The sequence below is a fragment of the Oncorhynchus keta genome, chromosome 26 (assembly GCF_023373465.1).
Source record: "Oncorhynchus keta strain PuntledgeMale-10-30-2019 chromosome 26, Oket_V2, whole genome shotgun sequence".
In the NCBI taxonomy this organism is placed as follows: Eukaryota; Metazoa; Chordata; class Actinopteri; order Salmoniformes; family Salmonidae; genus Oncorhynchus; species Oncorhynchus keta.
Genome location: NC_068446.1, coordinates 44,439,083 through 44,583,261, shown reverse-complemented (window position 1 = coordinate 44,583,261; position 144,179 = coordinate 44,439,083). Strand labels below are relative to the sequence as shown.

The 144,179-nt window shown below is 43.7% G+C and overlaps 6 protein-coding genes and 1 long non-coding RNA gene across 53 annotated transcripts in view; 5 read left to right on the top strand and 2 right to left on the bottom strand.

Annotated features, from left to right (window-relative positions):
* The window catches only part of LOC127912164 (epidermal growth factor receptor kinase substrate 8-like protein 2), a 161,682-nt gene extending 150,208 nt beyond the window's left edge, over window positions 1-11,474 (top strand). For all 5 annotated transcript variants that reach the window (XM_052481053.1, XM_052481054.1, XM_052481052.1 and 2 more), the window contains 2 exons: window positions 4,068-4,200; window positions 8,478-11,474. In XM_052481053.1, coding sequence (XP_052337013.1) covers window positions 4,068-4,200; window positions 8,478-8,552 — 208 coding nt within the window. In that variant the 3' untranslated portion in view covers window positions 8,553-11,474. The remainder of the gene's footprint in view (window positions 1-4,067; window positions 4,201-8,477) is intronic.
* A 724-nt stretch (window positions 11,475-12,198) lies between these two features.
* LOC118376163 (acyl-CoA Delta-6 desaturase-like) lies at window positions 12,199-40,035 on the bottom strand. 13 transcript variants are annotated; one of them, XM_052481046.1, is made up of 15 exons: window positions 39,857-40,033; window positions 39,620-39,732; window positions 38,996-39,098; window positions 33,777-34,088; window positions 32,142-32,252; window positions 26,109-26,306; window positions 23,919-24,020; window positions 21,048-21,173; window positions 20,224-20,284; window positions 20,024-20,100; window positions 19,668-19,765; window positions 17,275-17,371; window positions 16,564-16,643; window positions 14,229-14,354; window positions 12,199-14,095 (listed from the first exon to the last, which is right to left on the bottom strand). In XM_052481046.1, the coding sequence occupies exons 4-15, from the start codon at window positions 34,011-34,013 to the stop codon at window positions 14,044-14,046; spliced, it is 1,365 nt and encodes a 454-aa protein (XP_052337006.1). In that variant the 5' UTR covers window positions 34,014-34,088; window positions 38,996-39,098; window positions 39,620-39,732; window positions 39,857-40,033; the 3' UTR covers window positions 12,199-14,043. The 13 variants fall into 13 exon arrangements, 6 of the variants coding, with proteins under 6 accessions (XP_052337006.1, XP_052337005.1, XP_052337008.1 ...); XM_052481045.1 differs by having other exon boundaries at window positions 39,620-40,033; XM_052481048.1 differs by having other exon boundaries at window positions 33,777-34,078; window positions 39,620-40,033.
* Window positions 40,036-53,300: 13,265 nt separating this feature from the next.
* LOC127912215 (uncharacterized transmembrane protein DDB_G0289901-like) lies at window positions 53,301-53,995 on the top strand. The gene is made up of 2 exons (XM_052481130.1): window positions 53,301-53,312; window positions 53,414-53,995. The coding sequence occupies exons 1-2, from the start codon at window positions 53,301-53,303 to the stop codon at window positions 53,993-53,995; spliced, it is 594 nt and encodes a 197-aa protein (XP_052337090.1).
* A 6,101-nt stretch (window positions 53,996-60,096) lies between these two features.
* LOC118376164 (acyl-CoA Delta-4 desaturase-like) lies at window positions 60,097-79,994 on the top strand. The gene is given in 15 exon segments (XM_052481044.1): window positions 60,097-60,260; window positions 61,068-61,162; window positions 61,252-61,516; window positions 61,519-61,562; window positions 62,263-62,373; window positions 70,311-70,508; window positions 73,024-73,125; window positions 73,475-73,600; window positions 74,174-74,234; window positions 74,358-74,434; window positions 76,393-76,490; window positions 76,652-76,748; window positions 77,156-77,235; window positions 77,696-77,821; window positions 77,955-79,994. Coding segments are annotated over 13 exon segments (1,362 nt in total). The 5' UTR covers window positions 60,097-60,260; window positions 61,068-61,162; window positions 61,252-61,326; the 3' UTR covers window positions 78,007-79,994.
* Window positions 79,995-83,779: 3,785 nt separating this feature from the next.
* On the bottom strand, window positions 83,780-110,601 carry LOC118382825 (acyl-CoA Delta-6 desaturase-like). Of its 31 annotated transcripts, XM_052481017.1 has the most exons (18): window positions 110,373-110,590; window positions 109,943-110,045; window positions 109,273-109,584; window positions 102,559-102,669; window positions 101,069-101,266; window positions 100,734-100,835; window positions 100,263-100,388; window positions 99,307-99,367; window positions 99,107-99,183; window positions 97,080-97,177; window positions 96,829-96,925; window positions 95,315-95,394; window positions 86,784-86,909; window positions 84,280-86,650; window positions 84,178-84,211; window positions 84,110-84,143; window positions 84,008-84,075; window positions 83,780-83,905 (listed from the first exon to the last, which is right to left on the bottom strand). In XM_052481017.1, exons 3-14 carry the CDS (start codon window positions 109,507-109,509, stop codon window positions 86,599-86,601), a joined length of 1,365 nt encoding a protein of 454 aa, XP_052336977.1. In that variant the 5' UTR covers window positions 109,510-109,584; window positions 109,943-110,045; window positions 110,373-110,590; the 3' UTR covers window positions 83,780-83,905; window positions 84,008-84,075; window positions 84,110-84,143; window positions 84,178-84,211; window positions 84,280-86,598. The 31 variants fall into 31 exon arrangements, with proteins under 31 accessions (XP_052336977.1, XP_052336976.1, XP_052336978.1 ...); XM_052481016.1 differs by lacking the exons at window positions 84,110-84,143; window positions 84,178-84,211; XM_052481018.1 differs by having other exon boundaries at window positions 83,780-84,143; window positions 109,273-109,574.
* On the top strand, window positions 93,510-94,608 carry LOC127912163 (uncharacterized). Its single transcript, XR_008081222.1, has 4 exons — window positions 93,510-94,026; window positions 94,139-94,362; window positions 94,419-94,474; window positions 94,587-94,608. It is a non-coding gene; the product is annotated as an uncharacterized LOC127912163 (long non-coding RNA).
* Window positions 110,602-137,178: 26,577 nt separating the features above from the next.
* On the top strand, window positions 137,179-140,797 carry LOC118379581 (leucine-rich repeat-containing protein 10B-like). The gene has a single exon (XM_035766594.2). The coding sequence runs from the start codon at window positions 138,364-138,366 to the stop codon at window positions 139,579-139,581; it is 1,218 nt and encodes a 405-aa protein (XP_035622487.1). The 5' UTR covers window positions 137,179-138,363; the 3' UTR covers window positions 139,582-140,797.
* Window positions 140,798-144,179: the final 3,382 nt, after the last annotated feature.

The window sequence follows — 144,179 nt, the reverse complement described above, 5'->3', positions numbered from 1 at the left end:
CATGGTGTTATCATGACCTGGTCATCAGTTACCTCATGGTGTTATCATGACCTGGTCATCAGTTACCTCATGGTGTTATCATGCTATATGACCTGGTCATCAGTTACCTCATGGTGTTATCATAACCTGGTCATCAGTTACCTCATGGTGTTATCATGACCTGGTCATCAGTTACCTCATGGTGTTATCATGACCTGGTCATCAGTTACCTCATGGTGTTATCATGCTATATGACCTGGTCTCAGTTACCTCGTGGTGTTATCATGACCTGGTCATCAGTTACCTCATGGTGTTATCATAACCTGGTCATCAGTTACCTCATGGTGTTATCATGACCTGGTCATCAGTTACCTCATGGTGTTATCATGACCTGGTCATCAGTTACCTCATGGTGTTATCATGACCTGGTCCTCAGTTACCTCATGGTGTTATCATGCTATATGACCTGGTCATCAGTTACCTCATGGTGTTATCATGACCTGGTCATCAGTTACCTCATGGTGTTATCATGACCTGGTCATCAGTTACCTCATGGTGTTATCATGCTATATGACCTGGTCATCAGTTACCTCATGGTGTTATCATGACCTGGTCATCAGTTACCTCATGGTGTTATCATGCTATATGACCTGGTCATCAGTTACCTCATGGTGTTATCATGACCTGGTCATCAGTGACCTCATGGTGTCATCAGTTACCTCATGGTGTTATCATGCTATATGACCTGGTCATCAGTTACCTCATGGTGTTATCATGCTATATGACCTGGTCATCAGTTACCTCATGGTGTTATCATGACCTGGTCATCAGTTACCTCATGGTGTTATCATAACCTGGTCATCAGTTACCTCATGGTGTTATCATGCTATATGACCTGGTCATCAGTTACCTCATGGTGTCATAACCTGGTCATCAGTTACCTCATGGTGTTATCATGACCTGGTCATCAGTTACCTCATGGTGTTATCATGCTATATGACCTGGTCCTCAGTTACCTCATGGTGTTATCATGACCTGGTCATCAGTTACCTCATGGTGTTATCATGCTATATGACCTGGTCATCAGTTACCTCATGGTGTTATCATGCTATATGACCTGGTCATCAGTTACCTCATGGTGTTATCATGACCTGGTCATCAGTTACCTCATGGTGTTATCATGACCTGGTCATCAGTTACCTCATGGTGTTATCATGCTATATGACCTGGTCATCAGTTACCTCATGGTGTTATCATGCTATATGACCTGGTCATCAGTTACCTCATGGTGTTATCATGACCTGGTCATCAGTTACCTCATGGTGTTATCATGCTATATGACCTGGTCATCAGTTACCTCATGGTGTTATCATGCTATATGACCTGGTCATCAGTTACCTCATGGTGTTATCATGCTATATGACCTGGTCATCAGTTACCTCATGGTGTTATCATGACCTGGTCATCAGTTACCTCATGGTGTTATCATGCTATATGACCTGGTCATCAGTTACCTCATGGTGTTATCATGACCTGGTCATCAGTTACCTCATGGTGTTATCATGCTATATGACCTGGTCATCAGTTACCTCATGGTGTTATCATGCTATATGACCTGGTCATCAGTTACCTCATGGTGTTATCATGACCTGGTCATCAGTTACCTCATGGTGTTATCATAACCTGGTCATCAGTTACCTCATGGTGTTATCATGCTATATGACCTGGTCATCAGTTACCTCATGGTGTTATCATAACCTGGTCATCAGTTACCTCATGGTGTTATCATGACCTGGTCATCAGTTACCTCATGGTGTTATCATGACCTGGTCATCAGTTACCTCATGGTGTTCATCATGTATACCTGGTCCTCATGGTGTTATTGACCTGGTCATCAGTTACCTCATGGTGTTATCATATGACCTGGTCATCAGTTACCTCATGGTGTTATCATGACCTGGTCATCAGTTACCTCATGGTGTTATCATGACCTGGTCCTCAGTTACCTCATGGTGTTATCATGCTATATGACCTGGTCATCAGTTACCTCATGGTGTTATCATGACCTGGTCATGGTGTTATCAGTTACCTCATGGTGTTATCATGACCTGGTCATCAGTTACCTCATGGTGTGCTATATGACCTGGTCATCAGTTACCTCATGGTGTTATCATGACCTGGTCATCAGTTACCTCATGGTGTTATCATGCTATATGACCTGGTCATCAGTTACCTCATGGTGTTATCATGACCTGGTCATCAGTTACCTCATGGTGTTATCATGCTATATGACCTGGTCATCAGTTACCTCATGGTGTTATCATGCTATATGACCTGGTCATCAGTTACCTCATGGTGTTATCATGACCTGGTCATCAGTTACCTCATGGTGTTATCATGACCTGGTCATCAGTTACCTCATGGTGTTATCATGCTATATGACCTGGTCATCAGTTACCTCAGTTATCATAACCTGGTCATCAGTTACCTCATGGTGTTATCATGACCTGGTCATCAGTTACCTCATGGTGTTATCATGACCTGGTCATCAGTTACCTCATGGTGTTATCATGCTATATGACCTGGTCACCTCATGCTATATGACCTGGTCATCAGTTACCTCATGGTGTTATCATAACCTCATGGTGTTACCTCATGGTGTTATCATGACCTGGTCATCAGTTACCTCATGGTGTTATCATGACCTGGTCATCAGTTACCTCATGGTGTTATCATGACCTGGTCATCAGTTACCTCATGGTGTTATCATGCTATATGACCTGGTCATCAGTTACCTCATGGTGTTATCATGACCTGGTCATCAGTTACCTCATGGTGTTATCATGCTATATGACCTGGTCATCAGTTACCTCATGGTGTTATCATGACCTGGTCATCAGTTACCTCATGGTGTTATCATGCTATATGACCTGGTCATCAGTTACCTCATGGTGTTATCATGACCTGGTCATCAGTTACCTCATGGTGTTATCATGCTATATGACCTGGTCATCAGTTACCTCATGGTGTTATCATGCTATATGACCTGGTCATCAGTTACCTCATGGTGTTATCATGCTATATGACCTGGTCATCAGTTACCTCATGGTGTTATCATGACCTGGTCATCAGTTACCTCATGGTGTGCTATCATGACCTGGTCCTCAGTTACCTCATGGTGTTATCATGACCTGGTCATCAGTTACCTCATGGTGTTATCACGCTATATGACCTGGTCATCAGTTACCTCATGGTGTTATCATGCTATATGACCTGGTCATCAGTTACCTCATGGTGTTATCATGACCTGGTCATCAGTTACCTCATGGTGTTATCATGACCTGGTCATCAGTTACCTCATGGTGTTATCATGCTATATGACCTGGTCATCAGTTACCTCATGGTGTTATCATGCTATATGACCTGGTCCTCAGTTACCTCATGGTGTTATCATGACCTGGTCATCAGTTACCTCATGGTGTTATCATGACCTGGTCATCAGTTACCTCATGGTGTTATCATGACCTGGTCATCAGTTACCTCATGGTGTTATCATGCTATATGACCTGGTCATCAGTTACCTCATGGTGTTATCATGCTATATGACCTGGTCATCAGTTACCTCATGGTGTTATCATGACCTGGTCATCAGTTACCTCATGGTGTTATCATGCTATATGACCTGGTCATCAGTTACCTCATGGTGTTATCATGACCTGGTCATCAGTTACCTCATGGTGTTATCATGCTATATGACCTGGTCATCAGTTACCTCATGGTGTTATCATGACCTGGTCATCAGTTACCTCATGGTGTTATCATGCTATATGACCTGGTCATCAGTTACCTCATGGTGTTATCATGTATATTGTCTTCAGTGAGATACTGTACATAAGTGTACTATTAGTAATCAGGTTATACCCATGTCAGGGTATGGAGCATTATGGGTAATGTAGTCTCTGTTCCCTACAGGACAGTGGAGTGTCTGGCTGTAGAGCATTATGGGTAATGTAGTCTTTGTTCCCTACAGGACAGTGGAGTGTCTGGGTATAGAGCATTGTGGGTAATGTAGTCTCTGTTCCCTACAGGACGGTGGATTGTCTGGGGATCCTGACGGGTGCTCAGCTCTTCTCTCTGAACAAGGAGGAACTGAAGGCAGTGTGTGGAGATGAGGGAGCCAGGGTCTACAGCCAGACCACCGTGCAGAAAGCCCAGCTAGAGGTCTGTTTCATATACACACATATACACACACGCCCTCATATATATATATACACACACACACACACACACGCTCACACACACGCCCTCATATATATATATACACACACACACACGCACGCAAATATACACACACACACGCTCACACACACGCATGCAAATATACACATATATACACACACGCCCTCATATATATACACACACACACACACGCACGCAAATATACACACACACACACACACGCTCACACACATGCACGCACGCAAATATACACACACACACACTCACACTCACACACACATATACACACACGCCCTCATATATACACACACACACTCACACTCACACTCACACACACTACCGTTCAAAAGTTTGGGGTCACTTAGAAATGCCCTTGTCTTTGAAAGAAAAGCTAAATTTTTTTGTCCATTAAAATAACATCAAATTGATCCGAAATACAGTGTAGACATTGTTAATGTTGTAAATGACTATTGTAGCTGGAAACAGCAGATTTTTTTTAATGGAATATCTACATAGGCGTACAGAGGCCCATTATCAGCAACCATCACTCCTGTTATCCAATGGCACGTTGTGTTAGCTAATCCAAGTTTATCATTTTAAAAGGCTAATTGATCATTAGAAAACCCTTTTGCAATTGTGTTAGCACAGCTGACAACCTCTGTCCTGATTAAAGAAGCAATAAAACTGGCCTTTAGACTAGTTGAGTATCTGGAGCATCAGCATTTGTGGGTTTGATTACAGGCTCAAAATGGATAGAAACAAATACCTTTCTTCTGAAACTCGTCAGTCTATTCTTGTTCTAAGAAATGAAGGCTATTCCATGCGAGAAATTACCAAGAAATTGAAGATCTCGTACAACGCTGTGTACTCCTCCCTTCACAGAACAGCGCAAACTGGCTCTAACCAGAATAGAAAGAGGTGTGAGAGGCCCCGGTGCACAACTGAGCAAGAGGACAAGTACATTAGAGTGTCTAGTTTGAGAAACAGACACCTCATAAGTCCTCATCTGGCAGCTTCATTAAATAGTACCCACAAAACACCAGTCTCAACGTCAACAGTAAAGAGGCAACTCCAGGATGCTGGCCTTCTAGGCAGAGTTGCAAAGAAAAAGCCATATCTCAGACTGGCCAATAAAAATAAAATATTAAGATGGGCAAAAGAAACACAGACATTGGACAGAGGAAGATTGGGAAAAAAAGTGTTATGGACAGACAAATCTAAGTTTGAGGTGTTCAGATCACAAAGAAGAACATTTGTGAGACGCAGAAAAAATGAAAAGATGCTGGAGGAGTGCTTGACGGCATCTGTGAAGCATGGTGGAGGCAATGTGATGGTCTGGGGGTGCTTTGGTGGTGGTAAAGTGGGAGATTTGTACAGGGTAAAAGGGATCTTGAAGAAGGAAGGTTATCACTCCATTTTGCAACGCCATGCCATACCCTGTGGACAGCGCTGAATTGGAGCCAATTTCCTCCTACAACAGGACAATGACCCAAAGCACAGCTCCAAACTATGCAATAACTATTTAGGGAAGAAGCAGTCAGCTGGTGTTCTGTCTATAATGGAGTGGCCAGCACAGTCACCGGATCTCAACCCTATTGAGCTGTTGTGGGAGCAGCTTGACCATATGGTACTTAAGAAGTGACCATCAAGCCAATCCAACTTGTGGGAGGGGCTTCAGGAAGTATGGGGTGAAATCTCTTCAGATTACCTCATCCAATTGACAACTAGAATGCCAAAGGTCTGCAAGGCTGTAATTGCTGCAAATGGAGGATTCTTTGACGAAAGCAAAGTTTGAAGGACACGATTATTGTTTCAATTAAAAATAATTATTTATAACCTTGTCAATGTCTTGACTAGATTTCCTATTCATTTTGCAACTGATTTCTAAGTGATAGTGTATATATACACACACACACACACACACACACACACACACACACACACACACACACACACACACACACACACACACACATACACATACACACACACACTCACACGCACACACTTACGCACACACACACACACACACACACACACACACACACACACACACACACACACACACACACACACACACACACACACACACACACACACACACACACACACACACACACTCACTCACGCACACAGTACACTCACACGCACACACTTACGCACACATACACACGCACGTGCATACACACACATACACACACACATGCATACACACACACACTCACGTACAGTACACTCACACGCACACACTTACGCACACACACACACATGCATACGCACACACACTCACGTACAGTACACACTTACGCACACACTTACACACACACACACACACACACACACACACACACACACACACACACACACACTCTCCTTGTGTGGCTGTTTTAAGGCTTGAGACCCACATTTGTCTTTTTATAGCTAAGTGGATAGATACAAATACACATGCACTGAACAGAAATATACATGTAACATGTAATGTGTTGGTCCCATGTTTCATGAGCTGAAATAAGATCCCAGACATTTTACATTTTTCACCAGAAGGTTATTTGTCTTAAATGTTGTGCACAAATATGTTTACATCCCTGTTAGTGAGCATTTCTCCTTTACCAAGATAATCCATCCACCTGACAAGTGTGGCTTATCAAGAACCTGATTAAACAGCATGATCATTACACAGGTGCACCTCGTGCTGGGGACAATAAAAGACCACTCTAAAATGTGCAGTTTTGTCATACAACACAATGCCACTGATGTCTCAAGTTTTGAGTGAGCGTACAGTTGGCATGTTGACTGCAGGAATGTCCACCGGAGCTGTTACCAGAGGATGTAATTATCATTTCTCTACCATAAGCCACCTCCAATGTCGTTTTAGAGAATTTCACAGTACGTCCAACCGGCCTCACAACCGCAGGTCATGTGAAACCCCACCAGCCCAGGATCTCCACATCAGGCTTCTCTACCTGCGGGATGATCTGAGACCAGCCACTGGGACAGCTGATTAAACTGTGTGTTTGCACAACTGAAGAATTTCCGCACAAACTGGACAGAAACTGTCTCAGGGAAGCTCATCTGTGTGCCCGTCGTTCTCACCGGGGTCGTGACCTGACTGCAGTTCGGCGTCGTAACCGACTTCAGTGGGTAAATGGTCACCTTCGATGGCCAATGGCACGCTGGAGAAATGTGCTCTTCATGGATGAATCCCTGTTTCAACTGTACCAGACAGATGGTACCATGTATGGCGTTGTGTAGACGAGCGGTTTGCTGATGTCAACATTGTGAACAGAGCGCCCCATGGTGGGGTTATGGTGTTATGGGCAGGCATAAGGTACGGACAATAAACACAATTGAATTTTAGCGATTGCAATTGGAATGCACAGAGATACCGTGACGAGATCCTGAGGGCCATTTGAATGCACAGAGATACCGTGACGAGATCCTGAGGGCCATTTGAATGCACAGAGATACCGTGACGAGATCCTGAGGGCCATTTGAATGCACAGAGGTGCCGTGACGAGATCCTGAGGGCCATTTGAATGCATAGAGATACCGTGACGAGATCCTGAGGGCCATTTGAATGCATAGAGATACCGTGACGAGATCCTGAGGGCCCGTTGTCGTACCATTCATCTGCCGCCATCACCTCATGTTTCAGCATGATGATACATGGCCCCATTTCACAAGGATCTGTACACAATTCCTGGAAGCTGAAAATGTCCTAGTTCTTCCATGGCCTGCATACTTACCAGACACGATACCTGTTGAGCATGTTTGGGATGCTCTGGATTGACGTGTACGACAGTGTGTTCCAGTTCCCGCCAATATCCAGCAACTTCACACAGCCGTTGAAGAGGAGTGGGACAACGTTCCACAGACCACAATCAACAACCTGATCAACTCTATGCGAAGGAGATGTGTCGCGCTGCATGAGGCAAATGGTGGTCACACCAGAAAAAAATAAAATAAAAAAAATATATAATAATAATAATAATATAAAAAATAAAATAAAAATGGGTGGTATATATCTGCTCTACCAACTGAGCTACAGAAGGACCATCTGTTATCAACAGATGGATATCTGTATTCCCAGTCATGTTAAATCCATAGATTAGGGCCTAATTAATTCATCCCAATTGACTGATTTCCTTATATGAGCTGTAACTCAGTAAAATCTTTACAAATGTTGCATGTTGTGTTTCTCTTTTTGTTCAGTGTTTGTTGGGACGTGTGAAACTAAAGCCTGTATTACTGTTTTCCAGAAGAGCAGTGGGGATTCAGAGCTCCAAGAGATCATGAGACGACGACAAGAGAAGATCGATGCCGGCAAGGACTGATCTGGACATGCTCACTGACTTTCAACCAATCACAGGCCAGCCTGGCTGACTGTCAACCAATCACAGCCTAGCATGGCTGGGTACCATAACAACCCTCTCCAGTACTAACCAACCAAAAGCCTTCCCCTCCCAAAGCGCCTACCCTTTCACGAACCAACTGTTTTTTCTTTTGTCAGACAATTGACATTTAATATTGGTATGTACTATAAATGTTGTTGTATACATTTTTTTTTTTTTTATTGTATATTTATTTTTTATTGTTTTGTGAATTTGAATGTTTACTTCAATGATGTTCTCTGGTAATTATGACTGCTTCTCTGTCTGACACTAACCACGTTTCCATCCAAACATTTCATGTGGATAAATTACCTGACACATGAAAGAAGTTACGACGGGGCTTATGGAAACATTAAATACTGGTACATTTGTAGAAATGCCGACAGACAATATGTTCGTTCGACATGGCGGGATCCTTTTTGTGTCGGTAAAATTAATTATGCAAGAAATGGTGGTGGAAATGCCTTTATACTTAAATATTGATATAATAATCATCATATTGACGTCAACTTGGAGTCAGGCGATGGATGATATGTTGTGTAGTCCTCCCCACTACGACTCGGGAAACCACGCAGTTTATTAGGCTACAGATGAAATAAATGATGATGAACTTCACCGGGTGGTGATGAGCTTGATGCGCCTTTCCAATCTTATTCCAGTGACATGTTGATAGATACTTGGCTGTCGTTTGACAAAATGAAAAAAATTATATCGCTTTTATCCATAAATCATCTCATAATGGACTGCATTTGAGACCTGTTGACTAGAGACCAGAGTGGACACATTCGCTATTTATAACACAGCTCTTCTTTTTGTGATAAAACCATCAAGAGTTGAAAACGCGATGGAAACCCAATTAACTTCTATTGGGAATTTAACAGAAAAAAAGTATGTTTTATGTGCACTACACCACACAGTCTTTTATCTGCAAAAATTAAGTTTGTTGGAAAAACATCTCTGGTGTGAATAAACTGTTAATATTGTTTTAGGGCAAATGTTAGAATATTTGTATGAAAATATGTCGCTAATTGGATGAAATACCTGGCTACTGTCTCTTAACTTTGTATCGTGGTGAGGGACCATATTAATACCTGGCTACTGTCTCTTAACTTTGTATCGTGGTGAGGGACCATATTAATACCTGGCTACTGTCTCTTAACTTTGTATCGTGGTGAGGGACCATATTAATACCTGGCTACTGTCTCTTAACTTTGTATCGTGGTGAGGGACCATATTAATACCTGGCTACTGTCTCTTAACTTTGTATCGTGGTGAGGGACCATATTAATACCTGGCTACTGTCTCTTAACTTTGTATCGTGGTGAGGGACCATATTAATACCTGGCTACTGTCTCTTAACTTTGTATCGTGATGAGGGACCATATTCATTTTGAGTGAGTATGTGTTTTATGTATCGTGATGAGGGACCATATTAATTTTGAGTGACTATGTGTTTTCAGGCTTTTATGTCTCCCATGTTTTATCTCCAGGGATTTATGGAAGACATTTTTTATTTTTATTTTTTTAAATCAAATCCATAAAGGTTCTCAATGTATATTGTGAAATTGGATGTTAATGTTAACATAAGGGATGATTCTAACCTACAGTAGTAGTAGTACAATGTTATACCTTATAATAAGTAGTGCTGTATGTACGTTTTTGAGTTTTCTGAATTTTATTCTCATATCCAGTCACACATAATTGCAGCTGTTCAACAAAATACACTTCTGTAATTCAGTTTACATGTTCTATATTACTAAATGTGATACTCTAATTCAGTTTACATATTCTATATGACTAAATGTGATACTCTAATTCAGCTTACATATTCTATATTATTAAATGCAATATCTGTAATTCAGTTTACATATTCTAAATTACTAAATGTGACACTCTAATTCAGTTTACATATTCTATATTACTAAATGTGATACTCTAATTCAGCTTACATATTCTATAATATTAAATGCAATATCTGTAATTCAGTTTACATATTCTATATTACTAAATGCAATATCTGTAATTCAGCTTACATATTATATATTACTAAATGCGCTACTGTAATTCAGCTTACATATTCTATATTACTAAATGCGCTACTGTAATTCAGCTTACATATTCTATATTACTAAATGCGCTACTGTAATTCAGCTTACATATTCTATATTACTAAATGCGCTACTGTAATTCAGCTTACATATTCTATATTACTAAATGCGCTACTGTAATTCAGCTTACATATTCTATATTACTAAATGCGCTACTGTAATTCAGCTTACATATTCTATATTACTAAATGCGCTACTGTAATTCAGCTTACATATTCTATATTACTAAATGCGCTACTGTAATTCAGCTTACATATTCTATATTACTAAATGCGCTACTGTAATTCAGCTTACATATTCTATATTACTAAATGCGCTACTGTAATTCAGCTTACATATTCTATATTACTAAATGCGCTACTGTAATTCAGCTTACATATTCTATATTACTAAATGCGCTACTGTAATTCAGCTACATATCCACGGTCTATATGAAGTATGCTTTACATGTACAATATTAATCCAATCCAATATTTCTGTTCTGTGTTCATGTTTTTTTCCTCCAATAATAAACCCAAGGTTGAAATTCAAACTGATCTTTGTGGACAGAGAACTGTCCGGGTTATCACACACCCAGAGTAATCTGAAGTAGCGGAGAGTAGATAACTTGTGTTTTTTATTTTTTTTATTATTTTAAATGTTTAACCCTGTTGTCTTTTTTTTAAAGGATATATATTGGATGCAGTTGTGTAAATAAAGCTAATTTGTGGTATAGAATTGGGAGAGAAAGTCTTAATAAAAACGTAGTTGGTCAAGACCTTCCTCCATGTTAAATTTGTTCCATAGTACAGTTGTGGGAAAAGTCGCTAGAAAAGATCAGGCAGACACTAAGTCGATAGAAAAGATCAGGCAGACACTAAGTCGATAGAAAAGATCAGGCAGACACTAACTAGAAAAGATCAGACATAGATAGAAAAGATCAGGCAGACACACTAGAAAAGATCAATAGAAAAGAAGGCAGACACTAAGTCGATAGAAAAGATCAGGCAGACACTAGAAAAGTCAGACATAAGTCGATAGAAAAGATCAGGCAGACACTAAGTCAGTCGATAGAAAAGATCAGGCAGACACTAAGTCGATAGAAAAGATCAGGCAGACACTAAGTCGATAGAAAAGATCAGGCAGACACTAAGTCAATAGAAAAGATCAGGCAGACACTAAGTCGATAGAAAAGATCAGGCAGACACTAAGTCGATAGAAAAGATCAGGCAGACACTAAGTCGATAGAAAAGATCAGGCAGACACTAAGTCGATAGAAAAGATCAGGCAGACACTAAGTCGATAGAAAAGATCAGGCAGACACTAAGTCGATAGAAAAGATCAGGCAGACACTAAGTCGATAGAAAAGATCAGGCAGACACTAAGTCGATAGAAAAGATCAGGCAGACACTAAGTCTATAGAAAAGATCAGGCAGACACTAAGTCGATAGAAAAGATCAGGCAGACACTAAGTCGATAGAAAAGATCAGGCAGACACTAACTGACTTGTATAATAGTTCATCTTTAATACACATGAGCAGCTGCAAGGTCGGTCCCGCTCTGGTCGCAGTCAGGGAAGGAGCTCCAAGAGTAAATGGCTATATGTCCCTTATATAATGGGAGGTGATCAAACAATCCAATTGTTTACACCACAGTTATTTTATACAAAGCAACGGTCCCAACACAGAACAGAGCATTAAGCCTTGAGAAGATCCAACGGCTCACCTCTGCCACCACAGTAACTGTACGATCACTACAATGTTTTGTCGTTGTAATAAATATAAGAAGTAGCCAAAGAACAATACGAAAGTAGATTATCATTCACTATTAACCTGTTTCTTTTTGTCTACGGAAACAGACAAAACAGTTTTATTCTGATCTGATCTTACAGAAGAGAAATCCATTAGCTTCTCCATCTATTAGCATCTCTATTAGCTTCTCCATTAGCTTCTCCATTAGCTTCTCCATCTATTAGCTTCTCTATTAGCTTCTCCATCTATTAGCTTCCCTATTAGTTTCTCCATTAGCTTCTCCATCTATTAGCTTCTCTATAAGCTTATCCATCTATTAGCTTCCCTATTAGCTTCTCTATTAGCTTCTCCATCTATTAGCTTCTCCATTAGCTTCTCTGTTAGCTTCTCCGTTAGCTTCTCCATTAGCTTCTCTATCAGCTTCTCCATTAGCTTCTGCTTCCATAAACAGGTCCAGACAGAGTGGGCACGATGGGTGGGGGGGGGGGGGTGGGGTATATTACTGCCAAAATGTTGTAACCGCAGCAACCGGTCTCCATAGAGCTTCCCTTAGTGTACAGATGTAATCTAACAACCACACTTTACAGAGGAATAGCTCAGCCACATAGTCTAGGATCGTTTTCTTTCAATATGGCAGGGTAGCCTAGTGGTTAGAGCGTTGGACTAGTAACCGAAAGGTTGCAAGTTCAAATCCCCGAGTTGACAAGGTACAAATCTGTCGTTCTGCCCCTGAACAGGCAGTTAACCCACTGTTCCTAGGCCGTCATTGAAAATAACAATTTGTTCTTAACTGACTTGCCAAGTAAAATAAATTCAAAAAGATTGTAGCAAGACGTTTTGCAACGGACAACAGAAAATTCTATATTCCTATTGGACAATTTCAGGTTATTACCTCCCTGTTTCAAAACGTTTTCTCTCAACTGAACACGACCCTGAACTCGGTGAAGGCAACTCACATTCACAGCAGAGTAAGTGTCCTGTCGTTGACTGGCATGATAGTCTCGTACTCAAATAATCAAAAATAAAAAAGGTATTTAAAAAAAAAAATGCAAATCTTTACAGTGTATAAGACATGTTTCTCGGTTAACACTATACTATGGTAGAAAATACCGCACAGCCATGTAAACCACACAGTGATATCACCACCACACAGACAGGCCACTCAGATATAAGAATATAAGAATATTTGTATTAATTAAGATCCCCATTAACAGCTACTCTTCCTGGGGTGCAAACCAGGTTAAAACAGCTACATCACAACAACATCATCAAATAACACAATATTTTATTACACTATTACTCTACTATGTAGTATTATATGTAGTATACTATATAGTACCTGTACATTAGAGTACTCTGTTTGGTAGGCAGTATTAAGATGGCAGGGGAGGGGGGGTAGGTTTCACACCAGACATCAAGTTTGACATGCAGACCTATGCACTGTGATTGACTTTTTAAAAAGGTGATTTACGCTTGAGCTAACATCCACGATGTTTGCAGCGATCATTATCATCAAAAACATCCAGGAAATGTCCTCTCTGTTCGCAGGTCGTTAATCTGCGATGGATTAAATCCCGTCCAGAGTCAGGAAGGGATTTATTTATGGAGATACGCATCCAGCCACAGATCCCCTGACTTCTTCAGTGACCTGGAGAAGAACAGAGGTGGATAAAGAACCAGGTAAATCACATAGGAGACTGAGAGCAGCAGGTATCACCTTATGATGTACAATCTATTCCCAGAGGAATAGCACGATACAAGTATTCATTAAAACACTTTACCTGACAACATCAGTGATGCCTTTCTGCAAAGTCTTGACCTGATAGGGAACTCCATGTTTCTCACACAAAGCACGAACCAGAGGAGCCACCAGGTGGTAGTTATGACGTGGCATTGTAGGAAACAGACTGGGAGACAGAGAAAGAGAGGCAGAGAGAGAGAGTGGGGGTAGAGAAAGAGTAGAGAAAGGGGGGGAAGAGAGAGATCAGAGTAGGATTGTATCGATATTGTATCTAAACACTATTACGAGGTAGAGTATTTAGTACAAACAACAAGTTATATTTAAGATCAAATTATGCTGAATGCTAAAACTACACTGCTCAAAAAAATAAAGGGAACACTAAAATAACACATCCTAGATCTGAATGAATGAAATATTCTTATTAAATACTTTTTTCTTTACATAGTTGAATGTGCTGACAACAAAATCACACAAAAATGATCAATTGAAACCAAATGTATCAACCCATGGAAGTCTGGATTTGGAGTCACACTCAAAATTAAAGTAGAAAACCACACTACAGGCTGATCCAACTTTGATGTAATGTCCTTAAAACAAGACAACATGAGGCTCAGTAGTGTGTGTGGCCTCCACGTGCCTGTATGACCTCCCTACAACGCCTGGGCATGCTCCTGATGAGGTTGGCGGATGGTCCTGGACTAAAGCATCCGCCAACTCCTGGACAGTCTGTGGTGCAACGTGGCTTTGGTGGAGGGAGCGAGACATGATGTCCCAGATGTGCTCAATTGGATTCAGGTCTGGGGAACGGGTGGGCCAGTCCATAGCATCAATGCCGTCCTCTTGCAGGAACTGCTGACACACTCCAGCCACATGAGGTCTAGCATTGTCTTGCATTAGGAGGAACCCAGGGCCAACCGCGCCAGCATATGGTCTCACAAGGGGTCTGAGGATCTCATCTCGGGTACCTAATGGCAGTCAGGCTACCTCTGGCGAGCACATGGAGGGCTGTGACTGACCCACCGCCAAACCCCTGGAGGAGGTTGCAAAGAAATGACACCCCACACCATGACTGACCCACCGCCAAACCGGTCATGCTGGAGGAGGTTGCAGGCAGCAGAACGCTCCTCCTTCTCCACGGGCCTCCTCCGTCTCCAGACTCTGCCACGCTCTCTGTCACATGTGCTCAGTGTGAACCTGCTTTCATCTGTGAAGAGCACAGGGCGCCAGTGGCAGACTCCTTTATTGAGGTGTCTTTGCCTAGAATTTCCACCTGTTGTCTAATCTTGGTGTTCTCTGGCAAATGCCAAAAAACACTCAGACGTTTATAAAACTGGTTAAATCACTGGCTGTGACTATAACAGAACGTGCATTTCATCGAAAAGTGCAGGAAAATCTGATCACTGAAAATGGAAAAATATATCCATCCGCCACTTCAACCCATTGTTATGGGCGAACGACATTAAATGGGGCTGAGGTTGCAGTACCTACAGCTTCCACACGATGTCAACAGTCTTGTCATTTGCCAATTCTTTGTTTCTTGGTCAAACGAACAAGAGACAGGCTTTTTCTTCAGGTCTCCAACCGGATATTTTGGTTGAGAAATACCCGGACATTATTTCCAGACGGACCCCTATAGAATACACTTCGTCTCGTGATTAATTTGATCGCTTATTAACGTTTACTAATACCTAAAGTTGCATTACAAAAGTATTTTGAAGTGTTTTGTGAAAGTTTATCGTCAACTTTTTTAATTTAAAAAAATGACGTTACGTTATAAGACGCTATTTTTTCCGTTTATCACACAGTCTTCATAGATCAATATCTAGGCTATATATGGACGGATTCAATCAAAAAAAAGACCCAATAGTGATTATGGGACATCTAGGAGTGCCAACAAAGAAGATGGTCAAAGGTAATGAATGTTTTATATTTTATTTGTGCGGTTTGTGTAGTGCCGACTATGCTAATTATTTTGTTTACGTCCCCTGCGGGTCTTTTGGGGTGTTACATGCTATCAGATAATAGCTTCTCATGCTTTCGCCGAAAATCTCACTTGTTGCCTGGATTCACAACAAGTGTAGCTTTAATTCAATACCCTGCATGTGTATTTTAATGAACGTTTGAGTTTTAACTAGTACTATTAGCATGTAGCATAGCGCATTTGCATTTCCAGATCTCTAGATGGGACGCCTGCGTGCCAGGTAGGAGCAAGAGGTTAAGTGTTCCCTTTATTTTTTTGACCAGTGTATAAGCTTAAACTATAACTTAGACTAAAACTATAACTTGAGTATGTCAATGCCCTGATAAATGACCATATAAACACAGTATATACTGTTTGACAGACAACAGTAAGGTGGGATATTTGTTTCACTTACTGGTGTTCAATCTGAAAGTTGAGGTGTCCACTGAACCAGTCGTTGAAGGTTGACTGTTCAATGTTGCAAGTAGCACTCAACTAAGACCAGAGAAAGAGACACGTTACAGCTCCCTCTGCTGGAGAACTACAGAGCCAGTCCTGGTGTCTAGTAAGCACAGCCCCGTGAAAACACTCCTGGACCTGTACTGACATGGACTGCTGTTCCCAGATCAGTTTAGCCTTTAATAATAATGAATATGAATGTATGGACAGGGGGACCTGATCCTAGATCAGTTGTCTAGTAATGATGACATGTTACCTGCATGGTGAGCCAGTCCTGGTGTCAAGTAATGATGACATGTTACCTGCATGGTGAGCCAGTCCTGGTGTCTAGTAATGATGACATGTTACCTGCATGGTGAGCCAGTCCTGGTGTCTAGTAATGATGACATGTTACCTGCATGGTGAGCCAGTCCTGGTGTCTAGTAATGATGACATGTTACCTGCATGGTGAGCCAGTCCTGGTGTCTAGTAATGATGACATGTTACCTGCATGGTGAGCCAGTCCTGGTGTCTAGTAATGATGACATGTTACCTGCATGGTGAGCCAGTCCTGGTGTCTAGTAATGATGACATGGTACCTGCATGGTGAGCCAGTCCTGGTGTCTAGTAATGACATGTTACCTGCATGGTGAGCCAGTCCTGGTGTCTAGTAATGATGACATGTTACCTGCATGGTGAGCCAGTCCTGGTGTCTCTCGTGTTCCATCTCCATAGGAAGGTGATTCATCTGGGTCACCCATACAAACCAGTGGCTTTCCAAAAACCTATATACAGTACAATATTCACAATATAACTATTCAGCCACAATATTATATTACATTATTACATCAAGCACAGCATTGTGTTGTTTTATAATACTTAAGAACCCTGAGACCCTCCTGTAGGTTTTAACTCCAACCCTGTTCCTGGAGAGCTACCCTCCTGTAGGTTTAACTCCAACCCTGTTCCTGGAGAGCTACCCTCCTGTAGTTTTAACTCCAACCCTGTTCCTGGAGAGCTACCCTCCTGTAGGTTTAATTCCAACCCTGTTCCTGGAGAGCTACCCTCCTGTAGGTTTAACTCCAACCCTGTTCCCAGTATCTCTTCAGGAACAGGGTTGGAGTGAAAACCTACAGGACAGTATCTCTCCAGGAACAGGGTTGGAGTGAAAACCTACAGGAGGGTATCTCTCAAGGAACAGGGTTGGAGTGAAAACCTACAGGAGGGTATCTCTCAAGGAACTCTCCATGAACAAAAGTATTCATCCCCCTTGGCGTTTTTCCTATTTCGTTGCATTACAACCTGTAATTTAAATATATTTTTATTTGCATTTCATGTAATGGACATACACATATACGAAATAGTCCAAATTGGTGAAGTGAAATTTAAAAAATTACTTGTTTCAAAGAATTCAAAAACATACAAAACTGTAAAGTGGTACGTGCATATGTATGTATACAGTATGTATTCCCCCCTTAGGGGCTATGAAGCCCCTCAATAAGATCTGGTGCAGCCAATTACCTTCAGAAGTCACATCATTAGTTAAATAAAGTCCACCTGTGTACAATCTAAGTGTCACATGATCTCAGTATATATACACCTGTTCTGAAAGGCCCCAGAGTCTGCAACACCACCAAGCAAGGGGCACCACCAAGCAAGGGGCACCACCAAGCAAGGGGCACCATGAAGACCAAGGAGCTCTCCATACAGGTCAGGGACAAAGTTGTGGAGAAGTACAGATCAGGGTTGGGTTATAAAAACATATCAGAAACTTTAAACACCCCACGGAGCAACATTAAATACATTATTAAAACATGGAAAGAATATGGCATCACAACAAACCTGCCAAGAGAGGGCTGTCCACCAAAACTCACGGAGCAGGCAAGGAGGGCATTAATCAGAGAGGCAACAAAGAGACCAAAGATAACCCTGAAGGAGCTGCAACGCTCCACAGCAGAGATTGGAGTATCTGTCCCTAGGACCACTTTAAGCCGTATACTCCACATAGCTGGGCTTTACAGAAGAGTGGCCAGAAAAAAACCATTGCTTAAATAAAACAATAAGCAAACACATTTGGTATTTGCCAAAAGGCATGTGGGAGACTCCCCAAACATAAGCAAGTACTCTGGTCAGATAAGACTAAAATTTTGCCTTTTGGCCATCAAGGAAAATGCTATGTCTGGCACAAACCCAACACCTCTTATCACCCTGAGAACACCATCCCCACAGTGAAGCATGGTGGTGGCAGCATCATGCAGTGGGGATGTTTTTCATCGGCAGGGACTGGGAAACTGGTCAGAATTGAAGGACTGATGGATGGCACTAAATACAAGGAAAGTCTTGAGGGAAATCTGTTTCAGTCTTCCAGAGATTTTAGACGGGGACGGAGGTTCACCTTCCAGCAGGACAATGACCCTAAGCATACTGCTAAAGCAACACTTGAGTGGTTTAAGGGGAAACATTTACATGTCTTGGAATGGCCTAGTCAAAGCCCAGACCTCAATCCAATTGAGAATCTGTGGTATGAAAGATTGCTGTACACCAGCGGAACCCAACCAACTTGAAGGAGCTGGAGCAGTTTAGCCTTGAAGAATGAGCAAAAATCCCAGTGAGTAGATGTGCCAAGTTTGTAGAGACATACCCCAAGAGACTTGCAGCTGTAATTGCTGCAAAAGGCGGCTCTACAAAGCATTGGCTTTGGTGAATAGGTGAATAGGTGAAATTGTGAATAGTTATACACACTAAAGTTTTCTGTTTTTTTTGTCTTATTTCTTGTTTGTTTCACAATATAAAATATTTTGCATCTTCAAAGTTGTGTTGTGTAAATCAAATAATACAAATCCCCCAAAATTATATTTTAATTCCAGGTTGTAAGGCAACAAAATATGAAAAATGCCAAGGGGGTGAATACTTTCGCAAGCCACTGTACATGAGGGTTGCTCTCTAGGAACAGGGTTGGAGAGCCCCGCTGTAGATCATTTGAATACAATTGAATGAATCAGCGAATGAGTGAGTTAGTTACCGAAACAGTGAATGAATGAATGAGTTAATCTTTGAGCTCCCTCTCAGTTCATACTTTACCTGACGAAGCTGATCAATGCTACTGAGCCAAAGAAACCAAAGAAGGGATAGTAACAGCAGAAGAAGCGAAGGTAGAAACTCATCGACCATGTCAGATCCTTCACAGGAGACAAAGATTGGTATTACAGACAGACATGACCACGCCAGATCCTTCACAGGAGACAAAGATTGGTATTACAGACAGACATGACCATGTCAGATCCTTCACAGGAGACAAAGATTGGTATTAGGCCAGACATTAGGCCAGCCACGCTCAAGGTCCTAAACATCATATCATTATTCTCTCGTGGAAGCCCGTATGTTCCAGATAAGAATGAAGAGGATTAAGTCTACATTTAGTTGGTATGAAATCTCACCACCCAGTCCTGTCGTAAAAACATGGTCCGCAATATCTGGATGTGGAAATACACTGGAATAAGTAGTGGAGGTCCAACTGGAACACAGAAGGATAATATTGGTATTACATACATTACATACAGTGGTCTGTCTTTTACCTGTTCAATGGAAGTTGATGTGATTCTATACAGAAATCCATGAAACGTGTTCAGCAACTTACTGAGGAAGAAGTACTGGTGTTGGTGATGGTAGGGCATGTACTTCAACTTCTTTATACCATACTGCAATAGACAGAGACAAGGAGTCAGATGGATCTAACTTTCAGAGTAGTTTTTTAGGGTATCTGTACTTTACTTTACTATTTATATTTTTGACATCTTTTACTTTTACTTCACTACATTCCTGATGAAATTAATATACTCCGTACATTTTCCCATGACACCCAAAAAATACTAATTACATTTTGAATGCGTAGCAGGAGAGGAAAATGGTCCAATTCACACACACTTGTCATGAGAACACATGGTCATCCCTACTGCCTCTGATCTAACTGACTCACTGTAAATGATGTCTGTGTGTGCCCCTGGCTATCCATACATTTTCAAAACAAGAAAATGGTGCCATCTGGTTTACTTTATATAGGGAATTTGAAATTATTTTTTAATTTGACTTTTCATACTTAAGTATATTTTAAACCAAATACTTGAAGACTTTTACTGAGTATTAGTACTAGTATTTTACTGGGTTCACTTTATCTTAAGTAACTTTCTATTCACAATTGGGTACTTTTTCCACCACTGGTTATTTCATGAATATTACATTAATCAAGTCAGTTAAGAACAAATTCTTATTTTCAATGACGGTCTAGGAACAGTGGGTTAACTGCCTGTTCAGGGGGAGAACGACAGATTTGAAACTTGTGGGCTCTGGGATTTGAACTTGCAATCTTCCAGTTACTAGTCCAACTCTCTAACCACTAGGCTACCTACTAGGTTGTGAGTCCAGTTGGGGCAGGAATCACAAATATATTATAGTGATAACTACCTCTACAGGCTGTTTGTCTCCCAGGACGAAGACATGCAGTGAGTTGACATCAGGATCTTTACTAAACACGTTGGGCTTAGCGTGGTGCTGGAAGTGACGATGGTTCCACCAGTTAGCAGAGGCACCCTGGAAACACACAGCTACTGTTACTTATTAATGGTACACACAATTACACTTACTATAACTTACACCTGTTGGACACGACACAAAATACGGCTAATGTATAGCAGTGAACTTTGAAACGTAACACTGCTCTTTTTTAAATTTTTTTATGTTTTATTTATTTTTAATTTCACCTTTATTTAACCAGGTAGGCTAGTTATCCACAAGTTCTCACTTACAACTGCGACCTGGCCAAGATAAAGAAAAGCAGTGCGACAGAAACAACAACACAGAGTTACACATGGAATAAACAAACGTACAGTCAATAAAAACACAATAGAAAAAAATGTAAGTCTATATACACTGTGTGCAAATGGCGTGAGGAGGTATGGCAATAAATAGGCCATAGTAGCAAAGTAATTACAATTTAGCAGATTAACACTGTAGTGATAGATGAGCAGATGATGATGAGCAGATGTTGGAGTAGTGCAAAAGAGTTGATGTTGATGTTGATGTGCAAAAGAGCAGCAAAGTAAATACAAACAATATGGGGATGAGGTAGGTTGTGTGGGCTATTTACAGATGGACTATTACTAGCTGCAGTGATCGGTAAACTGCTCAGATAGCTGATGTTTAAAGTTAGTGAGGGAAATGTAAGTCTCCAGCTTCAGCGATTTTTGCAATTAGTTCCAGTCACTGGCAGCAGAGAACTGGAAGGAAAGGCGGCCAAATGAGGTGTTGGCTTTGGGGATGACCAGTGAGATATACCTGCTGGAGAGCGTGCTAAGGGTGGGTGTTGTTATCGTGACCAGTGAGCTGAGATGAGGCAAAGCTTTACCTAGCATGGACTTGTAGATGACCTGGAGCCAGTGGGTCTGGCGACAATTATGTAGCGAGGGCCAGCCGACTAGAGCATACAGGTCGCAGTGGTGGGTGGTATAAGGCGCTTTGGTAACAAAACGGATGGCACTGTGATAAACTGCATCCAGTTTGCTGAGTAGAGTATTGGAAGCTATTTTGTAGATGACATCGGCGAAGTCGAGGATCAGTAGGATAGTTAGTTTTACTAGGGTAAGTTTGGCGGCGTGAGTGAAGGAGGCTTTGTTGCGAGATAGAAAGCCGATTCTAGATTTGATTTTGGATTGGAGATGTTTGATGTGAGTCTGGAAGGAGAGTTTACAGTCTAGCCAGACACCTAGGTATTTGTAGTTGTCCACGAATTCTAGGTCAGAACCGTCCAGAGTAGTGATGCTAGTCGGGCAGGCGGGTGCGGGCAGCGAACGGTTGAAAAGCATGCATTTGGTTTTGCTAGCGTTTAAGAGCAGTTGGAAGCCACGGAAGGAGTGCTGTATGGCATTGAAGCTCGTTTGGAGGTTATTTAACACAGTGTACAAAGAAGGGCCAGATGTATACAGAATGGTGTCATCTGCGTAGAGCTGGATCAGGGAATCACCCGCAGCAAGAGCGACATCGTTGATATATAGAGAAAAGAGTCGGCCCGAGAATTGAACCCTGTGGTACCCCCATAGAGACTGCCAGAGGTCCGGACAACAGGCCCTCCGATTTTACACACTGAACTCTATCTGCGAAGTATTTGGTGAAACAGGCAAGGCAGTCATTTGAGAAACTAAGGCTATTGAGTCTGCCAATAAGAATACGGTGATTGACAGATTCGAAAGCCTTGGCAAGGTCAATGAAGATGGCTGCACAGCACTGTCTTTTATCGATGGCGGTTATGATATCGTTTAGGACCTTGAGCGTGGCTGAGGTGCACCTGTGACCAGCTCGGAAATCGGATTGCATAGTGGAGAAGGTACGGTGGGATTCGAAATGGTCAGTGATCTGTTTATTAACTTGGCTATCGAAGACTTTAGAAAGGCAGGGCAGGATGGATATAGGTCTGTAACAGTTTGGGTCTAGAGTGTCTCCCACTTTCAAGAGGGGGATGACCGCAGCAGCTTTCCAATCTTTAGGCATTGAAAGAGATGTTGAACAGATTGGTAATAGGGGTTGCAACAATGGCGGCGGATACATTTAGAAAGAGAGGGTCCAGATTGTCTAGCCCAGCTGATTTGTACGGGCCCAGGTTTTGCAGCTCTTTCAGAACATCTGCGATCTGGATTTGGGTGAAGGAGAAGCTGAGGAGGCTCAGGCAAGTAGCTGCGAGGGGTGCGGAGCTGTTGGCCGGGGTTGGGGTAGCCAGGAGGAAAGTTGCAGAGAAATGCTTATTGAAATTATCGATTATCATGGATTTATCGGTGGTGACCGTGTCGCCTAGCCTTGGTGCAATGGGCAGCTGTGAGGTGGTGCTCTTGTTCTCCATGGACTTTACAGTGTCCCAAAACTTTTTGGCGTTAGAGCTACAGATTGCAAATTTCTGTTTGAAAAAGCTAGCCTTTGCTTTCCTGACTAACTGTGTGTATTGGTTCCTGACTTCCCTGAACAGTTGCATATCACGGGGGCTATTCGATGCTATTGCAGTCCGCCACAGGATGTTTTTGTGCTGGTCAAGGGCAGTCAGGTCTGGAGTGAAGCAAGGGCTATATCTGTTCTTAGTTCTGTAGGAAAGTGAAGGGGACAGTTTCCTGAACAAAGACTTAACATAGTCCTGGAGTAAAATGTTCTTTCAAAGCTGATTATCCATTGAGAATGGTTTTCAGTTCAGGACTAGGTTTAAACTGTGTCCGGCCGGTTAACTCAACCAAAGAGTAGCAGAAGATCCACCTAAAACAGTATTGTCAAATGTCCAGCCATTGTCCAGCAGCCTACCTTTAGGTGTCCAATTACAAACTTTTGCAGTATGTGATTCCAACTGGATTTCTTGCAGACTGACAGGTGGCCGAAGTCATGCTGCAGCCAGCTAGCCTGGGCCTGAGAGGGAGAAAGAAAGGCAGATTTTGAATGGTGTCTGACCTTAACCTCACCTCATCCCCTAACCTTAACCCTAACCGTAACCCTAACCCTAACCATAACCCTAACCTAATCCCCTAACCGTAACCCTAACCTAATACTCTAACCTTAACCCTAACCTAATCCCCTAACCTTAACCCTAACCTAATCCCCTAACCGTAACTCTAACCGTAACCCTAACCTAATACTCTAACCTTAACCCTAACCTAATCCTCTAACCTCAACTCTAACCTAATCCCCTGACCATAACCCTAACCTAATCCTCTAACCTCAACCCTAACCTAATCCTCTAACCTTAACCCTAATCTAATCCCCTGACTTTAACTCTAACCTTAACCTCAACCCTAACCTAATCCCATAACCTTAACCCTAACCTAATCCCCTGACCTTAACTCTAACCTTAACCTTAACCTTAACCTAATCCCATAACCTTAACCCTAACCTAATCCCCTGACCTTAACTCTAACCGTAACCCTAACCTAATACTCTAAACTTAACCCTAACCTAATCCTCTAACCTCAACCCTAACCTAATCCCCTAACCGTAACCCTAACCTAATCCCCTAACCTTAACCCTAATCTAATCCCCTAACCGTAACCCTAACCTAATCCCCTAACCTTAACCCTAATCTAATCCCCTAACCCTAACCCTAACCCTAATCCCCTAACCTGAACTCTAACTATAACCTTACCCTAACCTATAATCCCCTAACCTTAACCCTAACCTAATCCTCTAACCTTAAATTTAACCTAATCCCCTAACCTTAACCCTAACCTTAACCCTAACCTAATCTCCTAACCTTAACCCTAACCTTAACCTAATCCCCTAACCTTAACCCTAACCTTAACCTAATCCCCTAACCTAATCCCCTAACCTTAACCCTAACCTTAACCCTAACCTTAACCTAATCCCCTAACCTAATCCCCTAACCTTAACCTTAACCTTAACCATAACCCTTAACCCTAACCTTAACCTAATCCCCTAACCTTAACCCTAACCTTAACCCTAACCTAATCCCCTAACCTTAACCCTAACCTTAACCTAATCCCTTAACCCTAACCCTTAACCCTAACCTTAATCTAATCCCCTAACCTTAACCCTAACCCTTAACCCTAACCTTAACCTAATCCCCTAACCTTAACCTAATCCCCTAACCTTAACCCTAACCTAACCTAATCCCCTAACCTTAACCCTAACCCTAACCCTAACCCTAACCCTAACCCTAACCTTAACCTAATCCCCTAACCTTAACCCTAACCTTAACCCTAACCTAATCCCCTAACCTTAACCCTAACCTTAACCTAATCCCTTAACCCTAACCTTAACCTAATCCCTAACCTTAACCCTAACCCTTAACCCTAACCTTAACCTAATCCCCTAACCTTAACCCTAACCTAACCTAATCCCCTAACCTTAACCCTAACCTTAACCTAATCCCCTAACCTTAACCCTAACCTAACCTAATCCCCTAACCTTAACCCTAACCTTAACCTAATCCCCTAACCTTAACCCTAACCTTAACCTAATCCCTAACCTTAACCCTAACCTTAACCTAATCCCTAACCTAATCCCCTAACCTTAATGTCACGGATTCCCCGGTACTGCTGCTCATTCCGTTCACCAGCTCCGGAGGTCTACGTCACCGGTCTTCTAGGCGTCACTGAACTGGATCATTACCACCAACCCCGGACTGTCATGTCTCATGTCGCACACCTGATTCCCATTCCCCCTGATTAGTATGTGTATAAATGTGCCCTTTGTTCACCATTGTCCTTGTTGATTATTGTTCCCATGTCCGTTGGCCTTGTGAGTACCTGTGCTCTGTTGTTTCGGCTCTCGTGCAGCGGTTATTGTTGTGTACTCGTTATCCTTAATCCTAAACCTAACCTTAATCCCAACCCTAACCTAATCCTCTAATTATAACCTTAATCCTAAACCTAACCATAACCTTAACCTTAATCTTAACCCTAACCTTCGATCCCTATGCCTAACCTTTGAATCTGCCTGTCAAATATCTTCTTGTACTCCCTAATAATACTGTAATGGTACCTGAGATGTGGCCAGCATGAGGGAACAGAGCAGTGTGAGGCTCCAGCTGCTCCCCCAGACCCAGAGCAGGCCCAAAGCCAGGGCCTCTAGTAGCAGGATGTGGCCCAGGTAGAGGCTGAAGAAGAGGGGGCGGGCACGGAGGAGACCCTCACTCTCCACACGGTGGCGCAAGGCCCGGAAGTCCTGCACCAGTGCTGCCTGTATGGATTAGAGGCGATCAATAATCAATTAATCAATCAATTAATCAATCAATCAATTTAGACGTATGAAGTAAGGGGTCTCAATTACTCTGTCCTTGATTTGAGGAGGCGTGGTGATAGGATGCTTGGAATTACAGAAAGACCAACAGTGACCAAAGTAGATGAACCTGGAGGAAGGTGGATGCTGGTAGAGAGATGAGAATTGATGGAGTGGAGGGGAGGAAGAGGACAGGAGAGGGTTAAGGACAGGAGAGGGATAAGGACAGGAGAGGGAGTGGAGAGGACAGGAGAGGGAGAAGGACAGGAGAGGGAGTGGAGAGGAGGAAGAGGACAGGAGAGGGAGTGGAGAGGAGGAAGAGGACAGGAAAGGGAGTGGAGAGGAGGACAGGAGAAGGAGAAGGACAGGAAAGGGAGAATGACAGGAGAGGGAGTGGAGAGGAGGAAGAGGACAGGAGAGGGAGAATGACAGGAGAGGGAGTGGAGAGGAGGAAGAGGACAGGAGAGGGAGAATGACAGGAGAGGGAGTGGAGAGGAGGACGAGGACAGGAAAGGGAGTGGAGAGGAGGAAGAGGACAGGAGAGGGAGAATGACAGGAGAGGGAGTGGAGAGGACAGGAGAGGGAGAAGGACAGGAGAGGGAGTGGAGAGGACAGGGAGGGTGAAGGAGAGGGTGGAAGGACAGGAGAGGGAGTGGAGAGGACAGGAGAGGAGAGGGAGAAGGACAGGAGAGGGAGTGGAGAGGACAGGAGAGGGAGAAGGACAGGAGAGGGAGTGGAGAGGACAGGAGAGGGAGAATGACAGGAGAGGGAGTGGAGAGGACAGGAGAGGGAGAAGGACAGGAGAGGGAGTGGAGAGGACAGGAGAGGGAGTGGAGAGGACAGGAGAGGAGAGGGAGAAGGACAGGAGAGGGAGTGGAGAGGAGGAAGAGGACAGGAGAGGGAGAAGGACAGGAGAGGGAGTGGAGAGGAGAGGACAGGAGAGGGAGAAGGACAGGAGAGGGAGTGGAGAGGACAGGAGAGGGAGAAGGACAGGAGAACAGGAGAGGAAGAGAACAGGAGAGGGAGAAGGACAGGAGAGGGAGTGGAGAGGACAGGAGAGGGAGAAGGAGAAGAACAGGAGAGGGAGTGGAGAGGAGGAAGAGGACAGGAGAGGGAGAAGGACAGGAGAGGGATAAGGACAGGAGAGGGTTAAGGACAGGAGAGGGATAAGGACAGGAGAGGGTTAAGGACAGGAGAGGGATAAGGACAGGACAGGTTGTGGAGAGGACAGGAGAGGGAGTGAAGAGGACAGGAGAGGGAGAAGGACAGGAGAGGGAGAAGGACAGTGTAAATTGAGAAGAGAAACCTGTAGAGAAGAAGAGGAAGAAGAAGAAGAAGAGGAAGGGTAAGGAAATAGAAGTAACAGAAAGCTTAAGAGAACCAGGATAAGATGTAAGACTCCTGATTAGGTAAACAGACAGCGGGGCATCTGGGCACATAAACAGGCTGGTATAATGTGATCTAGTTATAGGGGCATCTGGGCATATAGACAGGCTGGTATAATGTGATCTAGTTATAGGGGCATATAGACAGGCTGGTATAATGTGATCTAGTTATAGGGGCACATAGACAGGCTGGTATAATGAGATCTAGTTATAGGGGCACATAGACAGGCTGGTATAATGTGATCTAGTTATCAGGGCACATAGACAGGCTGGTACAATGTGATCTAGTTATAGGGGCATCTGGGCACATAGACAGGCTGGTATAATGTGATCTAGTTATCAGGGCACATAGACAGGCTGGTATAATGTGATCTAGTTATAGGGGCACATAGACAGGCTGGTATAATGTGATCTAGTTATAGGGGCACATAGACAGGCTGGTACAATGTGATCTAGTTATAGGGGCACATAGACAGGCTGGTACAATGTGATCTAGTTATAGGGGCATATAGACAGGCTGGTATAATGTGATCTAGTTATAGGGGCATATAGACAGGCTGGTATAATGTGATCTAGTTATAGGGGCACATAGACAGGCTGGTATAATGTGATCTAGTTATAGGGGCACATAGACAGGCTGGTATAATGTGATCTAGTTATAGGGGCACATAGACAGGCTGGTATAATGTGATCTAGTTATAGGGGCACATAGACAGGCTGGTATAATGTGATCTAGTTATAGGGGCACATAGACAGACTGGTATAATGTGATCTAGTTATAGGGGCACATAGACAGGCTGGTATAATGTGATCTAGTTATAGGGGCACATAGACAGGCTGGTATAATGTGATCTAGTTATAGGGGCACATAGACAGACTGGTATAATGTGATCTAGTTATAGGGGCACATAGACAGGCTGGTATAATGTGATCTAGTTATAGGGGCATCTGGGCACATAGACAGGCTGGTATAATGTGATCTAGTTATAGGGGCACATAGACAGGCTTGTATAATGTGATCTAGTTATAGGGGCGTCTGGGCACATAGACAGGCTGGTATAATGTGATCTAGTTATAGGGGCACATAGACAGGCTGGTATAATGTGATCTAGTTATAGGGGCACATAGACAGGCTGGTATAATGTGATCTAGTTATAGGGGCACATAGACAGGCTTGTATAATGTGATCTAGTTATAGGGGCACATAGACAGGCTGGTATAATGTGATCTAGTTATAGGGGCATCTGGGCAAATAGACAGGCTGGTATAATGTGATCTAGTTATAGGGGCATCTGGGCATATAGACAGGCTGGTATAATGTGATCTAGTTATAGGGGCATCTGGGCATATAGACAGACTGGTATAATGTGATCTAGTTATAGGGGCATCTGGGCACATAGACAGGCTGGTATAATGTGATCTAGTTATAGGGGCATCTGGGCACATAGACAGGCTGGTATAATGTGATCTAGTTATAGGGGCACATAGACAGGCTGGTATAATGTGATCTAGTTATAGGGGCATCTGGGCACATAGACAGGCTGGTATAATGTGATCTAGTTATAGGGGCATCTGGGCACATAGACAGGCTGGTATAATGTGATCTAGTTATAGGGGCATCTGGGCACATAGACAGGCTGGTATAATGTGATCTAGTTATAGGGGCACATAGACAGGCTGGTATAATGTGATCTAGTTATAGGGGCATCTGGGCACATAGACAGGCTGGTATAATGTGATCTAGTTATAGGGCACATAGACAGGCTGGTATAATGTGATCTAGTTATAGGGGCATCTGGGACATCTGGGCAGTTATATCTGGGCACATAGACAGGCTGGTATAATGTGATCTAGTTATAGGGACATCTGGGCATATAGACAGACTGGTATAATGTGATCTAGTTATAGGGGCATCTGGGCATATAGACAGACTGGTATAATGTGATCTAGTTATAGGGGCATCTGGGCACATAGACAGGCTGGTATAATGTGATCTAGTTATAGGGGCATCTGGGCATATAGACAGGCTGGTATAATGTGATCTAGTTATAGGGGCACATAGACAGGCTGGTATAATGTGATCTAGTTATAGGGGAATCTGGGCATATAGACAGGCTGGTATAATGTGATCTAGTTATAGGGGAATCTGGGCATATAGACAGGCTGGTATAATGTGATCTAGTTATAGGGGCATCTGGGCATATAGACAGGCTGGTATAATGTGATCTAGTTATAGGGGCACATAGACAGGCTGGTATAATGTGATCTAGTTATAGGGGCATCTGGGCATATAGACAGGCTGGTATAATGTGATCTAGTTATAGAGGAATCTGGGCATATAGACAGGCTGGTACAATGTGATCTAGTTATAGGGGCATCTGGGCACATAGACAGGCTGGTATAATGTTATCTAGTTATAGGGGCATCTGGGCACAGACAGGCTGGTATAATGTGATCTAGTTATAGGGGCACATAGACAGGCTGGTATAATGTGATCTAGTTATAGGGGCATCTGGGCATATAGACAGGCTGGTATAATGTGATCTAGTTATAGGGGCATCTGGGCACATAGACAGGCTGGTATAATGTTATCTAGTTATAGGGGCATCTGGGCACAGACAGGCTGGTATAATGTGATCTAGTTATAGGGGCACATAGACAGGCTGGTATAATGTGATCTAGTTATAGGGGCATATAGACAGGCTGGTATAATGTGATCTAGTTATAGGGGCATCTGGGCACATAGACAGGCTGGTATAATGTGATCTAGTTATAGGGGCAAATAGACAGGCTGGTATAATGTGATCTAGTTATAGGGGCATCTGGGCACATAGACAGGCTGGTACAATGTGATCTAGTTATAGGGGCAAATAGACAGGCTGGTATAATGTGATCTAGTTATAGGGCCATCTGGGCACATAGACAGGCTGGAACAATGTGATCTAGTTATAGGGGCACATAGACAGGCTGGTATAATGTGATCTAGTTATAGGGGCATCTGGGCACAGACAGGCTGGTATAATGTGATCTAGTTATAGGGGCATCTGGGCACATAGACAGGCTGGTATAATCTGATCTAGTTATAGGGGCACATAGACAGGCTGGTATAATGTGATCTAGTTATAGGGGCATCTGGGCATATAGACAGGCTGGTATAATGTGATCTAGTTATAGGGGCATCTGGGCACATAGACAGGCTGGTATAATGTGATCTAGTTATAGGGGCATCTGGGCACATAGACAGGCTGGTATAATCTGATCTAGTTATAGGGGCACATAGACAGGCTGGAACAATGTGATCTAGTTATAGGGGCATCTGGGCATATAGACAGGCTGGTATAATGTGATCTAGTTATAGGGGCATCTGGGCATATAGACAGGCTGGTATAATGTGATCTAGTTATAGGGGCATCTGGGCACATAGACAGGCTGGAACAATGTGATCTAGTTATAGGGGCATCTGGGCATATAGACAGGCTGGTACAATGTGATCTAGTTATAGGGGCATCTGGGCACATAGACAGGCTGGTATAATGTGATCTAGTTATAGGGACACATAGACAGGCTGGTATAATGTGATCTAGTTATAGGGGCATCTGGGCACATAGACAGGCTGGTATAATGTGATCTAGTTATAGGGACACATAGACAGGCTGGTATAATGTGATCTAGTTATAGGGGCATCTGGGCACATAGACAGGCTGGTATAATGTGATCTAGTTATAGGGGCACATAGACAGGCTGGTATAATGTGATCTAGTTATAGGGGCATCTGGGCATATAGACAGGCTGGTATAATGTGATCTAGTTATAGGGGCACATAGACAGGCTTGTATAATGTGATCTAGTTATAGGGGCACATAGACAGGCTGGTATAATGTGATCTAGTTATAGGGGCACATAGACAGGCTGGTACAATGTGATCTAGTTATAGGGGCACATAGACAGGCTGGTATAATGTGATCTAGTTATAGGGGCACATAGACAGGCTGGTATAATGTGATCTAGTTATAGGGGCATCTGGGCATATAGACAGACTGGTATAATGTGATCTAGTTATAGGTGCATATAGACAGGCTGGTATAATGTGATCTAGTTATAGGGGCACATAGACAGGCTGGTATAATGTGATCTAGTTATAGGGGCAAATGGGCACATAGACAGGCTGGTATAATGTGATCTAGTTATAGGGGCATCTGGGCACATAGACAGGCTGGTGTAGTTATTATAGTAGATGACTGAAGATGACACACTACGACTTGGTCGAGTGTGGTGCTATGTGGTGGTTAGAGTGGGAGTGATGCTGTGTCAGAGGGAGAGATGCTGTAGGCTTCACATTATGTAGCCTACAACGATGTATGTTATGGGTGTGATGCTGTAGAGGGAGAGAGATAAAGATGGGCCTCCTCACGTTTTTCCCCTGGTCCTGGCTGGGCTCTGTCGGTGTCAGCTCTCCAATCAGCAACGGCTTCAGAAACTTCCTGACAAAATTAGGATCGGGATGGAATGCGACAAATGCTTCCTAGAAATTAGAGACATCGATCAATATGCAAATGAAATATACAAATGCAAATATCCATAAAGAAGGATTTTTTTTTTTTTAGCCTTGAGACAATTGAGACATGGATTGTGTGCCTTTCAGAGGGTGAATGGGCGAGACAAAAGATTGAAATGCTTTTGAACGGGGTATTGTAGTAGGTTCCAGGGCACGGTTTGCTTTCCAAATATCCTCATGTCCTTTATTTGTCTCTCAGATAATTTAACAAATATTTTAAAAAGTACAAATAAATACTAAATAATTAACTGTGAGATTAGTTAAGAGATTATCATGAAATTAGCACTCAGTGTATGTCTCTTATGTAAAAAAAAAATCCAGATTCAATGGTTACAGATCCACTAACAACTAGTGTAATATGTAATAGAGTCATAATGTACGATCCTCTAACAACTACTGTAATATGTAATAGAGTCATAATGTACGATCCACTAACAACTAGTGTAATATGTAATAGAGTCATAATAGAGTCATAATGATCCACTAACAACTAGTGTAATATGTAATAGAGTCATAATGTACGATCCACTAACAACTACTGTAATATGTAATAGAGTCATAATGTACGATCCACTAACAACTAGTGTAATATGTAATAGAGTCATAATGTACGATCCACTAACAACTACTGTAATATGTAATAGAGTCATAATGTACGATCCACTAACAACTAGTGTAATGTGTAATAGAGTCATAATGTACGATCCACTAACAACTACTGTAATATGTAATAGAGTCATAATGTACGATCCACTAACAAATAGTGTAATATGTAATAGTCATAATGTACGATCCACTAACAACTAGTGTAATATGTAATAGAGTCATAATGTACGATCCACTAACAACTACTGTAATATGTAATAGAGTCATAATGTACGATCCTCTAACAACTAGTGTAATATGTAATAGAGTCATAATGTACGATCCACTAACAACTAGTGTAATATGTAATAGAGTCATAATGTACGATCCACTAACAACTACTGTAATATGTAATAGAGTCATAATGTACGATCTACTAACAACTACTGTAATATGTAATAGAGTCATAATGTACGATCCACTAACAACTAGTGTAATATGTCATAGAGTCATAATGTACGATCCACTAACAACTACTGTAATATGTCATAGAGTCATAATGTACGATCCACTAACAACTACTGTAATATGTAATAGAGTCATAATGTACGATCCACTAACAACTAGTGTAATATGTAATAGAGTCATAATGTACGATCCACTAACAACTACTGTAATATGTAATAGAGTCATAATGTACGATCCTCTAACAACTAGTGTAATATGTAATAGAGTCATAATGTACGATCCACTAACAACTAGTGTAATATGTAATAGAGTCATAATGTACGATCCACTAACAACTAGTGTAATATGTCTTACCTACAACATTATAACATTTGCAACAGTCTTCCTGGAATAACTTGAGAACATTTCACCAACAACTTCCATAGTTAGGCTACTGACCGTGGCATCTTCTCCAGCAAAGTGACTGATGACCCTGATGCCCCCCGGGTGTCTCTTCGCCCACTGGGTAATATTATAGACCTTCCTGTCGATGACCAACCACTGGTCGCTTCTGTGGCAGTGCTTCTGAACCTCTTCCCAGGTGTAGACTGCACTGCCACCTCGCCCTCCATCGGGCCCAACCCCGTCACCCTTGGCCGGCTCGCTTGACTCTGTCTGCTGACCTCCGCCCCCCATCCTCGGTTCTCTCTGCTCCACTCACACCGTCGCTGTGTCAGCTGCGCTCTGTCCAGTCTGTCCAACTGAAACACACTGAGGACCAGTCAAATGCAACGTACAGAGATGAAGTCAGGGAATGCAATCAGAATCAGATCATGCTGTCTGAGTCAAGTCACACCTACGTGGTGAAATGGTGTGACTCTTCTACAGTTTGATGTTTATTGGGATGAGTCTTGTCCTGGAGGCAGATCTGAGAGATTTCCACTAGATGGACCAGAATTCAAAATTTGCTATATTGTAAAAATTCTTGAAAACAAACAGACTTGATTTGTGACCCGTTTCAGGAAGCTTGACGCATGTCACACGTCACTACTTCACAGGAGCATTTGATGATTAAAAAAACATATATTCAAAAATCCATGTTTGAGTTTAGCTTCATTTTCAGATATTATATTTGATCAAAAAGTCATTTTATTTGCAAGTTAAAGCGTACTGTTAGCTAGCTAGCGAACGTTAGCCGGCTGGCTTGCTACCGAATGTTAGCCGGCTGGCTCGCTAGCGAACGTTAGCCGGCCGGCTGGCTTGTTAGCTAACGTTAGCCGGCTGGCTTGCTAGCTAACGTTAGCCGGCTGGTTTGCTAGCTAACGTTAGCCGGCTGGCTTGCTAGCTAATGTTAGCCGGCTGGCTAGCTAGCTAACGTTACATGTAGTAACATTCTTCGAATCAGAAACTCCTTTACCATGCTAGTCATAGCCTAATATTAGCTAACTAGCTAACATTGAACCTAGTTGGTTAGCTTTTAGCTGCCTGCAGATTCATACTACAGCTATGACAATGTTTGTATTGGTGGTAGTTGGGATTATGCCGGTTCATTGTTTAGCTAGCTAGCTACATGTCTAAACATCAAGTTCAACTGGTGTGTCTGGGGGGTGATTACGGCCATCTATTGTATTTCATGAACATGTCTAGACAATAGTGACTCATCCACTTAGCTAGATGTGTCTGGGACACACGAGGAGATTGCATGAGTCAGGTGGGAGACCTGAGCCAACTCCTCGTGCTTACCGTGGGGAGCGTGTAACTAGTCAGGCACCGTGTTATGCAGAGATGCACACGATGTCTCCAGGGCATCCAGCCAGGACGTATTGAGCCAGCTCTATGTTCTGGATTTCCAATGAGTCTCCACGGTCCAGTGTATCATGTGCCTCCTCCCCGCACTTGCCCGGAGGTGCGTGTCACCAGCCCAGTACCAGCAGTGCCAACACCATGCACCAGGCTTCCTGTGAGCCCCAGAGCCCAGTACATCCTGTTCCTCCTCCTCGCACTCGCCCTGAGGTGCGTGTCCCCAGCCCGGTACCACCAGTGCAGGCTCCACGCACCAGGCCAATAGTGCGCCTCGGCAGTCCAGTACGCCCTGTTCCTCCTCCTGCACTCGCCCTGAGGTGTGTGTCCCCAGCCCGGTACCACCAGTGCCGGCACCACGCACCAGGCCTACAGTGTGCCTCGCCAGTCCAGAGCGTCCGGCGACAGCACCCAGTTCAGGGCGTCTGGCAACAGTACCCAGTCCAGAGCGTCTGGCGACAGTACCCAGTCCAGAGCGTCTGGCGACAGTACCCAGTCCAGAGCGTCTGGTGACAGTACCCAGTCCAGAGCATCCGGCAACAGTACCCAGTCCAGAGCGTCCAGCGACAGTACCCAGTGCAGAGCGTCGGGTGACAGTACCCAGTCCAGAGCGTCCAGCGACAGTACCCAGTCCAGAGCGTCCGGCGACAGTACCCAGTCCAGAGCGTCCAGCGACAGTACCCAGTCCAGAGCGTCCGGCGACAGTACCCAGTCCAGAGCGTCCGGCGACAGTACCCAGTCCAGAGCGTCCGGCGACAGTACTCAGTCCAGGCTCCAGTCCGGAGCCTCCAGCGACGGTCTCCAGTCCAGGGTCTCCAGCGACGGTCTCCAGTCCAGGGTCTCCAGCGACGATCCAAGCAGCGAGGGTCCCCAGCCCGGGGCCTACGGCGAGGGTCTCCAGCGACATCTCCAGTCCAGGGTCTCCGCAGTCCAGAGCCTCCGATGATGATCCACTGGTCTGTGCTACAAGAGCGGACTCAGGGTAAAGAAGGGGGGCGGCGTCCAGATCCCCACCCAGACCCTCCCATATAGCTTTAGGTTTGCGGCCAGGAGTCCGCACCTTTGGGGGGGTACTGTCATGCCCTGACCTTAGTTATCTTTGTTGTCTTTATTATTTTGGTTAGGTCAGGGTGTGACGAGGGTGGTATGTGTGTTTTAATCTTGTCTAGGGTTTTCTGTAATTCTATGAGGTTTTCGTATGTCTAGGTATATGTAGGTCTATGGTGGCCTGAATTGGTTCACCATCAGAGACAGCTATTTATCGTTGTCTCTGATTGGGGATCCTATTTAGGTTGCCATTTTCCATTTTTGGTTTTGTGGGTTATTGTCTATGTGTAGTTGCATGTCAGCACTCGTTCTATATAGCTTCATGTTCGTTTTGTTATTTTGTTAGTTTGTTTCGTGTTCTTCATTTAAATAACGAAGAATGTATTCATCTCGTTATGAAGAACGTGACACATGGCCTCAGGTGTGAATCCTTAAACAGATGGGGTGGGGCTAAGGCTTAAGAGGGTGTGAATGGTGCTGAATGGGTGGGGCTAAGGCTTAAGAGGGTGTGAATGGTGCTGAATGGGCGGGGCTAAGGCTTAAGAGGGTGTGAATGGTGCTGAATGGGCAGGGCTAAGGCTTAAGAGGGTGTGAATGGTGCTGAATGGGCGGGGCTAAGGCTTAAGAGGGTGTGAATGGTGCTGAATGGGCGGGGCTAAGGCTTAAGAGGGTGTGAATGGTGCTGAATGGTTGTAGACAAAGAAGAGCTCTCCAGTAGGTGTACCAAAACATTCAAGGACCATTCTCTTAAAAGTGGGGTTACAAGATGATCAACTTTCAAAGCAGAATTACTTTCCCATTGTTCCTCAACTGTAGTGTATGATAATACAATTTTCTATCTCTGAGTCTCTACTTTTATCCTATGTAAAAAACACAATTTAAAATGTTACTACATATGTATTTATTTAACCTTTATTTAACTAGGCAAGAACATATTTTTTTATCTACAATGATGTTCTACCAAAAGGCAAAAGGTCTCCTGCGGGGACGGGGGCTGGGATTAAACATAAATAAATAAAATATAAATATAGGACAAAACACACATCACGACAAGAGAAACAACACTACACCACATAAAGAGAGACAACACAACACTACATAAAGAGAGACAACACAACACTACATAAAGAGAGACAACACAACACTACATAAAGAGAGACAACACAACACTACATAAAGAGAGACAACACAACACTACATAAAGAGAGACAACACAACACTACATAAAGAGAGACAACACAACACTACATAACGAGAGACAACACAACACTACATAAAGAGAGACAACACAACACTACATAAAGAGAGACAACACAACACTACATAACGAGAGACAACACAACACTACATAAAGAGAGACAACACAACACTACATAACGAGAGACAACACAACACTACATAAAGAGAGACAACACAACACTACATGAAGAGAGACAACACAACACTACATAACGAGAGACAACACAACACTACATAAAGAGAGACAACACAACACTACATAAAGAGAGACAACACAACACAAAGAGAGACAACACAACACTACATAAAGAGAGACAACACAACACTACATAAAGAGAGACAACACAACACTACATAAAGAGAGACAACACAACACTACATAAAGAGAGACAACACAACACTACATAAAGAGAGACAACACAACACTACATAAAGAGAGACAACAGAGACACTACATAAAGAGAGACAACACTACACTACATAAAGAGAGACAACACAACACTACATAAAGAGAGACAACACTACACTACATAAAGAGAGACAACACAACACTACATAAAGAGAGACAACACAACACTACATAAAGAGAGACAACACAACACTACATAAAGAGAAACAACACAACACTACATAAAGAGAGACAACACAACACTACATAAAGAGAGACAACACAACACTACATAAAGAGAGACAACACAACACTACATAAAGAGAGACAACACAACACTACATAAAGAGAGACAACACAACACTACATAAAGAGAGACAACACAACACTACATAAAGAGAGACAACACAACACTACATAAAGAGAGACAACACAACACTACATAAAGAGAGACAACACAACACTACATAAAGAGAGACAACACAACACTACATAAAGAGAGACAACACTACATAAAGAGAGACAACACTACATAAAGAGAGACAACACAACACTACATAAAGAGAGACAACACAACACTACATAAAGAGAGACAACACAACACTACATAAAGAGAGACAACACAACACTACATAAAGAGAGACAACACAACACTACATAAAGAGAGACAACACAACACTACATAAAGAGAGACAACACAACACTACATAAAGAGAGACAACACAACACTACATAAAGAGAGACAACACAACACTACATAAAGAGAGACACCACGACACTACATAAAGAGAGACAACACTACATAAAGAGAGACAACACAACACAACACAACACTACATAAAGAGAGACAACACAACACTACATAAAGAGAGACAACACAACACTACATAAAGAGAGACAACACAACACTACATAAAGAGAGACAACACAACACTACATAAAGAGAGACAACACAACACTACATAAAGAGACAACACTACACTACATAAAGAGAGACAACACTACATAAAGAGAGACAACACAACACTACATAAAGACCTAAGACACCAATCCAAATGGTGTGTCACATTTGGGGTTAGGCATTAACGTTATCAGTGTGGTTAAGGTTAGGTTTAAAATCTGATTGATTGTATGACTTTTTTTGGCTCTGCCAGCTAGTGACCTTTCTGCCTCCAGAACAAGATTCATGATGAAAAACGCTAACCTGCGATTCTTTCGCCAGAGGGAAGGGAGATGTTTTCCAGACAGCGTTGTACAACAAAATGTGTTGTTCAATTCAGTTGCTGAAAATATCGAATGACGAATACCTGTAGAGGCGCAAGAATGTCAGCCAGTCTGGGTCCTGTAATTCTGTGGAGTTCCTTTTCTACCAACATCAAATCATTAAACATGTCGCTCAAAATATCTAATAACGAAAACCTGTAGCATTCTGTATGGAGTTTATTTTCTAATCTGTGGAGCATCGATGCGATTTGCCACGATGTTTATTTGTAACACTTTATTAGAATAGAGACAAAGAGCATTGAAATGTTCTCATCAATAAATAATAAAGAATACGGAGATGCGCCATTGTGTGGGCATGGACTCCTCTTCTGTTCCGCATATGTTTCCCGAGTTTTATATAAAACACAGTGCAAACCTTTATGAGTGTTTCATGTTAATGTCCGTATAATGACACACATGATACAATCGAATAGTCGTGTCAGCCGCTACAGAAATCCCCAGGCTACATGACATTACATTAAATCAGGCTATATTGTGATCAACAATATAACGCAATTATACAACGATGATGTGGATACAGAATGAATAGAATAGCTGCACTCACCAACATTTCCAGATGTGCAATCCTCTCTCTTTTCCTCTTTTCCTCTCTTCCTCTTATTCATAAAAATACACTCAGTTCTTTCTGATCATCTATCCAATCAAATCACCAGTAGGCTATTAATATGGAGAATACAAAATGTTCAAAATTCAACTGTAGAATTTACACATCGTATAATGAAAACGTGGGTCAAGTAACGAGTTGTGTCGTGTTAAAAAAAAAAAAAAAACATTAACACACCTCGAATGTCAAAATCGCAATGTATGTATTAAGCAATGGCAATGATTATGAAAGCGCATAACATAATCGAGCTATTTGGGGCTTCTATTCGTCGTCATTAGTGTTTCCGTGTTGTGATGTTCCTCTTCTATTCCAGAGATTAGTTTTGCATTACAGAGAGGGAGAGAGACAGCGAGAGAGAGAGAGATGAAGAGAGAGAGAGAGAGGACCGTCACACAGGTAGGAGGGGCAGGTTTCTGTCTATAATATACTCCGCCTCGCCACCTCAAACCACAAATTCGACACTTGACGTTGAATTATTTCAAAGTAACCAATCAGGGAACAGTAGCTGTCTTTTGTCCCAAAACCGTAAATTCCCTGTTCAACACAAAATATTTGGAGGCATTATCAGGGTCATCACTAGTTACCACAGCAACAAAGTAATAAACCCAGTCTATTTCTACAGTTTTATCTTCTTAAAATCAGATTTTTTTTTTAACCTAAACACACCGCTAACCTTCTTCTAAACCTAACCTTAAATTAAGACCAAAAATCTCATTTTGGTTTTCATTCCTTTTTATGACGTCGCCCATTTTTACTTTGTGGCTGTGTTCGGCTTTCTAGTGACACCCATTATCAACAGGTGACAGGGTTCATAATCATTCCTTTTTGAAGGGAGTCATTTGTCTTTTTTGTTGACAAATAACTAAAACATTTAGATTTTAATGGTGTAGTCGCTACATTTTTTGGGGGGTGAAAATGACTGCAATCAAATCAAATGTTAATGCTCACCTGGGGCGGCAGGGTAGCCTAGTGGTTAGAGCATTAGAGCAGCAACCAGAGCAAGCAACCAGAAGGTTGCAAGTTCAAACCCCTGAGCTGGCAAGGTACTAATCTGGTGTTCTGCCCCTGAACAGGCAGTTAACCCACTGTTCCTAGGCCATAATTGAAAATAAGAATTTGTTCTTAACTGACTTACCTAGATAAATAAATAAACATACAGATGTTATTGCAGGTGTAGTGAAATGCTAGTCACAATAACTGTTTTATCACTTTGATATTGGCTAAACTACAGTAGACTATCAAGGTGACATCCAGATTGTTATATATGTGATTTAAAAAAATATTTTTGACCTTTTATTTAACTAGGCAATTCAGGTTAGAACAAATTCTTATTTACAATGACGGTCTACCCAGGCCCAACCCGGACGATCTCTGCCATGTTTTTGTTTAAGGTGATGAATAGTCACCCTGCTCCCTGACATCTTGTTTGCAGTATCCAGCTCTTATTATACCTCAGTGGAAGAAACTGACCTCGGCATTCACACCTATGTGAAGTTCGCCATAATCAGGATTAGCAACAATAGTGGAGTTTGCGGTTTGCCTTCAAAATAAAAGTCCCCCCATTTGAAAGTGATGCAAACTGATTAAAATACTGGAAACATGCCATATTTGGACTAGATAATTCTATATAAGATCGGAATGTTCTTATATAAATTAAACAAAAGACAATATTGAGGTAATTTGACGCAAAAAAAATGTAAACTGTTGAAATCCCACTGTGAATGTATCTCATCAATCTACACACAATATTCCATAATGACAAAGCAAAAACAGGTTTTTAGAATTTTTGAAGAGGTGCTGGCCTTCTAGGCAGATGTCCTCTGTCCAGTGTCTGTGTTCTTTTGCCCATCTTAATCTTTTATTGGCCAGTCTGAGATATGTATTTTTCTTTGCAACTCTGCCTAGGAGGCCAGCATCCCTGAGTCGCCTCTTCGCCGTTGAGGCTGGTGTTTTTCCGGTACTATTTAATGAAGCTGCCAGTTGAAGACTTGTGAGGAATCTGTTTCTCAAACTAGACACTCTAATGTACAGTACTTGTCCTCTTGCTCAATTGTGCACCGGGGCCTCCCACTCCTCTTTCTCTTCTGGTTAGAGACAGTTTGCGCTGTTCTGTGAAGGGAGTAGTACACAGCGTGGTAGGAGATCTTCAGTTTCTTGGTAATTTCTCGCATGGAATAGCCTTACTTTCTCAGAACAAGAATAGACTGACGAGTTTCAGAAGAAAGTCCTTTGTTTCTGGCCATTTTGAGCCTGTAATCGAACCCACAAATGCTGATGCTCCAGATACTCAACTAGTCTAAAGAAGGCCAGTTTTATTGCTTCTTTAATCAGGACAACAGTTGTCAGCTGTGCTAACATAATTGCAAAAGGGTTTTCTAATGATCAATTAGCCTTTTAAAATAACATACTTGGATTAGCTAACACAACGTGCTATTGAAACACAGGAGTGATGGTTGCTGATAATGGGCCTCTGTACGCCTATGTAGATATTCCATTAAAAATCATCAGTTTCCAGCTACAATAGTCATTTACAACATTATCAATGTCTACACTGTATTTCTGATCAATTTGATGTTGTTTTAATGGACTTATTTTTTATTTTTTTGCTTTTCTTTCAAAAACAAGGACATTTCGAAGTGATCCCAAACTTCTGAATGGTAGTGTAAGTATCCAGACCCTTCGCTATGAGACTCTAAATTGAGCTTAGGTGCATCCTGTTTCCATTTACCCTCCTTTTGATGTTTCTACAACTTGATTGGAGTCCACCTGTTGTAAGTTCAATAGATTGGTTGATTGGAGTCCCCCTGTTGTAAGTTCAATAGATTGGTTGATTGGAGTCCCCCTGTTGTAAGTTCAATATATTGGTTGATTAGAGTCCCCCTGTTGTAAGTTCAATAGATTGGTTGATTAGAGTCCACCTGTTGTAAGTTCAATAGATTGGTTGATTGGAGTCCCCCTGTTGTAAGTTCAATAGATTGGTTGATTGGAGTCCCCCTGTTGTAAGTTCAATAGATTGGTTGATTAGAGTCCCCCTGTTGTAAGTTCAATAGATTGGTTGATTGGAGTCCCCCTGTTGTAAGTTCAATAGATTGGTTGATTGGAGTCCCCCTGTTGTAAGTTCAATAGATTGGACATGTTTTGGAAAGGCACCCCATCACTACTGAAAATCCATGAATCCATAAATCGATAATTAAACCTCTAAGTTTTGTTTTTCATTTCAGGTAAGTTGCCTTTTTTGAATTGTCCTTCTTTTGCCAAACAACGGCTTGGTGCTGCTCACTGATTGGCTGTAGTGACTTTGAAATGTGTTCATAGTTTCAGTTACAGTATGTGATTGGTTGATCTTAAGGATCGGACTCTTTTTTTCCCCCTTCAATTTTCGCCTAAAATCATCTACCCAAATCTAACTGCCTGTAGCTCAGGACCTGAAACAAGGATATGCATATTCTTGGTACCATTTGAAAGGAAACACTTTGAAGTTTGTGGAAATGTGTAATTAATGCAGGAGAATATAGCACATTAGATCTGGTAAAAAGATAATTGTATTCAGGTTTCTTCCTGTTTCAGGTTCGCAACATCATTTCAAATCTGTTTGCTAAACACACTGCTGAAAATGTATGGATTTTCAATTAGATTTATTAGACCCAAATGGAATCATTTTGGCCCTACCAGACAGTTACAATAACAATACTTAAACCGAGCAAAGGAGGGCACTTCTCGAAAGGAGGGCACTTCTCGAAAGGAGGGAACTTCTCGAAAGGAGGGCACTTCTCGAAAGGAGGGCACTTCTCGAAAGGAGGGCACTTCTCGAAAGGAGGGCACTTCTCGAAAGGAGGGCACTTCTCGAAAGTAGGGCACTTCTCGAAAGGAGGGCACTTCTCGAAAGGAGGGCACTTCTCGAAAGGAGGGCACTCGAACACGTACTCCGTTTGTACATCAATGCAAACGTCAATGGAAAGTAGGCAAAGAAATGTGACGCAACAATGTAAAAAAATGACTAACATTTGCTTTAAATCAATGGCGGACGTTATTTATCCTGCTCACTGATTGGCTGTAGTGACAAGTTCTTAATTCTTAAATCTTCCCAGTAACATGCCAAGGCTACACAGACCCTGTCCTGTGGCGGACGTTATTTATCCTGCTCACTGATTGGCTGTAGCGACAAGTTCTTAATTCTTAAATCTTTAACATGCCAAGGCTACACAGACCCTGTCCTGTGGCGGACGTTATTTAAAATTGGCTTAGCGACAAGTAAATCTTCCCAGTAACATGCCAAGGCTACACAGACCCTGTCCTGTGGCGGACATTATTTAAGCTGCTCACTGATTGGCTGTAGCGACAAGTTCTAAATTCTTAAATCTTCCCAGTAACATGCCAAGGCTACACAGACCCTGTCCTGTGGCGGACATTATTTAAGCTGCTCACTGATTGAAGTTATTAATTCTTAAATCTTCCCAGTAACATGCAAGGACAGACCCTGTCCTGTGGCGGAGTTATTTAAGCTGCTCACTGATTGGCTGTAGCGACAAGTTCTTAATTCTTAAATCTTCCCAGTAACATGCCAAGGCTACACAGAGACCCTGTCCTGTGGCGGACTTAAATTATAACATTAGACGACGTTATTTAACCTGCTCACTGATTGGCTGTAGCGACAAGTTCTAAATTCTTAAATCTTCCCAGTAACATGCCAAGGCTACACAGACCCTGTCCTGTGGCGGACATTATTTAAGCTGCTCACTGATTGGCTGTAGCGACAAGTTCTTAATTCTTAAATCTTCCCAGTAACATGCCAAGGCTACACAGACCCTGTCCTGTGGCGGACGTTATTTAACCTGCTCACTGATTGGCTGTAGCGACAAGTTCTTAATTCTTAAATCTTCCCAGTAACATGCCAAGGCTACACAGACCCTGTCCTGTGGCGGACATTATTTAAGCTGCTCACTGATTGGCTGTAGCGACAAGTTCTAAATTCTTAAATCTTCCCAGTAACATGCCAAGGCTACACAGACCCTGTCCTGTGGCGGACATTATTTAACGTGCTCACTGATTGGCTGTAGCGAGAAGTTATTAAGTCTAAATCTTGCTCACTGACCCTGTCCTGTGGCGGACGTTATTTAACGTGCTCACTGATTGGCTGTAGCGAGAAGTTCTTAATTCTTAAATCTTCCCAGCTGCTACACAGAGTGGCGGACGTTATTTATCCTGCTCACTGATTGGCTTAGCGAGAAGTTCTTAATTCTTAAATCTTCCCAGTAACATGCCAAGGCTACACAGACCCTGTCCTGTGGCGGACATTATTTAAGCTGCTCACTGATTGGCTGTAGTGACAAGTTCTTAATTCTTAAATCTTCCCAGTAACATGCCAAGGCTACACAGACCCTGTCCTGTGGCGGACATTATTTAAGCTGCTCACTGATTGGCTGTAGTGACAAGTTCTTAATTCTTAAATCTTCCCAGTAACATGCCAAGGCTACACAGACCCTGTCCTGTGGCGGACATTATTTAAGCTGCTCACTGATTGGCTGTAGTGACAAGTTCTTAATTCTTAAATCTTCCCAGTAACATGCCAAGGCTACACAGACCCTGTCCTGTGGCGGACATTATTTAAGCTGCTCACTGATTGGCTGTAGTGACAAGTTCTTAATTATTAAATCTTCCCAGTAACATGCCAAGGTACACAGACCCTGTCCTGTGGCGGACATTATTTAAGCTGCTCACTGATTGGCTGTAGTGAATAGTTCTTAATTCTTAAATCTTCCCAGTAACATGCCAAGGCTACACAGACCCTGTCCTGTGGCAGACATTATTTAAGCTGCTCACTGATTGGCTGTAGCGAGAAGTTCTTAATTCTTAAATCTTCCCAGTAACATGCCAAGGCTACACAGACCCTGTCCTGTGGCGGACGTTATTTAAGCTGAAGCGAGAGAAAATACACTCCGACTTTGGAATGACATGTTGCCAAGTTATACTATCTGATTAGCTACATTACTACGATTCACATATAGCTAGCTGATAGTTACGAAGTAAAACATTTGCTTTGTGTATCTTGATTAATCTCTATTGGCCCAGAAGAAGGAAGGTTCGGTGAATGTGCCCGTCCATACTAAGTCAACAGGGCTAACTGGCTCGCTTGATTCCTCTCTATTGGCCCAGAAGAAGGAAGGTTCGGTGAATGTGCCAGTCCATACTAAGTCAACAGGGCTAACTGGCTCGCTTGATTCATCTCTATTGGCCCAGAAGAAGGAAGGTTCGGTGAATGTGCCAGTCCATATTAAGTCAACAGGGCTAACTGGCTCGCTTGATTCATCTCTATTGGCCCAGAAGAAGGAAGGTTCGGTGAATGTGCCAGTCCATATTAAGTCAACAGGGCTAACTGGCTCGCTTGATTCATCTCTATTGGCCCAGAAGAAGGAAGGTTCGGTGAATGTGCCAGTCCATATTAAGTCAACAGGGCTAACTGGCTCGCTTGATTCATCTCTATTGGCCCAGAAGATGGAAGGTTTGGTGAATGTGCCAGTCCATACTAAGTCAACAGGGCTAACTGGCTAGCTTGCTAGCCATGAAGAATTGTTAACTAGCTACCAACGAACAACTGACATCGACCTTGTTTTAGGTAATTTTTCCCTGTTTAGCTAGCTAGCTGGCTAGCTAGATTACGATTCACATATATCTAGCTGATTATTATCAAGTTAAACATTTACTTACTGTATAACGTTGTTTAGTCTCTATTGTTGCCATTGTCCTGGCTGATGGATGGGTCAGTGAATGGGGAGGTGCAGCGTGAGGTAATTACAACAGTAATGTTTTATGTGGTCTCCACACTCTTGTCCTCACAAGAACTTACACAAATGAACGTCCTCGGGGGAACACACTTGGAGCACGAGAGTGTGAAGCACGGTAGAATGCATATTGAGAAACACCCCCTGTCTTGTGGAAGACAACGGACTGACAAAAGAAACTAAGCATTTGCCATTCAAATATGTCATTTGACATGACCAAACTCAATCCATCTGAGCTTCTCATATGCTCTCTAACACAGAAGTATACAAAATACATTGTTTTGCTGTAGATATTATGACATAGCACAGATCTAGAATCAGTTCATATCCACAAAAGGCTTCTTTTAGCCACACATATCTGACTTCAGGACAGTTCATAAAAGCTAATAATCCAGATTGAGCCTCTTTGTATTTGAGGTCAGGGAGTTGAGAAGGAGGGGTAGGGGGGGGACCTGCTCACTGATTGGCTGTAGCGACAAGTTTCCCTCCCGAATATCCATCAATATCCCAAATGACATTCACTCAAATCTACTAATTCTTAAATCTACCCAGTAACACAGACCCTGTCCTGTGGAAGACTATGTCCTGACAAAAATTAAAACATTTGACATTACAATATAGATATTTTTAAATAACTTAATTGGTTGTAAAATATAAAAGATTTGGATTGAAATGGGATATAATGATGTCAAGTTAAACACAATTATATGCATTTAATCTGGATAATTATATGCATTTAATCTGGATAATTATATGCATTTAATCTGGATAATTATATGCATTTAATCTGGATAATTATATGCATTTAATCTGGATAATCGTGATAAAATGTTCATTATTTGGACCCACATTATCTTTAATATACATATTGTAAATGTACATACATACTATATTATTATTATATATATTATATATTATAAATAGGTGATAAACTCAACCAGGTTTGGTTTAGTTAGCTGTTCACAGTGATCAAGGTATTCTGTTTTGGATTCATCAGACAGTTTCCACTATTGTGTAAATGTTGTCAACAAAGCTCCAATCCACGCCTCTTCCCTCCCTCCTTATGCTCAAATTGCAAATTCTAGCCAATCACAAAAATTCCTGAACCAGACGCTGTGGTTCAATTGGAAAAATCCATACGTTTTCTGCCAGCCAATTAGAAACTCTCACTGCAGTACACATGTGGAGCCAAAGAGCACAGAGAAACAAACACCTGCCATAACATTGATTCTATCTTAGTGAGGTTCACTGAGAAACGTTTGCCAGATGAATATTTTGGCCAGGTCTAGGCTGTCATTGAAAGGAAAACAAATTGAGAACCACCTTTTTGGTCCTCACTTCCAAAAATGAACACACACAGGCAGACAGACGGACGGCCTCTCCTTTTAACATTGTCTGTTATTCATACTTGTTGGTGTTTTTGAAAGGTTGTTTATCTCTGAATTTGGCAGGTTTGAATTGACTTGGTAAGTTTGTCCGTCCGTCTGTCCGTCTGTCTGTGTGTGTGTGTGTGTGTTCATTTTTGGAAGTGAGGACCAAAAAGGTGGTTCTCACTTTGTTTTCCTTTCCGACCGACCGACCGACCGAGTAGCAGTGCCAACACTGCCAAATGGCTGGAATGTTTTCCACTGAGTCCACCGTCATCTCCAGCCGAAAAACACTTCCAATACCTCCAGATTCAGAGACAGTTTGGAAAGGAAAAACAGAAACTGTAAACATAAGATTTAGAGAGTCCAACTCCCCTTATCCCACACTTCCTCCTCTACCCTGCGTTATATTGGCGAATGTGCCGAAGAATAAACTGTACGAGCTCCGTTCGAGACTGTCCTATAGGACGGAACATTATGAATTGAATAAACTGTACGAGCTCCGTTCGAGACTGTCCTATAGGACGGAACATTATGAATTGAATAAACTGTACGAGCTCCGTTCGAGACTGTCCTATAGGACGGAACATTATGAATTGAATAAACTGTACGAGCTCCGTTCGAGACTGTCCTATAGGACGGAACATTATGAATTGAATAAACTGTACGAGCTCCGTTCGAGACTGTCCTATAGGACGGAACAATATGAATTGAATAAACTGTACGAGCTCCGTTCGAGACCGTCCTATAGGACGGAACATTATGAATTGAAGTAACATCCTCTGCTTCTCAGGGCTGATTGGTTGAACAAGGACATAGATAATATACAGGACATCTAGCTGGTGTTTCTATGCATTGGCAGGACAGAACGGCAGAGTCCGGTAAGATGATGGTTCATTTCTTCAGAAAACACGTTGATCTGACTGTGATCTGACAATGGTGTCTGTGGTCTGACAGTGAATGCACTAACGGAGGAGGGGTCAATGTCAGAGATGGCATAATCGACTACACTTGTCCCAAGAGCTGAGCAGTAAGTAAACTGACCTAAAGAGTCCCCTCTGATTCTACCATTAAGCATTGTGCTCACAACAGAACACATAACCTCTTTATTGACAGTTCTGGCAGCGTACAGTAGCAACCAATCACAACCCTGTCGCCACGGGAATCTACCATGCCACACAGTCAGCCCAGTTAGAACCCTGTGATGTCATATATCATTTCAGTGATGTCATAATAGTCTCTGTGACGTGGTGGGTGGTTTGTGTCTCTTTATTAACGACAGCAACCGCTAATATTAAGGAAGTCTGGAGGTTCTGTTCGGCTGAGTTAGAATAGCTGTAGACCATACTATTTACCAAGAGAGTATTCATCTGTATATTTTTGCTGTCAATTTACCACCACAAGCCAATGCTGGCACTAAGACTGCATTCAACGAGCTGTATACGGCCATAAGCAAACAAGACAATGTTCATCCAGCTGTTCTGGACGACTGTTTGCTCTCCGTAGTCGATATGATTAGACCTTTAAACATTACCAGGATGTGTACTCAGAACATGCACTGACCAACTGGCAAGTGGCTTCATTGACATTTTCAAACTCTCTCTGACCCAGTCTGTAATACCTACACGTTTCATGCAAACCACCATAGTCCCCTGTTGCCTAAGAACACTAAGACAACCTGTCTAAATGACTACCACGCCGTAGCACTCACATCTGGAGACATGAAGAGCTTTGAAATGCTGGTCATGGCTCACATCAACACCATTATCCCAGAAACCCTAGACCCACTCCAATTTGCATACCACCCAAACAGATGCAAAGATGATGCAATCTCTATTGCACTCCACACTGCCCTTTCCCACCTGGACAAAAGGAACACCTATGTGAGAATGCTATTCATTGACTACATTTCTGCGTTCAACACCAGAGTGCCTTCCAAGTTCGTCACTAAGCGCAGGACCCTGGGACTGAACACCTCCCTCCACCAGTGGATCATGGACCTTCTGTCAGACTGCCCCCCAGGTGGTGAGGGTAGGCAACAACACATCCACCACACTGACCCTCAACACGGGGGTTCTTCAGGGGTGCGTGCTCAGTCCCCTCCTGTACTCCCTGTTCAACCATGACAATCTGGCCGCTCATGACTTCAATGGCATCATTAAGTTTGCCAACAACACAACGGTGATAGGCCTGATCACCGACGACGGTAAGACAGCCTATAGGGAGGAGGTCAGAGATCTGGCTGTGTGGACAACAACCTCTCCCTCAACGTGGGCAAGACAAAGGAGTTTATCGTTGACTACAGGAAATGGAGAACATGTCACATCGACAGGCTGTAGTGGGGCGGGTCGAGAGCTTTAAGGTCCTCGGTGTCCACATCACTAAGGACCTGTCATGGTCCAAACACAGCAACAGCTCTTCCCCCTTAGGAGGCTGAAATTATTTGGCATGGGTCCTCAGATCCTCAAATAGTTCTACAGCTGCACCATTGAGAGCATCTTGACTGGCTGCATCACCGCCTGGTATGGCAACTGCTTGGCATCTGACCGCAAGGCACTACAGACGGTAGTGCGTACGGCCCAGTACATCACTGGGGCCGAGCTCCCTGCCTTCAAGGACCTCTATACCAGGTGTTAATATAATTGCAAAGGGGTTTAATAATGATCAATTAGCATTTTAAAATGATAAACCTCAGATAAACTAACACAACGTGCCATTGGAACACAGGAGTGATGGTTGCTGATTATGGGCCTCTGTAAGCCTATGTAGATATTCTATTAAAAAATCAGCCGTTTCCAGCTACAATAGTCATTTACAACATTCACAATGTCTACACTGTATTTCTGATTAATTTGATGTTATTTTAATGGACAAAATATTGGCGTAACCAAACGTTCTGTTCCCTGAACCGGTTCCAACCCCTGGTTTTTGTTAGGTATCAGGACAATAAATGCCTGTTTTGCAAACCACATAGATAGACTTTCATAAAAGTGCATTCTGGGATGACACTGTATAGCCTAGGCTACTATTCGACTTTGTGGGGATAGGAAGAGGGTGTGCATTTTATTTTGTCTCACCAAGAGCAGAATATTGTACAGGACTGGGCCTAGAGAAGAAGACATTCCACTACACAGGAATGGTAAAGCCCCCTTTTCTGATTCTAACAGCAGACCAATAAGTCTACTGTCGGCTCTTAGCAAACATTTGGAAATAATTGTGTTTGAATCAAATACAATGCTATTTCTCTATTAATAAATGAACAACAGACTTTCAGCCTATAGAGAAGGGCATTCTACATGTACTGCACTGACACAAATGACTGATGATTGGCCTTTGATATCATTGACCATAACCTGTTAGCAGAAAAACGTGTGTGTTATTGTTGTACACCCTCTGTCGTATCATGGATCAAAAGCTATCTATTTAACAGAACACAGAGGGGTTTTCTTCAATGGAAGCCTCTCTAATGTAATACATGTAAAGTGTGGAATTCCACAAGGAAGCTGTCTTGGCCCTTTATTGTTTTCTATTTTTAATAATGATTTACAATTAGCTTTTAACAAAGCCTGTGTGTCTATCTAGGCTTGTGATTCAACACTGTACTTATCAGCGGCCACAGATAGTGAAATCACTGCAACTCTAAACAAAGACTTGCAGTTAGTTTCAGAATGGTGGCCAGCAATAAACTAGTTCTGAATATATCTAAGATTAAGAGCATAGTTTTTGGTACAAATCCTTCCTTAAACTCTAGACCTAAGCTGGATCTGGTTATGAAAAATGTGTCTATAGAACAAGTGGAGGAAACTAAACTTCTCAGTGTCAACTTAGACTGTAAATTGTCATGGTGAAGGCATTTCGATTAAATTGTTTTCTAGATAGGGGAGAGGCCTGTCTGTGATAAGGAGATGCTCAGTATTCTCAGAACTCCCTGCCATCTCAAATCACTCAAACAAACAGCAACATTGGCTTATAAAAACTTATAAAACATCACAATGCCTCTGACCTAAATAGCTGTAGCATCTCCCTCCCTCCCTCACATCGGATGTTTGGGTTAAAGTTCAAGATAAGGTGTTGCCTTGGCAACGGGACATAAGGGGCCTGCTCAGAGAAAGCATTCGTAAGCAAAGCCTCCATAGAGTAAGAAGGTATTGCTCCATATGATATGGTAGAGTGGTCATCTTACTGATGTTAGTCATTAGAGCAAAGTTTTATTGAAGTGTATGAAGGTTTATTCCTATCTTGTATGTTACTGGTGGTGCTGCAGGGAATGAAAATGGAGGGGAAAAAACACAACTTGTCCAGTTTCGTCCAAAGGCAGCACACTGTACCTTGGCTAACCCTTTATGGTCGGTACACTGTAACACATTACACTGTACCTTGGCTAACCCTTTATGGTCGGTACACTGTAACACATTACACTGTACCTTGGCTAACCCTTTATGGTCGGTACACTGTAACACATTACACTGTACCTTGGCTAACCCTTTACACAGACTATAACACATTACACTGTACCTTAGCTAACCCTTTATGGTCGGTACACTGTAACACATTACACTGTACCTTAGCTAACACTCTATGGTCCTTCTGTAGCACAGTTGGTAGAGCATGGCGCTTGTAACACCAGGGTAGTGGGTTCGATTCCCGGGACCACCCATACGTAGAATGTATGCACACATGACTGACTGTAAGTCGCTTTGGATAAAAGCGTCTGCTAAATGGCATATATATGGTCGGTACACTGTAACACATTACACTGTACCTTAGCTAACCCTTTATGGTCGGTACACTGTAACACATTACACTGTACCTTAGCTAACCCTTTATGGTCGGTACACTGTAACACATTACACTGTACTTTAGCTAACCCTTTATGGTCGGTACACTGTAACACATTACACTGTACCTTAGCTAACCCTTTATGGTCGGTACACTGTAACACATTACACTGTACCTTAGCTAACCCTTTATGGTCGGTACACTGTAACACATTACACTGTACCTTAGCTAACCCTTTATGGTCGGTACACTGTAACACATTACACTGTACCTTAGCTAACCCTTTACACAGACTATAACACATGACACTGTACCTTAGCTAACCCTTTATGGTCGGTACACTGTTACACATTACACTGTACCTTAGCTAACCCTTTATGGTCGGTACACTGTAACATCGATTGTTCTGAAATCGTTTCTGTTCTTACAAATCGATATGTTTAGCATTCCTGCAACATTATTTTGTTGAAATATAATTTAATCTCTGAGAAATTAACCTAAAATTGATTGCCCAAAAATGTGCCATTTTAATTTATAGGATTCATATAATATTGAATGAATATAGTACCTAACATCCAATTTGGCCCAAACTTTTTCTAACGATGACTTAGACATGAGGAATCCAAAGAAATTATCAAAAGCCACGCACGGAGCCCACCACAAATGTTTGGTTTAGTTCATTTCTATTCAGTAGAAATGGCGAAGGACGTATGTGAAACCCATCTGATCTTAATGATGACTGAGTGGAGTGATGGAGCTCTTAAAAAATCCACACGTAGCTAAAGTGAAGGATTCAATTGAAACTTTAGCGGGGAAGAAACTCCAACACGGTTGGAAACTCCATCACGGTTGGAAACTCCATCACGGTTGGAAACTCCATCACATTTGGAAACTCCATCACGGTTGGAAACTCCAACACATTTGGAAACTCCATCACGGTTGGAAACTCCAACACATTTGGAAACTCCATCACGGTTGGAAACTCCATCACGGTTGGAAACTCCATCACATTTGGAAACTCCATCACGGTTGGAAACTCCATCACATTTGGAAACTCCAACACGGTTGGAAACTCCATCACATTTGGAAACTCCATCACGGTTGGAAACTCCAACACATTTGGAAACTCCATCACGGTTGGAAACTCCATCACGGTTGGAAACTCCATCACATTTGGAAACTCCATCACGGTTGGAAACTCCATCACATTTGGAAACTCCATCACATTTGGAAACTCCAACACGGTTGGAAACTCCATCACATTTGGAAACTCCATCACATTTGGAAACTCCAACACGGTTGGAAACTCCATCACATTTGGAAACTCCATCACATTTGCTGAGGTGAAGGATTCAGTCGAAGCCTTAGCGGGGAGGAAACTCTGTATTTAGCCATTTATGAGCTGAATGGCACAGTTGGGGCGGCAGGTAGCCAAGTGGTTAGAGTGGAGGGGCGGCAGGTAGCCTAGCGGTTAGAGTGGAGGGGCGGAAGGTAGCCTAGTGGTTAGAGTGGAGGGGCGGCAGGTAGCCTAGCGGTTAGAGTGGAGGGGCGGAAGGTAGCCTAGTGGTTAGAGTGGAGGGGCGGAAGGTAGCCTAGTGGTTAGAGTGGAGGGGCGGCAGGTAGCCAAGTGGTTAGAGTGGAGGGGCGTTGGACTTGTAACTGAAAGGTTGCAAGATCAAATCCCCTAGCTGACAAGGTAAAAACCTGTCTTTCTGCCCCTGAAAAAGGCAGTTAACCCACTGTTCTCAGGCCGTCATTGAAAATAAGAATTTGTTCTTTAACTGATTTGTTAAATAAAGGTAAAATAAAAGCTGTGGTTGGCTGGAGGAATTGTTGCATTTCCATTGTCATTTTTGTTACACTTGCTGCATTCAGTAGCATCTATGAATCACATTATTATGAACAGTATTGACGTCAAACGGGACAACCAAGGACACGGGTGGTTCCTAATGTGGTGAGATTCTCACAGGTGGTTCCTAATGTGGTGAGATTCTCACGGGTGGTTCCTAATGTGGTGAGATTCTCACGGGTGGTTCCTAATGTGGTGAGATTCTCACGGGTGGTTCCTAATGTGGTGAGATTCTCACGGGTGGTTCCTAATGTGGTGAGATTCTCACGGGTGGTTCCTAATGTGGTGAGATTCTCACGGGTGGTTCCTAATGGGGTGAGATTATCACGGGTGGTTCCTAATATGGTAAGATTCTCACGGGTGGTTCCTAATGTGGTGAGATTCTCACGGGTGGTTCCTAATGTGGTGAGATTCTCACTGGTGGTTCCTAATGTGGTGAGATTCTCACGGGTGGTTCCTAATGTGTTGAGATTCTCACGGGTGGTTCCTAATGTGGTGAGATTCTCACGGGTGGTTCCTAATGTGGTGAGATTCTCACGGGTGGTTCCTAATGTGGTGAGATTCTCACGGGTGGTTCCTAATGTGGTGAGATTCTCACTGGTGGTTCCTAATGTGGTGAGATTCTCACGGGTGGTTCCTAATGTGTTGAGATTCTCACGGGTGGTTCCTAATGTGGTGAGATTCTCACGGGTGGTTCCTAATGTGGTGAGATTCTCACGGGTGGTTGTGAGAGATTAGAACAGCTGGTTGTGAGAGATTAGCATCAGAACCTGCAATTGTAGACGTTATTTAAGAGCAACAAATGGCAATACTTCTTACAAAAACAAGTAGTGATGAAGTCAATCTCTCCTCTACTTTGAGCCATGAGAGATTGAAATGCATATGATTAATATTAGCTAAATTAAGGGCCAGCCGTGCTGCCCTGTTCTGAGCCAATTGTAATTTTCCCTCTTTGTCCCTCTTTGTGGCACCTGACCACACGACTGTGCAGTAGTCCAAGTGCAACACAACTAGGGCATGTAGGACCTGCCTTGTTGATAGTGTTGTTAAGAAGGCAGAGCAGCGCTTATTATGGACAGACTTCTCCCCATCTTAGCTACGGTTGTATCAATATGTTTTGACCATGACAGGTTACAATCCAGGGTTATTCCAAGCAGTTTAGTCTCTTCAACTTGATCAATTTCCACATTTTTTAATTTCAAGATTTAGTTGAGGTTTATGGTTTAGTGAATGATTTGTCCCAAATACAATGATTTTAGTTTTTTAAATATGTCAGACTAACTTATTTCTTACTACCACCCATTCTGAAACTGACTTCATCTCTTTGTGAAGTGTTGCAATGACTGTGGTAGCTGACCTGTATAGTGTTGAGTCATCCTCATACATAGACACACAGGCACACACTCAGAGCCAGTGGCAGGTCGTTAGTAAACATTGAAAAAAGTAAAGGGCCTAGACAGCTGCCCTGGGGAATTCCTGTTCCTACTTGGATTATGTTGGTGAGGCTTCCATTAAAGAACACCCTCTGTGTTCTGTTAGACAGGTAACTCTTCATCCGCAGTATAGCAGGGGGCGTAAAGCCATTCAATATATGTTTTTGCAGCAGTATACTATGATCGATAATGTCGAAGGCCGCACTGAAGTCTAACAAAACAGCTTCCACAATAATTTTATTGTCAGTTTCTCTCAGCCAATCATCAGTCATTTGTGTTTGTATAAATGTGCTGGAAGTTTGTTGTTAATTTATTTACAGTTTGAGTGTTTGCTGCAGCTCGTTCCAGTCGCTAGCTGCAGCGAACTGAAAAGACGAGCGACCCAGGGATATGTGTGCTTTGTTGACCTTTAACAGAAAGTGACTGGTAAAACGGGTGTTGTAAGTGGAGGATGAGGGCTGCAGGGAAAGAACATCTACCCACTCGAGAGCACTCTTACCTGCCGATCTCTAAATTATGTCTCCATAATCTAGCATGGGTAGGATGGTCATCTCACTTAGGGTTAGCTTGGCAGCTGGGGTGAAAGAGGAGCGATTACAAGAGAGGAAAACAAGTCTAGATTTAACTTTAGCCTGCAGCTTTGATATGTGCTGAGAGAAGGACAGTGTACCGTCGAACCATCCTCTCAAGTACTTGTATGCGGTGACTACCTCAAACTCTAAACCTTCAGAGGTAGTAATCACTCCTGTTGGGAGATGGGCATTCTTCCTACCAAACCACATGATCTTTGTTTTTGAGGTGTTCCGAACAAGGTTAATGGCAGAGAAAGCTTATTGGACACTGAGAAAGCTTTGTTGTTGAGCATTTAACACAAAATCTGGGGAGGGGCCAGCTGAGTATAAGACTGTATCATCTGCATAAAAATGGATAAGAGAGCTTCCTACTGCCTGAGCTATGTTGTTGATGTAAATTGAGAAGAGCATGGGGCCTAGGATCGAGCCTTGGGGTACTCCCTTGGTGACAGGCAGTGGTTGAGACAGCAGATGTTCTGACATTATATACTGCGCTCTTTGAGTGAGGTAGTTAGCAAACTAGGCCAGAGACACCAATAATCCTTAACCAGCCCACAAGAATGGAATGGTCTGCTGTATCAAAGCTTTGGCCAAGTCAATAAAAATATCAGCACAACATTGCTTAGAATCAAGGGCAATAGTAACATCATTGAGGACCTTCAAGGTTGCAGTGACACATTCATAACCTGAAAAGAAACCAGATTGCATACCAGAGAGAATATTATAGACGTCAAGAAAGCCAGTCAGTTGATTATTACGTTTTTCCAACACTTTTGATAAACAGGGCAAAATAGAAATAGACCTGTAACAGTTAGGATCAGATTGATCTCCCCATTTCAATAAAAGACGGACCTTGGACTGCTTTCCAAGCAATGGGAAACTTCCCAGAGAGGAGAGACTGGTTAAAAATGGTCAGAGATAGGCTTGGCAATGATAGGGTCTATTAGTAACTGAAGTAAGTCATTTCATAAATCTATCAAGTGTAGAGTCTTGTTGCTCCTCATTACAAACCACAGCTAATATTTTTTTTCAACATCGGAATCATTTTCCTAGATATGGCTTCTATTTTATGATCAATACATCTGATGGATTTGGATACTGCTGTACAGCAGATTTCTGCAGTATTAGTAAAGATGTGATCAATACATGTTGATTGGTGGCAGGCATTGGTTACAGTTTGAAGGTTTTTCTTGAGTGAGCAGCCAGTCAATATTTAGGTCAGTCAGAAAATATACTTCTCCGTTAATATCACATACATTATCAAGCATTTCACACATATTACCCAGATACTGACTGTTAGCACTTGGTGGTCTATAGCAGCTTCCCACCAGAATGGGCTTTCTGTGTGAAGTTTCGGGATATTGGCGGGAACTGAAACACGCTGTCGTACACGTCAATCCAGAGCATCCCAAACATGCTCAATGGGTGACATGTCTGGTGAGTATGCAGGCCATGGAAGAACTGGGACATTTTCAGTTTCCAGGAATTATGTACAGATCCTTGAGACATGGGGTCATGTATTATCATGCTGAAACATGAGGTGATGGCGGTGGATGAATGGCACGACAATGGGCCTCAGGATCTTGTCACAGTATCTCTGTGCATTCAAACTGACATCAATAAAATGCAATTGTGTTCGACATCTGAAAGCTTATGCCTGCCAAACCCATAACCCCACCGGCACCATGGGGGCACTCTGTCCACAATTCTGACATCAGCAAACCACTTGCCCACATCGTGCTATCTTCCCGGTACAGTTGAAACCGGAATTAATCCTTGAAGAGCACATTTCTCCAGCATGCCAGTGGCCATCGAATGTGAACTTTTGCCCACTGAAGTCAGTTACGATGACGAACTGCAGATGAGCTTCCCTGAGACGGTTTCTTACGGTTTGTGCAGAAATGGTTTGGTTGTGCAAACCCACAGCTTTCATCACCTGTCTGGGTGGCTGGTCTCAGACGATCCCACGGGTGAAGAAGCTGGATGTAAAGGTCCTGGGCTGGTGTGGTTACACACGGTCCACTGTTGTGAGGCCGGTTGGACGTACTGCCAAATTCTCTAAAACAACGTTGGAGGCAGCTTATGGAAGAGAAATCAACATTAAATTCTCCGGCTACAGCTCTGGTGGACATTCCTGCAGTCTAGATGCCAAGTGCACTCTCCCTCAAAACTTGAGACACCTGTGGCATTGTGTTGTGTGACAAAACTGCACATTTTAGAGTGGCCTTTTATTGTCCCCAGCACAAGGTGCACCTGTGTAATGATCATGCTGTTTAATCAGTTTATTGATATGCCACACCTGTCAGGTGGATGTATTATCTTCACAATGGAGAAATGCTCACTAACGGGGATGTAAACATATTTGTGCACAACATTTGAGAGAAATAAGCTTTTAATATGTATATAAAAATTTTAACAATTCTGCGCATGAAACATTGGACCAATGATTTACATGTTAAGTTTATATTTTTGCTCAGTCTACTACAGTATAAGTCACAATAACCACAAAACCTAGCAGTCAAACAGGGAAATGGTTCCAATCATTTTCCCACCATTCATTGGTTCAGTGTTTCTAAAATCCCTCATGGGAAAAATTAATGGTGGAAAACAATGGGAACCATTTCACTGTTTGACCGCAAGGTTTTCTGGGTATTATGACACCTCCACTGTGTTGCTCTATTGCCTTTTTTAAAATATCTAATTTATGTAGTTCCGCACCTGTCTATTAAAGTTATGTATTATATAATTTTACATAGTTCTGTCCTTCAGCTGTAATTGCCTACTAATGTATTATGTTATGGTTTATGTATAAGGTGTTGCCTTGGCAACGGGACATAAGGGGCCTGCTCAGAGAAAGCATTCGTATGCAAAGCCTCCGTAGAGTAAGAAGGTATTGCTCCATATGATATGGTAGTCTGGTCATCTTACTGATGTTAGTCATTAGAGCAAAGTGTTATTGAAGTGTATGAAGGTTTATTCTTATCTTGTATGTGACTGGTGGTGGATGCTACTGGCGTGTGAGTGTGGTGCGGGGAAATGAAAATGGATACGCAAATCAAGAACTCCGTTTAGAGAACAGGAGGAAAAATCCATATCAAGGGGACTTTACTCATTTTATTAATGTACAAAGTCCGCGCACCATACCATAGCTAACCCTTATGGGCTGTAGATTATAACTCGTTACACGAATAACGCAGTTAAATGAACCCTTCGTGACTGTAAAAGGGTAGCACGGAAAATGTTTTGGTTTAGTTAATTTCTATCCACTAGATAATGATGACTCGGGTTACATTTATTTAACGGATTGATGGATCTATAAAAAATATTTAAAAAAAACACGTATGTAACTAAAGTGAAGAATTAAATGTTAAACTTGGAGTTGGAGAAAACACAAACGGTCCTATCTTCTTCGCGTGAGGGCGTCCAAGAGCGTCCTGATTGGTTGGAATAGTCAAGCCTTTGACAGTCCTGAAGGCCAATCAGATTGATAGTGACGGACTTTTTTTTATTCAATTCGAATAAACTGTTGTGAACCAATTGCAGATATGCCAGCGGTCTAGTGAAATAAACCCATTGGACGAGAGACTCGAATGATCGGCATGGAATTGTTTAGGGAACTTGTGGGTGGGTGAATGACCAGAGTGAGCTACAGTCAGTTATGTAACGAAATATACCGTTAATAGCCTACTGGTGATTTGATTGGATAGATGATGAGACGGGTGATCAGAAAGAAGTAAATATATCTGCATGAATAGGACAAAGAGAGAGGAAGAGAGAGAGGATTGCACATCTGGAAATGTTGGTGAGTGCAGCTATTCTATTCATACTGTACCCACATCATCATTGTATAATTTAATTTACTTTAAATGTACTTTAATCTACTTTAATTTAATGTCATGTAGCCTGGGGATTTGTGCAAGGGATGACACGCCTATGGACTATTGGATTTTATCATGTGTGTCATTATACAGACATTAACATGAAACACTCATAAAGGTTTGCACTGTGTTTTATATAAAACTCGGGAAACATGCGGAACAGAAGAGGAATCCATGCCCACACAATTGCGCATCTCCGTATTCTTTATTATTTATTGATGAGAACATTTTAATGCTCTTTGTCTCTATTCTAATAAAGTGTTACAAATAAACATCGTGGCAAATCGCATCGATGCTCCACAGATTAGATAGAAAATAAACTCCATACAGAATGCTACAGGTTTTCGTTATTAGATATTTTGAGCGACATGTTTAATGATTTGATGTTGGTAGAAAAGGAACTCCACAGAATTACAGGACCCAGACTGGCTGACATTCTTGCGCCTCTACAGGTATTCGTCATTCGATATTTTCAGCAACTGAATTGAACAACACATTTTGTTGTACAACGCTGTCTGGAAAACATCTCCCTTCCCTCTGGCGAAAGAATCGCAGGTTAGCCTTTTTCGTCATGAATGTTGTTCTGGAGGCAGCTCTGCAGAATGGTCACTAGCTAGCACAGTCACAGTCATCAAATCAGATTTTAAATTTAACCCTAATCTTAAATTAAGACCAAAAAGCAAATGTTTGTTTTTATGAATGTTTTAATATAGCCAATTTTGACTTTGCAGCTGGCTTATCTAGGGGAAATCTCTCAGATCTGCCTCCAGGACAAGACTCATCCCAATAAACATCCAACTGTAGAAGAGTCACACCATTTCACCACGTAGGTGTGACTTGACTCAGACAGCATGATCTGATTCTGATTCCATTCCCTGACTTCATCTCTGTACGTTGCATTTGACTGGTCCTCAGTGTGTTTCAGTTGGACAGACTGGACAGAGCGCAGCCGACACAGCGACGGTGTGAGTGGAGCAGAGAGAACCCAGGATGGGGGGCGGAGGTCAGCAGACAGAGTCAAGCGAGCCGGCCAAGGGTGACGGGGTTGGGCCCGATGGAGGGCGAGGTGGCAGTGCAGTCTACACCTGGGAAGAGGTTCAGAAGCACTGCCACAGAAGCGACCAGTGGTTGGTCATCGACAGGAAGATCTATAATATTACCCAGTGGGCGAAGAGACACCCGGGGGCATCAGGGTCATCAGTCACTTTGCTGGAGAAGATGCCACGGTCAGTAGCCTAACTATGGAAGTTGTTGGTGAAATGTTCTCAAGTTATTCCAGGAAGACTGTTGCAAATGTTATAATGTTGTAGGTAAGACATATTACACTAGCTGTTAGAGGATACATTATGACTCTATTACATATTACACTAGTTGTTAGTTATGACTCTATTACATATTACAGTAGTTGTTAGTGGATCGTACATTATGACTCTATTACATATTACACTAGTTGTTAGTGGATCATTATGACTCTATTACATATTACAGTAGTTGTTATGGACTCTGATTACATATTACACTAGTTGTTAGTGGATCGTACATTATGACTCTATTACATATTACAGTGGAGTTGACTCTATTACATATTTAGTTGTTAGTGGATCGTACATTATGACTCTATTACATATTACACTAGTTGTTAGTGGATCGTACATTATGACTCTATTACATATTACAGTAGTTGTTAGTGGATCGTACATTATGACTCTATTACATATTACACTAGTTGTTAGTGGATCGTACATTGCTGGATCCTAATTTCATGATAATCTCTTAACTAATCTCACAGTTAATTATTTAGTATTTATTTGTACTTTTTAAAATATTTGTTAAATTATCTGAGAGACAAATAAAGGACATGAGGATATTTGCATGGATATTTGCATATATTTCATTTGCATATTGATCGATGTCTCTAATTTCTAGGAAGCATTTGTCGCATTCCATCCCGATCCTAATTTTGTCAGGAAGTTTCTGAAGCCGTTGCTGATTGGAGAGCTGACACCGACAGAGCCCAGCCAGGACCAGGGGAAAAACGTGAGGAGGCCCATCTTTATCTCTCTCCCTCTACAGCATCACACCCATAACATACATCGTTGTAGGCTACATAATGTGAAGCCTACAGCATCTCTCCCTCTGACACAGCATCACTCCCACTCTAACATACTGTAGGTTTAGGAAGGGACCCGGGGACCAACGTGAGGCCTGTCTTTCTCTGGCTGATAGGGAATTACATGCTTCTCAGACTGAATGCTGTACAGTTTCTACAATGTGTCAGAAGACCCGGGGACCAAGTCGTAGTGTGTCATCTTCAGTCGTCTACTATAATAACTAGATCACATTATACCAGCCTGTCTATGTGCCCAGATGCCCCTATAACTAGATCACATTATACCAGCCTGTCTATGTGCCCAGATGCCCCTATAACTAAATCACATTATACCAGCCTGTCTATATGCCCAGATGCCCCTATAGATCACATTATACCAGCCTGTCATTATACCATCACCTGTCTATATGCCCAGATGCCCCTATAACTAAATCACATTATACCAGCCTGTCTATGTGCCCAGATGCCCCTATAACTAGATCACATTATACCAGCCTGTCTATGTGCCCTATAACTAGGGCACATTATACCAGCCTGTCTATATGCCCAGATGCCCCTATAACTAGATCACATTATACCAGCCTGTCTATGTGCCCAGATGCCCCTATAACTAGATCTCATTATACCAGCCTGTCTATGTGCCCAGATGCCCCTATAACTAGATCTCATTATACCAGCCTGTCTATGTGCCCAGATGCCCCTATAACTAGATCACATTATACCAGCCTGTCTATATGCCCCTATAACTAGATCACATTATACCAGCCTGTCTATATGCCCCTATAACTAGATCACATTATACCAGCCTGTCTATATGCCCCTATAACTAGATCACATTATACCAGCCTGTCTATGTGCCCAGATGCCCCTATAACTAGATCACATTATACCAGCCTGTCTATGTGCCCCTATAACTAGATCACATTATACCAGCCTGTCTATATGCCCAGATGTCCCTATAACTAGATCACATTATACCAGCCTGTCTATATGCCCAGATGTCCCTATAACTAGATCACATTATACCAGCCTGTCTATGTGCCCCTATAACTAGATCACATTATACCAGCCTGTCTATGTGCCCAGATGCCCCTATAACTAGATCACATTATACCAGCCTGTCTATGTGCCCCTATAACTAGATCACATTATACCAGCCTGTCTATGTGCCCAGATGCCCCTATAACTAGATCACATTATACCAGCCTGTCTATGTGCCCAGATGCCCCTATAACTAGATCACATTATACCAGCCTGTCTATGTGCCCCTATAACTAGATCACATTATACCAGCCTGTCTATATGCCCAGATGCCCCTATAACTAGATCACATTGTACCAGCCTGTCTATATGCCCAGATGCCCCTATAACTAGGGCACATTATACCAGCCTGTCTATATGCCCAGATGTCCCTATAACTAGATCACATTATACCAGCCTGTCTATGTGCCCAGATGCCCCTATAACTAGGGCACATTATACCAGCCTGTCTATGTGCCCCTATAACTAGATCACATTATACCAGCCTGTCTATATGCCCAGATGCCCTATAACTAGGGCACATTATACCAGCCTGTCTATATGCCCAGATGCCCCTATAACTAGATCACATTATACCAGCCTGTCTATGTGCCCAGATGCCCCTATAACTAGATCACATTGTACAAGCCTGTCTATGTGCCCCTATAACTAGATCACATTATACCAGCCTGTCTATATGCCCAGATGCCCCTATAACTAGATCACATTATACCAGCCTGTCTATGTGCCCCTATAGCTAGATCACATTATACCAGCCTGTCTATATGCCCAGATGCCCCTATAACTAGATCACATTATACCAGCCTGTCTATGTGCCCCTATAACTAGGGCACATTATACCAGCCTGTCTATATGCCCAGATGCCCCTATAACTAGATCACATTATACCAGCCTGTCTATGTGCCCAGATGCCCCTATAACTAGATCACATTATACCAGCCTGTCTATGTGCCCCTATAACTAGATCACATTATACCAGCCTGTCTATGTGCCCAGACGCCCCTATAACTAGATCACATTATACCAGCCTGTCTATGTGCCCAGATGCCCCTATAACTAGATCACATTATGCCAGCCTGTCTATATGCCCAGATACCCTATAACTAGATCACATTATACCAGCCTTTCTATTTGCCCAGATGCCCTATAACTAGATCACATTATACCAGCCTGTCTATGTGCCCCTATAACTAGATCACATTATACCAGCCTGTCTATATGCCCAGATGCCCCTATAACTAGGGCACATTATACCAGCCTGTCTATATGCCCAGATGTCCCTATAACTAGATCACATTATACCAGCCTGTCTATGTGCCCAGATGCCCCTATAACTAGGGCACATTATACCAGCCTGTCTATGTGCCCAGATGCCCCTATAACTAGATCACATTATACCATCCTGTCTATATGCCCAGATGCCCCTATAACTAGATCCCATTATACCAGCCTGTCTATGTGCCCCTATAACTAGGGCACATTATACCAGCCTGTCTATGTGCCCAGATGCCCCTATAACTAGATCCCATTATACCAGCCTGTCTATTTGCCCAGATGCCCCTATAACTAGATCACATTATACCAGCCTGTCTATGTGCCCCTATAACTAGATCACATTATACCAGCCTGTCTATGTGCCCAGATGCCCCTATAACTAGATCACATTATACCAGCCTGTCTATGTGCCCCTATAACTAGATCACATTATACCAGCCTGTCTATGTGCCCAGACGCCCTATAACTAGATCACATTATACCAGCCTGTCTATGTGCCCCTATAACTAGATCACATTATACCAGCCTGTCTATGTGCCCAGATGCCCCTATAACTAGATCACATTATACCAGTCTGTCTATATGCCCAGATGCCCCTATAACTAGATCACATTATACCAGCCTGTCTATGTGCCCCTATAACTAGATCACATTATACCAGCCTGTCTATATGCCCAGATGTCCCTATAACTAGATCACATTATACCAGTCTGTCTATATGCCCAGATGTCCCTATAACTAGATCACATTATACCAGCCTGTCTATGTGCCCCTATAACTAGATCACATTATACCAGCCTGTCTATATGCCCAGATGCCCCTATAACTAGATCACATTATACCAGCCTGTCTATGTGCCCAGATGCCCCTATAACTAGATCACATTATACCAGCCTGTCTATGTGCCCAGATGCCCCTATAACTAGATCACATTATACCAGCCTGTCTATGTGCCCCTATAACTAGATCACATTATACCAGCCTGTCTATGTGCCCAGACGCCCCTATAACTAGATCACATTATACCAGCCTGTCTATGTGCCCCTATAACTAGATCACATTATACCAGCCTGTCTATGCCCAGATGCCCAGATACCCCCTATAACTAGATCACATTATACCAGCCTGTCTATGTGCCCTATAACTAGGCACATTATACCAGCCTGTCTATATGCCCAGATGCCCCTATAACTAGATCACATTATACCAGCCTGTCTATGTGCCCAGATGCCCCTATAACTAGATCACATTATACCAGCCTGTCTATGTGCCCAGATGCCCCTATAACTAGATCACATTATACCAGCCTGTCTATGTGCCCAGATGCCCCTATAACTAGATCACATTATACCAGCCTGTCTATGTGCCCCCCTATAACTAGATCACATTATACCAGCCTGTCTATGTGCCCAGATGCCCCTATAACTAGATCACATTATACCAGCCTGTCTATGATGCCCTATAACTATGTGATCACATTATACCAGCCTGTCTATGTGCCCAGATGCCCCTATAACTAGATCACATTATACCAGCCTGTCTATATGCCCAGATGCCCCTATAACTAGGCACATTATACCAGCCTGTCTATATGCCCAGATGTCCCTATAACTAGATCACATTATACCAGCCTGTCTATGCCCAGATGCCCTATAACTAGATCACATTATACCATCCTGTCTATATGCCCAGATGCCCCTATAACTAGATCCATTATACCAGCCTGTCTATGTGCCATTATAACTATGTGCCCCCTATATAGATCACATTATACCAGCCTGTCTATGTGGATCACATTATACCAGCCTGTCTATGTGCCCAGATGCCCCTATAACTAGATGCCATTATACCAGCCTGTCTATGTGCCCAGATGCCCTATAACTAGGGCACATTATACCAGCCTGTCTATTTGCCCAGATGCCCTATAACTAGATCACATTATACCAGCCTGTCTATGTGCCCCTATAACTAGATCACATTATACCAGCCTGTCTATGTGCCCAGATGCCCTATAACTAGATCACATTATACCAGCCTGTCTATGTGCCCCTATAACTAGATCACATTATACCAGTCTGTCTATGTGCCCAGATGCCCTATAACTAGATCACATTATACCAGCCTGTCTATGTGCCCCTATAACTAGATCACATTATACCAGCCTGTCTATGTGCCCAGATGCCCCTATAACTAGATCACATTATACCAGCCTGTCTATATGCCCCTATAACTAGATCACATTATACCAGCCTGTCTATGTGCCCCTATAACTAGATCACATTATACCAGCCTGTTTATGTGCCCAGATGCCCCTATAACTAGATCACATTTTACCAGCCTGTCTATGTGCCCCTATAACTAGATCACATTATACCAGCCTGTTTATGTGCCCAGATGCCCCTATAACTAGATCACATTATACCAGCCTGTCTATGTGCCCCTATAACTAGATCACATTATACCAGCCTGTCTATGTGCCCAGATGCCCCTATAACTAGGGCACATTATACCAGCCTGTCTATATGCCCAGATGCCCCGCTGTCTGTTTACCCTGAACACAGGGGTCCTCATGAATGGGGCCCTCTCTGATGAACTGACCCTGAACACAGGGGCTCCTCATGAATGGGGCCCTCTCTGATGAACTGACCCTGAACACAGGGGCTCCTCATGAATGGGGCCCTCTCTGATGAACTGACCCTGAACACAGGGGCTCCACATGAATGGGGCCCTCTCTGATGAACTGACCCTGAACACAGGGGCTCCACATGAATGGGGCCCTCTCTGATGAACTGACCCTGAACACAGGGGCTCCACAGGGATGGGGCCCTCTCTGATGAACTGACCCTGAACACAGGGGCTCCACAGGGATGGGGCCCTCTCTGATGAACTGACCCTGAACACAGGGGCTCCACATGAATGGGGCCCTCTCTGATGAACTGACCCTGAACACAGGGGCTCCACAGGGATGGGGCCCTCTCTGATGAACTGACCCTGAACACAGGGGCTCCACATGAATGGGGCCCTCTCTGATGAACTGACCCTGAACACAGGGGCTCCACAGGGATGTGTCTTTTCACCATTGTTGTTGTTGTTCTCTATCTACACTAATGAGATAAAGATCCGAGGAAACAACGTGAGCCTTTTTATGTATGCGGAGGACATGGCTATAGCAGCTTTTTTTGTTGTTTTAAAGATGCTTCGTCAGATGGGGACAGCTATTATAAACAGACCAACAACCTTCACGACTGGTGTCGGTCAAGTGCCCTCCACATCAATGTGAAATAGACAAAGGAGCTGATCATTGATGGCAACGACTCACTAATGTCCCAACCACTGTCTCTGAACGACCAACCAGTAGAGGGGGTTGAGTGTTTTAAAACATCCAGGGACAGAAATTGACGAGAAACTGAGTTTTACAGAGAATGCAGACTGTATTTGTTTTAAAGCAAGGCAACGTCTGTTCTTAATCAGGAAATTAAAGGGGTCATCCTCATGTTCAATGTGACAGTCTGGTAATCTGAGATGGTGGAGAGCATCCTCACGTTCAATTTGACAGTCTGGTAATCTGAGATGGTGGAGAGCATCCTCACGTTCAATATGACAGTCTGGTAAAGATGGTGGTCAGAATCCTCACGTGGTCATTGTGAGTGAATGTATCAATGTCCTCTATGTTGTTAGTGTATGCAACATGATGGACAAACTGATTTAATTGTGTATGCTGTGCGAATGTACAGTTGAAGTCTGAAGTTTGCATACACTTAGGTTGGAGTAATTTAAACGTGTTTTTCAACCACAAATGTCTTGTTAACAAACTACAGTTTTGGTAAGTCAGTTAGGACATCTACTTTGTGCATGAGACAATTAATTTTTCCAACAATTGTTTACAGACCGATTATTTCACTTATAATTCACTGTATCACAATTCCAGTAGATCAGAAGTTTACATACACTAAGTTGACTGTGCCTTTAAACAGCTTGGAAAATTCTTAAAAATGATGTCATGGCTTTAGAAGCTTCTGATAGACTAATTGACATAATTTGAGTCAAGGTGTACCTGTGGATGTATTTCAAGGCCTACCTTCAAACTCAGTGCCTCTTTGCTTGACATCATGGGAAAATCAAAAGAAATCAGCCAAGACCTCAGAAAAAAATTGTAGACCTCCACAAGTCTGGTTCATCCTTGGGAGCAAATTCCAAACTCCTGAAGGTACCACGTTCATCTGTACAAATAATAGTACGCAAGTATAAACACCATGGGACCACGCAGCCATCATACCGCTCAGGAAGGAGACGCATTCTGTCTCCTAGAGATGAACGTACTTTGGTGCAAAAAGTGAAAATCAATCCCAGAACAACAGCAAAGGACTTTGTGAAGATGCTGGAGGAAACGGGTACAAAAGTATCTACCTTGTCAGCTTGAACTTGCAACCTTCTGGTTACTAGTCCAATGCTCTAACCACAAGGCTACCCTGCCACCTGGTTAAATGTCTGGAATTGTGAAAATATATATTTGGCTAAGGTGTATGTCACCTTCAGACTTCAGTGTAATGTGTATGTGATTATTTTAATGAAAGTTATGCCAAACTAAAATGTCCATCCTGGATATGGACAATAACGTTTTATTCTATTCTTCTTCTTCTTCTCTACAGGTTTCTCTTCTCAATTTACACTGTCGTCATCCCTGTCCTTATCCCTCTCCTGTCCTTATCCCTCTCCTGTCCTTATCCCTCTCCTGTCCTTATCCCTCTCCTGTCCTTATCCCTCTCCTGTTCTTATCCCTCTCTTCTTATCCCTCTCTTCTTATCCCTCTCCTGTCCTTATCCCTGTCCTGTCCTTATCCCTCTCCTGTCCTTATCCCTCTCCTGTCCTTATCCCTCTCCTGTCCTTATCCCTCTCCTGTCCTTATCCCTCTCCTGTCCTTATCCCTCTCCTGTCCTTATCCCTCTCCTGTCCTTATCCCTCTCCTGTCCTTATCCCTCTCCTGTCCTTATCCCTCTCATGTTCTTATCCCTCTCCTTATCCCTGTCCTGTCCTCATCCCTCTCCTGTCCTTCTCCATCTCCTGTCCTTATCCCTATCCTGTCCTTATCCCTCTCCTGTCCTTATCCCTCTCCTGTCCTTATCCCTCTCCCTCTCCTGTCCTGTCCTTCTCCCTCTCCTGTCCTTCTCCCTCTCCTGTCCTTATCCCTCTCCTGTCCTTCTCCCTCTCCTGTCCTTATCCCTCTCCTGTCCTTATCCCTCTCCTGTCCTGTCCTTATCCCTCTCCTGTCCTTATCCCTCTCCTGTCCTTATCCCTCTCCTGTCCGTATCCCTATCCTGTCCTTATCCCTCTCCTGTCCTTATCCCTCTCCCTCTCCTGTCCTCTTCCTCCCCTCCACTCCCTCAATTCTCATCTCTCTACCATCATCATCCATCCTCTTGGTTCATCTACTTGGCTCTATCACAGTTTGTCTTTCTGCTATCTCCTCGCCTCCAGAAATCAAGGACAGATTCATTGAGATAGACTTCATACGCCTGTATTGATTATTGATCACCTCTAACCCATACAGGCAGTACTGGTGCAGGACTTCCAGGCCCTGCGTGACCGTGTGGAAAAGGAGGGTCTCCTCCGTGCCCGCCCCCTGTTCTTCAGCCTCTACCTGGGCCACATCCTGCTACTAGAGGCCCTGGCTTTGGGCCTGCTCTGGGTCTGGGGGACCAGCTGGAGCCTCACACTGCTCTGTTCCATCATGCTGGCCACGTCTCAGGTACCATTACAGTATTATTAGGGAGTACAAGAAGATATTTGACAGGCAGATTCAAAGGTTAGACATAGGGATCGAAGGTTAGGGTTAAGGTTAAGGTTAGGTTTAGGATTAAGGTTATAATTAGAGGATTAGTTTAGGGTTAGGATTAAGGTTAGGTTTCGGATTAAGGTTAGAATTCGAGGATTAGATTAGGTTTATGATTAAGGTTAGAATTAGAGGATTAGGTTAGGGTTAGGATTAAGGTTAGAATTAGACGAATAGATTAAAATGTAGGTTAGGGTAAGGGTTTAGGTTAGGTTTAAGATTTAATTTAATTCATTAATTAAATGTATTTATTTACCATTATTTAATTAGGCAAGTCAGTTAAGAACAAATTCTTATTTACATTGACGGCCTACCAAATGACAAAAGGCCCCCTGTGGGGACGGGGGCTGGGAAAAAAATAATAATAATTTTAAAAAAATAATAATTTTTAAAAATATCGGACAAAACACATCACGACATGAGACAACACTACATGAACAGAGAGCGAAAACAACAACACAGCATGGTAGCAACACAACATGACAACAACATGGTAGCAACACAACATGACAACAACATGGTAGCAACACAACATGACAACAACATGGTAGCAACACAACATGACAACAACATGGTAGCAGCACAACATGACAACAACATGGTAGCAACACAACATGACGACAACATGGTAGCAACACAACATGGTAGCATCACAACATGACAACAACATGGTAGCAACACAACATGGTAGCATCACAACATGACAACAACATGGTAGCATCACAACATGACAACAACATGGTAGCAACACAACATGACAACAACATGGTAGCAACACAACATGACAACAACATGGTAGCAACACAACATGACGACAACATGGTAGCAACACAACATGGTAGCATCACAACATGACAACAACATGGTAGCAACACAACATGACAACAACATGGTAGCAACACAACATGACAACAGCATGGTAGCAACACAACATGACAACAACATGGTAGCAACACAACATGACAACAACATGGTAGCAACACAACATGACAACAACATGGTAGCAACACAACATGACAACAACATGGTAGCAACACAACATGACAACAACATGGTAGCAACACAACATGGCAGCAACACAACATGGCAGGAGCACAAAACATGGTACAAACATTATTTGGCACAAGACAACAGCACAAAGGGCAAGAAGGTAGAGACAACAATGCATCACGAGAAGCATTTAATAAATAAGCATCAACCAGTGGGTCTTGCAACAGGTATACATACAGTGATGACCAGTTTACAGAGGAGTATAGAGTGCAGTGATGTGTCCTATGAAGAGCATTGGCGGCAAATCTGATGGCTGAAGGGTAAAGAACATCTAGCCACTCGAGAGCACCCATACCTGCCGATCTATAAATGATGTCTGCGTAATCTAGCATAGTTAGTATGGTCATTTGAATCAGGGTTAGAAAGTACTTGTATGAGGTGACTACTTGAAGCTCAAAACCCTCAGAGTAATCACACCAGTAGGGAGTGGGGCATTCTTCATACCAAACCATATGACAGAGAAATCCTGTTGGACGGTAAGAAAGCTTTGTTGTGGAGCATTTAACACAAGTTCTAGGGAGGGGCCAGCTGAGTATAAGACTGTATCATCTGCATATAAATGGATAAGATAGCTTCCATCTGCCTGAGCTATGTTGTTAATGTAAATTGAGAAGAGCATGGGGCCTAGGATCGAGCCTTGGGGTACTCCCTTGGTGACAGGCAGTGGTTGAGACAGCAGATGTTCTGACATTATATACTGTGCTCTTTGAGTGAGGTAGTTAGCAAACTAGGCCAAAGACCCCTCAGAGACACCAATACTCCTTAGCCGGCCCACAAGAATGGAATGGTCTACCGTATCAAAAGCTTTGGCCAAGTCAATAAAAATATCTGCACAACATTGCTTAGAATCAAGGGCAATAGTAACATCATTGAGGACCTTCAATGTTGCAGTGACACATCCATAACTTGAAAAGAAACCAGATTGTATACCAGAGAGAATACTATAGACATCAAGAAAGCCAGTCAGTTGATTATTGAGAAGTTTTTCCAACACTTTTGATGAACAGGGCAAAATAGAAATAGGCCTATAACAGTTAGGATCAGCTTGATCTCCCTCTTTAAATAAAGGACGAACTGTGGCTGCCTTCCAAGCAACGGGAACCTCACCAGAATGGAGAGACAGGTTCAAAAGTTCAGAGAGAGGCTTGGTGATGATAGGGGCAGCAACCTTAAAGAAGAAAGGGTCTAAAACCATCTGACCCAAAACTCAGATGTTTTTTTGGGGTCTAGTCTCAGGAGCTCCCTTAGTACCTCGGACTCAGTGACTGCCTGCAGGGAGAAACTTTGTAGCGGGGCAGGGGAAAAGAGGGAGAAGAGAGATAAGGTTACCAAACCATCTTTCAGACACTGTTCAAATTCTGCCTTTCTTTTTCCCTCTCAGGCCCAAGCTGGCTGGCTGCAGCATGACTATGGCCACCTGTCAGTCTGCAAGAAATCTAGTTGGAATCACATACTGCACAAGTTTGTCATTGGACACCTAAAGGTAGGCTGCTGGACAATGGTTGGACATTTGACAATACTGTTTCTTTAGGTGGATCTTCTGCTACTCTTTGGATGAGTTAACCGGCCGGACACAGTTTAAACCTAGTTCTAGACTGAAAACCATTCTCAATGGATAATCAGCTTTGAAAGAACATTTTACTCCAGGACTATGTTAAGTCTTTGTTCAGGAAACTGTCCCTTTCACTTTCCTACATTCACCAGAGCAGTGTTACATTTCCAAGTTCACTGCTATACATTAGCCTTATTTTGTGTCGTGTCCAACAGGTGTAAGTTATAGTAAGTGTAATTGTGTGTACCATTAATAAGTAACAGTAGCTGTGTGTTTCCAGGGTGCCTCTGCTAACTGGTGGAACCATCGTCACTTCCAGCACCACGCTAAGCCCAACGTTTTTCGTAAAGATCCTGATATCAACTCACTACATGTCTTCGTCCTGGGAGACAAACAGCCTGTAGAGGTAGTTATCACTATAGTATATTTGTGATTCCTGCCCCAACTGGACTCACAACCTAGTAGGTAGCCTAGTGGTTAGAGCGTTGGACGAGTAACTGGAAGGTTGCAAGTTCAAATCCCCGAGCCCACAAGGTACAAATCTGTCGTTCTGCCCCTGAACAGGCAGTTAACCCACTGTTCCTAGGCCGTCATTGAAAATAAGAATTTGTTCTTAACTGACTTGCCTTGTTAAAAAAAATATTTTAAAAACTTAGTGCTTTGTGACCCATCTGACTTCCTGTCATATTTGAATAATAATCTAAATATTCATGTAATATTCAAATATCTATGTAATAGTTCATTAATGTAATATTCATGAAATAACCATGTAATATTATTAATGTAATATTCATTAAATAACCATGTAATATTATTAATGTAATATTCAAATATCCATGTAATAGCTCATTAATTTAATGTAATATTCATGAAATAACCGTGTAATAATATCCATGTAACGGTTTGTCTCAGTCGTGTTAAAACGGTATTCGTGTTTCTGTGTAAGACCCATCTGACTCCTTGTCTCTGTCTATTGCAGTATGGTATAAAGAAGTTGAAGTACATGCCCTACCATCACCAACACCAGTACTTCTTCCTCAGTAAGTTGCTGAACACGTTTCATGGATTTCTGTATAGAATCACATCAACTTCCATTGAACAGGTAAAAGACAGACCACTGTATGTAATGTATGTAATACCAATATTATCCTTCTGTGTTCCAGTTGGACCTCCACTAATCGTTCCAGTGTTTTTCAACATCCAGATATTCCGGACCATGTTTTCACAAAGAGACTGGGTGGTGAGTTTTCATACCAACTAAATGTAGACTTAATCCTCTTCATTCTTATCTGGAACGTAAGGGCTTCCATGAGAGAGTAATTATAGATATATATATATATATATATATTATTTATTTATTTCACCTTTATTTAACCAGGTAGGCTAGTTGAGAACAAGTTCTTATTTCCAACTGCGACCTGGCCAAGATAAAGCAAAGCAGTGCAACACAAACAACACAGTTACACGTGGAATAAACAAACAACAGTCAATAACACAATAGAAGAGTCTATATACAGTGTGTGCAAATGAGGTAGGATAACGGAGGTAAGGCAATAATAATGGGGGTGACCAGAGAGAGATACCTGTTGGAGCGTGTGCTATGGGTGGGTGCTGCTATGGTGACCAGTGAGCTGAGATAAGGTGGGGCTTTACCTAGCAAAGACTTATCGATGACCTGGAGCCAGTGGGTTTGGCGACGAATATGAAGCGAGGGCCAGCCAACGAGACCATACAGGTCACAGTGGTGGGTAGTATATGGGGCTTTGGTGACAAAACGGATGGCACTGTGATAGACTGCATCCAATTTGCTGAGTAGATTGTTGGAGGCTATTTTGTAAATGACATCGCCGAAGTCAAAGATCGGTAGGATGGTCAGTTTTACAAGGGTATGTTTGGCAGCATGAGTGAAGGATGCTTTGTTGTGAAATAGGAAGCCGATTCTAGATATAATTTTGGATTGGAGATGCTTAAAGTGAAGGAGAGTTTACAGTCTACACCTATTTGTAGTTGTGTTCTAAGTCAGAACGGGTGGACAGGTGCGGGCAGCGATTGGTTGAAGAGCAATGCATTTATTTTTTACTTGCATTTAAGAGCAGTTGGAGGCACGGAAGGAGAGTTGTGTGGCATTGAAGTTCGTCTGGAGGTTAGTTAACACAGTGTCCAAAGAAGGGCCAGATGTATACAGAATGGTGTTGTCTGCGTAGAGGTGGATCAGGGAATCACCAGCAGTGAGAGCGACATCATTGATGTATACAGAGAAAATAGTCGGCCCGAGAATTGAACCCTGAGGCACCCCCATAGAGACTGCGAGAGGCCCGGACAACAGACCCTCCGATTTGACACACTGAACTCTGTCTGAGAAATAGTTGGTGATCCAGGCAAGGCAGTCATTTGAGAAACCAAGGCTGTTGAGTCTGCCAATAAGAATGTGGTGATTGACAGAGTAAAAAGCCTTGGCCAGGTCGATGAATACGGCTGAACAGTACTGTCTCTTATCGATAGCGGTTATGATATCGTTTAGGACCTTGAGCGTGGCTGAGGTGCACCCATGACCAGCTCAGAAACCAGATTGCATAGCGGAGAAGGTACGGTGGGATTCGAAATGGTCTGTGATCTGTTTGTTAACTTGGCTTTCGAAGGCCTTAGAAAGGCAGGGCGGGATAGATATGATTATGATTATTATTAGTATTATGATTATGCGAACACCTGGGGGCACTACATCCTTGTTCGTTGCTCACTAAAGCTAGCGAGCATAATACCACTAACACTGACTGTACCATCAGAAATGTCTAGCTTCCTAATCAACAGTGATAATTGTTGCTTTGCTAGGAACCCCAGATGTGATCATGTCTGTCCGTAATACCAATCTTTGTCTCCTGTGAAGGATCTGGCGTGGTCATGTCTGTCCGTAATACCAATCTTTGTCTCCTGTGAAGGATCTGGCGTGGTCATGTCTGTGTAGGAACCCCAGATGTATAATGTCTGGCCTAATACCAATCTTTGTCTCCTGTGAAGGATCTGGCGTGGTCATGTCTGTCCGTAATACCAATCTTTGTCTCCTGTGAAGGATCTGGCGTGGTCATGTCTGTGTAGGAACCCCAGATGTATAATGTCTGGCCTAATACCAATCTTTGTCTCCTGTGAAGGATCTGGCGTGTTCATGTCTGTCTGTAATACCAATCTTTGTCTCCTGTGAAGGATCTGGCGTGGTCGATGACTTTCTACCTTCGCTTCTTCTGCTGTTACTATCCCTTCTTTGGTTTCTTTGGCTCAGTAGCATTGATCAGCTTCGTCAGGTAAAGTATGAACTGAGAGGGAGCTCAAAGATTAACTCATTCATTCGTTGTATTCAAACTATCTACAGTATTAGAAAACAACACAATGCTGTGCTTGATGTAATAATGTAATTTAATATTGTGGCTGAATAATTATATTGTGAATATTGTACTGTATATAGGTTTTTGGAAAGCCACTGGTTTGTATGGGTGACCCAGATGAGTCACCTTCCTATGGAGATGGATCACGAGCGACAACAGGACTGGCTCACCATGCAGGTAACATGTCATCATTACTAGACACCAGGACTGGCTCACCATGCAGGTAACATGTCATCATTACTAGACACCAGGACTGGCTCACCATGCAGGTAACATGTCATCATTACTAGACACCAGGACTGGCTCACCATGCAGGTAACATGTCATCATTACTTGACACCAGGACTGGCTCACCATGCAGGTAACATGTCATTACTAGACAACTGGGTCTTGTCTGGAGTAGGAGGGCCGATCTAGGATCAGGTCCCCCCTGTCCATACATTCCTATTCATTATAATCTTAAAAGGCTAAACTGATCCGGGAACAGCAGTCCTGAGTACAGGTCCAGGAGTGTTTTCCGGGGCTGTGCCTTCTATAGTTCTCCAGCAGAGGGAGCTGTAACGTGTCTCTTTCTCTGGTCTTAGTTGAGTGCTACTTGCAACATTGAACAGTCAACCTTCAACGACTGGTTCAGTGGACACCTCAACTTTCAGATTGAACACCAGTAAGTGAAACAAATATCCCACCTTACTGTTGTCTGTCAAACAGTATATACTGTGTTTATATGGTCATTTATCAGGGCATTGACATACTCAAGTTATAGTTTTAGTTTAAGTATTCAGCTTCGTTCGATCTTAAATATAACTTGTTGTTTGTACTAAATACTCTACCTCGTAATAGTGTTTAGATACAATATCGATACAATCCTACTCAGAAATGGAGGTTTCTCTGAAAAACTCTGATTGTGTCTGATCTCTCTCTTTCTCTACCCCCACTCTCTCTCTCTCTCTCTCTCTCTCTCTCTCTCTCTGCCTCTCTCTCTCTGCCTCTCTCTCTCTGCCTCTCTCTCTCTGCCTCTCTCTCTCTCTCTCTCTCTTCTCTCTCTCTCTCTCTCCCCCTCTCCCTCCTTCCTCCCCCCCCACTCTCTCTCTGCCTGTCTTTCTCTCTCCCCCTCTGTCTTTCAGTCTGTTTCCTACAATGCCCCGTCATAACTACCACCTGGTGGCTCCTCTGGTTCGTGCTTTGTGTGAGAAGCATGGCGTTCCCTACCAGGTCAAGACTTTGCAGAAAGGCATGACTGATGTTGTCAGGTAAAGTGTTTTAATGAATACTTGTATAGTGCTATTCCTCTGGGAATAGATTGTACATCATAAGGTGATACCTGCTGCTCTCAGTCTCCTATGTGATTTACCTGGTTCTTTATCCACCTCTGTTCTTCTCCAGGTCACTGAAGAAGTAAGGGGATCTGTGGCTGGATGCGTATCTCCATAAATAAATCCCTTCCTGACTCTGGACGGGATTTAATCCATCGCAGATTAACGACCTGTGAACAGAGAGGACATTTCCTAGATGTTTTTGATGATAATGATCGCTGCAAACATTATTGTGATATAATTGTTTTAATCCTTGTCAGCAGTGAATGGGGATCCATAGCATAAATAGAGGGTTTATATAGTAGGGCCAGGCGTTTAAAAAAATAAAAACGTTTTTATTGACCTATATTTCCAGCATTATCCACTGGGTTTGATGCAGGCAGAAAATCCTAGGAAATGCTCTGTAATTGACACAAGTCTCAGTCATTCCAGTCTGGTTGTCCCTTCGTTTCTGGTGGAGGGATCGCCTGAACCAGGGGAGGCGCAGCATATGAATCTTAATTTCACAAAAATTATTATTTGGCAGGGAATTCTATTTGTAGATCAGTGATTTTACACCTCGTTTTTCTCAAGCTGATCGCCTCCCAACAGACTCAATCCCTGATCACAGGAGGTTATATAAATGGGGCAATTAGGACACTTAAAGGGGAAAGACTATGAATCAAAGCAGACAATATAAGTGTACAATAAAACATCTCTATCGCTTGAAATTCCCCGCTGGGATGTTCTTTGCAGACAACAATATTTTCTGCAAAACCTGCAAATTAGCGTCACATTTTAAATGGAAAAACAGGATAGACAGGATAGACAGCCATCTGACATAATTATGCCGTCTCAGAAGAATGCTTCAACCTTGAAAGGTTGTGGGGGATATATAGTGAAACAGTCTCGTCCTTACATAACAAGACAACATCAATCAACAACAATATTTCACGACGTCTTCGTTGTCTGTTAATTAACAAATGGGTATGATAGGCATTTTTGTATCCGAAAATGTAGAGGGTGGAATATAGACTATTTTCAGAATACTAATGGCTCGCCTATTTTCATTTACTATAGAAATAACACCTTTTATCCATCTCTGTTAAGACTTCAGTATCTGGAGAGATGCGCTTCTCCGCCTCCACAAGGTTCATGTAAAAGCGGAGCTACTCGGAGTCATATTCTAACACTGTCGAATAGGTCTCTGCCTGTAAATACACTCTTATCAGCCAGAACAACTTTAACATCTTCACCCAGCTCTCATACACAATGTGTGACAGTGGATTTGTCCGTTACTATGGAGATGCTTTCCGTTGTGTTTTTTTTCCGGGCTGCGCCTCGGTTCTTTTCACGTGTCTTAATGAAGGTGCGCAATTTGGGATTGTCAACTTTGTTTAGAGGGATGTTGGCGCTTGCAATAGCCATATCCTCATAATTTATTCTATAGCAAATTAAAATGCCTACTTGGTTCTGAATTGTGTTACATTTTCTTACATAAAATACCTATCATTCCCATAATAATGTTAATACCAGGCAATGAACAAGTAAAATATGTACGTCGATAATGTCCTTAAAATACGCTAATAACTGCTGATGAGAATAATTGTTGGCGATTATTTCATTTGAAGTCAATCCACATGGTTGGGAATTGATTTTGGACTTATTGGATATTTATGTTTATAATCATGGTGTGAGAAAGCGCTTATATCAGCAACTTGAGGTCAGTTTATCGAAATGCGGGATAGGAAAACAACCGAAACGCCTGGCCTTCATCATTGGTGACTAGATAAACTATTCCTCCCCAAACGGAAAAAATACATTTATATATTTTAACAACATGTATGTACATGTATTTACGTATATGTAAATGACAGATATCTAGATATATGTTTAAGCCTTATATTACATATATTTAAATATATCGACATATTACAAAATTGGCCTTTTTTTATATTTTTACAAATATGTTTATATCTTTAAATATCTGGAAATACATTTTGATAGCGTGCTGTGGTAGCTAGTAAAATAATTTACCAAATATATTTTGCCATATTTTAATGAATTGAAATGTTTGCCTTTTACCTGAATACTGTTGCTAGGCTACATTAAAATCCATTGCATAAAACTACCAAGTTCAGACCTATACTTTGACAAGTTTGACAACAAAATAATGAATGACAACTAAAAAGTTCACAAAATATAAGTTAACATGTAAATATATTTGTAAAATATGTGTAAAATACACACTTGCACCTGACAACCTTCTCTACCCTGAACGATACGTTTGAGTCCAATGGAGGCTGGTGGGAGAAGCTATAGGAGGATGGGCTCATTGTAAAGGCTGGAATGGAATTAATGGAATGGAGTCAAACATGTGGTTTCCATGTCTTCGATACTGTTCCATTCCAACCATTACAATGATCATCTCCTCCCATAGCGCCTCCCACCAGCCTCCACTGGTTGAGTCTCTATTGACCTCTAGTACCCAGCATTACGTTTCTAAAGTGGTGTTTTGTATGCACAAGTTGTCGTGGAAAATAAATTATGCCGCCATTGAGGTATAGCCCATCTGCCACTTATGAAACAGTAAAATTAAACAAGATGTATATTTCGAAAAGCACTTGAACATAGAACATATTTGTAAATATATCTACTGTCCATCCTTGGTGTCCCGAGCCCCATCCCCGGCTCCAACTGACAATTTAGAATTTTATTCAGAAGGAAAAGTTATTTGACTAAACACTCATAACATTTGATTAAAATATGTTTTTAACCTGTTTGGTGACAGAGGAAAATATGTCTTCAACTGCAAGCAAGAGTTTTCATTAAGCTTGCTAAAACACCTCGCTAGCTTAGCTAGCTCCTTCTTTAGCTTGCCACAAACGTGCAGTGTGACTAACCAAGCTAAGAATTGTTATGAAAATTAAAGTTGAGTAGAGTTCAGTTAATGTCCAGTATGTATTAATAAATATAATTTAATTACCAAAGCTATTTGAAAAATGAATAAAACAATGTGTTGCTTGCTAGCTTTAGAGAAGGGTTGGGTGTCTCTTGAAACAGAATCTGGCCTTACTCGAGATGTTGATATGGCGAATCTCCTTTAAAGGGGAACCGCACCCACTGATGAAGATGAATTGGGACAGGTTCCACCAGGCTAGGTTATGAAGGTGAATTGGGACAGGTTCCACCAGGCTAGGTTATGAAGTTGAATTGGGACAGGTTCCACCAGGCTAGGTTATGAAGGTGAATTGGGACAGGTTGGTGCCACCAGGCTAGGTTATGAATGTGAATTGGTACAGGTTCCACCAGGCTAGGTTATGAAGGTGAATTGGGACAGGTTCCACCAGGCTAGGTTATGAAGGTGAATTGGGACAGGTTCCACCAGGCTAGGTTATGAAGGTGCATTGGGACAGGTTACAACAGGCTAGGTGATGAAGGTGAATTGGGACAGGTTGGTGCCACCAGGCTAGGTTATGAATATGAATTGAGACAGGTTCCACCAGGCTAGGTTATAAAGGTGAATTGGGACAGATTATATCAGGCTAGGTTATGAAGGTTAATTGGGACAGGTTGGTACCACCAGGCTAGGTTATAATGGTGAATTGGGACAGATTATATCAGGCTAGGTTATGAAGGTTAATTGGGACAGGTTGGTAACACCAGGCTAGGTTATAATGGTGAATCGGGACAGGTTCCATCAGGCTAGGTTACGAAGGTGAATTGGGACAGGTTACACCAGGCTAGGTTATGAAGGTGAATTGGGACAGCTTGAGGCAACCAGGCTAGGTTATGAAGGTGAATTGGGACATGTTCCACCAGGCTAGGTTATGAAGGTGAATTGGGACAGGTTCCACCAGGCTAGGTTATGAATGTGAATTGGGACAGGTTCCACCAGGCTAGGTTACGGAGGTGAATTGGGACAGGTTACACCAGGCTAGGTTATGAAGGTGAATTGGGACAGGTTACACCAGGCTAGGTTATGAAGGTGAATTGGGACAGGTCAGATGTAACTAGCCTGATTCAAGTGTCCTCTCTGTTCCATTTACAGCCAAGTGGTACATTGCTTTTTGTTCTAAAGGTCAAATCTTTTCATTTTTTATCCTATTTTTATTTAACCTTTATTTAACTAGGCAAGTCAGAACAAATACCCCCCCGGCCAAACCCTAACCTGGACGACGCTAGGTCAATTGTGGAACTCCCAATCACGGCCGGTTGTGATACAGCCTGGAATAAAACCAGGGTCTGTAGTGACGCTTCTAGCACTAAGATGCAGTGTCTCAGACCGCTGCGCAACTCGGGATCCCCAAGTGCATTTTTACTAATGCATTTCACAACCAAAATCACTCTACTAGTGGTATCTGCTTGGCTGGGTAACTAGTTTAATTTACCGGGTATTTTTATTGTACAATTTTCACAGATTACACATTACTGTTGTTGATGAACCCATACGTGTCATGTGCTAATTCTAATTCGTCACTATTTACCACAGCCACAAAGTCATACAGGCTGCCTATTTCTACAATTTATCTTCTTACAATGTGAGTTCAACCTAACCTTAGCCTTAACCACAAAATCTTGGCCACTTTAGATACTGCCGGCAGCATGCTATCGCCTACAACTGCGGGAGGCAACTGACTTCGGGAATGCACACCTATGTGAAGCTAGCACAATAAGGAATAGTCCCAGTAGTGGAATTTACAGTTTGCCTTCAAAATAAAAGTTCCCCATTGAAAGTGATGCAAACGGATACAAATAATGGGAACAGGCCATATTTAATTTGACACAAAAATAAAAACAACTGTTGAAATCCCACTGTTGATGTATCAGACTTCAGAATTGGATTAGGGGCCATACTTATATGCTCTGTACAGTCTTACCTATGGATCTTGGGTCGATGATACAGGGTATCAGCCTGCTCCGGGACACCCACAGACTTCAATCCTGAAGAGTGGCACCGCTTTGTGCACGGGAGGGGGAGGGGGGGGGGGGCATTGTCTTGCTGAAATAGGAAAAGACCTTCCCCAAAACTGTTGCCACAAAGTGGGGTGGCAGGGTAGCCCAGTGGTTAGAGAGTTGGACTAGTAACCGGAAGGTTGCAAGTTCAAACCCCCGAGCTGACAAGGTACAAATCTGTTGTTCTGCCCCTGAACAGGCAGTTAACCCACTGTTCCTAGGCTGTCATTGAAAATAAGAATTTGTTCTTAACTGACTTGCCTAGTTAAATAAAGGTCAAATAAAAAAGTTAGAGGTACAGAATCCTCTAGAATGTCATTGTATGCTGTAGGGTTAAGATTCCCCTTCATTGGAACTACTGGGCCTAGCCCATTATTCCTCCTCCACCAAACTTTACAGCCATGAAACCCCCCCCACAAGAGCATTACTCCTTTCCCATTTGTCGCATTGCGGCAGGTAGCGTTTTCCTGGCATCCGCCAAATCTAAATCCGTTCGTCGGACGATGAATCGCTGCAGAGAACGCGTTTCCACTGCTCCAGAGTCCAATGGCAGCGAGATTTACATCGCTCCAGCCGATGCTTGGCATTGCGCATGGTGATCTTAGGCTTGTGTGCGCCTGCTCGGCCACGGAAACCCATTTAATCATCAAGTTCCCGAACTAACAGTCCTTGTTCTGACGTTGCTTCCAGAGGGAGTTTGGAACTCGGTGGTGAGTGTTGCAACAGAGGACAGATGATTTTTACGCGTTTCAGCACTCGGCGGTCCCGTTCTGTGAGCTTCTGTGGCCTACAACTTACCGGCTGAGCTGTTGTTGCTGCTAGACGTTTCCACTTCAAAATAACAGCACTTACAGTTGACCCGGGCAGCTCTAGCAGGGCAGAAATTTGACGAACTGACTTGTAATGGTGGAATTCCATGACGGTGCCACGTTGAAAGTCAAAGCATTTAACAAATACACATTTGAACATTAACACCTTATTTATTCTTCATCTTGTGGGGAATTGTTTCACTGATCCTCTGTCTCAGCATTATCCACAGGGTAACTGTCAACCTGTCTCAGCATTATCCACAGGGTAACTGTCAACCTGTCTCAGCATTATCCACAGGGTAACTGCCAACTTGTCTCAGCATTATCCACAGGGTAACTGCCAACTTGTCTCAGCATTATCCACAGGGTAACTGCCAACTTGTCTCAGCATTATCCACAGGGTAACTGCCAACCTGTCTCAGCATTATCCACAGGGTAACTGTCAACCTGTCTCAGCATTATCAACAGGGTAACTGCCAACCTGTCTCAGCATTATCCACAGGGTAACTGTCAACCTGTCTCAGCATTATCTACAGGGTAACTGTCAACCTGTCTCAGCATTATCCACAGGGTAACTGCCAACCTGTCCCAGCATTATCCACAGGGTAACTGTCAACCTGTCTCAGCATTATCAACAGGGTAACGGCCAACCTGTCTCAGCATTATCCACAGGGTAACTGTCAACCTGTCTCAGCATTATCAACAGGGTAACTGTCAACTTGTGAGTCTGAAAATGCACACTGGAGGTGAAGGAATCAACGTCGTTAGTATCAACCGGATGTAGAAAGACATAATTTCCACATTCAGATGTTTAGAGCACAGAGGTAATTATATACATTGTATTGTTTCAGATGCGACCTTCCGTTGACTCCCAAGTAACAATTCAACAACGGACCAAGTTATTTGAGCCAACAATAAAGATGATTGAAACCACTCTTTTTAGTTGTCAGTTATTCATTCAGACTTTTCAAAGTATACCACAACAGGCTATTGTGATTCAGTCCTGACCTTTGTAGTTTTACGCATTGATTGTTTTTATTCATGTAGCTTAGCTACAGTATCATTAAGGTAAAAAGCAAACATTTCCATTCATTTAAATACATGGCAACATATATTTATGAAATATATTTGGGCATTTATTTTACTAGCTACCACAGCATGCTCTCAAAATGTATTTCCATATATTTAAATATATAAACATATATGTAGAAATATATCAAAAAGGCCAATTTTGTAATATGTCCATATATTTAAATATATGTAATATAAGGCTTAAACACATATTTATTTTAATATACGTAAATACATAAATGTTGTTCAAACAGGGTGGCACCAATGATTAGGGCCAGGCGTTTTGGTTGTTCTTCGGTTGGGCTTTTTCTACCCCGTGTCCGATATAGCACTTTCTCACACCGTGATCATCTAACATAATTATCCAATTAGTTCAAAATCAATTCCCAACCGGATGTGGATTATTAATATGTGCATCAACAGCATAGACTTTAGCCTAATGCACCAAATGATTAACCTGAGGAAATATATCGGAATAAATATTTTACTTACTCATTGTCTGTTATCAAAATTATATAGGAATAGTAGGCATGTTATCTAAGAAAATATAGCCGAACAAACTAGCCATTTTCATGAAACACGTGTACAAACGTCAATGATGAGGATATATATATATATATTGCTTTTGCAAGCGCCAACATCCCTCTAAACAAAGTTGACAATCCCAAATTGCGCACCTTCATTAAGACACGTGAAAAGAACCGAGGCGCAGCCCGGAAAAAAAACACAACGGAAAGCATCTCCATAGTAACGGACAAATCCACTGTCACACATTGTGTATGAGAGCTGGGTGAAGATGTTATAGTCGTTCTGGCTGATAGAGTGTATTTACAGGCAGAGAACTATTCGACAGTGTTAGAATATGACTCCGAGTAGCTGCGCTTTTACATGAACCTTGTGGAGGCGGAGAAGCGCATCTCTCCAGATACTGAAGTCTTAACAGAGATGGATAAAAGGTGTTATTTCTATAGTAAATGAAAATAGGCGAGCCATTAGTATTCTGAAAATAGTCTATATTCCACCCTCTACATTTTCGGATAACTATCATACCCATTTGTTAATTAACAGACAACGAAGACGTCGTGAAATATTGTTGTTGATTGATGTTGTCTTGTTATGTAAGGACGAGACTGTTTCACTATATATCCCCCACAACCTTTCAAGGTTGAAGCATTCTTCTGAGACGGCATAATTATGTCAGATGGCTGTCTATCCTGTCTATCCTGTTTTTCCATTTAAAATGTGAAGCTAAATTGCAGGTTTTGCAGAAAATATTGTTGTCTGCAAAGAACATCCCAGCGGGGAATTTCAAGCGATAGAGATGTTTTATTGTACACTTATATTGTCTGCTTGGATTCGTAGTCTTCCCCCTTTAAGTGTCCTAATTGCCCCATTTATATAACCTCCTGTGATCAGGGATTGAGTCTGTTGGGAGGCGATCAGCTTGAGAAAAACGAGGTGTAAAATCACTGATCTACAAATAGAATTCCCTGCCAAATAATAATTTTTGTGAAATTAAGATTCATATGCTGCGCCTCCCCTGGTTCAGGCGATCCCTCCACCAGAAACGAAGGGACAACCAGACTGGAATGACTGAGACTTGTGTCAATTACAGAGCATTTCCTAGGATTTTCTGCCTGCATCAAACCCAGTGGATAATGCTGGGAATTTTGGTCAATACATTTTTTTATTTTTTATTTTTTTAAACGCCTGGCCCTACTATATAAACCCTCTATTTATGCTATGGATCCCCATTCACTGCTGACAAGGATTAAAACAATTATATCACAATAATGTTTGCAGCGATCATTATCATCAAAAACATCCAGGAAATGTCCTCTCTGTTCACAGGTCGTTAATCTGCGATGGATTAAATCCCGTCCAGAGTCAGGAAGGGATTTATTTATGGAGATACGCATCCAGCCACAGATCCCCTGACTTCTTCAGTGACCTGGAGAAGAACAGAGGTGGACAAAGAACCAGGTAAATCACATAGGAGACTGAGAGCAGCAGGTATCACCTTATGATGTACAATCTATTCCCAGAGGAATAGCACGATACAAGTATTCATTAAAACACTTTACCTGACAACATCAGTCATGCCTTTCTGCAAAGTCTTGACCTGGTAGGGAACGCCATGCTTCTCACACAAAGCACGAACCAGAGGAGCCACCAGGTGGTAGTTATGACGGGGCATTGTAGGAAACAGACTGAAAGACAGAGGGGGAGAGAGAAAGAGAGGCAGAGAAAGAGTGGGGGGGAGGAGGAAGGAGGGAGAGGGAGAGAGAGAGAGAGAGAGAGAGAGAGAGAGAGAGAGAGAGAGAGAAAGAGGCAGACAGAGAGGGGCGGGGGCAGGGGGAAGGTGACAGAGGGAGAGAGAGGGAGGGAGAGACAGAGAGAGAAAACGCTATCAGAGAAACCTCAGTTTCTGAGTAGGATTGTATCAATATTGTATCTAAACACTATTACGAGGTAGAGTATTTAGTACAAACAACAAGTTATATTTAAGATAAATGCAGCTGAATGCTGCTTAAACTATAACTTTAGTCAGTGACCTGATAAATGACCATACAAATATGTCATGAAGTGGGCCTCTGGGTACAGCAAGCACCATCCCCCTCTCTCTGCACCATCCCCCTCTCTCTGCACCATCCCCCTCTCTCTGCACCATCCCCCTCTCTCTGCACCATCCCCCTCTCTCTGCACCATCCCCCTCTCTCTGCACCATCCCCCTCTCTCTGCACCATCCCCCTCTCTCTGCACCACCCCCTCTCTCTGCACCATCCCCTCTCTCTGCACCATCCCCCTCTCTCTGCACCATCCCCTCTCTCTGCACCATCCCCCTCTCTCTGCACCATCCCCTCTCTCTGCACCATCCCCTCTCTCTGCACCATCCCCTCTCTCTGCACCATCCCCTCTCTCTGCACCATCCCCCTCTCTCTGCACCATCCCCCTCTCTGCACCATCCCCCTCTCTCTGCACCATCCCCTCTCTCTGCACCATCCCCCTCTCTCTGCACCATCCCCTCTCTCTGCACCATCCCCCTCTCTCTGCACCATCCCCCTCTCTCTGCACCATCCCCTCTCTCTGCACCATCCCCTCTCTCTGCACCATCCCCCCTCTGCACCATCTCTGCACCATCCCCCTCTCTCTGCACCATCCCCTCTCTCTGCACCATCCCCTCTCTCTGCACCATCCCCCTCTCTCTGCACCATCCCCTCTCTCTGCACCATCCCCCTCTCTCTGCACCATCCCCCTCTCTCTGCACCATCCCCCTCCTGCACCATCCCCCTCTCTCTGCACCATCCCCCTCTCTCTGCACCATCCCCCTCTCTCTGCACCATCCCCCTCTCTCTGCACCATCCCCCCCTCTCTGCACCATCCCCTCTCTCTGCACCATCCCCCTCTCTCTGCACCATCCCCCTCTCTCTGCACCATCCCCCTCTCTCTGCACCATCCCCTCTCTCTGCACCATCCCCTCTCTCTGCACCATCCCCCTCTCTCTGCACCATCCCCCTCTCTCTGCACCATCCCCCTCTCTCTGCACCATCCCCCTCTCTCTGCACCATCCCCCTCTCTCTGCACCATCCCCCTCTCTCTGCACCATCCCCCTCTCTCTGCACCATCCCCCTCTCTCTGCACCACCTCTCTCTGCACCATCCCCCTCTCTCTGCACCATCCCCTCTCTCTGCACCATCCCCTCTCTCTGCACCATCCCCCCTCTGCACCTCTCTGCACCATCCCCCTCTCTCTGCACCATCCCCCTCTCTCTGCACCATCCCCTCTCTCTGCACCATCCCCTCTCTCTGCACCATCCCCTCTCTCTGCACCATCCCCCTCTCTCTGCACCATCCCCCTCTCTCTGCACCATCCCCTCTCTCTGCACCATCCCCCTCTCTCTGCACCATCCCCTCTCTCTGCACCATCCCCCTCTCTCTGCACCATCCCCTCTCTCTGCACCATCCCCTCTCTCTGCACCATCCCCCTCTCTCTGCACCATCCCCCTCTCTCTGCACCATCCCCCTCTCTCTGCACCATCCCCTCTCTCTGCACCATCCCCCTCTCTCTGCACCATCCCCCTCTCTCTGCACCATCCCCTCTCTCTGCACCATCCCCCTCTCTCTGCACCATCCCCCTCTCTGCACCATCCCCCTCTCTGCACCATCCCCTCTCTCTGCACCATCCCCCTCTCTCTGCACCATCCCCCCCTCTCTGCACCATCCCCTCTCTCTGCACCATCCCCTCTCTCTGCACCATCCCCCTCTCTCTGCACCATCCCCCTCTCTCTGCACCATCCCCTCTCTCTGCACCATCCCCTCTCTCTGCACCATCCCCTCTCTCTGCACCATCCCCTCTCTCTGCACCATCCCCCTCTCTCTGCACCATCCCCCTCTCTCTGCACCATCCCCTCTCTCTGCACCATCCCCTCTCTCTGCACCATCCCCCTCTCTGCACCATCCCCTCTCTCTGCACCATCCCCTCTCTCTGCACCATCCCCCTCTCTCTGCACCATCCCCCTCTCTCTGCACCATCCCCCTCTCTCTGCACCATCCCCCTCTCTCTGCACCATCCCCTCTCTCTGCACCATCCCCCTCTCTCTGCACCATCCCCTCTCTCTGCACCATCCCCTCTCTCTGCACCATCCCCTCTCTCTGCACCATCCCCCTCTCTCTGCACCATCCCCTCTCTCTGCACCATCCCCTCTCTCTGCACCATCTCCCCTCTCTCTGCACCATCCCCCTCTCTCTGCACCATCCCCCTCTCTCTGCACCATCCCCTCTCTCCACCATCCCCTCTCTCTGCACCATCCCCTCTCTCTGCACCATCCCCCTCTCTCTGCACCATCCCCCTCTCTCTGCACCATCCCCCTCTCTCTGCACCATCCCCCCTCTCTGCACCATCCCCTCTCTCTGCACCATCCCCTCTCTCTGCACCATCCCCTCTCTCTGCACCATCCCCCTCTCTCTGCACCATCCCCCCTCTCTGCACCATCCCCTCTCTCTGCACCATCCCCTCTCTCTGCACCATCCCCTCTCTCTGCACCATCCCCCTCTCTCTGCACCCATCTGCACCCCTCTCTCTGCACCATCCCCCTCTCTCTGCACCATCCCCTCTCTCTGCACCATCCCCCCTCTCTCTGCACCATCCCCTCTCTCTGCACCATCCCCTCTCTCTGCACCATCCCCTCTCTCTGCACCATCCCCTCTCTCTGCACCATCCCCTCTCTCTGCACCATCCCCTCTCTCTGCACCATCCCCCTCTCTCTGCACCATCCCCTCTCTCTGCACCATCCCCTCTCTCTGCCCATCCCCCTCTCTCTGCCATCCCCCTCTCTCTGCACCATCCCCCTCTCTCTGCACCATCCCCTCTCTCTGCACCATCCCCCTCTCTCTGCACCATCCCCTCTCTCTGCACCATCCCCTCTCTCTGCACCATCCCCCTCTCTCTGCACCATCCCCCTCTCTGCACCATCCCCTCTCTCTGCACCATCCCCTCTCTCTGCACCATCCCCCTCTCTCTGCACCATCCCTCTCTCTGCACCATCCCCTCTCTCTGCACCATCCCCCTCTCTCTGCACCATCCCCTCTCTCCACCATCCCCCTCTCTCTGCACCATCCCCCTCTCTCTGCACCATCCCCTCTCTCTGCACCATCCCCTCTCTCTGCACCATCCCCTCTCTCTGCACCATCCCCTCTCTCTGCACCATCCCCTCTCTCTGCACCATCCCCTCTCTCTGCACCATCCCCTCTCTCTGCACCATCCCCCTCTCTCTGCACCATCCCCCTCTCTCTGCACCATCCCCTCTCTCTGCACCATCCCCTCTCTCTGCACCATCCCCTCTCTCTGCACCATCCCCCCTCTCTGCACCATCCCCCTCTCTCTGCACCATCCCCTCTCTCTGCACCATCCCCCTCTCTCTGCACCCTCTCTCTGCACCATCCCCTCTCTCTGCACCATCCCCCTCTCTCTGCACCATCCCCTCTCTCTGCACCATCCCCCTCTCTCTGCACCATCCCCTCTCTCTGCACCATCCCCCTCTCTCTGCACCATCCCCTCTCTCTGCACCATCCCCTCTCTCTGCACCATCCCCCCTCTCTGCACCATCCCCCTCTCTCTGCACCATCCCCTCTCTCTGCACCATCCCCTCTCTCTGCACCATCCCCTCTCTCTGCACCATCCCCTCTCTCTGCACCATCCCCCTCTCTCTGCACCATCCCCTCTCTCTGCACCATCCCCTCTCTCTGCACCATCCCCTCTCTCTGCACCATCCCCCTCTCTCTGCACCATCCCCCTCTCTCTGCACCATCCCCCCTCTCTGCACCATCCCCTCTCTCTGCACCATCCCCTCTCTCTGCACCATCCCCTCTCTCACCATCCCCTCTCTCTGCACCATCCCCTCTCTCTGCACCATCCCCCTCTCTCTGCACCATCCCCCTCTCTCTGCACCATCCCCCCCCTCCCACCTCTCTGCACCATCCCCCTCTCTCTGCACCATCCCCCTCTCTCTGCACCATCCCCCTCTCTCTGCACCATCCCCCTCTCTCTGCACCATCCCCCTCTCTGCACCATCCCCCCCATCTCTCTGCACCATCCCCTCTCTCTGCACCATCCCCTCTCTCTGCACCATCCCCTCTCTCTGCACCATCCCCTCTCTCTGCACCACCTCTCTCTGCACCATCCCCCCTCTCTGCACCATCCCCTCTCTGCACCATCCCCCTCTCTCTGCACCATCCCCCTCTCTCTGCACCATCCCCCTCTCTCTGCACCATCCCCCTCTCTCTGCACCATCCCCCTCTCTCTGCACCATCCCCCTCTCTGCACCATCCCCTCTCTCTGCACCATCCCCTCTCTCTGCACCATCCCCCTCTCTCTGCACCACCTCTCTCTGCACCATCCCCCTCTCTCTGCACCATCCCCTCTCTCTGCACCATCCCCCTCTCTCTGCACCATCCCCCTCTCTCTGCACCATCCCCCTCTCTCTGCCCCATCCCCCTCTCTCTGCACCATCCCCCTCTCTCTGCACCATCCCCTCTCTCTGCACCATCCCCTCTCTCTGCACCATCCCCTCTCTCTGCACCATCCCCCTCTCTCTGCACCATCCCCCTCTCTCTGCACCATCCCCCTCTCTCTGCACCATCCCCTCTCTCTGCACCATCCCCCTCTCTCTGCACCATCCCCCTCTCTCTGCACCATCCCCCCTCTCTCTGCACCATCCCCTCTCTCTGCACCATCCCCCTCTCTCTGCACCATCCCCTCTCTCTGCACCATCCCCTCTCTCTGCACCATCCCCCTCTCTCTGCACCATCCCCTCTCTCTGCACCATCCCCCTCTCTCTGCACCATCCCCTCTCTGCACCACCTCTCTCTGCACCATCCCCCCTCTCTCTGCACCATCCCCTCTCTCTGCACCATCCCCCTCTCTCTGCACCACCTCTCTCTGCACCATCCCCCCCTCTCTCTGCACCATCCCCTCTCTCTGCACCATCCCCTCTCTCTGCACCATCCCCCTCTCTCTGCACCATCCCCCTCTCTGCACCATCCCCTCTCTCTGCACCATCCCCTCTCTCTGCACCATCCCCTCTCTCTGCACCATCCCCCTCTCTCTGCACCATCCCCCTCTCTCTGCACCATCCCCTCTCTCTGCACCACCATCCCCCTCTCTCTGCACCATCCCCCTCTCTCTGCACCATCCCCTCTCTCTGCACCATCCCCCTCTCTCTGCACCATCCCCTCTCTCTGCACCATCCCCTCTCTCTGCACCATCCCCTCTCTCTGCACCATCCCCTCTCTCTGCACCATCCCCCTCTCTCTGCACCATCCCCCTCTCTCTGCACCATCCCCTCTCTCTGCACCATCCCCTCTCTCTGCCATCCCCTCTCTCTGCACCATCCCCCTCTCTCTGCACCATCCCCCTCTCTCTGCACCATCCCCTCTCTCTGCACCATCCCCCTCTCTCTGCACCATCCCCCTCTCTCTGCACCATCCCCCTCTCTCTGCACCACCTCTCTGCACCACCTCTCTCTGCACCATCCCCTCTCTCTGCACCATCCCCTCTCTCTGCACCATCCCCCTCTCTCTGCACCATCCCCCTCTCTCTGCACCATCCCCTCTCTCTGCACCATCCCCTCTCTCTGCACCACCTCTCTCTGCACCACCTCTCTCTGCACCACCTCTCTCTGCACCATCCCCCTCTCTCTGCACCATCCCCTCTCTCTGCACCATCCCCTCTCTCTGCACCATCCCCCTCTCTCTGCACCATCCCCCTCTCTCTGCACCATCCCCTCTCTCTGCACCACCTCTCTCTGCACCACCTCTCTCTGCACCATCCCCTCTCTCTGCACCATCCCCTCTCTCTGCACCACCTCTCTCTGCACCACCTCTCTCTGCACCATCCCCCTCTCTCTGCACCATCCCCCTCTCTCTGCACCATCCCCCTCTCTCTGCACCACCTCTCTCTCTTCCCCCTACACCCAGGCTCTGTTAGGCAGGTCATAAATTCCTAGAGGAGTCTCTCTCCTCATGGCCAGACAGTATAGAGAGAAGGTTCATACATTCCTAGAGGAGTCTCTGTCCTCATGGCCAGACAGTATAGAGAGAAGGTTCATACATTCCTAGAGGAGTCTCTCTCCTCATGGCCAGACAGTATAGAGAGAAGGTTCATACATTCCTAGAGGAGTCTCTGTCCTCATGGCCAGACAGTATAGAGGGAAGGTTCATACATTCCTAGAGGAGTCTCTCTCCTCATGGCCAGACAGTATAGAGAGAAGGTTCATACATTCCTAGAGGAGTCTCTGTCCTCATGGCCAGACAGTATAGAGAGAAGGTTCATACATTCCTAGAGGAGTCTCTGTCCTCATGGCCAGACAGTATAGAGAGAAGGTTCATACATTCCTAGAGGAGTCTCTGTCCTCATGGCCAGACAGTATAGAGAGAAGGTTCATACATTCCTAGAGGAGTCTCTTTCCTCATGGCCAGACAGTATAGAGAGAAGGTTCATACATACCTAGAGGAGTCTCTGTTCTCATGGCCAGACAGTATAGAGAGAAGGTTCATACATTCCTAGAGGAGTCTCTGTCCTCATGGCCAGACAGTATAGAGAGAAGGTTCATACATTCCTAGAGGAGTCTCTGTCCTCATGGCCAGACAGTATAGAGAGAAGGTTCATACATTCCTAGAGGAGTCTCTGTCCTCATGGCCAGACAGTATAGAGAGAAGGTTCATACATTCCTAGAGGAGTCTCTGTCCTCATGGCCAGACAGTATAGAGAGAAGGTTCATACATTCCTAGAGGAGTCTCTCTCCTCATGGCCAGACAGTATAGAGAGAAGGTTCATACATACCTAGAGGAGTCTCTGTTCTCATGGCCAGACAGTATAGAGAGAAGGTTCATACATTCCTAGAGGAGTCTCTGTCCTCATGGCCAGACAGTATAGAGAGAAGGTTCATACATTCCTAGAGGAGTCTCTGTCCTCATGGCCAGACAGTATAGAGAGAAGGTTCATACATTCCTAGAGGAGTCTCTCTCCTCATGGCCAGACAGTATAGAGAGAAGGTTCATACATTCCTAGAGGAGTCTCTGTCCTCATGGCCAGACAGTATAGAGGGAAGGTTCATACATTCCTAGAGGAGTCTCTCTCCTCATGGCCAGACAGTATAGAGAGAAGGTTCATACATTCCTAGAGGAGTCTCTGACCTGATGGCCAGACAGTATAGAGAGAAGGTTCATACATTCCTAGAGGAGTCTCTGTCCTGATGGCCAGACAGTATAGAGAGAAGGTTCATACATTCCTAGAGGAGTCTCTCTCCTCATGGCCAGACAGTATAGAGAGAAGGTTCATACATTCCTAGAGGAGTCTCTGACCTGATGGCCAGACAGTATAGAGAGAAGGTTCCACAGGAGAACAAAGGAACCTCTTCCACATCACAGAACTTGAGAACTGAACAATGTCCATGTTTTGGAGAATGTGTTCATGGTCGAGGAAGAATCCAGCTACGAACTGGTCCGTTTTGTACAATTTTGTGAAACTCATGAGACAATACAAAGGATTAGCACGTCAATTGTTATAATTATCAACTGTGTCGTTGTCTTATCTTTGGCGCCCTTCTCAGTCCCTTTGTCTACCAAGCCGCGATGCCGGTTTAGCCCACTAGGGCACATCCCCTATCATTGCCTTGTAACCATATCTACTTTGTTTGTTTGTTGATGCATTTCTGTGATTATTTAGTTAGTTAATAAATACATGATTGAGACAATTGATGTATGGATGATTCATAGTGAAGACTGGGTTCGTGCAGATAACCAACAATTTACGACGTTTGGAATGAGACTTAACATGAGGTAAAGAATAATTAATGAATTAGAAGACTAATTGATCAGATATTAAAATATCTGAAAGTCATATTAAGAAAATTATAACTTTGAAATCTGAATATTTTTCCTTGGTGCCCCGACTTCCTAGTTAATTACATTTACCTGATTAGTTAATCACGTAATAATAAGTACAGAGAATTGATTTGATAAACTAACAGTCTTCAGTTTAATGATGCCAAAGACACGACAATACTGTATATACTGTTTGACAGACAACAGTAAGGTGGGATATTTGTTTCACTTACTGGTGTTCAATCTGAAAGTTGAGGTGTCCACTGAACCAGTCGTTGAAGGTTGACTGTTCAATGTTGCAAGTAGCACTCAACTAAGACCAGAGAAAGAGACACGTTACAGCTCCCTCTGCTGGAGAACTACAGAAGGCACAGCCCCGGAAAACACTCCTGGACCTGTACTCAGGACTGCTGTTCCCGGATCAGTTTAGCCTTTAATAATAATGAATATGAATGTATGGACAGGGGGGACCTGATCCTAGATCAGTTGTCTAGTAATGATGACATGTTACCTGCATGGTGAGCCAGTCCTGGTGTCTAGTAATGATGACATGTTACCTGCATGGTGAGCCAGTCCTGGTGTCTAGTAATGATGACATGTTACCTGCATGGTGAGCCAGTCCTGGTGTCTAGTAATGATGACATGTTACCTGCATGGTGAGCCAGTCCTGGTGTCTAGTAATGATGACATGTTACCTGCATGGTGAGCCAGTCCTGGTGTCTAGTAATGATGACATGTTACCTGCATGGTGAGCCAGTCCTGGTGTCTAGTAATGATGACATGTTACCTGCATGGTGAGCCAGTCCTGGTGTCTAGTAATGATGACATGTTACCTGCATGGTGAGCCAGTCCTGGTGTCTAGTAATGATGACATGTTACCTGCATGGTGAGCCAGTCCTGGTGTCTAGTAATGATGACATGTTACCTGCATGGTGAGCCAGTCCTGGTGTCTAGTAATGATGACATGTTACCTGCATGGTGAGCCAGTCCTGGTGTCTAGTAATGATGACATGTTACCTGCATGGTGAGCCAGTCCTGGTGTCTAGTAATGATGACATGTTACCTGCATGGTGAGCCAGTCCTGGTGTCTAGTAATGATGACATGTTACCTGCATGGTGAGCCAGTCCTGGTGTCTAGTAATGATGACATGTTACCTGCATGGTGAGCCAGTCCTGGTGTCTAGTAATGATGACATGTTACCTGCATGGTGAGCCAGTCCTGGTGTCTAGTAATGACATGTTACCTGCATGGTGAGCCAGTCCTGGTGTCTAGTAATGATGACATGTTACCTGCATGGTGAGCCAGTCCTGGTGTCTAGTAATGATGACATGTTACCTGCATGGTGAGCCAGTCCTGGTGTCTAGTAATAATGACATGTTACCTGCATGGTGAGCCAGTCCTGGTGTCTAGTGATGATGACATGTTACCTGCATGGTGAGCCAGTCCTGGTGTCTAGTAATGATGACATGTTACCTGCATGGTGAGCCAGTCCTGGTGTCTAGTAATGATGACATGTTACCTGCATGGTGAGCCAGTCCTGGTGTCTAGTAATGATGACATGTTACCTGCATGGTGAGCCAGTCCTGGTGTCTAGTAATGATGACATGTTACCTGCATGGTGAGCCAGTCCTGGTGTCTAGTAATGATGACATGTTACCTGCATGGTGAGCCAGTCCTGGTGTCTAGTAATGATGACATGTTACCTGCATGGTGAGCCAGTCCTGGTGTCTATTAATGACATGTTACCTGCATGGTGAGCCAGTCCTGGTGTCGCTCGTGTTCCATCTCCATAGGAAGGTGATTCATCTGGGTCACCCATACAAACCAATGGCTTTCCAAAAACCTATATATACAGTACAATATAATTATTCAGCCACAATATTACGTTACATTATTACATGAAGCACAGCATTGTGTTGTTTTCTAATACTGTAGATAGTTTGAATACAACGAATGAATGAGTTAATCTTTGAGCTCCCTCTCAGTTCATACTTTACCTGACGAAGCTGATCAATGCTACTGAGCCAAAGAAACCAAAGAAGGGATAGTAACAGCAGAAGAAGCGAAGGTAGAAACTCATCGACCACGCCAGATCCTTCACAGGAGACAAAGATTGGTATTACAGACAGACATGAACACGCCAGATCCTTCACAGAAGACAAAGATTGGTATTAGGCCAGACATTATACATCTGGGGTTCCTACCCAGTGGCAACACATCATTAATTTTTTGAGCCCCACATTTATTAGAAATGATAGATGGAACGTATCGATGCTCATCGGCCATTGGACATAGACATTACACAACAAGTTGGTTGATGATGTAATATGCCAGGCAGATATGTATACTGTAGCTAAGAAAGTAATACAACTGTATGTTGTGTAGTAAGCGGTTAGTAGCCCATGTGCCTCAACCTAACAATTTGGTTCTTTCCCCCCTCATAACTTACTCTACTGTTCTGACTTGGTGGTGCACATGTAGCCTACAGCCTGGTTTAGAGACATGTTATCATTTAATATTTTAAAAGCTTTCCATGTCTGCTTATATCCCCCTTTATTTATCCTACGGTTCTGACTTGGTGTACAGTTTGAACACTTGAAGAACGGCCCGTGTTCTGAATTCTGTCCCGGTACATTTCAGAAGCGCTAAACAAATAGTTATATTGACTATGTCCGTCCTAACTCGCTCATTAAAGTCTTAAACTAAATTACAGATTGCCTCTTATCCGCTTGTCGTCCCCTTATGCCACAGTTTGTACATCTCAATTGTCATTAGAAACCACATTTGTTTAAGCGAGTCAGCCATATCAGCTATGTTTTTTAAAGGCAGTAAATGAGGCTGAATGAACAGTTTCGCTGCCAGACAAGGCTCCGCTGATAGCCAGGTGTTGCAGTGGTAAGATGAAGGGACAGCTATATGTCAGCCCTAACAGTTTGTGGGCACCGTTTGTCACCATTACAGTGCAATTAATGTATTGTTTAGTGTTGTGTAGTGGCTTTGCTGGCATGCATCCCATTTTTTTTGTTGCTAAAATCATTCCCCTATTCCCCTATAGGATGACTGCAAAGCAACAATTATCACGGTGATGAGGAAGATAGTTCACCCGATGTCACAGGAAGTCCATAAAGATCAAGGACATCAACCACCCGAGCCACTGCCTGTTCACCCCGCTATCATCCAGAAGGCGAGGTCAGTACAGGTGCATCAAAGCTGGGGACCGAGAGACTGAAAAACAGCTTCTATCTCAAGGCCATCAGACTGTTAAACAGCCACCACTAACATTGAGTGGCTGCTGCCAACATACTGACTCAACTCCAGCCACTTTAATAATGGGAATTGATGGGAAATGATGTAAAATATATCACTAGCCACTTTAAACAATGCTACCTAATATAATGTTTACATACCCTACATTACTCATCTCATATGTATATGTATATACTGTACTCTATATCATCTACTGCATCTTGCCTATGCTGTTCGGCCATCGCTCATCCATATATTTATATGTACATATTCTCATTCCCCCTTTACACTTGTGTGTGTATAAGGTTGTTGTTGTGAAATTGTTAGATTACTTGTTGAAGGACGGTTGGAACTAGAAGCACAAGCATTTCGCTACACTCGCATTAACATCTGCTAACCATGTGTATGTGATAAAATTTGATTTGATTTAGTCATTTCTGATGGTACAGTCAGTGTGTTGTTGGTAGTACAATATTATTGCTCACTAGCTTTAGTGAGCAACGAACAAGGATTTAGTGCCCCCAGGTGTTCGCATAGTCATATGTATCCTGCCCTGCCTTTCGAAGGTCTTCGAAAGCCAAGTTAACAAACAGATCACCAACGATTTCGAATCCCACCGTACCTTTCCGCTATGCAATCTGCTTTCCGAGCTGGTCATAGGTGCACCTCAGCCACGCTCAGTCCTAACCATCATATCATTACTCTCTCATGGAAGCCCTTATGTTCCAGATGGGTATGAAGAGGATTAGGTCTACAATTAGTTGGTATGAAATCTCACCACCCAGTCCTGTCGTAAAAACATGGTCCGCAATATCTGGATGTGGAAATACACTGGAATAAGTAGTGGAGGTCCAACTGGAACACAGAAGGATAATATTGGTATTACATACATTACATACAGTGGTCTGTATTTTACCTGTTCAATGGAAGTTGATGTGATTCTATACAGAAATCCATGAAACGTGTTCAGCAACTTACTGAGGAAGAAGTACTGGTGTTGGTGATGGTAGGGCATGTACTTCAACTTCTTTATACCATACTGCAATAGACAGAGACAAGGAGTCAGATGGGTCTTACACAGAAACACGAATACCGTTTTAACACGACTGAGACAAACCGTTACATGGATATTATTACACGGTTAATTCATGAATATCACATTAAATTAATGAGCTATTACATGGATATTATTACACGGTTATTTCATGAATATTACATTTAATTAATGAGCTACTACATGGATATTATTACACGGTTATTTCATGAATATTACATTTAATTAATGAGCTACTACATGGATATTATTACACGGTTATTTCATGAATATTACATTTAATTAATGAGCTACTACATGGATATTATTACACGGTTATTTCATGAATATTACATTTAATTAATGAGCTACTACATGGATATTATTACACGGTTATTTCATGAATATTACATTTAATTAATGAGCTACTACATGGATATTATTACACGGATATTTCATGAATATTACATTTAATTAATGAGCTACTACATGGATATTATTACACGGATATTTCATGAATATTACATTTAATTAATGAGCTATTACATGGATATTTAAATACTACACTAGTATTATTACATAGTTATTTCATGAATATTACATTAATTTAATGAGCTATGACATGGATATTTGAATATTACGTGGATATTATTACATAGTTATTTCATGAATATCACATTAAATTAATGAGCTATTACATGGATATTATTACATGGTTATTTCATAAAAATGACATTAATTGAATTAACTATTACATGGATATTTAAATACTACATTAATAATTATACATGAATATTTAGATTATTATTCAAATATGACAGGAAGTCAGATGGGTCATAAAGCACTAAGGTTGTGAGTCCAGTTGGGGCAGGAATCACAAATATACTATAGTGATAACTACCTCTACAGGCTGTTTGTCTCCCAGGACGAAGACATGCAGTGAGTTGACATCAGGATCTTTACTAAACACGTTGGGCTTAGCGTGGTGCTGGAAGTGACGATGGTTCCACCAGTTAGCAGAGGCACCCTGGAAACACACAGCTACTGTTACTTATTAATGGTACACACAATTACACTTACTATAACTTACACCTGTTGGACACGACACAAAATAAGGCTAATGTATAGCAGTGAACTTGGAAATGTAACACTGCTCTGGTGAATGTAGGAAAGTGAAGGGGACAGTTTCCTGACCAAAGATTTAGCATAGTCCTGGAGTAAAATGTTATTTCAAAGCTGATTATCCATTGAGAATGGTTTTCAGTCTAGAACTAGGTTTAAACGGTGTCCGGTTAACTTATCCAAAGAGTAGCAGAAGATCCGCCTAAAGAAACAGTATTGTCAAATGTCCAACCATTGTCCAGCAGCCTACCTTTAGGTGTCCAATGACAAACTTTTGCAGTACGTGATTACAACTAGATTTCTTGCAGACTGACAGGTGGCCGTAGTCATGCTGCAGCCAGCCAGCTTGGGCCTGAGAGGGAAAAAGAAAGGCAGAATTTGAATGGTGTCTGAAAGGTGGTTTGGTAACCCTATCGCTAAGCTAAACCCTTACCCTAACCTAACCTCAACACCCCTAACCTTCACCTTAATCGTAACCCTAACCTAATACCCTAACCTTAACGCTAACCTTCGATCCCTATGCCTAACCTTTGAATCTGCCTGTCAAATATCTTCTTGTACTCCCTAATAATACTGTAATGGTACCTGAGACGTGGCCAGCATGAGGGAACAGAGCAGTGTGAGGCTCCAGCTGGTCCCCCAGACCCAGAGCAGGCCCAAAGCCAGGGCCTCTAGTAGCAGGATGTGGCCCAGGTAGAGGCTGAAGAAGAGGGGGCGGGCACGGAGCAGACCCTCACTCTCCACACGGTCGCGCAGGGCCTGGAAGTCCTGCACCAGTACTGCCTGTATGGATTAGAGGTGATCAATAATCAATACACATGTAATGGGATCTTTCTCAAAGTAGATGAACCAGGAGGAAGATGGATGATGGTAGAGAGATGGGAATTGAGGGAGAGGAGGGGAGGAAGAGGACAGGAGAGGGAGAGGGAGAAGGACAGGAGAGGGAGAAGGACAGGAGAGGGAGAAGGACAGGAGAGGGAGAAGGACAGGAGAGGGAGAAGGACAGGAGAGGGAGAAGGACAGGAGAGGGAGAAGGACAGGAGAGGGAGTGGAAGGACAGGACAGGAGAGGGAGAAGGACAGGAGAGGGAGAAGGACAGGAGAGGGAGAAGGACAGGAGAGGGGAGAAGGACAGGAGAGGAAGAAGGACAGGAGAGGGAGAAGAAGGACAGGAGAGGGAGAAGGACAGGAGAGGGAGAAGGACAGGAGAGGGAGAAGGACAGGAGAGGGAGAAGGACAGGAGAGGAAGAAGGACAGGAGAGGGAGAAGGACAGGAGAGGGAGAAGGACAGGAGAGGGAGAAGGACAGGAGAGGGAGAAGGACAGGAGAGGAAGAAGGACAGGAGAGGGAGAAGGACAGGAGAGGGAGAAGGACAGGAGAGGGAGAAGGACAGGAGAGGGAGAAGGACAGTATAAATTGAGAAGAGAAACCTGTAGAGAAGAAGAGGAAGAAGAAGAGGAAGAAGAAGGGTAAGGAAATAGAAGTAACAGAAAGACAGCAGTAAGACAGCAGGGAATCTGGGCATATAGACAGGCTTGTACAATGTGATCTAGTTATAGGGGTATCTGGGCATATAGACAGGCTGGTATAATGTGATCTAGTTATAGGGGCATATAGACAGGCTGGTATAATGTGATCTAGTTATAGGGGCATCTGGGCACATAGACAGGCTGCTATAATGGGATCTAGTTATAGGGGCATCTGGGCACATAGACAGGCTGGTATAATGTGATCTAGTTATAGGGCCATCTGGGCACATAGACAGGCGGGTATAATGTGATCTAGTTATTATAGTAGACGACTGAAGATGACACACGACTTGGTCCCCGGGTCTTCTGACACATTGTAGAAACTGTACAGCATTCAGTCTGAGAAGCATGTAATTCCCTATCAGCCAGAGAAAGACAGGCCTCACGTTGGTCCCCGGGTCCCTTCCTAAACCTACAGTATGTTAGAGTGGGAGTGATGCTGTGTCAGAGGGAGAGATGCTGTAGGCTTCACATTATGTAGCCTACAACGATGTATGTTATGGGTGTGATGCTGTAGAGGGAGAGAGATAAAGATGGGCCTCCTCACGTTTTTCCCCTGGTCCTGGCTGGGCTCTGTCGGTGCCAGCTCTCCAATCAGCAACGGCTTCAGAAACTTCCTGACAAAATTAGGATCGGGATGGAATGCGGAAAATGCTTCCTAGAAATTAGAGACATCGATCAATCTATGTTGTTTGTCAATATGCAAATGAAATATATGCAAATATCCCTCATGTCCTTTATTTGTTGTTTAAGAGAAATACATATAAATATTCATTAGTACAAAAATATAATTAATATTCGTCGTGTGATTAAATAAAGACGCATCATGCAGAAATCGCTCCGCAGTTTCCTGGTTGTTACAATTCTAATAGTTCGCCCTAATATCAGTTTATGTGACAAAACAAGCAAGTATAGTGTAGAGAATCATGTAGATGTATCATCATTATGAAGAGAATCATGTAGATGTATCATCATTATGAAGAGAATCATGTAGATGTATCATCATTATGAAGAGAATCATGTAGATGTATCATCATTATGTAGAGAATCATGTAGATGTATCATCATTATGAAGAGAATCATGTAGATGTATCATCATTATGTAGAGAATCATGTAGATGTATCATCATTATGAAGAGAATCATGTAGATGTATCATCATTATGAAGAGAATCATGTAGATGTATCATCATTATGAAGAGAATCATGTAGATGTATCATCATTATGTAGAGAATCATGTAGATGTATCATCATTATGTAGAGAATCATGTAGATGTATCATCATTATGAAGAGAATCATGTAGATGTATCATCATTATGTAGAGAATCATGTAGATGTATCATCATTATGAAGAGAATCATGTAGATGTATCATCATTATGAAGAGAATCATTGATGAGAAAAAATGGGAAATAACTTTTTCATAAACAAAAAATATTTGCATATCTCAGCAAACAAACAACAAAACCGAAAGTAAAATATTCCCAAAAATCGAAAATTTAAGAACAGGAAGCATAGAAATAGAACAGATAGAACTGCTTATTAAACATTTGCATATTGCAGCTTTAAGATCATTATTAACTAACATTAACTAACAACTAGTGTAATAAGTCATTATCACAATGTACGATCCACTAACAACTAGTGTAATATGTCATAGAGTCATAATGTACGATCCACTAACAACTAGTGTAATATGTAATAGAGTCATAATGTACGATCCACTAACAACTACTGTAATATGTAATAGAGTCATAATGTACGATCCACTAACAAATAGTGTAATATGTAATAGTCATAATGTACGATCCACTAACAACTAGTGTAATATGTCATAGAGTCATAATGTACGATCCACTAACAACTAGTGTAATATGTCATAGAGTCATAATGTACGATCCACTAACAACTAGTGTAATATGTCATAGAGTCATAATGTACGATCCACTAACAACTACTGTAATATGTAATAGAGTCATAATGTACGATCCACTAACAACTACTGTAATATGTAATAGAGTCATAATGTACGATCCACTAACAACTACTGTAATATGACATAGAGTCATAATGTACGATCCACTAACAACTAGTGTAATATGTAATAGAGTCATAATGTACGATCCACTAACAACTACTGTAATGTGTCATTATGATAATGTACGATCCACTAACAACTAGTGTAATATGTAATAGAGTCATAATGTACGATCCACTAACAACTAGTGTAATATGTAATAGAGTCATAATGTACGATCCACTAACAACTAGTGTAATATGTCATAGAGTCATCATGTACGATCCTCTAACAACTACTGTAATATGTCATAGAGTCATAATGTACGATCCACTAACAACTACTGTAATATGTAATAGAGTCATAATGTATGATCCACTAACAAATAGTGTAATATGTAATAGAGTCATAATGTACGATCCACTAACAACTACTGTAATATGTCATTATGATAATTTACGATCCACTAACAACTAGTGTAATATGTAATAGAGTCATAATGTACGATCCAATAACAACCAGTGTAATATGCAATAGAGTCATAATGTACGATCCACTAACAACTAGTGTAATATGTCATAGAGTCATAATGTACGATCCACTAACAACTACTGTAATATGTCATAGAGTCATAATGTACGATCCACTAACAACTAGTGTAATATGCAATAGAGTCATAATGTACGATCCACTAACAACTAGTGTAATAAGTCATTATCACAATGTACGATCCACTAACAACTAGTGTAATATGTAATAGAGTCATAATGTACGATCCACTAACAACTAGTGTAATATGTAATAGAGTCATAATGTACGATCCACTAACAACTACTGTAATGTGTCATTATGATAATGTACGATCCACTAACAACTAGTGTAATATGTCATAGAGTCATAATGTACGATCCACTAACAACTAGTGTAATATGTCATAGAGTCATAATGTACGATCCACTAACAACTAGTGTAATATGTAATAGAGTCATAATGTACGATCCACTAACAACTACTGTAATATGTAATAGAGTCATAATGTACGATCCACTAACAAATAGTGTAATATGTAATAGTCATAATGTACGATCCACTAACAACTACTGTAATATGTCATAGAGTCATAATGTACGATCCACTAACAACTAGTGTAATATGTAATAGAGTCATAATGTACGATCCACTAACAACTACTGTAATATGTCATAGAGTCATAATGTACGATCCACTAACAACTAGTGTAATATGTAATAGAGTCATAATGTACGATCCACTAACAACTAGTGTAATATGTCATAGAGTCATAATGTACGATCCACTAACAACTAGTGTAATATGTCATAGAGTCATAATGTACGATCCACTAACAACTACTGTAATATGACATAGAGTCATAATGTACGATCCACTAACAACTAGTGTAATATGTAATAGAGTCATAATGTACGATCCACTAACAACTACTGTAATGTGTCATTATGATAATGTACGATCCACTAACAACTAGTGTAATATGTAATAGAGTCATAATGTACGATCCACTAACAACTACTGTAATATGTAATAGAGTCATAATGTACGATCCACTAACAACTACTGTAATATGTCATAGAGTCATAATGTACGATCCACTAACAACTAGTGTAATATGTAATAGAGTCATAATGTACGATCCACTAACAACTACTGTAATATGTCATAGAGTCATAATGTACGATCCACTAACAACTACTGTAATATGTAATAGAGTCATAATGTATGATCCACTAACAAATAGTGTAATATGTAATAGAGTCATAATGTACGATCCACTAACAACTACTGTAATATGTCATTATGATAATGTACGATCCACTAACAACTAGTGTAATATGTCATAGAGTCATAATGTACGATCCACTAACAACTAGTGTAATATGCAATAGAGTCATAATGTACGATCCACTAACAACTAGTGTAATATGTAATAGTCATAATGTACGATCCACTAACAACTAGTGTAATATGTAATAGAGTCATAATGTACGATCCACTAACAACTAGTGTAATATGTAATAGTCATAATGTACGATCCACTAACAACTAGTGTAATATGTCATAGAGTCATAATGTACGATCCACTAACAACTAGTGTAATATGTAATAGAGTCATAATGTACGATCCACTAACAACTACTGTAATATGTAATAGAGTCATAATGTACGATCCACTAACAAATAGTGTAATATGTAATAGTCATAATGTACGATCCACTAACAACTAGTGTAATATGTCATAGAGTCATAATGTACGATCCACTAACAACTAGTGTAATATGTCATAGAGTCATAATGTACGATCCACTAACAACTAGTGTAATATGTCATAGAGTCATAATGTACGATCCACTAACAACTACTGTAATATGTAATAGAGTCATAATGTACGATCCACTAACAACTACTGTAATATGTAATAGAGTCATAATGTACGATCCACTAACAACTACTGTAATATGACATAGAGTCATAATGTACGATCCACTAACAACTAGTGTAATATGTAATAGAGTCATAATGTACGATCCACTAACAACTACTGTAATGTGTCATTATGATAATGTACGATCCACTAACAACTAGTGTAATATGTAATAGAGTCATAATGTACGATCCACTAACAACTAGTGTAATATGTAATAGAGTCATAATGTACGATCCACTAACAACTAGTGTAATATGTCATAGAGTCATCATGTACGATCCTCTAACAACTACTGTAATATGTCATAGAGTCATAATGTACGATCCACTAACAACTACTGTAATATGTAATAGAGTCATAATGTATGATCCACTAACAAATAGTGTAATATGTAATAGAGTCATAATGTACGATCCACTAACAACTACTGTAATATGTCATTATGATAATTTACGATCCACTAACAACTAGTGTAATATGTAATAGAGTCATAATGTACGATCCACTAACAACCAGTGTAATATGCAATAGAGTCATAATGTACGATCCACTAACAACTAGTGTAATATGTCATAGAGTCATAATGTACGATCCACTAACAACTACTGTAATATGTCATAGAGTCATAATGTACGATCCACTAACAACTAGTGTAATATGCAATAGAGTCATAATGTACGATCCACTAACAACTAGTGTAATAAGTCATTATCACAATGTACGATCCACTAACAACTAGTGTAATATGTAATAGAGTCATAATGTACGATCCACTAACAACTAGTGTAATATGTAATAGAGTCATAATGTACGATCCACTAACAACTACTGTAATGTGTCATTATGATAATGTACGATCCACTAACAACTAGTGTAATATGTCATAGAGTCATAATGTACGATCCACTAACAACTACTGTAATATGTCATAGAGTCATAATGTACGATCCACTAACAACTAGTGTAATATGTAATAGAGTCATAATGTACGATCCACTAACAACTACTGTAATATGTAATAGAGTCATAATGTACGATCCACTAACAAATAGTGTAATATGTAATAGTCATAATGTACGATCCACTAACAACTACTGTAATATGTCATAGAGTCATAATGTACGATCCACTAACAACTAGTGTAATATGTAATAGAGTCATAATGTACGATCCACTAACAACTACTGTAATATGTCATAGAGTCATAATGTACGATCCACTAACAACTAGTGTAATATGTAATAGAGTCATAATGTACGATCCACTAACAACTAGTGTAATATGTCATAGAGTCATAATGTACGATCCACTAACAACTAGTGTAATATGTCATACGATCCACTAACAACTAGTGTAATATGTCATAGAGTCATAATGTACGATCCACTAACAACTACTGTAATATGACATAGAGTCATAATGTACGATCCACTAACAACTAGTGTAATATGTAATAGAGTCATAATGTACGATCCACTAACAACTACTGTAATGTGTCATTATGATAATGTACGATCCACTAACAACTAGTGTAATATGTAATAGAGTCATAATGTACGATCCACTAACAACTACTGTAATATGTAATAGAGTCATAATGTACGATCCTCTAACAACTAGTGTAATATGTCATAGAGTCATAATGTACGATCCTCTAACAACTAGTGTAATATGTCATAGAGTCATAATGTACGATCCACTAACAACTACTGTAATATGTCATAGAGTCATAATGTACGATCCACTAACAACTACTGTAATATGTAATAGAGTCATAATGTATGATCCACTAACAAATAGTGTAATATGTAATAGAGTCATAATGTACGATCCACTAACAACTACTGTAATATGTCATTATGATAATGTACGATCCACTAACAACTAGTGTAATATGTCATAGAGTCATAATGTACGATCCACTAACAACTAGTGTAATATGCAATAGAGTCATAATGTACGATCCACTAACAACTAGTGTAATATGTAATAGTCATAATGTACGATCCACTAACAACTAGTGTAATATGTAATAGAGTCATAATGTACGATCCACTAACAACTAGTGTAATATGTAATAGTCATAATGTACGATCCACTAACAACTAGTGTAATATGTCATAGAGTCATAATGTACGATCCACTAACAACTAGTGTAATATGTAATAGAGTCATAATGTACGATCCACTAACAACTAGTGTAATATGTCATAGAGTCATAATGTACGATCCACTAACAACTACTGTAATATGTAATAGAGTCATAATGTACGATCCACTAACAACTAGTGTAATATGTAATAGAGTCATAATGTACGATCCACTAACAACTAGTGTAATATGTCATAGAGTCATAATGTACGATCCACTAACAACTAGTGTAATATGTCATACAGTCATAATGTACGATCCACTAACAACTAGTGTAATATGTCATAGAGTCATAATGTACGATCCACTAACAACTAGTGTAATATGTAATAGAGTCATAATGTACGATCCACTAACAAATAGTGTAATATGTAATAGAGTCATAATGTACGATCCACTAACAACTACTGTAATATGTCATAGAGTCATAATGTACGATCCACTAACAACTAGTGTAATATGTAATCGAGTCATAATGTACGATCCACTAACAACTAGTGTAATATGTAATAGAGTCATAATGTACGATCCACTAACAACTACTGTAATATGTCATACCTACAACATTATAACATTTGCAACAGTCTTCTTGGAATAACTTCACCAACAACTTCCATAGTTAGGCTACTGACCGTGGCATCTTCTCCAGCAAAGTGACTGATGACCCTGATGCCCCCCGGGTGTCTCTTCGCCCACTGGGTAATATTATAGACCTTCCTGTCGATGACCAACCACTGGTCGCTTCTGTGGCAGTGCTTCTGAACCTCTTCCCAGGTGTAGACTGCACTGCCACCTCGCCCTCCACCGGGCCCAACCCCGTCACCCTTGGCCGGCTCGCTTGACTCTGTCTGCTGACCTCCGCCCCCCATCCTCGGTTCTCTCTGTTCCACTCACACCGTCGCTGTGTCAGCAGCGCTCTGTCCAGTCTGTCCAACTGAAACACACTGAGGACCAGTCAAATGCAACGTACAGAGAGGAAGTCAGGGAATGGAATCAGAATCAGATCATGCTGTCTGAGCCAAGTCACACCCAGATGGTAAAATGGTGTGACTTCTACAGTTTGATGTTTATTGGGATGAGTCTTGTCCTGGAGGCAGATCTGAGAGATTTCCACTAGATAAGCCAGTTGCAAAGTCAAAATTGGCTATATAAAAAAATTAATAAAAACAAACATTTGCTTTTTTGTCTTAATTTAAGATTAGGGTTAGGTTTAAAATCTGATTTGATGACTGTGACTGTGCTAGCTATTGACCATTCTGCAGAGCTGCCTCCAGAACAACATTCATGACGAAAAACGCTAACCTGCGATTCTTCTGCCAGAGGGAAGGGAGATGTTTTCCAGACAGCGTTGTACAACAAAATGTGTTGTTCAATTCAGTTGCTGAAAATATCGAATGACGAATACCTGTAGAGGCGCAAGAATGTCAGCCAGTCTGGGTCCTGTAATTCTGTGGAGTTCCTTTTCTAACAAAAAAGATAACGCCATTGTGTGGGCATGGACTCCTCTTCTGTTCCCGAGTTTTATATAAAACACAGTGCAAACCTTTATGAGTGTTTCATGTTAATGTCTGTATAATGACACACATGATACAATCCAATAGTCGTGTCAGCCGCTACAGAAATCCCCAGGCTACATGACATTAAATTAAATCAGGCTATATTGTGATCAACAATATAACGCAATTATACAACGATGATGTGGCTACAGAATGAATGGAATAGCTGCACTCACCAGCATTTCCAGTTGTGCAATCCTCTCCTCGCTACGTCTCTTATTCATAAAAATACATTTACTTCTTTCTGATCACCCGTCTCATCATCTAGCCAATCAAATCATCAGCAGACTCCTAACGGTATATTTCGTTCCTATAGCTCACTCAGGCATTCACCCACTCGTTCACTATACAATTCAAAGCCGATCATTCGAGGGTCTCTAGTCCAATAGAGTTGTTTCACTAGCCTGCTGCCATATCTGCAATTGGTTCATAACAGCCTTTCCGAATTTTATAAAAAAAAAAAAAAAGGCATCCCCCTCTCTATCTGATTGGCTTTCTCGTCTGTCAATCACTTTCCTATGTCAATAATTTACCTATTCCAACCAATCAGGACGTTCTTGGACGCAATCAGGGCCCCGCCCCTGACACGGTGAGTGTTTACATGCTGTCTCAAGAAGAAAGGACTGCCCCTCCCTGATGCTTTCCTGTGTAGTATTTTATCCGGATCCCCATTGGCTACAGGCAAAGCTGCTTCTACTCTTCCTAAGGTCTAACAAAACATAAAACATGACATAAATACACAACATGAATAGACAGATACAGAACTACATTCATTAAAATAAATAAAATAACGTAAAATTACAATACACAAAACAAAAATATAAAACACGACATGTAAAGTGTTTCATGAGTTGAAACAAAATTATCCCAGAAATGTTCCCTATGTTCCCTATGTTCCCTATGTTCCCTATGTTCCCTATGTTCCCTATGTTCCCTATGCACAAAGAGCTTGTTTCTCTCAAATGTTCCCTATGTTCCCTATGCACAAAGAGCTTGTTTCTCTCAAATGTTCCCTATGCACAAAGAGCTTGTTTCTCTCAAATGTTGTGCACAAAGAGCTTGTTTCTCTCAAATGTTGTGCACAAAGAGCTTGTTTCTCTCAAATGTTGTGCACAAAGAGCTTGTTTCTCTCAAATGTTCCCTATGCACAAAGAGCTTGTTTCTCTCAAATGTTGTTCACAAAGAGCTTGTTTCTCTCAAATGTTCCCTATGCACAAAGAGCTTGTTTCTCTCAAATGTTGTTCACAAAGAGCTTGTTTCTCTCAAATGTTCCCTATGCACAAAGAGCTTGTTTCTCTCAAATGTTGTGCACAAAGAGCTTGTTTCTCTCAAATGTTCCCTATGCACAAAGAGCTTGTTTCTCTCAAATGTTCCCTATGCACAAAGAGCTTGTTTCTCTCAAATGTTGTGCACAAAGAGCTTGTTTCTCTCAAATGTTGTGCACAAAGAGCTTGTTTCTCTCAAATGTTGTGCACAAAGAGCTTGTTTCTCTCAAATGTTGTGCACAAAGAGCTTGTTTCTCTCAAATGTTGTGCACAAAGAGCTTGTTTCTCTCAAATGTTGTGCACAAAGAGCTTGTTTCTCTCAAATGTTGTGCACAAAGAGCTTGTTTCTCTCAAATGTTGTGCACAAATTTGTTTACATCCCTGTCAGTGAGCATTTCTCCTTCGTCAAGATAATCCATCCACCTGACAGGTGTGGCATATCAAGACGCTGATTAATCCATGCACCTGACAGGTGTGGCATATCAAGACGCTGATTAATCCATGCACCTGACAGGTGTGGCATATCAAGACGCTGATTAATCCATGCACCTGACAGGTGTGGTATATCAAGACGCTGATTAATCCATGCACCTGACAGGTGTGGCATATCAAGACGCTGATTAATCCATGCACCTGACAGGTGTGGCATATCAAGACGCTGATTAATCCATCCACCTGAAAGGTGTGGCATATCAAGAAGCTGATTAATCCATGCACCTGACAGGTGTGGCATATCAAGACGCTGATTAATCCATGCACCTGACAGGTGTGGCATATCAAGAAGCTGATTAATCCATGCACCTGACAGGTGTGGCATATCAAGACGCTGATTAATCCATGCACCTGACAGGTGTGGCATATCAAGACGCTGATGAATCCATGCACCTGACAGGTGTGGCATATCAAGAAGCTGATTAATCCATGCACCTGACAGGTGTGGCATATCAAGACGCTGATTAATCCATGCACCTGACAGGTGTGGCATATCAAGAAGCTGATTAATCCATGCACCTGACAGGTGTGGCATATCAAGACGCTGATTAATCCATGCACCTGACAGGTGTGGCATATCAAGACGCTGATTAATCCATGCACCTGACAGGTGTGGCATATCAAGAAGCTGATTAATCCATGCACCTGACAGGTGTGGCATATCAAGACGCTGATTAATCCATGCACCTGACAGGTGTGGCATATCAAGACGCTGATTAATCCATGCACCTGACAGGTGTGGCATATCAAGAAGCTGATTAATCCATGCACCTGACAGGTGTGGCATATCAAGACGCTGATTAATCCATGCACCTGACAGGTGTGGCATATCAAGAAGCTGATTAATCCATGCACCTGACAGGTGTGGCATATCAAGACGCTGATTAAACGGTGTCAAAGTTGGCCTCCCGAGTGTTGCAACAGTCTAATGCACTACATCACGTGTGCTTGAGGTGTCACTGCAGACCCGGGTTCGTCTGGGTTAGGGGAGAGTTTAGCCTTACGGGATTTCTTCGTCCCATTGTGCCTTAGCGACTCCTTGTGGCGGGCTGGGAGCCTGCAAGCTGACCCCGGTCGCCAGCTGTACAGTGTTTCCTCCGACATATTGCACTGTCAACTGTGGGAACTTATATAGACAGGTGTGGCATATCAAGAAGCTGATTAATCCATGCACCTGACAGGTGTGGCATATCAAGACGCTGATTAATCCATGCACCTGACAGGTGTGGCATATCAAGAAGCTGATTAATCCATGCACCTGACAGGTGTGGCATATCAAGACGCTGATTAATCCATGCACCTGACAGGTGTGGCATATCAAGACGCTGATTAATCCATGCACCTGACAGGTGTGGCATATGAAGAAGCTGATTAATCCATGCACCTGACAGGTGTGGCATATCAATCAAGACGCTGATTAATCCATGCACCTGACAGGTGTGGCATATCAAGACGCTGATTAAACGGTGTCAAAGTTGGCCTCCCGAGTGTTGCAACAGTCTAATGCACTACATCACGTGTGCTTGAGGTGTCACTGCAGACCCGGGTTCGTCTGGGTTAGGGGAGAGTTTAGCCTTACGGGATTTCTTCGTCCCATTGTGCCTTAGCGACTCCTTGTGGCGGGCTGGGAGCCTGCAAGCTGACCCCGGTCGCCAGCTGTACAGTGTTTCCTCCGACATATTGCACTGTCAACTGTGGGAACTTATATAGACAGGTGTGTGCCTTTCCAAATCATGTCCAATCAATTGAATTTACCTCAGGTGGACTCCAATCAAGTTGTAGAATCATCTCAAGGATCATCAATGGAAACAGGATGCACCTGAGCTCAATTTAGAGTCTCATAGCAAAGGGTCTGTGTAACGGAGTTCGTTTGTCGAAAGAGAGTCGGACCAAAATGCGGCGTGGTAGTTACTCATGTTCTTTAATGAAAAAGTAGTGATAGAACCTCCCGGACGCACCTCAAAACCATAGGGAGGGTCCGGGTGGGCGTCTGTCCATGGTGGCGGCTCCGGCTCGGGACGTGGACCCCACTCCATTAATGTCATAGTTCCTCCCCTTCGCGTCCTGGGATAATCCACCCTCGCCGCCGACCATGGCCTAATAGTCCTCACCCAGAACCCCACTGAACTGAGGGGCAGCTTGTGACTGAGGGGCAGCTCGTGACTGAGGGGCAGCTCGGGACTGAGGGGCAGCTCGGGACTGAGGCAGCTCGGGACTGAGGGGAAGCTCGGGACTGAGGGGAAGCTCGGGACTGAGGGGAAGCTCGGGACTGAGGGGAAGCTCGGGACTGAGGGGCAGCTCTGGACTGTGGGTCAGCTCGGGACTGAGGGGAAGCCCGGGACTGAGGGGAAGCCCGGGACTGAGGGGAAGCCCGGGACTGAGGGGAAGCCCATTACTGAGGAGAAGCCCAGTACTGAGAGGAAGCCCAGTACTGAGAGGAAGCCCAGTACTGAGATGAAGCTCAGGCAGGTAGTTGGCTCCGGTAGATCCTGGCTGGCTGGCGGATCTGGAAGATTCTGGTTGACTGGCAGATCTAGAAGATCATGGCTGACTGGTGGATCTAGCTGCTCTATGCAGACTGGCAGCTCTGGCTGCTCCATGCAGACTGTCAGCTCTGGCTGTTCCATGCAGATTGTCAGCTCAGGCTGCTCCATGCAGACTGACAGCTCAGGCTGCTCCATGCAGACTGACAGCTCAGGCTGCTTCATGCAGACTGACAGCTCAGGCTGCTCCATGCAGGCTGACAGCTCTGGCTGCTCCATGCAGTCTGACAGCTCTGGCTGCTCCATGCAGTCTGGCAGCTCAGACTGCTCCGAACAGGCAGGAGGCTCCGGCAGCGCTGTAGAGGAGGAAGGCTCTGGAAGCGCTGAACAGGCGGGAGACTCCGACAGCGCAGGAGAGGGGGAAAGCGCTGGCTGCGCTGAACAGGCAAGGCACACTGAAGGCCTGGTGCGTGGTGCTGGAACTGGTGGTACTGGATCGAGGACACGCACAGGAAGCCTAGTGCGGGGAGCTGCCACCAGAGGACTGGTATGTGAAGGTGGCACAGGATGGACTGGACCGTGAAGGTGTACTGGAGAGCCTGAGAGCAGGACTGGCACAGGACGTGCAAGGCTAGGTAGGTACACAAGAGGCCTAGTGCGTGAGGCTGGCACATTTTTCACCAGCCGACTAACACACACCTCAGGACGAGTATGGAGCGCTGACCCAGGTGCCATCAAATCCCGACACGCTCCGTCGGTCGAATCTTGTACCTAAAGCACCAAGCGAGCAACTCCCTCATTACTCTCCACTCCACTTTCCCCATTAACTCCTTCACAGTCTCTGCTTCGCTCACCTCTAACACCGGCTCTGGTTCTGGTCTCCTCCTTGGCTCCTCACGATTAACAAGGAGAGTTGGCTCAGGTCTATCTCCTGACTCTGCCACTCTCCCTCTGAGCCCCCCCCCCCCCAATACATTTTTGGGGCTGACTCACAGGCTTTCCTCTGCACCGTCGTGATTGTCTCTCCAACTCCATTCTCCTATAGCCCTCTTCGCACTGCTCCAGCGAATCCCAGGCGGGCTCCGGCACTCTCTCTTGGTCGACCGCCCACCTGTCTATTTCTTCCCACGTCGTGTAGTCCCGATATTGTAGCTCCTGCTGCCGCTGTTGTTTCTCCTCATACCAGCGTCTCTCAGCTCTTGCCGCCTCCAGTTCTTCTTTGGGGCGGCGATATTCTCCCGGCTGATCCCAGGGTCCTTCTCCGAACAATTCATCCTCCTTTCGCTGCTCCTGCTGTCGATGCCTGTTACCACGCCACTCGGTCCGTGTGTGGTGGGTGATTCTGTAACGGCGTTCGTTTGTCGAAAGAGAGTCGGACCAAAATGCGGCGTGGTAGTTACTCATGTTCTTTAATGAAAAAATAGCGATACATGAAATAACTAAATAAATACAAAAACAACAAACGGAACGTGAAAACCTAATTACAGCCTATCTGGTGAACACTACACAGAGACAGGAACAATCACCCACGAAATACACAGAGAAACCCAGGCTACCTAAATATGGTTCCCAATCAGAGACAACGAGAATCACCTGACTCTGATTGAGAACCGCCTCAGGCAGCCAAGCCTATGCTAGACACACCCCTAATCAACCACAATCCCAATGCCTACAAAAAACACAATACGACAACACAATAAACCCATGTCACACCCTGGCCTGAACAAATAATAAAGAAAACACAAAATACTAAGACCAAGGCGTGACAGTCTGAATACTTATGTAAATAAGGTATTTCTGTTTTTTTTTATGCATTCATCAGTTATTTGTTGTTATTAGTTGTTTATTCCATGTGTAACTGTGTGTTGTTGTTTGTGTCAAACTGCTTTGCTTTATCTTAGACAGGTCGCAGTTGTAAATGAGAACTTGTTCTCAACTAGCCTACCTGGTTAAATAAAGGTGAACTAGCCTACCTGGTTAAATAAAGGTGAACTAGCCTACCTGGTTAAATAAAGGTGAACTAGTTTCCCTGGTTAAATAAAGGTGAACTAGCATACCTGGTTAAATAAAGGTGAAATAGCCTACCTGGTTAAATAAAGGTGAACTAGTTTACCAAGTCGCTCTGGATAAGAGCGTCTGCTAAATGACTTAAATGTAAATGTTTACCTGGTTAAATAAAGGTGAACTAGCCTACCTGGTTAAATAAAGGTGAAATAGCCTACCTGGTTAAATAAAGGTGAACTAGCCTTCCTGGTTAAATAAAGGTGAACTAGTTTACCTGGTTAAATAAAGGTGAACTAGCCTACCTGGTTAAATAAAGGTGAACTAGTTTACCTGGTTAAATAAAGGTGAACTAGTTTACCTGGTTAAATAAAGGTGAAATACATTATTTTTATTTATTTTGCCCACTGTTCCCCGGGCGCTGAAGGATGTTAATTAAGGCACCTCTCTGATTCGGAGGTATTGGGTTAAATGCGGGAAGAACACTTTCAATTGAACAACTGACTAGCTATCCCCCTTTCCCTTGTGTCATTGCAGTACATGTAGAATACCCTTCTCTATAGGCTGAAAGTCTGTTGTTCATTTCTTCATAGACAAATAGCATTGTATTTGATTCAAACACAAGTATTTCCAAAGTGTTTGTTAATAAGAGCCGACAGTAGACTTATTGGTCCGCTGTTTGAGCCCCAAAAAATAGCAGTTTGTTGCTGGAAAGGGGAATTTATTCAACTGAAACGTGTCTTTCCGCATTTAACCCAAACCCTATGAATCAGAGAGGTGCAGGAGGGGGGTTGGTGATGAATGAGTCATCTGATTTAATAAATAACGATGTTGAATTAGTCTTTTTTGCCCATAATTTAATATGAAATTCCCCAAAGCTTTTTTTACGTCATATTTTATATAATTTATCTAAGTTTCATAATACAGTTTTTCTTCTTCTTTTTGTTCAGTTCAGTCACATCATTTCTACATTTGCGTTTGGTTTTCAGATGAGCAGCCAGACTTATTAGCCACTTCTTTAACTTCCTCTCTCTCTCAACCACACAATTGCTCAGTTCCTCATCAATCTATAGTGCCTCAGCAGATCTAACAGTCCCTTTCTTAATAAGTACATGTTTATCAATAACTGGGGAAGGAGAAATTTCATAAATGCTTGTAAGAGCTTTCGTGTTTGTAGAACTTTGCCAGGATCAGGTGTTAGGGTAGCCTAGTGGTTAGAGCGTTGGACTCGTAACTGGAAGGTTGCAAGTTCAAACCCCCGAGCTGACAATCTGTCCTTCTCCCACTGTTCCTAGGCTGTCATTGAAAATAAGAATTTGTTCATAACTGACATGCCTAGTTAAATAAAGGTTTAAAAAAAATATGCTGAGGCAGTGAAGAGAGTAGTAGAGGAAGATGTGTTCAGGGTGAGGGATAGGACTAACTTGGTTGGTTGTTTTTTTAGCATGGGGCTACCGAGTGGCGCAGTGGTATAAGGCACTGCATCTCAGTGCTAGAGGTGTCACTACAGACACCCTGGTTCGATTTCCAGGCTGTATCACAACTGGCCGTGATTGGGAGTCCCATAAGGTGGAGCATAATTGGCCCCAGCGTCGTTTGGGTTTGGCCCGGGTAACAAAACACGCTAGACAAGGTTGGATCTTTTTGTGTCGCTAAAATTAATTGTGCGAGAAATGTCAGTGGAAACGTTTTTATGCACAACTATTTATTTAATAACCATTATATCGACGTAAACTTGGAGTTTGTGTAGTCCTGCCACTATGACTCGGCGGTAAACCACGCAGTTTGAGGCTACAGATGAAATAAATGATGGTGAACAACACAGGATGGCGAAAGGAGTTTTGACGCTTCTTCCCAATAAATATCGAGGGTCTTATTCTGGTGACATGATCATCGATGCTTGGGTTGCCGTTTGACAAATTAACATATTCTCACTCTTTTGTCTATAAAAATCTCATCACGTTGGCCAGTGGTACTAAACTCTGACCCTACATGGTCCGGAGCCTGCTGGTTTTCTGTTCTACCTGATAATTAGTATTAATATTAATAATAATATATAATAATAATAATGAAAACAGGTAGTGGCTTCAAGGTCCAGAGTTGAGTTTTTGAAGGGATACAGGCTATACCCTCGCCGTTTCTGCGAGCTGTTGGCTAGAGCGCACGTGCCGTTGGCTAGAGCGCACGTGCCGATTAATATCAGTGTGGGGACGGACACTCGCTATATAAACGCAACCCATTCATTCAACCTTGAACAAGAGTGTGTTTCAGCTCAACCACTACCGATATTAACCAGCAGGTGGAAACAAAACCACATTGAAGACCCACAAATTCACATTGCAGTTAATTGGACCGAACACACTGTCCTCCTTTATTCTCCTTTGACCCTCAGCTCAATACGTGATGTGGAAGAAAAAAAAATGTACATCAAGAATGCGTCCCAAATGGCACCCTATTCCCTATGTAGTGCACTACTTTAGACCAGGGCCTATAGCCAAATGGCACCCTATTCCCTATGTAGTGCACTACTTTAGACCAGGACCTATAGCCAAATGGCACCCCTATTCCTTAAAGTGCATTACAAATAGAATACAGTGCTATTTGAGACGTATTCCCAAAACTGTATTTTTCAGTACATTTACATTTAAGTCATTTAGCAGACGCTCTTATCCAGAGTGACTTACAAATTGGTGCATTCACCTTATCACCCCCAATTTACCCAACTAAGAAATTCCCCCTCCTTCCCCTCCGTCCAACTCTGCCTGTGCGATGGTGTCAGCTATATTAGGCTCTCTGCCTGTGTGATGGTGTCAGCTATATTAGGCATTAGGCTCTCTAACTGTGTGATGGTGTCAGCTATATTAGGCTCTCTGACTGTGTGATGGTGTCAGCTATATTAGGCTCTCTGACTGTGTGATGGTGTCAGCTATATTAGGCTCTCTGCCTGTGTGATGGTGTCAGCTATATTAGGCATTAGGCTCTCTAACTGTGTGATGGTGTCAGCTATATTAGGCTCTCTGACTGTGCGATGGTGTCAGCTATATTAGGCATTAGGCTCTCTAACTGTGTGATGGTGTCAGCTATATTAGGCTCTCTGCCTGTGCGATGGTGTCAGCTATATTAGGCTCTCTGACTGTGTGATGGTGTCAGCTATATTAGGCTCTCTGACTGTGCGATGGTGTCAGCTATATTAGGCTCTCTGCCTGTGTGATGGTGTCAGCTATATTATGGTGGCATTAGGCTCTCTAACTGTGTGATGGTGTCAGCTATATTAGGCTCTCTGCCTGTGCGATGGTGTCAGCTATATTAGGCTCTCTGCCTGTGTGATGGTGTCAGCTATATTAGGCTCTCTGACTGTGCGATGGTGTCAGCTATATTAGGCTCTCTGACTGTGTGATGGTGTCAGCTATATTAGGCTCTCTGACTGTGTGATGGTGTCAGCTATATTAGGCTCTCTGACTGTGCGATGGTGTCAGCTGTATTAGGATCTCTGACTGTGTGATGGTGTCAGCTATATTAGGCTCTCTGACTGTGCGATGGTGTCAGCTATATTAGGCTCTCTGACTGTGTGATGGTGTCAGCTATATTAGGCTCTCTGACTGTGCGATGGTGTCAGCTATATTAGGCTCTCTGACTGTGCGATGGTGTCAGCTGTATTAGGATCTCTGACTGTGCGATGGTGTCAGCTGTATTAGGATCTCTGACTGTGTGATGGTGTCAGCTATATTAGGCTCTCTGACTGTGCGATGGTGTCAGCTATATTAGGCTCTCTGACTGTGCGATGGTGTCAGCTATATTAGGCTCTCTGACTGTGTGATGGTGTCAGCTATATTAGGCTCTCTGACTGTGCGATGGTGTCAGCTATATTAGGCTCTCTGACTGTGCGATGGTGTCAGCTATATTAGGCTCTCTGACTGTGCGATGGTGTCAGCTATATTAGGCTCTCTGACTGTGCGATGGTGTCAGTTTCATTGGGTTACATAGCAGGTGTTCCCTAACTCTTTTGGCCCACGATCCCATTTTGATATCTGAAAAGTCTTGTGACCCCAAACATATGAAAATAATTGATTTGGTCACTCATCTGTAGAATTTCTTTGCATTTCTCCTGAATGCTTGCGTTAAGTTCTTTCAGGTTCCCAAATATGGCTGTTACATAGGCAAGGAGATACATTTGATTTTCATTAAATAGAAAGTTAACCAAGAAAAGGGTCTGAATACTTCATTAATGTATTTCTGTTTTAAATGAATAAAGGGTCAACATCCGGTGAAACTGGTGGGCGCGAAATTCAAATAAATAATCAAACTATGGATATTAAACATGTAGGTACATCCAAGTGTCGCTAAAAATATCGCTAAAAAGCTTAAATTCTTGTTAATCTATCTCCACTGTCCGATTTACAGTAGCTATTACAGCGAAAACATGCCATGTACCAAAACTCATTACTATTCTTTGTTTTGGAAGAAACAAGCCTGAACCCTTGAACAAAGACTACTGACACCCAGTGGAAGCAATAAGAATTGCACACTGGGAGCTAGATTACATTTTTTCTCTATACTTTCCATTGTAAAAGCATGGGCTCTTTGGATTCTCTCATTATTTTAACATTTATACAAACCTCAAGAGTGTTTTCTTTCCAATGGTACCAAATATATGCATATCCTGGCTTCAGGGCCTGAGCAACAGGCAGTTTACTTTGGGCACATCAGTCAGGTGGAAATGGAGAAAAATAGACCCTAGCCTGAAGAAGATGTTTGAAATAATATAATAATAATAATATATGCCATTTAGCTGACGCTTTTATCCAAAGCGACTTACAGTCATGTGTGCATACATTCTACGTATGGGTGGTCCCGGGAATCGAACCCACTACCCTGGCGTTACAAGCGCCATGCTCTACCAACTGAGCCACAGAAGGACCAGGAAATGTTTTATACATTTGCAAAATGTTCTAAAAACCTGTGTTCACTTTGTCATTATGGGGTATTGTGATGTCATGATGGGGTATTGTGATGTCATTATGGTGTATTGTGATGTCATTATTGGGTATTGTGATGTCATTATTGGGTAGTGTGATGTCATTATTGGGTAGTGTGTGTAGATTGCTAAGGATGTTTAAAAAAAATAATAATCTATTTTCGAATAAGGCTGTAACGTAACAAAATGTGGAAAAAGTAAATTGGTCTGAATACTGTACTGAAGGCACTGTACATTTTTAGAAGGACAAACCCTGCAGCTTGCTGTGTATGTTAAAAATGTAATGTTTTTTTATAAGGCACAATCTTGATACTTGTATGTGTGATGAGCTAATGTATTTTTGCTTAACACACCTATACAATTAGCTGTCTGTAATTACCAACTGCTCAAACTACAAACCACCTTCTAAATTCAGACACATTCTAATTTGTAGATCAGTTCGCGATGCAGTCAATCTCAAACATGCAACATTTCAAAGGGAGTCTAAACTACACTGCTGTTCCCTCCTCTCTCTTTCTGTCACTGCTGTTTTCTCCCCTCTCTTTCTGACACTGCTGTTCACTCCCCTCTCTTTCTGACACTGCTGTTCACTCCTCTCTCTCTCTGTCAATGATGTTCACTCCCCTCTCTTTCTGACACTGCTGTTCCCTCCTCTCTCTCTCTTCTGTCACTGCTGTTCCCTCCTCTCTCTTTCTGACACTGCTGTTCCCTCCTCTCTCTTTCTGACACTGCTGTTCCCTCCCCTCTCTTTCTGACACTGCTGTTCCCTCCTCTCTCTCTCTTCTGTCACTGCTGTTCCCTCCTCTCTCTTTCTGACACTGCTGTTCCCTCCTCTCTCTCTCTTCTGTCACTGCTGTTCCCTCCTCTCTCTTTCTGACACTGCTGTTCCCTCCTCTCTCTCTCTTCTGTCACTGCTGTTCCCTCCTCTCTCTTTCTGACACTGCTGTTCCCTCCTCTCTCTTTCTGACACTGCTGTTCCCTCCTCTCTCTTTCTGACACTGCTGTTCCCTCCTCTCTCTCTCTTCTGTCACTGCTGTTCCCTCCTCTCTCTTTCTGACACTGCTGTTCCCTCCTCTCTCTTTCTGACACTGCTGTTCCCTCCTCTCTCTCTCTCTGTCACTGCTGTTCCCTCCTCTCTCTTTCTGACACTGCTGTTCCCTCCTCTCTCTTTCTGACACTGCTGTTCCCTCCCCTCTCTCTCTCTCTGTCACTGCTGTTCCCTCCCTCTCTCTTTCTGACACTGTTGTTCCCTCCCCTCTCTTTCTGACACTGCTGTTCCCTCCCCTCTCTTTCTGACACTGCTGTTCCCTCCTCTCTCTCTCTCTCTGACACTGTTGTTCCCTCCTCTCTCTCTCTCTGTCACTGCTGTTCCCTCCTCTCTCTTTCTGACACTGCTGTTCCCTCCTCTCTCTCTCTCTCTGACACTGCTGTTCCCTCCTCTCTCTCTCTGTCACTGTTGTTCCCTCCTCTCTCTCTCTCCTGTTCCTCCTCCTCTCTCTTTCACTGCTGTTCCCTCCTCTCTCTCACTGCTGTTCCCTCCTCTCTCTTTCTGACACTGCTGTTCACTCCCCTCTCTTTCTGACACTGCTGTTCCCTCCCCTCTCTTTCTGACACTGCTGTTCCCTCCTCTCTCTCTCTGTCACTGCTGTTCCCTCCCCTCTCTTTCTGACACTGATGTTCACTCCTCTCTCTCTCTGTCAATGCTGTTCCCTCCTCTCTCTCTGACACTGCTGTTCCCTCCTCTCTCTCTCTCTGACACTGCTGTTCACTCCTCTCTCTTTCTGACACTGCTGTTCCCCCTCTCTCTCTCTCTGACACTGCTGTTCCCTCCTCTCTCTTTCTGTCACTGCTGTTCCCTCCTCTCTCTCTCTGCTGTTCCCTCCTCTCTCTTTCACTGCTGTTCCCTCCCCTCTCACTGCTGTTCCCTCCTCTCTCTCTGTCACTGCTGTTCCCTCCTCTCTCTTTCTGACACTGCTGTTCCCTCCTCTCTCTCTGTCACTGCTGTTCCCTCCTCTCTCTTTCTGTCACTGCTGTTCCCTCCTCTCTCTCTCTGCTGTTCCCTCCTCTCTCTTTCACTGCTGTTCCCTCCTCTCTCACTGCTGTTCCCTCCTCTCTCACTGCTGTTCCCTCCTCTCTCTCTCTCTCTGTCACTGCTGTTCCCTCCTCTCTCTCTCTCTGTCACTGCTGTTCCCTCCCCTCTCTTTCTGACACTGCTATTTCCAGCTTCTATCTCACTCCCAATATTTTACCCCTAACAGTCTCTGGTCTGTTTTGCCACACACACACACACACACACACACACACACACACACACACACACACACACACACACACACACACACACACACACACACACACACACACACACACACACACACACACACACACACACACACACACACACACACACACACACACACACACACACACACACACACACACACACACTAGGTGATTTGTCTTGTTTTCTCAAAGTCATTGCAGCCCAGTAGACTGCACAAATCAGAACTTTCTCTACCCTTCATATTAGACTTCATATCTTCTTTCCTGTTCTGTTTCACAGGCTGTGTGTTTGTGTGTGTATGCAGGCATGCAGTTGTGTGTGTATTTCAATTCATATTTGTATGTGTGTGAGTGTGTTTGCCTCCAGCTCTGCAAATCATTCCCATGGCAACACTGTTGTAAACCTGACAATCCTTCACTTACTGAACAGTGTTTAATACACACTAATCATTCATCACCAACAGGCATTCAGACAGGCAGTCAGACAGGCAGTCAGACAGGCAGTCAGACAGGCAGTCAGACAGGCAGTCAGACAGGCAGGCAGCCAGACAGACAGGCAGTCAGACAGGCATTCAGACAGGCATTCAGACAGACAGACAGGCAGACAGGCAGTCAGGCAGTCAGACAGACAGGCAGGCAGACAGACAGACAGACAGACAGACAGACAGACAGACAGACAGACAGGCAGACAGACAGACAGACAGGCAGACAGACAGGCAGACAGACAGACAGGCAGACAGACAGACAGACAGTCAGACAGGCAGACAGGCAGTCAGGCAGTCAGACAGACAGGCAGGCAGACAGGCAGACAGGCAGTCAGACAGGCAGTCAGACAGACAGACAGACAGGCAGTCAGACAGACAGGCAGGCAGGCAGGCAGACAGACAGACAGGCAGACAGGCAGACAGGCAGACAGGCAGACAGTCAGACACAGGCAGACAGGCAGACAGGCAGTCAGGCAGTCAGACAGACAGGCAGGCAGGCAGGCAGTCAGACAGGCAGACAGGCAGACAGGCAGTCAGACAGGCAGTCAGACAGGCAGACAGGCAGACAGGCAGTCAGACAGGCAGACAGGCAGACAGGCAGACAGACAGGCAGACAGGCAGACAGGCAGACAGGCAGACAGGCAGTCAGCCAGACAGGCAGGCAGACAGTCAGACAGTCAGACAGTCAGCCAGACAGGCAGGCAGACAGTCAGACAGTCAGACAGCCAGACAGACAGTCAGCCAGACAGGCAGGCAGGCAGTCAGACAGGCAGGCAGTCAGACAGGCAGTCAGACAGCCAGACAGGCAGTCAGACAGACAGGCAGTCAGACAGACAGGCAGGCAGGCAGTCAGACAGGCAGGCAGACAGTCAGACAGTCAGACAGCCAGACAGACAGTCAGCCAGACAGGCAGGCAGGCAGGCAGGCAGGCAGGCAGACAGTCAGACAGCCAGACAGACAGTCAGCCAGACAGGCAGGCAGACAGGCAGTCAGACAGTCAGACAGCCAGACAGACAGACAGTCAGCCAGACAGGCAGGCAGGCAGGCAGGCAGACAGTCAGCCAGACAGGCAGGCAGACAGTCAGACAGTCAGACAGACAGGCAGACAGACAGGCAGACAGGCAGTCAGACAGGCAGACAGGCAGACAGGCAGTCAGACAGACAGGCAGGCAGACAGTCAGTCAGACAGGCAGACAGGCAGTCAGACAGGCAGACAGTCAGACAGGCAGGCAGTCAGACAGGCAGTCAGACAGGCAGGCAGTCAGACAGACAGGCAGACAGGCAGGCAGACAGTCAGACAGTCAGACAGGCAGGCAGTCAGACAGACAGTCAGACAGGCAGGCAGGCAGTCAGACAGGCAGGCAGTCAGACAGGCAGGCAGTCAGACAGGCAGACAGGCAGTCAGACAGACAGGCAGTCAGACAGACAGGCAGTCAGACAGACAGGCAGGCAGTCAGACAGGCAGGCAGACAGTCAGACAGCCAGACAGACAGTCAGCCAGACAGGCAGACAGGCAGGCAGGCAGGCAGGCAGGCAGGCAGGCAGGCAGACAGGCAGACAGTCAGACAGCCAGACAGACAGTCAGCCAGACAGGCAGGCAGACAGGCAGTCAGAGAGTCAGACAGCCAGACAGACAGTCAGCCAGACAGGCAGGCAGACAGTCAGGCAGACAGTCAGCCAGACAGGCAGGCAGACAGTCAGACAGTCAGACAGCCAGACAGACAGACAGGCAGACAGACAGACAGGCAGACAGGCAGTCAGACAGGCAGTCAGACAGCCAGACAGGCAGTCAGACAGACAGGCAGACAGGCAGGCAGACAAGCAGTCAGACAGACAGGCAGTCAGACAGGCAGTCAGACAGACAGGCAGACAGGCAGTCAGACAGTCAGACAAGCAGGCAGTAAGTCAGACAGGCAGTCAGACAGACAGACAGGCAGTCAGACAGGCAGCCAGACAGACAGGCAGTCAGACAGACAGTCAGACAGTCAGGCAGTCAGACATGCAGTAAGACAGACAGACAGGCAGTCAGACAGGCAGTCAGACAGTCAGTCAGACAGTCAGACAGTCAGACAGTCAGGCAGGCAGGCAGTCAGTCAGACAGACAGCCAGACAGACAGTCAGACAGACAGGCAGTCAGACAGTCAGACGGGCAGTCAGACAGACAGTCAGACAGGCAGTCAGACAGGCAGTCAGACAGTCAGCCAGACAGGCAGTCAGACAGTCAGACAGGCAGTCAGACAGACAGTCAGACAGGCAGTCAGACAGACAGCCAGACAGGCAGACAGACAGACAGGCAGTCAGACAGGCAGTCAGGCAGACAGTCAGACAGGCAGTCAGACAGGCAGTCAGACAGGCAGCCAGACAGACAGTCAGACAGACAGGCAGTCAGACAGGCAGGCAGGCAGGCAGGCAGGCAGGCAGGCAGACACAGGCAGTCAGACAGTCAGACAGGCAGGCAGACAGGCAGTCAGACAGCCAGACAGGCAGTCAGACAGGCAGCCAGACAGACAGGCAGGCAGACAGGCAGTCAGACATGCAGTCAGACATGCAGTCAGACAGACAGACAGACAGACAGGCAGTCAGACAGTCAGTCAGACAGTCAGACAGGCAGGCAGGCAGGCAGGCAGGCAGGCAGACAGACAGACAGACAGGCAGTCAGACAGTCAGACAGACAGGCAGTCAGACAGGCAGTCAGACAGTCAGACAGTCAGACAGGCAGTCAGTCAGACAGGCAGTCAGTCAGTCAGTCAGACAGTCAGTCAGTCAGGCAGGCAAGCAGTCAGACAGGCAGTCAGACAGTCAGGCAGTCAGGCAGGCAATCATCTGTGTGTGTGTGTGTGTGTGTGTGTGTGTGTGTGTGTGTGTGTGTGTGTGTGTGTGTGTGTGTGACAGTCAGACAGGCAGTCAGACAGTCAGACAGGCAGGCAGTCAGTACTCCCTGTATATAGCTCCATATTGATCTGGTACTGGTACTCCCTGTATATAGCTCCATATTGATCTGGTACTGGTACTTCCTGTATATAGCTCCACATTGATCTGGTACTCCCTGTATATAGCTCCACATTGATCTGGTACTGGTACTCACTGTTTATAGCTCCACATTGATCTGGTACTCCCTGTATATAGCTCCATATTGATCTGGTACTGGTACTCCCTGTATATAGCTCCACATTGATCTAGTTCTGGTAATAGCTGTATATCGCTCCACATTGATCTGGTACTGGTACTCCCTGTATATAGCTCCACATTGATCTGGTACTGGGACTCCCTGTATATAGCTCCATATTGATCTGGTACTGGTACTCACTGTTTATAGCTCCACATTGATCTGGTACTCCCTGTATATCGCTCCACATTGATCTGGTACTGGTACTCACTGTTTATAGCTCCACATTGATCTGGTACTGGTACTCCCTGTATATAGCTCCATATTGATCTGGTACTCCCTGTATATAGCTCCACATTGATCTGGTACTCCCTGTTTATAACTCCACATTGATCTGGTACTCCCTGTTTATAACTCCACATTGATCTGGTTCTCCCTGTATATAGCTCCACATTGATCTGGTACTTCCTGTATATAGCTCCACATTGATCTGGTACTTCCTGTATATAGCTCCACATTGATCTGGTACTGTTACTCCCTGTATATAGCACCACATTGATCTGGTACTCCCTGTATATAGCTCCACATTGATCTGGTACTTCCTGTATATAGCTCCACATTGATCTGGTACTTCCTGTATATAGCTCCACATTGATCTGGTACTTCCTGTATATAGCTCCACATTGATCTGGTACTTCCTGTATATAGCTCCACATTGATCTGGTACTTCCTGTATATAGCTCCACATTGATCTGGTACTCCCTGTATATAGCTCCACATTGATCTGGTACTTCCTGTATATAGCTCCACATTGATCTGGTACTTCCTGTATATAGCTCCACATTGATCTGGTACTTCCTGTATATAGCTCCACATTGATCTGGTACTTCCTGTATATAGCTCCACATTGATCTGGTACTTCCTGTATATAGCTCCACATTGATCTGGTACTTCCTGTATATAGCTCCACATTGATCTGGTACTTCCTGTATATAGCTCCACATTGATCTGGTACTTCCTGTATATAGCTCCATATTGATCTGGTACTCCCTGTATATAGCTCCACATTGATCTGGTACTGGTACTCCCTGTATATAGCACCACATTGATCTGGTTCTCCCTGTATATAGCTCCACATTGATCTGGTACTTCCTGTATATAGCTCCACATTGATCTGGTTCTCCCTGTATATAGCTCCACATTGATCTGGTACTCCCTGTATATAGCTCCACATTGATCTGGTACTCCCTGTATATAGCTCCACATTGATCTGGTACTTCCTGTATATAGCTCCATATTGATCTGGTACTCCCTGTATATAGCTCCACATTGATCTGGTACTGGTACTCGCTGTATATAGCACCACATTGATCTGGTTCTCCCTGTATATAGCTCCACATTGATCTGGTACTTCCTGTATATAGCTCCACATTGATCTGGTTCTCCCTGTATATAGCTCCACATTGATCTGGTACTCCTGTATGTAGCTCCACATTGATCTGGTACTCCCTGTATATAGCTCCACATTGATCTGGTACTGGTACTCCCTGTATATAGCTCCACATTGATCTGGTACTGGTACTCCCTGTATATAGCTCCACATTGATCTGGTACTGGTACTTCCTGTATATAGCTCCACATTGATCTGGTACTGGTACTCCCTGTATATAGCTCCACATTGATCTGGTACTGGTACTCCCTGTATATAGCTCCACATTGATCTGGTACTGGTAATTCCTGTATATAGCTCCACATTGATCTGGTACTCCCTGTATATAGCTCCATATTGATCTGGTACTCCTGTATATAGCTCCACATTGATCTGGTACTGGTACTCCCTGTATATAGCTCCACATTGATCTGGTTCTCCCTGTATATAGCTCCACATTGATCTGGTACTTCCTGTATATAGCTCCACATTGATCTGGTACTTCCTGTATATAGCTCCACATTGATCTGGTACTCCCTGTATATAGCTCCACATTGATCTGGTACTTCCTGTATATAGCTCCACATTGATCTGGTACTTCCTGTATATAGCTCCACATTGATCTGGTACTTCCTGTATATAGCTCCACATTGATCTGGTACTTCCTGTATATAGCTCCACATTGATCTGGTACTTCCTGTATATAGCTCCACATTGATCTGGTACTTCCTGTATATAGCTCCACATTGATCTGGTACTTCCTGTATATAGCTCCACATTGATCTGGTACTTCCTGTATATAGCTCCACATTGATCTGGTACTTCCTGTATATAGCTCCATATTGATCTGGTACTCCCTGTATATAGCTCCACATTGATCTGGTACTGGTACTCCCTGTATATAGCACCACATTGATCTGGTTCTCCCTGTATATAGCTCCACATTGATCTGGTACTTCCTGTATATAGCTCCACATTGATCTGGTTCTCCCTGTATATAGCTCCACATTGATCTGGTACTCCCTGTATATAGCTCCACATTGATCTGGTACTCCCTGTATATAGCTCCACATTGATCTGGTACTTCCTGTATATAGCTCCATATTGATCTGGTACTCCCTGTATATAGCTCCACATTGATCTGGTACTGGTACTCCCTGTATATAGCACCACATTGATCTGGTTCTCCCTGTATATAGCTCCACATTGATCTGGTACTTCCTGTATATAGCTCCACATTGATCTGGTTCTCCCTGTATATAGCTCCACATTGATCTGGTACTCCCTGTATATAGCTCCACATTGATCTGGTACTCCCTGTATATAGCTCCATATTGATCTGGTACTGGTACTCCCTGTATATAGCTCCACATTGATCTGGTACTGGTACTCCCTGTATATAGCTCCACATTGATCTGGTACTGGTACTCCCTGTATATAGCTCCACATTGATCTGGTACTGGTACTCCCTGTATATAGCTCCACATTGATCTGGTACTCCCTGTATATAGCTCCACATTGATCTGGTACTGGTAATTCCTGTATATAGCTCCACATTGATCTGGTACTCCCTGTATATAGCTCCATATTGATCTGGTACTCCCTGTATATAGCTCCACATTGATCTGGTACTGGTACTCCCTGTATATAGCTCCACATTGATCTGGTTCTCCCTGTATATAGCTCCACATTGATCTGGTACTTCCTGTATATAGCTCCACATTGATCTGGTACTTCCTGTATATAGCTCCACAATGATCTGGTACTCCCTGTATATAGCTCCACATTGATCTGGTACTTCCTGTATATAGCTCCACATTGATCTGGTACTTCCTGTATATAGCTCCACATTGATCTGGTACTTCCTGTATATAGCTCCACATTGATCTGGTACTTCCTGTATATAGCTCCACATTGATCTGGTACTTCCTGTATATAGCTCCATTTTTGTGTCTTCCATATTATTCCTATAAAAATTGTTTAACTCTGCGTCTTTGGGAAATGTTCAACTGTAAAATATACACTATACGTATTCGGCGCATGTGATAAATGCAATTTGATGTGACACACACACACACACACACACACACACACACACACACACACACACACACACACACACACACACACACACACACACACACACACACACACACACACACACACACACACACACACACACACACACACAATTCAGTCTAAAATCCCAGCAGTGTAAAGCTCTATGGCCTAGAGCTACCTGCCTGTAATTCAAGTCTGCGTGGCATTCTGTGTTCCAAATGGCACCCTTTCCCCCCCATAGGGCTCTAATCAAAAGTAGTGCACTACATAGGGAATAGGGATCTTCATGGGACACAGTTCCATTCGGTCTGATTCTTGTACTGAGCCTTCACATTGAGTCTTCTCCAGAAGTAGATAGGGGATTAAATAGGAAATGCAGGGAGGAAGAAGATGGCTTCCCTTACACAAGCAGAGTTTACTACTTCAAATCCCCACTATACATATCATTGAGAAGGAATGAAAGTGGGTGATAGTTTAAACTGCAGAGACAGAGGAAAGGGGTAAGTGGGGATTGAACCCCCATATGGGATATAGTCTATATAGTCCGATTCAGCAGTGACACTAGCACATTTTCTACGGATTTGCAACCTGACCTAATATTCACATTTACACCACATGCGTGTATCAGTGAGTCTGTCTGTCTGTCCGTCCGTCCGTTTACTATATCTATACCAGACTCTGTAGTAGTGGACAGTAAAACCTCTGTCCTTACAACAGAGCAGTACCACAATCAGTGAATAGTGAGTAGGTCCATAATAGATTTTAAAATGAAACTTTACTTTAACTAGGCAAGTCAGTTAAGAACACATTTTTATTTACAATGACGTACACCCCTACGACGTCGGTGTACAGCCTGGATTCGAACCAGGGACTGTAGAGATGCCTCTTGCGCTGAGATGCAGTGCCTTAGACCACTGCGCCACTCGGGAGACGTTGATAATAAAGACAGTAATCAGAACATTACCCACAACCCCTTAGAACATACATGTTTGAATAGTACTTAAATATCCGTAATCATTTTCCACGAATCAGTGGATATTGAATAGTGTGAGCATGGCGATTCCTATATGTCACTAATATGGATGCCAGGATCTCTCTGTACATGTGTTGATAACAAAGAGAGTCCTAAGGCGGTACCTAGGAAAGAGGACAAGTCTCAGTCATCTTGCCAAGGGGGGTTTAATTCCTTCTGCATCTGAGGAGAGGAGACTCACCAACTCAGACTACCTGCTACTCCATTCGACACCATAATATCTTTCTACAGAGTCTTGTACTCTGTCTCCAAATAACACTGTTATAACATATATATATATATATATGTCTCTATATAACAGTTATAACATATATATCTCTATATAACAGTTATAACATATATATGTCAAACAACGCCTCCAAAATAAAGTGTTGTAACATCTCTCATCACAGTGTTACAGTACTGTTAGGATATAACATATTACTGTAGTAGTGTTACAGTACTGTTAGGATATAACATATTACTGTAGTAGTGTTACAGTACTGTTAGGAAATAACATATTACTGTATTACAGTGTTACAGTACTGTTAGGATATAACATATTACTGTAGTAGTGTTACAGTACTGTTAGGATATAACATATTACTGTAGTAGTGTTACAGTACTGTTAGGATATAACATATTACTGTAGTAGTGTTACAGTACTGTTAGGATATAACATATTACTGTATTACAGTGTTATAGTACTGTTAGGATATAACATATTACTGTAGTAGTGTTATAGTACTGTTAGGATATAACATATTACTGTAGTAGTGTTATAGTACTGTTAGGATATAACATATTACTGTAGTAGTGTTACAGTACTGTTAGGATATAACATATTACTGTAGTAGTGTTACAGTACTGTTAGGATATAACATATTACTGTAGTAGTGTTACAGTACTGTTAGGATATAACATATTACTGTAGTAGTGTTTTAGTACTGTTAGGATATAACATATTACTGTAGTAGTGTCATAGTACTGTTAGGATATAACATATTACTGTAGTAGTGTTACAGTACTGTTAGGATATAACATATTACTGTAGTAGTGTTAAAGTACTGTTAGGATATAACATATTACTGTAGCAGTGTTTTAGTACTGTTAGGATATAACATATTACTGTAGTATTGTTACAGTACTGTTAGGATATAACATATTACTGTAGTAGTGTCATAGTACTGTTAGGATATAACATATTACTGTAGTAGTGTTACAGTACTGTTAGGATATAACATATTACTGTAGTAGTGTTATAGTACTGTTAGGATATAACATATTACTGTAGTAGTGTTACAGTACTGTTAGGATATAACATATTACTGTAGTAGTGTTAAAGTACTGTTAGGATATAACATATTACTGTAGTAGTGTTACAGTACTGTTAGGAAATAACATATTACTGTATTACAGTGTTACAGTACTGTTAGGATATAACATATTACTGTAGTAGTGTTACAGTACTGTTAGGATATAACATATTACTGTAGTAGTGTTACAGTACTGTTAGGATATAACATATTACTGTAGTAGTGTTAAAGTACTGTTAGGATATAACATATTACTGTAGTAGTGTTATAGTACTGTTAGGATATAACATATTACTGTAGTAGTGTTACAGTACTGTTAGGATATAACATATTACTGTAGTAGTGTTATAGTACTGTTAGGATATAACATATTACTGTAGTAGTGTTATAGTACTGTTAGGATATAACATATTACTGTAGTAGTGTTATAGTACTGTTAGGATATAACATATTACTGTATTACAGTGTTATAGTACTGTTAGGATATAACATATTACTGTATTACAGTGTTATAGTACTGTTAGGATATAACATATTACTGTATTACAGTGTTATAGTACTGTTAGGATATAACATATTACTGTAGTAGTGTCATAGTACTGTTAGGATATAACATATTACTGTAGCAGTGGTTCGGCTTACTGGGAGTTTCCTTTGATATTGATAATCCTCTTAAATCACACATTCAAGACTTCCAATCAGTCTCTCCCAAATGGCACCCTACAGTATTCCCTGTAAAGTGCATTACATTTCATCAGGGCCCAGAAGGCCAAAGTCAAAAGTAGTGCACTACGTAGTGAACAAGGTGCCGTTTGGGACAAAAACCCATATATCACCTCTCCCAAATGGGTCTGCTGCAGTAATACTAGTGTCCATAAAATACATTTAGCTAGTACAACTAATGACCTCACTAACTAACATAGACTGTCTAGTACAACTAATAACCTCACTAACTAACATAGACTGTCTAGTACAACTAATAACCTCACTAACTAACATAGACTGTCTAGTACAACTAATAACCTCACTAACTAACATAGACTGTCTAGTACAACTAATAACCTCACTAACTAACATAGACTGTCTAGTACAACTAATAACCTCACTAACTAACATAGACTGTCTAGTACAACTAATAACCTCACTAACTAACAGGCTATTAGTTGTAATATATTGTTAGTTAGACTATCTATTACAACTAATAGCCTATGTTAGTTAGACTATCTATTACAACTAATAGCCTATGTTAGTCTAACTAACTATCTATTACAACTAATAGCCTATGTTAGTTAGTTAGTTAGTTAGTTAGTTAGTTAGTTAGTTAGAGATGTGTGGAGATGCACTGACTCGTGTTATATTACATGATCTCTCTCTCTCTCTGTGTGTTTGTGTGTGTCTGTGTTGCATCCTTCTAAATAAATACAGCTGTCTGTGCTCCCATGCACACGCTCATATTAACAATTTGCCATTTTGAATGCAACTGCCTATTTATAGGCCAGTATGAAATGTAGGCTATTATGTAAATCCCGTACCAATTATAGACTGTATCTATAAATATTTTTAACTCTTAATTTCACTAAATCACATAATGTGGTCCCTCTTATTCATCTCATCTCTTTTCCTCTGTCCCCTCTGCCCTCTCTTCCATCTCTCTCATCTCTTTTCCTCTGTCCCCTCTGCCCTCTCTTCCATCTCTCTCATGTCTTTTCCTCTGTCCCCTCTGCCCTCTCTTCCATCTCTCTCATGTCTTTTCCTCTGTCCCCTCTGCCCTCTCTTCCATCTCTCTCATGTCTTTTCCTCTGTCCCCTCTGCCCTCTCTTCCATCTCTCTCATGTCTTTTCCTCTGTCCCCTCTGCCCTCTCTTCCATCTCTCTCATCTCTTTTCCTCTGTCCCCTCTACCCTCTCTTCCATCTCTCTCATCTCTTTTCCTCTGTCCCCTCTACCCTCTCTTCCATCTCTCTCATGTCTTTTCCTCTGTCCCCTCTGCCCTCTCTTCCATCTCTCTCATGTCTTTTCCCCTGTCCCCTCTGCCCTCTCTTCCATCTCTCTCATGTCTTTTCCTCTGTCCCCTCTGCCCTCTCTTCCATCTCTCTCATCTCTTTTCCTCTGTCCCCTCTGCCCTCTCTTCCATCTCTCTCATCTCTTTTCCTCTGTCCCCTCTGCCCTCTCTTCCATCTCTCTCATGTCTTTTCCTCTGTCCCCTCTGCCCTCTCTTCCATCTCTCTCATGTCTTTTCCTCTGTCCCCTCTGCCCTCTCTTCCATCTCTCTCATGTCTTTTCCTCTGTCCCCTCTGCCCTCTCTTCCATCTCTCTCATGTCTTTTCCTCTGCTCTCTCTTTGGGATACATAGGATACCCTCTGTCATCTCTCTCTCTCTCTCTCCTCTGCCCCCCCCCCTTTCCCTCTCTCTCTCCTATTTCCCTCGCTCTGTCATCTCTCCCCTCTTTCCCTTTCCCTCGCTCTGTCATCTCTCTCTGTCATCTCTCTCTCTCTCTCTCTCTCCTCTTTCTCTCTCCCTCTCTCTCTCATCTCTCTCTTTCTCTCTCTCCTCTTTCCCTCTCTCTCTATAACCATGTGATTTACATGTTTGACAATGTTCGATCATGTCCCTCAGTTCCGGTTGCTTGGGAGGGAAGACAGTCAAAGTCAACGTTGTCCTCAAACCTCCAGCAGCCGAGACTTGAGAAACAGGATACTCTAGTTTTAACAATCCGAGGCGACAGTGAAGTGGACCGAGTGACCGCGCGCAACCGATAGTTTTCATAGTAGCCAATAGAAAATTCTCCATCTTGTAAACAGACGACGGTCTCGTGACTTTGAGCAACAAGATGACAACGTTAACGATGCCGAAAATGCAATAAGTGCACAACCGTTGTCATCAAAGCGCGAGTGAGTGAGAACCAAAGTGGACTTCGCTTTTCTTTTTCACTTTGCCGTTGGCCAGGTCAACACATCACCATCATCACACAGCTGCGTAGCTGTCTGCGCGTCGCGCCGGGCTCCGAGTTGCTCTCTCGATGGACCAACCGGACAATCATCACGGAAAAGGACATCCAGCGTAAATCAGACCGTTTCCATGCGGACCGAAAACTGCGTCCTCACATCATCAGATCCGTGGAACAGGTGACACTGACATCTGCTCCGTCTGTTGGGCAGAATTCAAGCTGATCTAGGAGGAAATGTCTGGAGCCTGCGGTTATCGTCTGTCACACAGGGCAGAGAACACATCTACTGAACACTTCTATGGAGTAAAGTAGCCGACTGAAGCGGACAGCATTCCAAATGAACATAGGATACCAAAATGACGAGTCTGCATCTGTTGGAAGTTTGTGGAACCATTTGATCTGTTCTGGGAAGACATGTATAGTCTTATTTGCATTGGTCGACTGCTCTGTCTGACCCAAAACAAAGGGACTATTTGTATCATAAAAATGCAGCTTTATATTGTTGAGTGAATTGTTATCACCACTATTTTAATCAATACTCAGCTGCTTTTGGTTGTTGATAATAATCAAATAATCAATTACAAATCCATCAATATTATTGTAATGTATAGATGTCAGTTGACATCTCATGTAATGTGTGGTGGTCAGGGGCCTATTACCAGAGAGTAGTCAGGGACCTATTAGCAGAGAGTAGTCAGGGACCTATTAGCAGAGAGTAGTCAAGGACCTATTAGCAGAGAGGAATCACTGGCCTATTAGCAGAGAGGAATCACTGGCCTATTAGCAGAGAGTAGTCAGGGACCTATTAGCAGAGAGTAGTCAGGGACCTATTAGCAGAGAGGAATCACTGGCCTATTAGCAGAGAGTAGTCAGGGACCTATTAGCAGAGAGTAGTCAGGGACCTATTAGCAGAGAGGAATCACTGGCCTATTAGCAGAGAGTAGTCAGGGGCCTATTAGCAGAGAGGAATCACTGGCCTATTAGCAGAGAGTAGTCAGGGACCTATTAGCAGAGAGTAGTCAGGGACCTATTAGCAGAGAGGAATCATTGGCCTATTAGCAGAGAGTAGTCAGGGACCTATTAGCAGAGAGTAATCGCTGGCCTATTAGCAGAGAGTAGTCAGGGACCTATTAGCAGAGAGTAGTCAGGGACCTATTAGCAGAGAGTAGTCAGGGACCTATTAGCAGAGAGGAATCACTGGCCTATTAGCAGAGAGTAGTCAGTGGCCTATTAGCAGAGAGTAGTCAGGGACCTATTAGCAGAGAGGAATCACTGGCCTATTAGCAGAGAGTAGTCAGGGACCTATTAGCAGAGAGTAATCACTGGCCTATTAGCAGAGAGTAGTCAGGGACCTATTAGCAGAGAGTAGTCAGGGACCTATTAGCAGAGAGGAATCACTGGCCTATTAGCAGAGAGTAGTCAGGGACCTATTAGCAGAGAGTAGTCAGGGACCTATTAGCAGAGAGTAGTCAGGGACCTATTAGCAGAGAGTAGTCAGTGACCTATTAGCAGAGAGGAATCACTGGCCTATTAGCAGAGAGTAGTCAGTGGCCTATTAGCAGAGAGTAGTCAGGGACCTATTAGCAGAGAGGAATCACTGGCCTATTAGCAGAGTAGTCAGGGACCTATTAGCAGAGAGGAATCACTGGCCTATTAAGGAACACAATGCCCCCTGTTGCTGCGGGTCCTGCCACTGGCTCCTTTCTCCAACAGTTCAGAGTAGTAGCCTCCGACCGGGCTGACCAGCACCAGCCGTTCAGAGTAGGAGCCTCCGACCGGGTTGACCAGTCTCAGAACCAGCAACAGTCTCTGTCACAGCCAGTCCAGCCCCAACCAGACCAGCCCCAACCAGACCATCTTCAAACCCAGCCTCAGTTCAGATTCAGAGCAACAGTCCATAGTCATACAGGTGTAGAGCCTCAGAACCGGCCTCAGACCCAGACCCCAGATACAGCCTCGTACACGTCCTCAGACACTGTCCCATCTTGACCAACCTCAGCTCCAGCCTCAGCCTCAGCCCCAGCCCCAGCCCCAGCCTCAGCCTCAGCCTCAGCCTCAGCCTCAGCCCCAGACAGTGTTGGAGCCCCAGTCTCAGCCCCAGCCTCAGCCCAAGCCTCAGCCCCAGCCTCAGCCCCAGACAGTGTTGAAGCCCCAGCCTCAGCCCCAGACAGTGTTGGAGCCCCAGTCTCAGCACCAACCCCATTTTAAGACAAGGCTTCAGCCTCATCCCCTGATTCCATCCTGACTCAGCCAGTATCCAACGGCAGGCTGTCGGGCCACGGGCGTAGCAACGGGCGTAGCAACGGGCACGGCATGGGCAACTCCTCCAGGAAGGAGGAGGACGAGGAAGAGAAGGGGAAAGGGAAGGATAAGGATGCGGAGAAGGCGAAAGTAATGGAGGAGGAGAAGAGGAGGAGAAGGAAGAAGAAGAAGGAGGAGATGGAAGACGACGAGCTGCCCCTAGGGGTGGAGGAGATGCTGGCGAGCGGAGATCCCGTCTTGGATCTGAGCTATAAAAAGTTCCGCAGGTTGCCCGGTGTGGTCTGTGGGCTACGTCACCTGGAGAAGCTGTATGTGTGTCGTAACAGTCTGCGGACCCTCCCGGAGAACATCGTCCAACTAAAGGGCCTCCGCATCCTGGCTCTAGACTTCAACAAGATGGAGAACGTCCCGTTGGCCATCTGTCAGCTCCGTAACCTGACACGTCTCTACCTGGGCTCTAACCGCCTGATGTCTCTCCCTCCAGAGCTACGCAACCTTCAGAGTCTTCGCTGCCTCTGGATGGAGAGCAACTATTTCACACGCTTCCCCCGCCAGCTCTACGACTTACCCCACCTCAGGTCCCTCCAGATGGGGGACAACAGGCTGCGGACTCTGCCCCCGGACCTGTGGCGTATGGAGGCTCTGCGAGGGCTGTGGCTCTACGGAAACCGTTTCACCGACTTCCCCCGTGTCTTACTCCGCATGGTGGATCTGGAGATCTTAGACCTGGACAAGAACAAGATCGAGGTGTTCCCTAATCTGAGCCGGCTCCCCGCCCTCCGCCTCTTCTCCTATGACCACAACCCAGTGGAGGGGCCTCCCGGCGTGGGGGAGGAGGTGCTGCTGGTGGGAGAGGGGGCCCAGGAGGAGCTGCAGGACCGAGTGGACAGGAAGGCTAAGAAGGAGCAGGAGGCGAGGGACGCGGAGGAGGCTGCGCTGGCCGGGGATGGGCCTGTGATCCAGGGCATTCTAAAGACGGCCAAACAGAACAGCGCGTCGCACGCAGGGCACAAGCATGACGAGGCCATGCCCCTAACCGAGGAGGAGAGGAGGAAGAAGGAGATGGAGGCGGAGTTAGAGAAGGCGTTGAACGACTACGGAGCGGGGCTTGAATACGACTTGGAGGGGATAGAATACGAGAAGGAGTTTATATGTGAGGGGGAGGGGTATGATGGCGGGGAGTTGGAGTACGGACGAGGAGATATAGACTATGAGTATGATGAGGGGGAGGAGCTAGAGGAACCAGGAAGACAAGTGGGTCGGTATTGATGACTGACTAACTTCTCCCCCTCCTAAGCCTCTGACTCCTCCCCTCCTAAGCCTCTGACTCCTCCTCACCTAAGCCTCTGACTCCCCCTCACCTAAGCCTCTGACTCCCCCTCACCTAAGCCTCTGACTCCTCCCCTCCTATGTCTAGACTTGTTTGAAATTGCAGCAGACATTGCAGGTGACGGACTGATCTTACAAGTCACCTTGCAAAATAAATCACTACTTAGAATTATTTGTAGATCAGTCAAGTCAGTCACAATATACCCACAATCCATCACAGATGTGACGCTCTCGGACACAGTCTCAGACTACTGCAACACTCTCAGGGCTATAGGAGGTGATGTGAAGAAAAAACACCCAGGAATTATCTAGCAAGGTTATCAAAATAGTTTCCCTCTGCCTTTCTTAGCTCCAGCTGTCATACCAATGCCCAACTAGAGGGTTGTTGAACTTTTAGTAAATCTTGTGTGAAATGAATTAATGACTAGCCTCCTGAACCTGTGGCTGTAATATGTGACTTTCTCTGTCTCTCTGTCGTTAGCATTAGGACAGGGCTGACACTAAAAAAAAAAAAAAAAAAAAAATGCCATTTAGCAGACGCTTTTATCCAAAGCGACTTACAGTCATGTGTGCATACATTCTACGTATGGGTGGTCCCGGGGATCGAACCCACTACCCTGGCGTTACAAGCGCCATGCTCTACCAACTGAGCTACAGAAGGACCACTAAATGACTCATTAGATGTTTTTCTAACTGACCTGTGAAGATATATTTAATGCACTGCACGGTGTGGGAATGAAGGCTGGATGGATGATGGCTGGCTGGAGGGTTGGCTGGATTGATGGATGATGGGTTGATGAATGATGGATGGATGAATGAATGAATGATGGATGGATGGATGGATGATGGATAGATGGATGGATGATGGATACATGGATGGATGATGGATAGGCAGGATGGATGGATGATATATGGATGGATGGATGGATGGATGATGGATAGGCAGGATGAATGGATGATGGATGGATGGATGATGGATAGGCAGGATGGATGGATGATGGATAGACAGGATGGATGGCTGATGGATAGATGGATGGATGATAGATGGATGGATGATGGATAGACAGGATGGATGGACGGATGGATGATGGATGGATGGATGGATGGATGATGGATAGACAGGATGGATGGATGGATGGATGATGGATAGACAGGATGGATGGATGGATGGATGATGGATAGACAGGATGGATGGCTGATGGATAGATGGATGGATGATAGATGGATGGATGATGGATAGACAGGATGGATGGCTGATGGATAGATGGATGGATGATAGATGGATGGATGATGGATAGACAGGATGGATGGACGGATGGATGATGGATGGATGGATGGATGGATGATGGATAGACAGGATGGATGGATGGATGGATGATGGATGGATGATGGATAGACAGGATGGATAGACAGGATGGATGGATGATGGATAGACAGGATGGATGGGTGATGGATAGACAGGATGAATGGATGGATGGATGACGGATAGGCAGGATGGATGGATGATGGATAGACAGGATGGATGGATGGATGATGGATAGGCAGGATGGATGGATGATGGATGGATGGATGATGGATGGATGATGGATAGGCAGGATGAATGGATGATGGATAGATGGATGGATGATGAATAGATGATGGATATATGGATGGATGATGGATAGACAGGATGGATGGATGAATAGATGATGGATATATGGATGGATGGATGATGGATAGACAGGATGGATGGATGATGGATAGACAGGATGGATCGATGATGGATGGATGACTGGCAGCGGCATCTTTGCCAACTCTGCAAAGTGGCAGGACTCAGGTGATGCTGTGTGTGTGTGTGTGTGTGTGTGTGTGTGTGTGTGTGTGTGTGTGTGTGTGTGTGTGTGTGTGTGTGTGTGTGTGTGTGTGTGTGTGTGTGTGTGTGTGTGTGTGTATGCGTTTTGAAGTGGGGTGAACATATTACCTTGTAATGTGATACAGTTTGTTTGGTCAATTTCGTTATGTGTGCAAAGGAAACCTAATCTCGCCTCATTAAATAATGATTGAGTTTATCAGTCTGGACTGAGTCAATGATTCATTCACAGGCAGACCAGGGTAGCATTTCAAATGGCACCCTATTCCCTATATAGTGCACTACGTTTGACCAGGGCCCCATAGGGTAGCACACTATATAGTGAATAGGGTGTGATTTGGAACACCACCAGGAAGACCAGAGACCAGTATCAGAGTAAGAGCGCTGATCTAGGATCAGATTAGCCATTTAGATCAGATTGTATCAGATTATATGGAGAAGAGGTGACCTGGTCCAAGATCAGATAGTATCAGATTATATGGAGAAGGGGTGACCTGGTCCTAGATCAGATAGTATCAGATTATATGGAGAAGGGGTGACCTGGTCCTAGATCAGATTGTATCAGATTATATGGAGAAGGGGTGACCTGGTCCTAGATCAGATTGTATCAGATTATATGGAGAAGGGGTGACCTGGTCCTAGATCAGATTGTATCAGATTATATGGAGAAGGGGTCACCTGGTCCTAGATCAGATAGTATCAGATTATATGGAGAAGAGGTGACCTGGTCCTAGATCAGATTGTATCAGATTATATGGAGAAGAGGTGACCTGGTCCTAGATCAGCACTCCTACTCTGAAGATAAAACGGATTACATGGACCAGGAGAGATCTGATCCAAGGTAGGTCCATAGAGGCCTAGTCAGTGGAATATATAAAACAGCCACATGTAATTAAAGACAACCAACTATTTTTTTCCCCTCACTGTCTTTGTAAATGTGTCCATTATTTGTTGGTTCTATCAACCATTGTGTCTTGTTTGAAGACAGAGACTCTGTGGGCTTTGCCTGTATACATACCATTAGTATAATTTGTACAGTATTCGTTACCATCCTTAACAAGACTTCCACCCCCTCCTTCCTTCTGCCAGTGGCAGTGTATTATCAGTACTCTCCTGGGTATGACTGTGCCAAGAGAGAGAGAGGGGGGAACAGGGAAGAGAGAGAGGGGGGAAGAGAGATGGGAGGGATAGACAGAAAGAGAGGGAGAGAGAGAGCGAGGGTAAGAGACAAAGGGAGGGGGGGGGGGGATTGGATAGGGAAAGGGAGAGAGAAGAGAGGGGTGATTAGCTACCTCAGAGAGAGAGAGAGAGGGGTTAATAGCTGCCTCGGACAGAGAGAGGGAGAGAGAGAGAGAGAGAGGTTAATAGCTGCCTCGGACAGAGAGAGAAAGAGAGAGAGAGCGCGCGAGCGAGAGAGAGGTTAATAGCTGCCTCGGACAGAGAGAGAGAGCGCATGCGCGAGAGAGAGGTTAATAGCTGCCTCGGACAGAAAGAGAGAGCGCGCGCGCGAGAGAGAGGTTAATAGCTGCCTCAGACAGAGAGAGAGAGAGAGAGAGAGAGAGAGAGAGAGAGAGAGAGAGAGAGAGAGAGAGAGAGAGAGAGGTTAATAGCTGCCTCAGACAGAGAGAGAGAGAGAGAGGTTAATAGCTGCCTCGGACAGAGAGAGAGAGCGCGCGTGCGAGAGAGAGATTAATAGCTGCCTCAGACAGAGAGAGAGAGAGAGAGAGAGAGAGAGAGAGAGAGAGAGAGAGAAAGAGAGAGAGAGAGAGAGAGAGAGAGAGAGAGAGAGAGGTTAATAGCTGCCTCGGACAGAGAGAGAGAGCGCGCGTGCGAGAGAGAGGTTAATAGCTGCCTCAGACAGAGAGAGAGAGAGAGGTTAATAGCTGCCTCAGACAGAGAGAGAGAGAGAGAGAGAGAGAGAGAGAGAGAGAGAGAGAGAGAGAGAGAGAGAGAGAGAGAAAGAGAGAGAGAAAGAGAGAGAGAGAGAGAGAGAGAGAGAGAGAGAGAGGTTAGTAGCTGCTTCGGACAGAGAGAGACAGAGCGATAGAGAGAGAGAGGTATAGAGAGAGAGAGAGAGAGATATAGAGAGAGAGAGAGAGAGGTATAGAGGGAGACAGGAGGAGAGAGAGAGAGAGAGGTATAGAGGGAGGGAGGGAGAGAGAGAGAGAGGTGAATAGTTGCTTGTGGTACTTCTCCATAAAAGGCGTTGAGGGAGACACGTTTTAAACACGAGATGGAATGTCACCAAGAAAACAAGGGAGTGTAGAGAGACGCTATGGAGGTACAGTAAGGATCCAAACTAGCACCCTATAGTCTGAGCCCTATTCCCTGTTGTCCTGGTCCAAAGTAGTGCACTATTAACTAGATAGTCTGAGCCCTATTCCCTGTTGTCCTGGTCCAAAGTACTGCACTATTAACTAGATAGTCTGAGCCCTATTCCCTATGTACCCTGGTCCAAAGTAGTGCACTATTAACTAGATAGTCTGAGCCCTATTCCCTCTGTACCCTGGTCCAAAGTAGTGCACTACATAGGTAATAGGGTTTATCCAAATAGAACACAACAATGCACTCACAGGAGAGGGTCATAGGTCAACCAGCATCACATCTGACCCCTGATGAGTTATTATGAGTTATTAAGAAATTCCTTTCCTTATTTTATTCCAGGGCCCGAAATTCACAAAACGTCACA

Bases quoted from the DNA above. Each gene is read 5' to 3' on its own strand.
- LOC118376163 (XM_052481045.1), bottom strand. From the start codon at position 34,013: ATGGGGGGCGGAGGTCAGCAGACAGAGTCAAGCGAGCCGGCCAAGGGT. The intron at 24,021-26,108 runs GTACCATTACAG...TCTCCCTCTCAG, and splicing joins TCATGCTGGCCACATCTCAG to GCCCAGGCTAGCTGGCTGCA. The intron at 20,285-21,047 runs GTAGTTATCACT...TGTCTATTGCAG, and splicing joins GAGACAAACAGCCTGTAGAG to TATGGTATAAAGAAGTTGAA.
- LOC118382825 (XM_052481012.1), bottom strand. From the start codon at position 109,509: ATGGGGGGCGGAGGTCAGCAGACAGAGTCAAGCGAGCCGGCCAAGGGT. The intron at 100,389-100,733 runs GTAGGCTGCTGG...GTGTGTTTCCAG, and splicing joins TTGTCATTGGACACCTAAAG to GGTGCCTCTGCTAACTGGTG. The intron at 86,651-86,783 runs GTAAAGTGTTTT...GTTCTTCTCCAG, and splicing joins GGCATGACTGATGTTGTCAG to GTCACTGAAGAAGTCAGGGG.
- LOC118379581 (XM_035766594.2), top strand. From the start codon at position 138,364: ATGGGCAACTCCTCCAGGAAGGAGGAGGACGAGGAAGAGAAGGGGAAA.